The following is a 144,179-nucleotide window of genomic DNA, read 5'->3' on the forward strand; positions in this document are numbered from 1 at the left end:
TCAGTTATTGAATTTACTGACAGTGTAAAAACCTACACATTTTGTAATATTGAATTTTAATACCCACAAATGCCCACCTGGTTATCAGAATATTCTGTATTGAGACAAATCCAAAACTGAGAGTCAACAGACATGAACTCCAGACCCGAGGTAATATCATTTATTCAGATTGGAAAGAAAATCATTACATTAGATTGTTTCAAATTAGAATAAAAAGACAAAAGTTTTAGTTTTCATGTAAAATTATAGTATTGTTAAGCCCATACAAGTCGAACGGCCACAGGAAACCTTTCAGATTTATTTTTAAAAAGGTTAATCTTGCTTTATTATATGGGTGAACCATAAAAATTAATTAAGTTGGGGTTAATGTTATTTACCTGTATTATCTCAACTGTAATTGTTGATATTTTTTTTTTTTTATATAAATGGATTCATATGAACAAATATCCCTTCTTACACATTCTTTCATCATATTTAATAACACTCTGGTACAATTCAATTGCAAATTTCTTCATTGTGGGACAAATAAGGGAATATCAAAGTGATCTACACAAGATGAGTAGTGTCATAACATGAAACAGAAACAGCATTTTACAGAATCAATCATTTTTTTATGAGGCTTAGTAAACAAGATAAGATAATGACAAATAGATGGTAAAAGTGATTTAAAAAAAAAAAAAAAAAAAGGACAGCTTTCCACTTTCAAACTTTAAGGTTTGAAAGCGATTTAAGGTCAATTACATGTTTTGGGAGTGTGGGAGAAAACCACGACGCACACAGGAAAAACATGCAAACGCCAAAGAGAAAGTTCCAGCCTGAACTAGAGACAACAAATTCCTTGCAGCCTGATCATTGAATATGACTGTCACTTATTGGATTATATATCTTGTGCCATTTTACAGTATATCTATCTATCTATCTATCTATCTATCTATCTATCTATCTATATTTTAGTGTGGGCTTGTCTGACGTTTAGCTTTGACCAAATTCAGGTGATTTTCTTCTCTGAGTGCGGTGACATGTGGACTGAAATTTCCTGAATGTTTCTTTTTCTTAATTGCATTGTGAAGTGGATAGACAGCTTGAATCCATAAATCATCAGACCTGCAGGTGCAGTCAAAGTATAAAGCATCATCAAGCAAAAGTCAAACAAGTCCTTAACAACATATACGGTCTATAACTCCACTGACCTACACTTAATTCCTGTGGCTTCAGCCTGTTTGATGTTGATGCCCTAAAGCTGCACAAATAATGCCAAAAATTTACCTGCAGTGAAGTTTTTTTTTATTTTTTTTTTTGTGATCTGCATGAACAGACTTCCTAAATATTATGCAGGGCAATGCTGCCTTGAAGTATAAGATGAAACAGAAAGCTCAGCCTCAGGTGTCTCAGTGAAACACTTTGTATTCCTCACCTTATCGACTCATTCATTTTTCATTTGCTCCACGAGAGCCAAACCACTCAGAGTGCGGGCAATTAATGTGCATCAGCCAGTGAAAGTATCCCACTATTCAAATTCATTGAATAGATATGAAGGAGGGCCTGAACGAGAGGCATTTCAGTAGACATATATGGTGCGCCGCACGTAATTCATGTTAATTTAACAAGTGTTTAAGGGAAAGACAAAGAATGCCGGCAGAGAGGAGAAAATCTGCCACACATGAAAATGGGAAGGCATCCCTTTTATTGAAATGCAATATTCAGGTGATGCATTGCAGTCATTAGTATGTCTCTGCTGAGCACCAGAATATTAAGACAAATCGGCTGTTTTTCAGACACCAATATATTCTCAGAGCCATAAACTCCCGTTTCTACAAATGCGGGGGAATCCACCAAATTTTATGCTGTGTACTACAGAATGTGGTACCCGGGCATTGCTGAAAAAGTGAAGTTTTATGTCTAATATTCATATTTTAGTGAGTGGCTGTAACCAAGAATAACCCTTTGAGCCAAAGCAACATCTTTTTTTTCTTAAGAGAGAAGCAACTCAGACGTGACAGTAATCCAAAACCTCCAAAAGTCATACGCAAGTCAGTCAAAAATAACCGACCAGGCAAGGATGAAGCAGACTTAAAAACCATGGAGTGAGCAAATTCAAAATTCACTGACACACGAGGGATAATGCTGAAGAGTGAAACACAGACAAGGAAGGGTAACAGGACCAAGGGGGGATGGGGTGGAGGGCTGGGACCTAAATAAACAAGGGACGGGACTAATTACAAGAATGAAGACAGACGATCACGTCAGTGGACACAATGGGCGACGGAGCGTGACATCGAAACACAGACATGAACCCTAAACAAGCAACAAGAATTTGCGCAGGAGTGTAATAGTTGCAAAAAATAAAGAACACAAATCCAACTGATAGTGTAGTTTAAGTTGATTTAAACTCAATTTGGTTTAATCAATATTTTCAAGGGAAAACTGAAAACTTTGCTGCATTTTTAGGAGTACGTTCACACGACGGCAGTGTTTTTTCCAAAAACATCCCAACTCCGTGTGAATGGGGAAAATTTCACCATTTGAAAACCCCGCTGTTGTGCATGTGCACCATGGTCATAGTAAATAGTTGTTCTGCACATGCGCGAGTGGATGGACATTAACAACAGTGGCAGTCTCCACATTGTCATGACTCCAAGTCCATATTTTCCTGAGACTCTGTAGTTCTATAGATTACAGTCTGTACCTGTAAAAGCAATCCAACTTTGTCGTCTGTCCATACAAATGCCCGTGAACTCGCTATTGTGAATGTTTATGGTGTATTGTTTTCTGTACACGTGTGTGTGTGGTTTCGTTACAAAAACAAACATCACCAATAAGTGGCTCAACGTGAAAACTGCATTGTATTTAACCGTGATGATATAAAATAATAAAGAAATAAATCACGGCAGGAATGTTTAACATAAGCATGTCTACAGCAGTGGACGCCAAGCTTTTCTGCTTAAGATTTTTGCCGTGCAGCTGTGCACAATTACTTTGTAGTAACCATGGCATTTTATTTCTCTATAGCACATCTGCTGGTGGATCGTCTGTTACGTCTCATCCTATAACGATAAAATCAGTCTTTGAAGCATTGAGACAGAAATATACATACATGCATTTACCTGTAACATTTTAAAGGTCAGAGGTAATCAGATTTTTCAGCAAGAAGGCAGATTTATGAACTGCTTTATTTATTGAGTGATATAAAATTGACTAATCAGTGACATTAATTGTAAGGATTATTTGAGACTCTACTTTTATTGAATACGCACTTTTTCTTTGTCGGCTGAAAAAGGGTCGAGTCACTATGGCCTATTTGTAAAACTGTTAACCCCGGCACATATGCACAGATTTTGCACTTCAGCACAGTGCATCCACATTTTTAGCCATGCATGGTGAGGCTGATTATGGAGAGAATGTATGGCAAGCAGACCCTGCGGAGGATAATTCCCTTCCAGCTCTCAGCGGGTAATGTCAAAATAATTATCAGACGAGACAGCTCAGTGGGCAGGCAGCACCTCTTCATTATAGAGCAAGGTTGAGGGGGCTAACAGCCCTCCAAATGTGGAAGGATATGCCACACATGGTTTGATGGGAAACTCTTCCAATTTTTTTTTTTTTTTTTTTTTACTTTCATCTTTGCTGTTTTTTCTTCTTTTATTACCTTTTATTTTTAATGTATCGATAGCATATCCCATATAATTGTGAGACATGCTGGAACTATGTTTGAACCATGAATTAAATCCATATTTTCAAGCACTGCTTGGACCAATTTCCCATATATATTTTCAATAAATTGCCATTTGATTATATGATTTTACAAGCTGCATATATCCCTTCATTGGAATCAAACAATAGCCTTGGCAGCAAAGGTTTTGGCGATAGAAATGCAAGGATTTGCTTCCCCCGGCTGAGAGCGTGGATCGTACGACAGAAGGACAGTTACTTGTCATACACTTCACATATTGTCCGTTTTCCTACAGCAGATGGTTGGACGCATTACATTTCTGACAAATTAGCGACAAAATGACAGATGCTTCTTTGTATCTCGGGACATGCATTTTCATAAAATCATTGCAGTAAGTTGCATCACTTAACATGGTAATGGCTTTGTGTGCATTGAAGTGAATCTTGAATGAACAATGGGGGGTTAAAAGAAAAAAAAAAGAGTGACGAGAGTGTGGATAGTGAAGTTAATTCCGATCTCTTTGTGTCCGAGTGACAGACCTCATTAAACCAAAGAAATAGCTACTGTAGGTTTTCTGAGTGCGACGGGTGCAGTGTATTGTACTTGTTATTAATACATTACCTCCCTGTGTCGCAGGTTAACTGCACTTTCATCTCACCTTGACCGACCTTACACACACACACACACACACACACACACACACACACACACACACACACACACACACACACACACACACACACACACACACACACACACACACACACACACACACACACACACACACACACACACACGGAGACGTTAAACCAAAGGGACCTCACATTGGGGACATTTCTGCTCATATGATTGACTGCTTCGGATAAAGGACCTTGGAAAAACATCTGGGCAAGTGACAAATTCGTCCCCATGGCTGCCTTTGTATGAAGGAGACAGATACTGTGGGTGAGAGAGGGAGGAATGGGGAGAGAGAAAGAGAGAGGGTGGGAGGGAGGCAGGGAGCTAGATGGGCCGATGTGTGCATTGAATTATCGCCAGCTCTACACAAAGACCTGCCAGACTGCTACCACTGGTGAGGTCTGTGTGTGTGTGTGTGTGTGTGTGTGTGTGTGTGTGTGTGTGTGTGTGTGTGTGTCCTTGCCAGCCACTTGACATCACACAGCCCTCTCATGGCAGGCTTCTCGGATCAGTAGCAGAATGGATAAGGCTATTTACCAGCAGCTTATTTGGTCCGGGTCAGACCTCCAGTAACTGCTCTCCACCATGCAGCAGGCACTCTTTAACAGCCAATTGACTGCGTTATCTCGACACATGCACCTTGGGCTCATATCTGCTTGAAAAGTGATTGTGGAAATGAGATTATGACAGCTCGGACAGCACAAATGGGATTAAAAAAAATGTAATGCCTTTAAAATAGATGTAAATTTTGGATTCATATTAAGAATAATATTACCTTTTAAAATCTGTCAAATGAGAAATATTTTTAATAATGCTGACAGGAGTTGTAGGACTCATATCACACTTCATTATACACTTTAGTGATGGTTGCTGTTCATGTTGTGCCAATACTGCTGGATTTAGATTTTGGAATTATAAATATAAATATCAGCCTTAACATTAAGATCACTGGCCAATGAAGTGACAAACACAGATTCTCTTTGAGGGAGGGATACATTTGGCCGTAAGTGAATATTTTGTACTCAAAGTTAATTTGTTGGAAGCAGAAAAATAGACAATAGCCACATTGTTATGGCTTGACAAACTGGGTCAGTCAGTCTCCAAAACTGCAGCTCCTGTGGGCCATTCCCTGTCTGCAGTGGCCAGTATCTTTTAAAAGGTTTCCAACAAAGAAGCGATGAACTGGCAAAAGAATACAAAGGGTCATTGAAGCATACAGGGGCTCAAACAGACTCTTGCACAAATAGCTTCAGTAAATGAAGCTTAAGATGACAGAATGCCCCTTACATCACCCGCTTGTTGCAGATGGGGCTGCAGATCAGTCAAGGGGCTCATGCTGACCTGGGTCAATTATTGAAAACTAACAACAGGCATGTGAACATCAGAACTGGACCACAAAGCAATGGAGGAGTCATGTTTTATTTTCCACCACATGGACAGCACGTGCCTCTTTTATCTGGGGAACACGTGAAATGTTGTTCTAGGGGGGACACTTGGGTCCTGCGAACCATGTGGATGTTACTTTGACATGTACCACCTCTGTAAGCAATGTTGAGTGTACACTCTTTTATAGAAACAATATTCCCTGGTGGCAGTGGCCTCTTTCAGCCGTATAATGTTCCTCTGCCTCATAAAACAAAGGCCGAGGCCTAGTTAAAGGAAAACAATAACTAGGATATGGTGTTGACTTGGGCTCCAAATTCCCTAGACTTCAGTAAAAGGCTGGTCTACTCAATACTGGGCAATTGGCATATAAACAAACATTAGCTTTTAATGGATTTTTTTGATGGTCAAAGAGAGTCTAATCAAAGGTCAATAAGGATTTGACTTTATAGCCAAAGAAGTTTAGTTCCAAAATTGAAAAAAAAGTCTTTTGAAATGTATCTAGGCTTGTCCCTTTCAATTATAATATTTAATAAACAAGTCCAATCTAGGGAGGCTTCACCTCACAACGAAGAGGACGCATTGGATCTGCTGCAAACATCTTATGCTACTACACACCACAAGCACACAGTCCACTCTTCAATGGGTCAGCATTGTTTTGGCAGCAAAAAGGGGACCTACACAAAGTCAAACAGATGACCATAATGTTATGGCTGATCTGTGCATAGAAAGACAGAGACGCGTGGATGTACCAGCTGCATTCACAAAGCCATAGATTCACAGACACCCACACAATCACACCTAAACTGACAGCTAAGGTTGCGTTGAAGGTCATTCATAATGATTAAAAAGGCATCTCTGCAATGATTTTCAAATGACCCCCGGGACACCTCGACCACTGACACCTCTTCAAGAGAAAATTACTTTATCGTGCCCTGGGATACCTGGCTTTAGTCTGACACGGTGACAGCCTAATAGACAGCAAAACAGTGAGGAGCGGCAGACTGGGGACAGAAAATTGTGAAGGCAGAACCAACTAATAGAGTTGCCAGCCAAATGTCATGCAGATATGGAGATGTACAAGGATACAGCAGTCAGGCAGACTGAGCCCGTCAAAACAGAGGGAGGCTGACCGAGCCCAGAGCCAGAAACGCATCTATCCATCTAAGAACAGTCCCAGTCAGCACCGGTGGGAATATGGCCCCCGTGCACTCCCGCCACTCCCGCGCACACGCATGCTCTTTTAGCTTGGAGCCGCTGATACAGAGGTTTTTGTAATGGCCACGCTGATCGTGTGATGGCTAATTTCACCTTCACACAATTCATGAGTTTGAGTGTAATAATCACCTTGAGCCATTCAGGCAGTGGATTCCCCCAGAGATGGAGTACATGCATTTCATTTGAAGCACACACACCCACCAAAAAAAAAAATCAGTGCTATTGTGATATTTACATATAAACTACTGTAGGAACGGAGCGTCACCTTGTTCCATGATTCAAGGTTATCTCAAATATCATACACATTTGGGATTTTTATGTAAAGCAGACCGAGTGGTTCAATGTAAAATTTAACATAATAGGATGTAGAAAAATGAAGAACTGCTTCCATTTAAAGCTAGAATACACTTATAAACCTGTGATAACAGTCTTTTACAAGTCACTGTGTTGATTATCAGCTGTGCCTTTAAATTACTGGATGTTTAGTCAAGCATTAACATACAATAAAGCAGGCTTCTGCTGACATCAGCAGGTCATTTTCCCACATCTGACAGACACATCATTGCCAGGCCTTGCATCATCAGGTTTTTAAAACGTCTGAAATTTTACAGAAGCCCACAGCTTATTGTCATTATAACCCAGCAATGAACTGTATTTGACTGGCTTCTGTTGTTTAACCGTCATGCACGGCTGACAATCACATTGACACAATAGATCAACATAAAAAGATACGAATATTTGTATATAGAGGGGTGACTGTCTTTACTCGGGGCGGATGGTTGGAAAAAAACAACAGATCAAAAGCTTTTTTTTTCTTCAAACCCATTTATCCCTGTCTACTTCCCTCAAATCTTCAAATAGACAAAGAGAGAAACTGGTAACTCGCTCCCCTGTTACCCCGACAGTTGGTATCCGAGCCAATAAACCATGTCTAATTGCATTGCTGGGAAACATCTTTGAGCAATTACATAGTCTGACAAAAGGAGCTCATTACATACAAACCAACACGAGAGATAAACACAGTGGAAACCAGATCGCAAATCCGAACAAAGCGTATAACAATAATAAAGTTCACAGCCTGCAGTTTGGTCTAATAACCGGTGAATATGAACGGCAGTGAAAGTAAGCTGCAAAGCACACAGGTGCATCTATAAAACATTTAATTACCAGCTGAAATATGTTCCCTTCAGAGCTGCTAAAATTAGCGACGTGCCTCTTCCCATGAGGTGAAACTCGCAAACCCGTGTGGCTCTGCAGACGCAGTCTCAGTGGGTCTTTCCCCCTTTTAACGCATCCATTTTCAAGGCTGCACGACTAAGTGCAAGTGTAAACAAAGCAGCTCTAATATTATCAGGATCATCAGTAATGAGGTGTTTTAAACCTATTTATACATTGAAAAGGGGCTTGCACAAATCTCTTAAATCCCACTGTAATAACCATAAAGCTTCATTGTGGGGTTTTACAATGTTGTACGGGTATACACACACAGTAGATATATACATTATAAATGGTCTTCTCATCATCTGAATGAATTGTTATATTAGTGACATGTGACTGAACGTCAGATATAAAAGCACAGATGCAAAACTACAATTGTAGAGACATAATTATGGCAGCTCCGTTGGGAGACGATGATTAAAATGAGTGTACATGCAAAGAAATAACCAGAGACTGTAATCAAAAGTACTGGTTTCCAGTAAATTAAACTACGCCGTTTGAAAATAAAATAATTTTACTCCTACAGTACATACTCAAGCCACATGCACAAAATCTCTTGGAACTGTTTGCTTTGACTGTATAGACACACAGGGTATATTTATTGTTTTAATCTGTACACAGCATTCAATTCTAACCTCTTTGCTCTGTGTGGGAGGGAGGTGGATGTAGCACACCTGACAGTGGTCAGGGGCTGATCACCTCTGTCTCCATAAAGAGAAGAGCTGCAGACATGGAGGTGATCAGCTATTTAACCATCGACTGCTGCTGTCCCCTCCCTCCCATACTCAACCTCGACTGTGGTTAATTTGTTTCCAAAAGTTACTACCCACAGTAAACAGTATTTTATATATTGAAATTTTTTAAAGTAGCATTCTAGCGCTAGTGCACATCTGTCCACCTTCAGACCTTTTTTTTAGTCCACCCTGGATGACAAACGTGTTTGGAAAAGGTATTAAGACAGATCAGCAAAGTGATGTATACATATTAATGTTAAATGCAGGCCAGGCCTCAGGACTTCTTGTAAAATTATTTACCAAGCATTCAGGTTCACTCTAAGGGCCCGTTTGCAACGTTTTCAAGTGAAAACAGAAAACTTTTGTTGGGTTTTGGGATCTGTTTACACTACAACAGTGCTTGCAGTCACTGAAAATGCAAGGTGGAAAATGCTGTGTTTCCGTTAGAAATGTGGGAAAATGCAACATTTTCAAAACGCTCCGACTCCATCTCCATGTTGATAGATGAAAACGCAACTTTTCTGAAACGCTGCGCACTACAGCCATAGTAAATAGCTCTAATGCACGTGTGAGTAGACACTGACAACAAGGTGGCCTGCAGAATGTGGCATGACTCCAAACTCTCCTGGGACTTCATAATTTTACAATTGTCAATCCTGCTCACTCTCCCCTATCAACAATCTAACTTTGTTGGCTGTCCATATGAATGTGTATTGTATTTGCTATTGTTATTGTTTAGAGCGTATTTTTCCCAGTGTGCATATGTGTGTGTGTGTGTGTGTGTGTGTGTGTGTGTGTGTGGTTTCATTACAAAAACAACCAAGAGTGCCAACTAGTGGCCTGGCATGCTAAAGGAAATCGGCCACAGTGGTGTGCAGCAAGTCCTACAACTTGTCGTTCCTCACCATTTCAGTGTGACGGTGTTTCTAAAGCATGTTCATGCTCAACGCTAAATACACAGATGGATAAGTCAGAGCTTTTTCTACTAATACTGCCGATTACCTTATGGGGGCAGTGTTGTTCAGTATAGCTCTTGTGCGACCAGCAAAAGGAACAGACTACAGAATTTGTAAAACGTAAATTATGGATCCCTTCCAAGAAAGACAAATATGTCTATCAAAAAAAATATATAAAATTGGTAGGACCAATGTTCTTCTGTGTTGCAGTACACTAAATTGCACTGCCATTTGCTGGATGTATTGCTTAACAACTGTGACAACATAAGGGATGCATGGGAGTATGAAGGCTGGGACTCGTGACTACTATACATTTGGAATGCACATACTACTTTACCTGCATAAAGGGAGCATATTTAGGTTTAATGAATAGAAACCAGCTACCTTTATCAAGCAAATAAAGTTCTTACCAAAATCAGACAGTGTGGCAGTGTTGTAATAGACTCCCGTGTGTTCCTAAGAAGACAGACAGAATAAAACTGAGCCAGTATAAACAGGATTAGATAACAAGCAACAGATCCCGGAATAGGAAAGCATTCAATTTTGGAGATAAATCCAACTATCAGCTCAAATAAATGATGTTTAAATGACAAAAACATACAGAAACATACATTGGGATTCAAGGTGAATTCCTATAAAGTCTCGAAACCGTATGACAAAAGGTGCTCCCTGCAGTCTGCACTTACCTATCAGCACACTCACCGTGGCAGTGTTGACAGGTTAATGTTTCCCTGGTAACATTTCTCCTTTTGGCTCAGGATAACAGCAAACACGGTGCAGCTCAGGCTGGTGACAGTTTTCTTTGTACAGTTATTTGCTCATCAATGATGATATTAGAACCACACAACCTACTGTCTTGATCTTTGGATTGACGGTCCAATGATGTAACTGCTGAATCAGTTTTCCTCAGACTCAACGAATGAAACGTGCCCCAAACTGCATTTTGCTGATCAGACAATGACGGCCACATCAACATTTTTCTTCAGATTTTATTGCAAAAATAAAGACTTTGAAAACACACTACAAAAACATCAACACAAACATAATACATGACAGTCTCAAAGACAAACCAATAGCACATCGATAGCTAAGTATTTTTTACTGTGCTTTCAATGAATCACAAAACAGTTATTCAGTTGGTTGAAACCATATGCGTGACTTACTGATAACATGGTTATGGTGGTCTTCGACCCGGGGGGGGGGGGGGATTTCCCGAAGAGCAGGTGTGTGGTAACCCAATGAATGTACCTATTTTCCACTTCCTGAGAAGTCAGTTCAGTTGGGAAGTGGGTGGGGCCAATGGTAGAAAAAAAGTTGATTTAACAGAAACGTTTAATGCCAAAGTGTCCAAATTAGTCTTTGACATCTTTTCAACCAATGGTTGCTTTTAAAAGGAACAATATGTAAATGTGCATAATGCCACATCTCGCTGCATTGCACTGTAGCACTAATATTCACGATTAATAGGAAAGAGCCTCATAATTAAAATTTAGAATTTCAACATAACATCATAATTATAAGTTGTAGTTAATTAAAGGCCCCGCCCACTTCAGAATTTCCTACATTTTTCAGATATTTATTAAACATTTCAGAAGTTAGTGCAACCTTTTTATAGTTGTTGTATTCCCATGCATTTATGTATTGATTTTTGCTGACAGTATCAGGTATTGCTTTTGTACATTTGCTTGTCTTCAGTAAGAATCGCCTGTTTTTTGAAGCCAAAATTCCAGCACACCCTAATCCAGGGGTGCCCAATCCAATTCCCACCAAACCCCTACCCTGCATGGTTGCTCACTGCTTCAACACACCTGAATCTAATGATTCTGTCATCAGCAAGCACCCAACAAAGCCCAGTAACGAGTCCGTCAATGCAATCGGGTGTTGAAGCAGGGAGAGAGTTAAATCATGCAGGATAGAAGCGTTCCAGGATCAGGAGTTGGCACCCTTGCCCGAATGCATACAGACGTCACACAAACCTCTGTGCATTGATCCGAATGAAATTGATCACTTTTTCTACTACTCAATATCAACCAACAAAGTTGTTGATTTACCAAATCTGTCAGGTACTCTAACTCGACACTACAAATTTGGCTCCTGCATAAACACTGCATGGCTGATAAGAGTTCATCCTGACAGTCGTTTTAGGTAACGACACATCATTAAATCTTTAGTCTTGACTGGTTTGCTGTGCTTTCCTTTTTTCCCGCGTAAAAAACGAGAACCGCTAAGATGAAATCATGCCATTCCGAACGTGCCGACGGCAACACCCATCACCTAAACTGCATGTTTATTGTAGCTGGCAACGCCTACGACCTAATGCCTGTTTTCATACATCAAGCACTAAGTCATGCTGAAAATGTCTCATACACTCTGTCTGGTCGAAGATTATTGACATCAAGGCATAGTACTTCTAACTTCTTAAAAAAAAAAAAAAAAAAAAAAAAGGTATCCCAGTCACATCACTCTGTCCAAGACGTCCGTCCAACCCTGTGCTTGTTTCTTCTGAAGGTGTATCGTTGTGCCATACATGAGAAAACGGTGCTTTACATCAATGATGCTTCCAAAGATTCCAATTTCTTCACTTTTCTATTTTTTTTTCCAGAATCAATAACCAAACCTTTGTGCTTAACTGTCAAATTATACACCATGGGAAGCAATGGCATTATGAAGTGATATAATCGGCCTCAGTTGACACGGTAATCATAGTAATTCTAGAATAAATATTTAAGAAAAACCTTGACACTAAAAAGTCAGCCACTTATAAATGTTTCAGATCAACAAAAAGGGCAACGGATTTCTCATAAAGTGCAAATTAAATTAGTTCCAACATACACATTGTCCGACATTCTTCTTATTGCCTGGAGACATCGTTGGCAAGAAAAGTGAATATATAGGAAAGTTAGCAGGGGAGGAAATAACGGTGCTCAAAAGATGAGAGGCACTTATAAGGGTGTACTGTTCACCGAATGGTCTTGCCACAGGCATACGTTTTTAAAATCAAGCTGCACAAAGGTGGTGGTAAAAAGCCAATAACTGGAAATTTGGGAAGGAGCCAAACACGCGTAACTCCGGGAAACACCGGGAGGATTCACGTGACCGAGAAAGGCTTTAATTAAAAACGTGCTGGGTGGTGAATTGAAACCCCCAACGCTAGTATTTTTGCTGTACATGCCTTATATTGTGCACCATGTGACTGATGCTTTCCCCTGCTAAGTGTACCATCTGCATAGCCACAGTAGCCTACACATGTATAATTCACTGCCAGAAAAGTTGGCTGCATTTTCGTGACAAACCACAAAAGGTGACAATGGTTTGAAAATGGTGCAAAATTGCAGATCTGAATTTAACTTCATTAAAAGGACAATATAAGTATGTTTATTTTTTGTGTGTGAGATGGAGCTACACTTCTAAACTGTAGACTCGAGAGACTATGCAGATGTCTCTTTCCCTCTGCTCAACCTTTCTGACTTTTAGAACCCCCCCCCCTATATGATAATCCTTTCCTACTCAAATTCTTGCACAAAAACCAGTCGAGGAAAAGCTTAAATGCAACAAGTAAAGCAGGTTCCTTCTACATTTGAGTTCTTCAATGGTTGTTGTGCATCGACGAAGGTCCGAGCATTTAAAAGTCAAACATGTTCTTCATAAAATGTGAAATACCCCTTTAAAACCCTACATTCTTCTTATGTGCTTTTCTATGCTTTTCAAACAGTCAGGTAATACCGTCTCCTAAAATACTCTACAATCTCATTTCGTTTCCACCTTTAAATCCCAGCGCTAGCAGTACACTGAGCTTGAAAAATATTTGCATGTCATCTGCAAATAAAAAGATATATATACAGTGGGCGAACTCTCTGCTTGGGTGAACATAGCAGTGAAAAGTTTCAGCAATAAAGCACTGAGTAGCAAATGTATACCATATCATATCAAAGAGGACAAAAGCGAGGGCTTCATCATTGACATCATTAAATACCTTTCGACGATTCGATACACCACAAGTTCGTATGTCAGTCTCTGTGCATACTTCTCTCATGCTTCTAGAGACAACGGATGTCTACATTTGGGCCATTTCAAAATATTTGCAGGTCTTGCACCAAAACTGGAAATGAAACACAATCACCAACAACATAAGATGAGTATTTGCGTTTTCCTGCGTACCTGTTTGGGGACCCTTGAATGGGGACAGATGTGCTGGTTGCCCCCAAGTGACAGTGGCCCAGGTTCAAGGTAGCAGAAATGCAGAATATTTGACACTATTTACTAATGTGTACTACTCTGAGATGTTTGATCAATACCAACTTGTCCACATAATAGTAGACAGAAGAACAATGCTCCCTGCTTTTAAATATATATAATACATTATATACATGAAAAACATTTAGGCAGAGCTGCTCAGTAGTCCAAAAGAGAAGATTATGATAAAACACAAACTGTCCACATAAGATTTGCAATTCTTTTAAACAAGTATAAATAAATAAATGATTATCAAGGTATCAATATTGCCTCCTTATATTCAGCGGTCCTGTAAAGAGTGAGGTTTATTGTGGTGCGGCGGACATGCTCGTGAGAGATACTCGGCGGCGTGGTGAACTGAACAGGTTGCTGAGGGCTTCCTGTGGTACCTGAAGGTTGTCGGTTCAAAAGTGAAGGCTCAACGGAGATCTGAATGCACTCTCAACCGAAGGCTGCAATGAAACTCTTGTAGAGCTTCCGTGAAAATCTGAGTGAGTGTTCCCATTGGAAAACCGACAGTTCGGTTTGAGTCCGGGCGGTCCTGTCACTGAGAACCTGGTGGGCAGTCAATCCTCAGTTTGATGAAATGTTCCATCAAGACTCACTGAATCTGTAGCATTCAAATCAACAAATCATCCTGGAAGCTCCTCCGAACAGAATCGTAGTGAAAAGATCTAAAGTTTTCATCTGGTTCTGGTTTGAGACCAAAGGTCTGCAACTTTTGTTGACCGCAAACTAGTTTTTCTCCATCAAATCAAATCCAGTTTTTCTGATGCGTTTCTGTTTTTAGATTCATTCATGGTTAGCGTTCCAAGAGTTGTGGTTGGAAACTCAACATGTATCTCTTGCACTAAAAAGCAGAGGGCAATTTAGGCAGATCGTAGCTGAAAAAATCTTTAAGTCAAAGGTAACGTTTGTCACTTTCAGTTTCCCTAAAAATGTTTATTTAGTTTTAATTTTGTGAAAGCTGCAAGGAGCCACTACAGAAGGGCCGAGTCGACACGTTTCTGATCCTGAATCTAAAAAAAAAAATACAAGTGATTCGATACGGTAACATTCACCAAAATCTGAATGAACAATTTACTAAAAGATGCATGTAGCATCCATTCTAGGAAGCTGTCAATTATTTCATTTTCAGTTTGAATATGCATATTTCTTTGAGCTGATATCTGTGTGAGTCCTACAGGAAAACATGAACATCTTAGTGGAGAGTTTCACACAAAACCAGATGAATCTGTTGGACAATCTGTGCCTTCATTCTGTTGCTGGTTTGAAGCACTGCAACATTGGTATACATTCAGTTTTTTTTAGAATGTATACCAATGGCTGAAAATGTGCATATTTTTGGAGGCTCAATCGGGTCCAGTGTTGAAAGATTGCATTGTCTCTCAGTGGGTTGGACCTGGACCTCCCGTGAGTCGTACAGGTTCAGATTAAACAATTAACCCTTTGGTCTTGTCATGTGTGAACTTTGCTTGTCAATAATGCTCAATTCAATGACTCCTGATGGAACTGTACTTCCGGAGAAAACTGCCAGAGAACATGAAATGTACTGCTTTGATGCACTGGGCTCATCTCACCTGAGACAAGTCAAAAAAGTTCAGTTTGAGTCCCACTGTATGAAGTACGGATCCGTGATGCAACCAGGAAAAATGGAAACACAATGGTTGCTCGATGTGGTCAAAGCGCGTGGTCCGTGTTTCATCCTCCAGAATCCAAACGGTGCAGAAACAAAGACCCGCCCCCCCAAAAAAAACAATTCACACAACTGGAATCTTTTGAACAAAAAGCATCACTTGAAGTTCAGTTCAGCTCACCGTCATCACTCCTCCATATAGTCCCCTTCAGTCCAGTTCAGTTTGGTTTTCAGCGCTGCAATGTCAAATATCCCTGACGACAGCACAAGCAAACTCCACACAAATGCGGATCCTCCGGGTTTAGATCCGTAGAACTCTGGGTTTCCTGCTCCACCAAAAGTGCTAAGCCGTTCTAGGTCCAACAGAGTCTTTCGTTTACATCCTAGGTCCACATATTGGATGTTATGCGTGTGTGTGTATGTATGGGTGTGTGTGCATATTACATGTGTTGTACTTGCATGCCTGTACATATTTTCGTCAGATGTTTACGGCAGAGGTGGTGTTGTTCATATGGACTCTCATCTCCTGAATACTAGTGATAATTTTTTTCTGATGTCCAGCCAAGTTCACTCCTACTCTTCGCAAATCCCTGAAAAACAGCACAACAAACAACAGGCCACTATTTTTAAGGCAGTCTGCTAGCAAAGAAATGCATGATGTAGGTGATTAACAGCTTCCTAAAAGTCATTTCCACAGGTTTAGATGTCCTAGGGGCGAAGCTCTTAGATTCACCCCGGCTAAAGCACATAAAAAAGCTGTTATAATACTGCTGTGGTAGTTTCTGCGTGGTCCCGTCGATGAGCATGCACGTCACACAGATTTACTGTAGCTAACGTCTATCTTTACTGAAGGTCGCGGGTCCATAAAGGGTGCATGCTTTTTAGAGCGTTTCACCAGCTTACAAACTTTTAATAGATTCCCATCTCATCTCACTTTGACCTTCAAAACATTTCATGAAAATGTTCATTGCTTCTACTAAAAAACTGCAAAAAAAAAAAAAAAAAACTGCAAAAAAGAAAAGAAGTGGACAGCAGCTGCAGTGGGAATCGACGGCAAAAATGTCTTCAAACCTGAGGGAGTTAAGCTAAACTGGTCTGACGTCCTTGTACCCGTGTGTGTTTGTATGTGCGCTGGTGGCCTTACTCTGATGTCATCTGAGCTACTGTTTCCAGTGAAGAGTAACCTCCTTCCATGAAGAGTTCTGTGTAGCGGCCCATCTTTATGGAGTCCAGCCACTCTCCCACGGTCTGGCTTCGAGTGCTGCAGTCCCCTTCTACACTGGCGTGCTCCACTAACAGGTTGGACACCCTGGTGAGGAGATGGACACAGATTCACAAAAAGAGAGGACAATACACATGGGAGTTACATGGGTACACATGGATACACACATACCTAAAACCCCCCGCTTCAGCAGTTTCTTTGACCCAGCAGGGTTAGATGGTGAGTTTGACCCACTAATTGAATAGAAAGATGAAGAATGCATCTCCTCTAATGCTCGGTGAAGCCAAAATACACAAAATATATAGCTTCATATGTAACTACAGCTTTCAGACAAAGCTATAAACACGTGTGATCAAAAAGCACTTTACATTCCTTATAATTCACAGGTTTTACTTTATTCAACTTACTGTGTGGAGGTATGGGGAAATACGTATGTAAGCTCATTACAAATACTTTTTATTCTGCAAAAAAGAGCAATAATAATTGTTCACAAGGTTGGTTTTCTTCAACACACTTATCCACTAGTTTTATGATCTAAAACATTGAAATAAATTGACCTTGTGCAGCTCAAAGCTATTAAAATAATGTATGAAGCAAAGAAGAAGTTATTGCCGGGTAATAATCAGAAAATGTTTTGTGAAAGAGCGGCAGGTTATGATTTAAGGGGAAAGTTAAATTCAAAGATTCATAAAGTGCGCACTACTTTGACGAGTTTCTGTATTACTAACAGTGGAGTACAACTGTGGAACAAATTAACAGAACGCAGTTTAACGAAGAGAGATAAAGAACTGATTCTTATCAGGTACAGTATTTAATAACTATGAGACCTCGTTTGTCGATAATACTGAATTGATAAATATACTGCAACTACTGTGGAAAAGTGTAGAATTGTAGTACTATTGATTTGTGTTTGTATGAATGCACTGACAATAAAATACTGTTTGGCGTAATTCAATTACTGCATTATGCATCAGATGTAGGTTGATGCTAAATTAAGAAAAAACATATTGATTTGTTCATGAATTAAGTTATTGACAACGATGCAAAAAGTACTTCAGGGGTAGGATTCAATAAGTTTTATATGTACTTCTTGCAACTCCGTTTCGATCATGTAAACTCAGACTTGCAGGTATCGAAGACAGAGTCTGTAGTCCCTTCTACTCGTGTTATTCTTTACATGTTTTCTTTTTTATTATTATTATAAATTTTCTTTTTTGTTTCCATATTTCAAATAAATAATGATCAGCAATATCAGTACAGCACTAGAATAAAATCAAAGTGACCAGTAAACCCAATATGACACAAACCAGCACAGCAAAACAAATCTAAGGAAGAAACCATATTTGAGACAAGTATATCAGACTTTCTAGTTTGGGTGATCTTCTAAGTTACATGAAAAAATGAAGGTTTCTGACCTATATAAGAACCAGCCACCCCAACATAATGGATGGCATTATGTTGACAATTTTTTGGGGGCTGCTGTTGGACTCGCCCAGTTGAACTGCTTTTTATCCTAAAAACAGATTAAAGTGGCTGTGTTGGAGAGAAAAGGCTATTAAAAAGTGGCTACCTGAACAGTTACTTGTACTAATTAAACAGTTTTGTGAAAATTAGGCTCCTCTCAAAAGATATCTAACAATTTATTTGGTTTTTCTCAAATTCGTGGTTGTCACAACATGGAGAAACAGTCTGACAACCAACCAATTGACTTGATTATGATATAATTCAATGTGTTTCTGCAGCCTTAACCCAGCGTACACTTTTCAAAATGACCCACTGATTTCCCCCTTTTGTTCTCTGAAAAACCATCCATGAGTGTTGAGATGTCGTAAAAGTAGATTAAAGGATGTGCCCCGGACGATTATCATAAATATTACTGTGCTCGCACATACATTTCAGAGCTCCGCCGCGCTCAACCATCCCTACAGGCACCAGCGAGGCGTCAAAATTGAACTTATGCACCATCACACAAAAGCTGAAAGCCGGTCCAATCACAGCTTTTTGTCATTCCGCTCACTCTCCCTGCCATCACACACAAACGTTCATGCTAGCTAAACTATATTCTCCACGCCGCAGCTCCGACTGAAGTGTAGCGTCACAAAAGGACGTCGCTGTCGTTGGTGTCCTTTTAATCTTGACAACCGTCATATGTCATTGCAAGGCAGTTAGTCGTGGTGCCGATTTATTTGTTTAGGTGTGTGTGTCTGTGTGTGTGTGTGTGTGTGAGCGAGAGAAGAGACAAGTCAACAAAACAATAACATTTCGTTATCTCAGTGTAGAATATGAGGAGTCGGAATAAATGTCTGTTTCACAGCACTTATAGATGTTTCATACCATCCTACACTAATGCGGTGAACATACATTGTGGGGAAATACTAATTGAACCTTCGAAAGACAATAATCACAAGAAAACCCCCCGAATACTCTGCACACTAATGCTTATGTTTAAGAAAATTGTGCCACTTCCCATCCAGTTCTCTGCTTTTCTCTCCAATGACAACAACCTTTGTTGTGCATGATTTAAATATACAGCCACGCACTGCTTCAATAAAAGATATTTACACCTAATAACTATGATCTATTTTGCAATGAATGGAAAGAAATGAACCAATGAAAAATAATAAAACAATTAGTAGACAAACAATTAGAACCACTATTAAACTGTTATTACAGTAAAAATGACAACTGCTCTGATGTTTTAGTTAATATACTTCGATTTATATATAGACGTCCATCACTTACAGAAATGACCTCATTGACAAAAAATGGGTCTATTTCTAAAACTATAAATAAATTCAACGAATTGTTACAATGAAACAATTTATCTTTATTTTTCAAGTTTTTTTATGACTTGAAGCCTCTTTATAATAGCTCAACCTGCTATGAGGTTAACAATTATATAAATCATCCTTGTAATTTAACATCGGCCTCATCAGTTTTCCATCTGCTGTGCTGGACAAAATTGTACAAAGTACAAATCGATGCTGAGCTGATGTGAGCATGTACAACCTAATCTTTAGTATTTATAGACTTCTAAAGCCTGACAGCTCTCCTCATATGAGTCACTTAAAGTCTATAACCTCAATAATTAACATTTATGAACACTATTGGGACAGCTGACCGCAAACTTACATTTTTGAGTTGTAGAGTTGTAGAAGCTCTTACCTGTGCGAGGAGTTGACCAGTTTCTTTAAGGAGCTGGGGTTACGGATGAGTTTGTCTAACAAACAAACAATCTCGTCAAACTTGGGCCGATTGCTGCGTTCTCGCTGCCAGCAGTCCATCATTAGGTGGTAGAGCGCTTCAGGGCAGTCCATGGGACCTGGTAACCTATAGCTCTCCTCCACCGCTTTTATTACCTGCGGGCAGACACCGACATGGAGACAGACAAGTTACGGGCTTGTACGCACGTCATAAGCACAATCTGCAAGAAAATTCATGTCTCCAATCTGGAAAACAAGGTGAAGGGGAAAAGTAGGAGAGTGTCGATCATGATGTCACTCGTGGTTGAAAGACAACAAACCACTTAAGATGATGACGCTATAGCCTTTGTGCTTCCAAATAATTAATTACATCAATTTGTTTTTTGATCACCTGGATGTCGGTTTGTTGACTTTCTTTTATTACATTTTCAACAAGTTGAATTTTTTGTGTGCAAAATAAAATAAAATATGCAAAATCCACGTCCTTCACTTGCCCGTGTGCGTTTACAGATTCACCCTCACATTTAATCTTGGGAGGCTACTTTGCCATCATTGAGGTATCTTTTACTCCTGCATCAATGATCTCTCGGCTCGGATCTCAGTTATGCGTCATGCCCGTGACTCTTACTAAAGCATTGTGTGGCATCACCTTTTTTTGCGGGGAAAATTTGAATTCGTTTCCTGTGTAGTTTTTAGAGTGTCATCCTGTGGGCTGAAATGGTTCCTGACCACATGACAGTCAAGGATGAAGCATTAAAATACAAAAAATGGTTCTGAAATGTGTGAGAGAAAAGAAAATGCATGGTAAGTCAAAAATTTCCAATTTAAGTGTGGCTGAAGAATATTTTTTATAAAGATACAACATCACATGTCAATCATACAATGAAATCTTCTGCAAAGTGTCAGAAAATCGAACAAATCCATAAATATTTCACCACTTTGAGGTAAAAAATTCCCACAGCAGACTTCAGCTCTCCTTTACTATTGTCATCCAATATTATGTGTTATTTACAAAAAAAGTACACAAAATATGATGTGATAGACTTATTAGGTGTATGATTAAAAGTAGTATAATTTGCAGTAGATTCCTGCGTATAATGATTGAGCATTTAAAAACATATATATATATATATATATATATATTTGAGTTGCATAAATAAGGAGCATAATCTTATTGATAGGCAATGCTTTAACAAACCATAGGGGCCTAATTGTGCAGTGTTTATGCTTTATGCTAAAATGACTAAATACATTTTTTTCTTATATTCTAGTATCGCCTTTAATTTTGCTCTTCCTAAAGAAATGCAGAATTTATCAAATGTGATCATTTGTCCAATAAAGTGGTAAAAGAGAAGTAAATCCAACTGTTCACCTCCACTTCAGAGACGGACAACTGATCTAAGCAGGACTATAAAATGAGAAACTACTATGTGGACAACGTTTTGGAGAATGTGTGGAGGACACAACATATTTTGACAGTCAGACAGATAATAATTTTTCCTCAGCGGGCCCATGACACATTTCAGCGAGGCAATGTTGCTAACCCAAATTGAGTTCTCCTGAGCAAGATCCCGAGTCCTGATAGTAGCTGGAGGCATGCGCCTGCTCCCCGTCTGACCTCACACTCCGAAAAGGCAAACGCCTGCGAGGACAAACAGAGCAACCCGGCACAAAAGCTTTATTTGTTTATTTGGAGTGCTGCGCAGCCCTTGTTAATGATTCCTGCAAGTAGCTAGATACAGCACTGAATCACAGAGATGTTTTTAGGCAGTGGGAAAAATTGAGTTGGGTGAATAATAAATAAAGCTCAGCTCGCTCCCTCGGACCCTGCAGTGGAAAGCAGGCTGGAGTTTTCAGCCTGGTTCTGCCAGTGCGACTCACTGCGGGGAATTGATTCGCTGGGTTCATGACAGCCTTTACTTGTGTCAAATCCACACAAAAGACAGACGCGATCGCGCTCCAATACACACGCGCAACGCATGAAAGCGCACGCGTGCGTACGCCGGCGCTAAAGCATGGGAGGGAGAAATCATCGCCGAGCGGTGAGGAGAACGACACACAGCTGAGTGGCAGGGAGGAAAGATCAGAGAAAGACCGAAAGAACGAGGGACCGGGGTGAGAGAAGGAAAGAAAGGATGCGGACGGAGATCATGTTCCAGAGCAGAAATTAAAAAAAAAAAAAGAAAAGAAAAGAGGAAGGACAAGGGAAAGAAGTGAGAGCGAAATGGAGAGAAGTGGGAAACAGAAGGAGGGAGCTTAGAGAAGGAGAGGGAGAGAGCCTGCACTTTCCTGTGCAGATCAGAGAAAATCCAGCATAACGCTTTCAATTAAACATCAAACGTCTGCTCCGCTCCTCTCATCCTCCACTCCTCTCCTCTCCTCCTTCCTCTCTGCTCTTCGAGACAGACAGCCTAATCACCAAAAGGAGGGAGGAGTCCGAATCCGGGGATGGAGAGGTCACAGGGGGGGCCCGTGCGACTGCACGGGTGGGAAGTGAAAGCATATGTCAAATCCTACATGCTCACTCATCGCCGCTGTCGGACACGCTCGGGCCGCACGCAGAGCTCAGATGTCTTCATTAGGGGCGGCATGGAACTCACGTCTTGATTGGACATCTCCCAGTAGGGCCTCTCTCCGTATGACATCACTTCCCACATGACGATCCCGTAACTCCACACGTCGCTCGCTGAGGTGAACTTCCGGTACGCGATCGCCTCCGGAGCCGTCCAGCGAATGGGAATCTTCCCACCCTGCGAGAGAAAACCTCATTTTAACAGATCGATGGATTTAAAATATCAAATGAAAGACTGAGGAAAAACCTGGTATGACACTAATGTACTGTTATCACACAATAAATATGTGCAATATTGCAAAAGACCCTTCAAGCAGTGTTGACTTATGCTTCAGTTCACTGTGTTTTCATGTCAACACATTTGTCCAATCAGATGGAGCCTTGAGACACTAGATGCTCATCCACCAGGACACGAACATTATTTACCTAATTTGAATTTTAAATCATATCATTATTGCAGTACTCATCAATATTATCGTAAATTGTATGTTCACCTGAAATTGCTCGTCTTTACCTTCTTGCCCAAACCTTTGGAAGTTTGTCATCAACGGCAGTTTTGCTTTTTAAGCTGAGATACCAAAGTGTATAGCAAGAGTAAGGAGCTTTAATCAAAGTGAGAGGGAGACTGATGTTATTTGTGATGAACCTAATTCGGTAGAAGATGGGACGTGTGGAGCGGAGATGGGGGAGATCCTCCCGGCAAATTGTCTCCTGCTTACTGTGCCGCAGGGCTGAGTAAGCAGGGTGGGGGCGGGAAGGTGGGGGTGGTTATAACAAAGTTTCTAGAAGAGATAATGAGTTACTGTAAAAAAACAAACAAATAAAACTGAAATCTTTTAAGCCAGGGTTTTCCAGTTCAGTTTAAAACCTCTGCGTGACGACAACACAAGAAAGACGAGATCTTTAAGATCTCACGGTGTCTCATTAAAGTTCGCTTCTAAAGCCGCAACATTTTTTAGACTGGTGGGAAACGTTCCAAGTAAAATAAAGTAGCATTATTATCTTTCATAAAAACCCTTTAGCATCATATGATGTTAAAAACAAAAGGGTAGTAACATAAACTACCTGCTACTCTACTCACCAATACTCAGCTTGGTTTATATTATCCGACTCCACCTTCATACTTTATTAAACAAAAAAACTCCAGAAAATCTTGGGGGTGGGTTGGATTCCTGAGCGAGACACTGAAGCCCTTTGGCTCCTAATGGATTGAACTCATTGCAACAGTTTGTGTGTGTGTGTGTGTGTGTGTGTGTGTGTGTGTGTGTGTGTGTGTGTGTGTGTGTGTGTGTGTGTGTGTGTGTGTGTGTGTGTGCGTGCGCACATGACAACATTTCGGGTGAGAACGCATCGGTTTAGTATTTTCTCTTCAGAAAAGTTTCACGACTTTCAAGTTGACATGGCAGTAATGGATTGCTCATACGGGTGACTCAAGTCTCAAACTACCAAGTCCCGGGAGGACATGGACAGAGTGATGACACTCTGGAGCCCGCCATTGTTGTTATTGTCCAACGACTCACTCTTGTGCAGCGGCTGTGGTGTGCATATGCAGGAGCAGCCTTTCAAAAAAGTAGATTTTTACTCAATTTCCACGGAGATGAAAGCCGGAGCGTTCTCAAAAAGTTCCGCCTTGGGAGCCGTTTTGAAAAAGTTGTGTTTTCAGTGGCTCTGAAAGTTTTCGGTTTTCACTTGAAGACACAGTAAAGTTCTTTTGGGGGGGCTGCTAAAGCACAGCTATAGGAACAGCTGTAGTGGAATCCATTTACCATAAAACCCCCTACCAAAAGACCCTTTCATAAAGTTTTTGTACTTCAACAAAAAAAGAAGCCTTTTAAAAACTTTCCCACAGTGTGCTAATTTCAAATTACTAATTTGGATGTTTACATGGGAGCAGCTAACGCACCGCACCGCCACAAATGACCTACGGGCGTTTAAATACAGCTGCAGTCATTCCAAAATATCTCATGCTTTCTCATATAAAAAGAAAATCAAGCACAGACCTTAATTGAGACACTTCTGCAGCATGTGGTCCACCCCACATTAACACTAATGAATACCAATTTGGGAACACATTCATGAGAGCAAGTCTCACTTTCCTTACACGAATTCCCCATCTTAACTGTCGGGGGGCCCCGAGGACTCCCCCCACCCCCCCACCCACCCCACCCCCCAACTCATTTTCCTCATCTTCATTATCATGCTTTCATTGCAACAAAATAAAAAATTAAAAAGTCTTCACAGAAAGACTGCTGAGTTCCTCAGGAAAATGTGTTTTTAGCTGATGAGTAGTGAAATTAGCCTGATGCAGTATTGAAGAACACAGCAGCAGAGGGTCTGATTATTTGAAGCCCTGTGGATTACGGTATTCTGTCTGTGGAGGAGCGTCAGAAAGAGCGACGGGAGCGAGAGAAACAGAGCAAGAAGACATGGTGCCTGGCAAGTGAGAGGTGACTGACAGGATATTTGGAGCCAAGGCAGCAAGACTCGGTGCTAATTGAGTGTTGCGGAGACTGAGCCGAGTACTAATTGGCCCTCCTCCGGCAGGAAGCAGCCCGTCTCTGGCTGACAGGACGCCACTCAGCTTGGGATACACAACTCAATTTAAAACCTGCTGCGGCTGTCGTCTGTGTGTGTGTGTGTGTGTGTGTGTGTGTGTGTGTGTGTGTGTGTGTGTGTGTTCACACGTGAAGTCCGTGACGTTTTCACCAAAAGTTTGGCACAGGCAGACAAATACCTGATTAAATACACAGTAAATGTCTCTCTCTCTCTCTCTCTCTCTCTCTCTCTCTCTCTCTCTCTCTCTCTCTCTCTCTCTCTCTCTCTCTCTCTCTCTCTCTCTCTCTCTCTCTCTCTCTCTCTCTCTCTCTCTCTCTCTCTCTCTCTCTCTCTCTCTCTCTCTCTCTCTCATAAGCTCATCAGAAAAAAAAAATGACTTCATTGCCAAACGTTTTGAAGTTCTGTCTCTTGAGTCGGGACTTTTCTGCAGTTGAACACAAATAAAACAGTGTTGGTACCAACGTCTGGGACATTTTAAAGTCCCAGCCACAAAAAGGTTGGATGTAACTTTTTATAACTACCTCAGATTAAAACTTACATTTTCCCAAGACAACGTACATGAACTGAAAACCAATAGGAATCTTGAACATTTACTTCCCCTCACACGGACAGCTCTAATTTACTGTACGAATGTCTGAGGGTGTGTTCACACTTGTTCTAATTAAAATCAGCGTGAACTCTGTCATCTAAAACCGGGTGGGCGCCACACAAATAGGCCGACACTCGAACGCACATTTTGGACCTTTTCCACACTTAAAATTGTTGAGATTAGTGAAAAGTGTGAACACGGTACAAATAAACCACGCATGAAAGGACCATGTTAAACATTTCTGATACTGATTTCAGTACTTCATAGACCTATTTTCAAATAATCAAGAGTTTGCAGCTTTTTGAAGCACTATAATCACAGTCACATTTACACACAAGCCCAGCAAAGGGAGTCATCTGACAAGCTGTGGCATTAATAAGCTGTTTATTAAAAATTGCATAAACTTTTTTAATCTGTACTTTAAATTGGTACTCTTACCTTTTTTTTGTCTTTACACTTCTACTTTGAGTTTGACCATTTACTTATTAACTACCCTCCTGTTGCTATCGGCTCCTTACCCGTGTGGTGTATGCGGCCTCCGGGTCGTCTTCCAGGACTCTTGACAAGCCGAAATCAGACACTTTGCACACCAGGTTGCTGTTGACCAGGATGTTACGAGCTGCCAGGTCGCGGTGGACGTAGCCCATGTCGGACAGGTACCTGCATTCACGAACACAGGAGGACGGGACTTAACGTAAAGAGCTCCACATGACACAGTGGGTTTTGTAGGAAGAGTGTGTACCTCATGCCAGACGCGATGCCACGCAGCATGCCCACCAGCTGGATCACGGTAAACTGACCGTCATTTTTCTAGAGGAAAAGGAACAAACCGCACACGTTGTCGATGACATGATGGTTTTGTGGCCAGACATGATGGCAAAGAACCAATTCTCCAAAATACCACACACAATGGGTGTCAAACACATTTCAGTTCAGGGACTACATGGGGATCAATTTCATCTTGAGTGGGCTCAACTAACTTTTAAATGTAAACTTCTAAGTTTTTCTTAATTGTGAGGCAGCGCATGTGATCATTCTTTTTATATTTTGACAACACAAATAATAACCATGGAAATCTCAACGTAAAGCCAATTTTAATGAAACCTTCTGATGCAAAACACAGTGAACTGTCCCAAAACAAATCTCCGATAGCTGTTGCATTATACATGTTTCTACAATATCACCTTCAGGGTGAGGCAAAATAACAATTATAAGTTATAGTCAAATTATAAGTAAGGATGTTGTCACATTGACAAACGAGGTTGACAGAAATTGTTTTGTTTTGTTCTTTTCTGTTTTTGTTGCAGCGTGTGTCTGGTTGACCGAATAAACTACTACTACTTGCACTACTCCAACATGACTTTGAGTCTAGTTTGACTGCAAAGAGGTAACTATCTGCCATGGCAGCATCACTGGTGTCTCAGCTGGAATGTCAGTGTTGTATTACTGTATATCTGCTACTCTGAAGCAATTTGGCAAAAGAATCAGTGTTTTCTTTGACATTCTTAGCATTTGCTTGGTGGTTTGGCAGCCAGGATTTGAGCCTCTTGCAGGCTTGTTTTGGGCCCATGGGCCTTACATTTAACACACCTGCCCTACATGCACTTGTAGCTATATAGTTAAATAAATGCGGTGCATTTCTTTAACTGCTTCGTTCTGCATGTCATGCGCGCTTCTTATGAAATAATGGTAGAAGAATAATCTGGAGAACTGCAGTGGAACAGTCTGCTTGAATGCACATAATGCATTCCACTGATGTCAAACATATGCAACCTGCAGAAATGGGTCACACAACAAATATCATGAAAAAACACAAAGAGGAATGCTGTGCATGACACCTGCACTGAAAGACAGTCTGGTAAATGCCACTTAAAGGTTGCAAACTACAGCAATTAACCTGAGCTGTGCAGTAATACCACAGAAACCATCAACTTTACCGCTCTGGCGTAGGAGAAGCGACGTGCATTACTGTGGTTTACTCTCAGCCTAACTATACATTTCTATTGATTTCCTCCTTACAGAATGAGTGCTGGATGATGGTCATCGAATCGCTGCCCGCCTATTACCTGGGCTCCCCCCCCCCCACATAACACACACACACACACACACGCTCTCCTCCTCGATAAGAACGACCCGGACCAAAGATCAAGGACTCCTCTAATCCCGCCAAGAGCTCAGTGTTACCCTGCTGCTCTGAATCACACCATGTTTTATGAAATCACTGTTATCCTGGACAGAAATATGTTCCCCCTAAAGCCAGCCGCAGTCTCCTACTCATTCGTCTGTGCCAGTCTGGGAGCGACATCTCTTTTTGGTGATACTCCTCAAAAATGTGCATAAAAGTAGGGATAATTCATTCTTGCTTTGTTTTAGAAAAAAATAAAATGTATTGTTTTGCACTTAAGGAGTTACAACATGCACATACAACGTAGAAGACTGTTTTCAGGGAATCATAACTCGATGGGGGAAATGAGTTGTGGTGGCGTTAAGGTTGTTAAAGTTTGATTTTTACGTGTCAAAGAAAAGTAAAAAAAACGTTTAAGAGGTCTGAAGTTTTTCTTAGATGAACACACATATCTGACAACATATCTGACACAATAAGTCAACAAATATGTTATATGAAGATTTAATGCATTATTGATTCTTCCAAATGATTTTTTTTTTATCAATCTGTCCTCTCTTTTAGTGTTGGGGAGGCTCCAGGAAGAAACCATTTGTGATATATTGAATCACAAAATTGAAAAAAACATAATAAATGTTTGTCACATCAGCTTGTCAAAGTCAGCGTTTCCAAAACATATAGTGGAAAATAAAACAGTATTAAATACAATTTTTGATATTTGTGATTCTTAACAGAAACTCAGCATGAAAGTTATGCGTAATAAATCATCAACAAGCTGTGGTTTTGTAAGTTTTAGGAGTCACAGAAGTGAACTCTTTCACGTGTTTAAACAAATCCCATGTATAGAAACAATATTTTTGAATCACTGAATAATAAGATGTAGATATATTGCTGCTTGTCCTAATGAAAATATATATAGGAGGCAGTCGGGATTATTGTAGTGGGGGGGGGTTGATGGTTCTATGACTTGTATTTGCTGTTTTATTGCAGGTTCTTGTCATTCACATTAAAATGTGCAGCAAATGCAATTTTATCCATCAGGAGTTTAACACAGAATCCCTCATTAATGCTCTGTCACATGATGGACTTCATGTGTATAATTATCTTTGACGGGACTGCCATCTTCATGCCAAAAGAGACATCAAGTGAAACCCGCTTCATATGACGACGACAGAAAACCGTAAATTAAAGTGACTGTTTTTACCCTCCTATGGAAGTCCCTTCAACCAGGGTCCTCATTCCTTTTCTCCCCGATGACAAGCCTCTTTGTTTAGGCTTCAGCTCCGTCTGATCCATGTGTGAACTCTGACCTTCCCTTCATCTGCGCCTCACATTTCGGCGGCCAGCGGTTCTCCCCCTCAAAGCTTCCACCTCTTCTCCAGCTGCTTTCTCCATCCACCCACAGCAGAACATCCCACTTACATGTGAAATGAGATGTTAAGCCAAAGATGCGCGTTATGAGCCTCGTGGTGCATTGTCCGTAGCCGTGACAGCTAATCCAAGACCCAGTGTGGCCCCTGTCCCCTGCCCCCCCCCTTTCCTGTCCTTCCTCATAGCTGTGCCATTTATACCAGCCTCAGTGCACCAGCCATCCATGTAATTACTTCACAGGGTTTTTTTTTTTTATTTTCTGTGCTGCTCCGCCTGCTGTTCCCAAATCTCCTCTGCCTTCTCCTCCCGTACCATCCAGGTTATGTTCCCCACAGGCGCACACCGGACAGCCATGTCAGCAGTATCCACTGACCACAACCAAATGCCATCTCTCCTTCTTCCTTCATCCTCTTTCTACCTTCCAAACTCATCTGCAGCCACTTTATTCACCACTTTTGCCTTTTTACTACCTGAGATGCACCTTTTGCCATGATACCAATGTGCTGCATAATCATATGACCTTATTTCTTTCATCTCCATTAGCCATCTGCTGCCGGAATTCACCCTTCTTTTATACGCAGGATTTAGCCTTGTGCCATTGTAACCAGTGAAATAAACTGCTAAGTACTCTGGAGAGGGATTGCTTGATTCAGAGATTTGCCAGCCAGCCTCTTCATTACAGTCCAACGTCTAGTCCCAATGAAGTCTGGGCCGCACAGTGCAGACATTATTCCATCTCTGAGTGCTCAGATGACTTTCATATTCTCAGGCAAAGTGATCCGTGTTACAGCCTGGACGAGGGAATACCTCCAGAGTGTGTCCACCTCTTTGACTATTCATTGCTCATTTCTGTCGACTGGACCAAGTATCATCCCTTCTGATGAATTAGTAGCTGTATCTTAACATTTCATGAATGACTTTCATACAACACATTGTCTGGCGCAGAGTAATACATTAGATATTTTTATTATTCAATTATCTCAGTGTTTTTAACCCATCCTGTTCAGAAGTAGCCAGTGAACCTCTGAACAGAAGGTTGCTTCATCAGTGAATACTTAATTTTACAACGAAAGACAGTGCTGTCCATTTCAGATCCATGAGATATTCTTAAGATTTTACTGATATCATTTGAAAAAGACCAGGAAGTCATTATACAAAGATTGTAACCATCCATGTCACATTAACACTTGTATACTTGAACATGCGTCGCTTGTGCAACATCTCGCTGAGCAACAATCCCAACATTCATGACCTTCACATACTTTCTGCTTGAAAGTGTACAATGATGAGCTGCTGTGTTGTATTGATGACAGCTTTGGGGTTTGTGTTTCACTACAGTTGCGTATCTCTATCAAACTATGCTCCGGCAAATGTTTTTTATCCCACCAGGAGATTACGTGTTGCTCCACTTCAGCAACAATTGTCCTCCCAATTCAGCACATCAGCCAGTAGTGCCACTCCACTTCAGTGTGTTTGCCACACACTTCAGTCCGCTGAGATTCTCCAGCACCTCGTTGAGCTGACTCAATTTCCTTATTATAACACTAACAACACTGGGGCATCTTCTTTCTCATCCTTACGATAAACTCCAAATCAAATCCTCTCTCTCTCTCTCTCTCTCTCTCTCTCTCTCTCTCTCTCTCGTCCTACCTTGAGGAAGGTGTCCAGTGATCCATTCTCCATATATTCAGTGATTATCATCACCGGCTTGCCTGAAAACAGATCAGAAAAAGACTTTAGCTCGTTGCAGTTGAGGAGAAGAAAAGAATAAAACAGTGTGACGCTCAGATATTCTAGAAACAAATCACACAGAATACAGTGCCACAGTGTGTACTATAGTGACCATCCGGGTTAAAGCCTTAATGTGCTGCAAAAACTACACACATCTGGAACAATTCTCATTTGCGGTCACACTAAATTAAGACTTTGCATCATGTCAGAAGATTGGTTGAATCACACCAAAATTCCCCTGGAGTTCACATCCATCTGTCAAGACACTGATCAACATTTGCGTGATATGGGCAGAATATCAACTCAGAAATCTCCTGATTTTTGCTCATATGTTTTGTCTATATTTTCAACCTTTTTTCTTTTTAAATTTGGGTAATGTATGTGTTTCCTGTGTGACAGCAGAAAGCTCAATTTGATTTCAACTTTTGACTAAAGTTACCCATTCTTGGCGCTTACATTTTGGGGTCCTCTCTCCAGTGCAGCAATACTCCAAGACATCAAGCTAATTTCTACTGTTTTCAGTTTGCAGAAACTAAACCGAGAAGTATTCAAGACAAAGTTTGAAATATTCAAGATGATGTGGGACTTCACCAAACGTAATCCAAACCCTGCATTAAACAAGCAGATCACCTGGGTGAAGTCCATATTGCTCACACTTCAAAATATGAACAAAGCAACAAATATGTCTAAACTAAAACCCCATAGTGTAGTTGGTCTTATATGTGTGCATTTTGTGCACATTTCTGTCACTAATTGCACTCTTTTATACATTTTGACACCTAACTGGCTTCTCAGCTGGTGAAAATAAGCCAATAATCCCAATAAATGTTTTCAGATAAGATACAACACACAGTTACGAAAACTCTGCCGGATATTAAAAGAAGCAATTGTGCCTTCTCTTGACATCTTTGAGTGTGAAGGTGAAAAATGTGACTTAGAACCTCAAAAAACGTACAAAAGCTTCATCATCATTGAAATTAGCTGTATTAACATAAAGTTGATAAAGCTGATGGTTTCTTAATTACATCCTTGTAATTTCTTTTAGAGTCTATCCATCCATCCATCCATCCATAAACGTGCAAACCTCCTGGAACTTACACAACCTGATTTTGCTCGTGTTTCTGAAAAATGTGACATTTGCTGACTAACACCTGAATGTGAGTCACAGAAAAAGGTGATTTTAAAAGTGGAAACTAGACAGAGGCTGATAAACTTGGGAAGGACCTGACTGATGGGGTGGATGTTTGGGCTGATGGATGAGAAGCATCGACAGAAGTGCAGAGCGAATGAATCACAGCGGCTTCTCAGACACCAGATCAGGGACGCTGTGAGCTTGACATTCTTAAATATCTACGCCGCACAGCTGCTCCGAGGCGTCTCAGTTATCTGCATTATGACATTCTTTATGTTCCCGGTCCCACTGGCCCCACAGCCGAAAAGCACAAGACGCACTGCGTTAAATCTGACTGCCGACGACTCACTCTTTGTGACGACGCCCTCCAGACGGATGATGTTCGGATGGTTAAACTGGCCCATGATCGACGCCTCCCACAGGAAATCGCGTCTCTGCTGCTCGGTGTATCCAGCTTTCAGCGTCTTGATGGCAACCTGGATTTCTCTTTTTCCTGGCAGCCTCAGTGGCCCGCTGCACACCTCGCCAAACTCACCTGAAGTGAAAAAAGAAACCACAGTGTGAGAGGATGAATCCCTCACAGACGACCCCCCCCCCCCCCCCCCCCAACTCCCATGTCACATGTTCCACGCTTTGTCTCACACCAAAGGTGGAGTTCAATAAACCTGCACCGCTAGACTACAATCACACATTCCATTCATTTGTTGATGGTCTTTTAAGGAACCTTAGAACAACCAATAATGTAATAATTTTCCAATAGTGTTAATAGGATCTCTGAGCCATTGTTGTAATAACATTTTGCCAATAATCTAATTATTTATTACATGAAGGAGCAGCATTTAAAAATAAATTAGTATCAGAATGGAATAACTGATGATAGTGTTGTAATAAGACAGATATAAGCTGGATTTATTGGAAATGACAGATATTTCAGGTTTTGTGCAGTTTGCTTATCAGAAATATGCATAGTGGATGGAACAATCATCATTTTCATTCACTGAGGGTTCACACTATGCAGCACTCTCTCTCAATCAGTTGATTTCATTACATTCAAAATGGCCAAAATAACCATATGATTGAAAACAATATCCATTTACACAACAATGACAGAAATGCAGGAGTTGATATAGATAGCAAGTGGGGCCATTATTATGTGTTGTTGTTTTTGTTTCGGGAGGGGGGGACCAGACACACATACACAGAGAACAATTTGCTATAAACATTAGCGATGGTGAGTACACAAACATTTGTATGGACAGACGACGGGGTTGAGTTGTTATTACGGGTGACTCTCAACTATGAAACGACCAAGTCCCAGGAGAATATGGACTGGGAGTCATGACACTTGACCGCCATTGTTGTGAATGTCCAGCAATTCGCTCATGTTCAGAAGAACTCTTTGGTACATTGCACTGCAGCAGTGTTTCAGAAAAATTACATTTCCAGTCAGACAGTTTTCTGTTCTCACTTGAAAACGTTGCTTAACGGAGCCGAAGTATCACATCTCTCAGCTACGATCTGTGCTGCCACCTACTGGCATATTATACGTCATCTAACACGTCAGATTTAAGACTGGTACAGTTGGTACTGGTACCCTGCTGCACTAAACAGAATTTAATCGTTTTCATTTTGCGACCATAACACTTACTTAATTAAGTTCTCAAACTAGGGGTTTTCATGAAATAATTAATAGTTTTACTCTCCAGTCTCAAGTTTTTATAATGACCCACCATCACTCACCCTACACCACCCTGAAACACACACACACACACACACACACACACACACACACACACACACACACACACACACACACACACACACACACACACACACACACACACACACACACACACACACACACACACACACACACACACACACACACACACACACACACACACACACACACACACACACACACACACACACACACACACACACACACACACACACACACACTGATCTAGAATGTGATGATGTTCATTAACTCATGGCACGTTCTTAAACACCTGCAGCTATTGAAATGTAGTTATTTCCTCAGGTTCACTCCTGGAGTGATGAATTTAATTGCTCTATAGCTGCACTGCACTTGTTTAGAAATAAACAAAACGCTAACGCTTTGTGTGGTTTTGTGAACGCTTCTTTTCTTGCAAGGAACCTGGTTGTACTGGCGGAATAAAAATAATGCGCATCAACACAAAGAAGCTTACACAATTAGGAATTTGACAGGTTTATGAAGGCTGGGAAAAATACGAGGCACTTGGGCAGAGCTAATGAGAAAGGGTATAAATTAATCACAACATGACAGGAACGAGCTCGACTTGTGGCTGTGAGTCAAGCAGGTGTTTTAATGGAGCACTGTTTGATACTAAGCCATTTCTGACTCACTTAATTCGCTCAGATTGTATAAAAATATCTTCCATAATTCATTATTTTAGCCAATCCAGGCATAAACTGCTATCGGTAAAGTGTACACACACATAAACACACACACACACACAGACACACACACATAAATCCACATGCAAGGTCACAGATTACACTCACCAGCACCGATGATCCGTTCAATGGAGATGAACGAGACGTCAATCTCCTGGGCGAATTCGTGCACAGCCTGGTTGGGATCTTCATAGGTGAGAGGGTCGATGTAGGTGCGCACGCCTGGGAACTTTACTGCAGAGAAGAAACATCAATACCACCTATTTAAGTAACATCATGAGATTCGGAAGTAAGTCATCAGAAGATAATCACAGCTGGGCCGCAATAACAAAACCTTGAATGTAACACTTGTTTTATGTGTGTAATACTTGTGTTTTACAGCAAAACAAACACTACTTTCACAAAACATTTCACCACTAAACCACAAATAACTGTGGCTCAGCGTCTGGACAAATCCCATTCCTTTGTAACCAGTGACTGATGTGGTTAGCGTAGCTGTTGTTGATATAATTAAAAATGCTAGATACTACAATGAGGCTGAGTGATTCATACAGTGAAATGTTCTGCATTATTTTTACTTCAATGGCTTTCGGGTTTATTGCTGTTTATCTGACCTGGGCGTTTAGAAGTCTGCCGGCCACATGAGATTGTATTTAATTTGGCTGCACAAGGGAAATAAAACATAGGAATCAAAAGAAAACGTGTATATGTTATTCACGCAATGCTTTGCTCTTTTCATTTTCAATGTATGTACTTCATGAATGTTGGTGTCCCTTTAGACATCTTCACTATGTTGGCTGCAGAGCTAACAATCATTCCCATCATCATTTTCACACAATATAAATATCTAAGTACTCATTTACTGAAGCCAATGTTAAAATACAGTAAACAAACTGCATTTTGTTAAAAAATAAATCATCAGAATTTTGCGTAGAAATTTATCGAAATTGACAAGTTCAACTGCTATCCTTGTAATACCACTTTGTACCACAAGATGGTGCAGTGTCTGTCCGGAACAGAAGAAGCAGAGGAAGTATGAATGAGAAATTCGTGAAGCACTATGCAACAGTCAACAACAAACTGAAGTAGTATCGCATAAACGTTACACATTGTAACTTTAGGATATTTATTGATAATACTTAAAATTTTGTCCATTTCAAAGCTTAGTCTTCCACAGAATTCCGAACTATATTATGTAGCCTTTGGAAAGAGACTATTTCTCATGAAGATTATCAGATGTTGTCATGTTGAGTGACGTCACATTGGCTTATTTGAGTTTAGTTCAGACTGAAAGTAACTTTGGTCAGAAAAATCTAGCGAGGCCTGTTTCTACAGAGCCCTGCTTACATACATTCAAATGTCAAAAGATGTTGCATTGTCTCCTCCAGGAGATGCATATTCTTTTATTTTTTTCCCCCCCAATGTGGTTGCCGGGATCCAAATTGGTGTCATTATGATTGTTAAGGCTGTGCAATATGATGAGTGGCGACTATATGTCTCCACATTATAGCTGATAATTGTTTCATTGCCATTTTCAAAAATTGCGGTGTGGTTTAGCGTGTTTGCTCCGACTTCACACAACAGAGAGATAACTCATCCCTGGTCTACATCAGCAACTCATAAACACAGTCACACCAAAACGCCTTCTTACATGCATAATCACATTTTATTTACTGTCGCACACAGTACTGCTCGCTCCATCATAATAGTGACAGTGAATGTAGCAGAAAATGACAGATATGGGCAATGGGGGAGCTTTCTTATCAGTTTGGGCCCCTCGGCTGTGAATGCTCTGAAGGTCCTTTAGTTTATGGACCCTTCAGTGTTTTTCCTTCAGTTTAATCCCATCTCCAAGTCTTCTTAGCTGCAGATTTATCACATACGTGCCCATTATATAATATACGGCATTTGTAAACTAATTGTCGCAAATAATGTCTTTAATCTTGAAAGAAAACATCTTTGCGTGCATGATGACTGCCGCACATTGATTTTAAATGTTTTCTTTCATGAGTCAATATGACAGTATCCCACACATATTGGCTGTGTTTTTTTTTCTCTCTTTCTCCACGCTTCTCTGGAGCTGATGTACCCGTCACAGTCGGCTCTGAATCCAACAGATGGACAGCAGGCTACAATGCCAAAACTGAGGACAAATATATTAAGCTGTCACAGCCTATAAATTGCCAGAGCTTTAAGTGTGCTCTTGTTAACACAGCGGCCACGGGGCAGGTTTGTAGCTGTGCTGTTCGAAGAAAAGCGCCCGGTGTCGACGTACTGGTAGTACACATAGACAGGCCCATGGAGATGAGCAATATTCGCAGAGACATGACCGCTGTCTGAACTCTCTACTGTAGATGCAGCAGCAACTTTAGGTGAACTCACGTGAACCCTTCCACACACACACACACACGTGTTCACGCATAACGGGGACAATACACTGACTTACATTCATTTTCTGCAGGCTTACTCTAAACTCAAGTTACATAACATGAACCTTCACCAAAAAAATGAAGTAATTCCCACCATGACCTGAGTCACTGGGTTACTATGCAATCAGACTCAGATCCCCACCAGGATACAGGAAGCTCAAACACAAAGATGAACGCACACGCACACACACACACACACACACACACACACACACACACACACACACACACACACACACACACACACACACACACACACACACACACACACACACACACACACACACACACACACACACACACACACACACACACACACACACACACACACACACACACACACACACACACACACACACACACACACAGACTTACTGTGTCCGTTGTGAAAATGCATCTTTTCCTCTTCAGGATCCTGTTTTGCTTTGCTGTAGCCGCACCGTCTGAGGCAAAAAGTACAGAGACAGAAGCACACTGGTGTTCGTCTTTTAATACATCATGGTCCAACAATGAACATTTTAAGAGTACGGACTAACCCTTATTGAATAACACTTATCCCACTGATAGACAGAGGGGGAACAGAAATCAGCAACAAATGACTTTTACTCCCATGTAATGTAATCAAGTTAGCACTTACCTCTGTTATGAGGTGGGACCAATGAAGACCAGTGACAATTAGACAATTTTTCCAGCTATACCTCAGTTCAGCACAGTTATTAACAAATTGAAAGCATTGATATCATGGTGGTTCACCTGGCTGTGGAGGCCTCACCCTGTCCCTTTATGAGTTTGTGCCTGCAGTTAGTAACATCAGCACAGGATAAGGTTAGGTAGGAGGTCAGAGGTTTTTACGTACGCTGAAGTGCTGACTTCAGCATCCCGGTAAAGGTGACAGTGATTTGTGCAGCGGTGAAAATAAGAACCACAGCTTAAGACCACGGCTGGCGTGAGAAAGGTGGTGAAGTGTTTAAGAGGTGAAGACCTGGCAAGCATGGCTATTCATACTGGACTAAAAGCCTCACAGAGTCTTTGTTGGACAATAAAGTAGATTATTTAGGGCTGTAATGGCAAAGAAAAAAATAGTTTCCTCCTGTAACATAGGGGGGACTATAGAAACATAAGTCAAGATGAAGTGGCTTAAAGAGTATCTGCTGGCCAACTTGAGCATGCGACACCATCACCATCTGCAGACAGTGTTCACATACCTAACAGAAATATTGCAAAAATGACTGAATCAGAGAAAACATTAAAACTTAAAGGTCCCATATTAATACACAGTTATTCAACAATTACACATAGATGTCAGAGGTCCAACAATCTTGTGTTCAAAGTGTACTACCCCAAATCCAGCCTTGGTCCTGAATTTCAGCCAGTCTAAAACTCCCTCTGGAGAGCTCTACTGAGAACAGGCTGTTTCTGTGTCTGTACCTTTAAATGCTAATGAGCTGTGTCTGTCCACACCTACTCCACGCCTGTTTTCCGGTATAGTTTGCGAGGAGAAAAATGGCGTCTGCTCGTAATTTTAGAGGGCAGATCTCATCTACCTGTCGGGGGGGTCAAAGTGAGTATCCACTACCAGTGGGAGGGGTTGTTTTCCCAGTTGATGTCATGAAGGGAAAATCGCTGAATCGCCTATATAAGCACACATTCGCTTCTAAAGTGGAGCAAGCAAGTGAGGGAGATGACAGATTTTCTTCACTTCTGGGGCCTCACACATAATATGGGACCTTTAAAAATGTTACCACCAAAAGATGGTTGTGTTTTGAACTTCCATCCAGACTATGATATACATCTGAAATTTACTCACTCATGACAGAACGAGCATTCATTCATTCATTAACCCAGATTTCTTCCTGCTTTATTTAACTTAATTCAATCCCACCTCACTATGAGTGAAGGCAGAGCACACCCTGAACAGGTCACACACATTCACACCTATAAGTCACCACTTGGCCTCATACAAAGGTTTTTGGAGTGGAGGTAACCCATGCATGCACAGGGAGAGCATGCACTCTCCTCACCACTGATGATATTTGCTTAGAGACAAGACCACGAAGCATTACCTCACCATGTGGCCTCATGCCAAAGCAACACAAACCTCGATGCGTGTGCAGATGTGGAAGGTGCTTGATTGGTTTTTGGCAGAAGGACGGCCGTACAAACTACTTTTATGATGGCTGACTTGTTGATTTTTGTTTAGATTGATGCTGATTACTTTTACAAGAACACTTAGTCTTCTTTATCAAGACTGACAGATTGAGAGAAAAAGCCATGATGACCCCGGCCAGCAGGGGGACACAATCACCCTCAAATCCAATTACACCAACTGCACTATTTCCACATAGAATCTGCTCATATGTACACTTCAAGAGGTTCGGACATACTGCTCACACATTGTAAAGTTCCAGCCTTTTGGATGCGAGCAAAGCACTGCAGTTTTCACATAGTGTCCTCCCCCTTCTCCACAAATCAACGCCGACTTTTGGCGGAAGAGAAACAGGTCCAGCGCTTTTCAACAGAGGGCATATCCAATACAAAGATTGTAATCGCGTTTCACAGAATGGCTTTTATCTGTGTCCACATCATATCTATTTGTGCTTCCAGAGCCGTGATGGACAAAATCTGTTATAATGTGTTTGTTGTGGGGACGTGTGAGTGTATGTTTGTGCTCAAAAAGCTCCTCCCGGTCAATATTTAGACAAATGGCATCAGAGATAATCGCTGATAAACCAGAACAAACAGGAGGTTTGATTTTAAACTGGATCCTATGTGCAAACACACACACACACACACACACACACACACACACACACACACACACACACACACACACACACACACACACACACACACACACACACACACACACACACACACACACACACACACACACACACACACACACACACACACACACACACACACACACACACACACACACACGTCAAACAGATTCTAAAATGACAACAATAGGGAGATGAATTACCTCATGTTTTTCATTGGGTTAGAGAAATTGAGACTCGACCGAGCACGATTTAGTTCTGGACAAATGAATAAAAACGTGCAATCAGGCACAGAAATATCACATCCAAAGTCTACCATTTTGGCTGGAAGGGTTTGTAACAGGCAGCCGGACAGTCAGTGGGAGGAGTGTCTGTCTGTCTGTCTGTATTTGTGTCCGGAGGGGGCTCAGTTTGCCGGATCTGTCGAGTCGGGGGGGCGGGGGGGGGTCGCTCTGCGCTCTCTAACTTCATGCATGTTCGCCTCTGTTAAGCCATGCATACATGCGTGCATACATAAAATGCATATGTGCAAATGAGTGCACATGTGTGTCTATGTGAAGTCTGGAGAATTTGAGGGGGTGGGGGAAGCCATGCGAGGTGGTGGTGGTGTGTGTGGGGGGGTGGGGGTGGTTGTGGTACTCCTGCCCTAAATCCATCACTGGAAAATTTGGCATTCGTCCATCTCTCCTCCCCCCAACACACACACACACACACACACACACACACACACACACACACACACACACACACACACACACACACACACACACACACACACACACACACACACACACACACACACACACACACACACACACACACACACACACACACACACACACACACACACACACACACACACACACACACACTGAGAGCAATCCTCGAATCTCCCCTCAGTTCGTCTAAATCCAGAATCACCTCAACATCGTTGCTCTTAAACTTTGAACATCCGCAGCCACAGAAATAGAGCACGTCTGTTAGAAGCTAAACACGCCCTGTCTCTGTCATGACATTCAAATTTGATTTAATTCTTCTGCAAAACAAGACAATATTGCAATATTAAACTGTCAAATTTTGAATGAAAGGGTGCAAAAAGAGCTATAGTCTTATTTTATCTGCAGGTTTTACATAGGTGTAACAGGTGTACCCTTCACTTTTAAGCAATGTTACGTAATAACAATAAAAGTACACAGAATCACTCAGGTTTCTTTATAATCATAAATTATTATTAAGTCAGATACACTAGTAGCTGCTTGTAAAATTATTGATAAATGACTTGAAGATGTGTTGTGTAAATACTGGTGAGGGATCCCTTGCAGGAATCGAAGTGTCTGAAGATGGGGTTTAAAGATGCTCTCAGATTTATAAACTCAAACTTAATGGCATGTTTTGGCAAATATGGGCTGTATTTTCCTTTCATAACTTCATTGGCTGTATTTATTCCAAAGTTATTGCTGTAAAATTGTCATAAATGGGCAACGAGGGAGTGATTCTGCCCGTTTTCAGAGATGTATTCTCCTTTTAAGATCTGGCAGTGACACAATAGTGAACCCGTCTATTTATTCACTTTCTGCTAAGTTTCAATTTTCTACACGTCATAATCAGTATCAGCGTTATGGTTTTAAGAAGTATGCAAGCCAAATCCTGTCAGCTGTGACAGGATATGAGTAAGAGTGTTAATGAAGATAAAATCGGGCTAAGATCAAACACATTTCACATAAAAATTAAAGGCTTCAAGCAATAAAGGTGAAAAAAAAAAGGATATAAAAATAAGAGTTTAGGCTGCAACTACAAGTCCTCTGTGTGGCCAAACGACAAGATGAGGTTAAGTGAAGGTTAAATATGTCTGAAGGCAAATAAATCTGCATTAACATAGTGTATAACCTGAAGCAAACGTTAGGTTGTTAAACTAAAGTGGAAAAGAATGATTTACCTTGCACAATAACCATGAAATTGGATGAAAAGTAAAAAAAAAAATCTAGCTGGTATAGTAATCTATTGCAAAGGTCTAACCAGAGCGCCTGCAACTTATTTTTACTATTTATATAAAGGACTCATGTCGAGCCGTTCAAAACAACATATGTGACATTCACAGTTGGAATTCTCAGAGGACAATAGGAACATCATTTCCAATTTTGTGTCTTTGAAAAGTGGAGAGGAGCAACAGAAACATTGAAAGCTATTGAAACAGTTAAAACCACACACCAACATTCTAAGGGAAGCTAAAGTAAGATGAAAATAAAGCTCAAACCACTAACATGGATAAACCAGTTAAAATTGTTAAAACAGCTAAGCGACGAGAAAAAGTAAGATTAAAAAAACAAAACAAATGAAATGGCTAAATTTGCTAGAAATGGCTAAAAAGGCAAAATACACAAAATGTATGTAATCTAAAACTGCTAAAATGAAAGAAATGGCTACTACACTAGAAACAGCTAAAAATCAGGTCTACAACCTATCAGGTTACAAAACATCACAAATGCAACTTCAGTTATTTCAGGAACTGCATTGTTCTTTCATTTCGCATTAATAGACAAATTATATTTGATGTTACGTAGGGAAAAAGAGACAATTTTAATCATAAAGGTTGCAGATCCCTGTCCTCCTGCTACAGTATGCATCTAATCTCATAAAGCCGCTCTGTCACGCAGATAAACAGGGTGCAGAAATGAGATTTGATGTTTTATATTGCTCAGAGGTCAGGGGAGGATAAAAGGATCTAATCTGATTAAGGTCAAGCATTTATACACACATGTCCATGATGTACAGTGTGATTTACATTAATCATAACTGCTATTTGGAAATGTGAGCAGCCTTTTTTCAGAAAACACAACAGTACGGCATTGATTAATCTCGGCAAGAATGCGAGGCTGGTGTCGAATTACGGGCACTGTACGCTGTTCTTAAAGTTCCAGAGTATAAAAAAGAAAAAGTCTTGGAACCACACAAGTGTGTCCTCTTCACACATCAGTCTCACACAGAATTCAGCAAAAACATACAATATATGAACACTGGAGTCACGATCCAAATCCTAAAACACAATCAGTATTCTACTCACACAGTGACATTTCACTGTTGATGGATTTGAATTAATAATTCCAATCAGCACCGAGCACATTAAGTCATTTTGTTTGGTCTCCTGCCGTCACAGCGCCGCACTGTCATACTCGTCTTTTTACTTTTCAGCACGGCTGCTACGATTTGCTGTACTTCTGATACCATGGCCACCCGTGTACTGACAGGATGTACACACACCTTCAAACATACCGCGATCTGCACTCTTTTCTCGGTGCATTTTCTCTGTTTTCTTAGACGTGTTCTTGATTCCTTACCGTCCGCTGAGCAGGAATCCAGCGACTACGGCCAGGAGGACCAGAGCCAACGTGATGGCCACGGCCACGATGGAAGCCTGGGCGCGCTCGCTCGTGGCAGTCACTGCCAAGGAAAAACCGGGAGGTGGGATTAGACACTCAGAGTACACACACAAAGCCACACCTGGCATCTGTTGTTGATACAGCCTCCACCGAAGCAGGTGGGAGCCCTGTACGAGCTGAACTTCATTATATTGTCGTTCTCCCGCTCTGTGTCCCCCGGTGTACTCACAGTACGGGCTGGTCTGGAATTCAAAACGTCGGCTAAATGCGCCGTAGCCCGCTGAGGTCCGGGCTCGTACCTGGAACGCACCAAAACCCAAATCATCTCAAATGTAACCACAATATCACACTTATTTGTTTATTTGTTATGCCCATGATCATAATGCTTTGTTGTGGTTGCAGCAGTATAGGTTGTGTAGGTTTTTCCTAGACATTTAGGTTAAATATAGCGATCCAAAGAAATGGGTTAATGATGTAAGCCCATTGTTTGCAGGAGACAATATAGGATTACCCTCTACCACAATATACTGTAATAAATAAAAGATTAGGATCCTGCTAACTCACACAAGCTACAGCTTACATGTATTTGCAATAATGAGCTTGCTACTGTGTCAGAGCCTTTTTTCACCTGGAAAATGTAGACAGATGAGGGTTTCAGGCCTTCCACCTCCATCTCAGTATCCTTGGATTTTATGATGGTGTAACTGGAGTCTTGCTCCTGTAGTGAACAAAATAAAAAAACAAACATTTTACTGCGATTCATCCTCCGTCTTCACTGTGAGCCATCGTGACGCCCGACATTTCCTTGATGAAGCTCCCTGTCTTAGGATCGGTGTGTCTAAACGCGAGTGCCCGAGGATCACTTTTCCAAACTGTAACCGCATCGGGGTTAAACACAAGCTAAATGCTGCCTCCATTAGTCTGAAGCCATTAGCTAAACCACTGACCACAAACCCCGCTCCGCTCTCCTGTGTACCTTTATTCTGACCTTCCTGGAAAAGAAGACATCAGAGGACGACAGAGACAAAAGAGGAAGGGCACGGGAACAATGATCTGAATAGAAGCATCAAATTGCTGGCTTTGTTCGAGTCAAACTTTTTTTTTTTTTTTTTAAAAAAAGAGGGGAATGAGCTCAGCTGCAGTTTCAGGAAAGAGTCACTTTTAGTTTTTTTTCTGTTTTTTTCAGAAGTCCTGGTTTCAAAGACTTCAATGCAAATGTGACGGAAAGTCAGGCAGCTTGAACTTTGCTAAATTGGAGCTATACCCCAATAAATCATTGGATTAGTTGATTAAGGGAAAAGTCTGTTTTTCCAGGACAAGAATTCCCTCATGGTAGTTTGACATATTTCTGGGATGTTTAAATAGCTGATCTGACAACATCAAACATTTTACAACAACTAGTTTATGGTGGAAAAACACATATGAACATAAAATACAACTGTTTTTTTCTATTTCAATTCTATTCTATTGCATAACTTTCCTTCCTTGTCCTCCTTTTCTTGTCCAGTTCCTGTGACATATCCTGGCACTTTGGAAAGGTTTGGAAGAGATTCTAAAACCTGCTGCTTCTCCGATCTGACAGTTTGGTCCTGAGGATTTTTTCCCTGATGACCAAAATATTTAGATTAAAAACTCAGTGTCACTGTAGTTCGTAGCAGAATACATGTTTTGTGATGCTTATGTATGATGATATGACATTGAGGTGCATCGATACGACGCAACAGAAAAAAAAAAAGAAAAAAGAAAACTCTGAGTCACATCTCACAAACTTTGTAAAAAGGCCTTATGCTGTGCTTTGTTGAAACTTGAACAAGTTCCCCAAGAGACAAACCATAAACCTCAAAATCACACAGTCAGTGAAATTATGTGCGAATGCAATAGAGCGCTATCGATGTATGAGGTAACGAGTGTATGAAATACACCTTCGCTCCTGTGAGCGTGCGTTGAGAATCAATACCTGTGTGACAGGCTCAGCAACATTTGTATATTATGAGCTGTGGGTGTGAGAAATCACAGGCGGACTAAAACCAGGAGACAAGGAGCTGAAAAAAAGATCCATTTATATTAATTGATTGTTTTCTTTTTTTACCTTTTCAAAGTACTTGATCTCATACTCGAGGATGATCCCGTTCGGGCGATCGGGCTCCGCCCAAGAAAGGGCGATGCTGCTTTTCCCCGTGCGACCTTTCCTCACCACACTCACTGGGGACGGAGCTACGCACGCACACACACACACACACACACACACACACACACACACACACACACACACACACACACACACACACACACACACACACACACACACACACACACACACACACACACACACACACACACACACACACACACACACACACACACACACACACACACACACACACACACACACACACACAAAGACAAAGACAAAGACAAAGACAAAATAAAATACAGTTTAAAGCCGTAATATCAGCTTGTTTTGCATCGTAAAAAAAATCCAGCCGGTTAACAAGCTGCAACCCATCGCATCGCTGTAAAAGAACTCAAATTAAACAACATGAACATGACATCGCAGTAAACGGTGATCAAACACAAAAAACGGTGCCAATGTTGTAAAATCTGCTCGGTACCGTCATCCTCATCCTCATCCTCATCCATAAGACATGCTTCTTTCGATGACACCTCATCCTTTGATGTTTACATGCAGAGCGGATTGTAATGCTTGCTGTGACTGTTGTAAGTTATAAAAAATGTAACTGCAAATTAAACATCAAACATTAAAATAATTATGATGAAAGTGATCAAAAATAACAGCAATGACAGATGTGGGAGGAGCATCCTTTTCCACATTAGAATCCGGACAGTAATGCACATTTGTCGTTTTCCTACTGCCAAACTAAAGAATAAATATAAAAAAAAGAAGAAGGTAATTGTCAATGTTTTGCTGATTTTTATTCCCCCAGAGTTCCTTGTCGACGTTCCAGGTTCCTCTGTGCTCATTTGGCTCGGTCTGTCGCGCTCAAAACTCAACCGCTGCGATTATTTTCGGCTCCGAAAGGAGCTCAGCCTGGGAAAAAAAAACATGCTTGCAATCTGGCAACAAGGTGCACCGGTGTCTAATTAAAATATCCCTTTATATCTCGCGATCGAGCAGATGCTGCCAGAGGAGTCCGTGAAGAGTCAACTCCACGACTCTTCACAGCGAGCTTTGAGCTTTGAGTACATCAAATTAGGCAGCGAGCAGACGACACGAACTGCGAAAAAAAAAAGGTAGGAAGTTCCAAGCACATGCTAAATTGTATATGTTTCGGCTATTTTTATTTTTTTACTTAGTTATTTAGTGAGTTTTCGAGTCAAGTGAGGCCAATTGTGTCCGTTTACTTCAATCAAAGAGGCATCTTGTTGTAACCTGAACCATGGGTCCAACTCCCAGAGGAAGAGTTGGAGAGTCTCTGACACATAAAGAGCTTTTAACCAGGCAAAACGCTCCCTCAGGCCACATCCTGATAGCGCGTGGAAGTTTGAGTGTGTGTATATGTGTGTATGTATGTGCACCTTCTGCAAATGCTAAAGACCGTTTAGGTTTCAATGGGCTCAGCAGAAGTCCACAGAGAATAAATCATTGCTACAAACACAGTAACTGTATCCTGAGTGGATGGTTGCACAGAAGTGTTATCTGCAACATCTTAAAAGCCTGAAACCAGAGACCGAATCACGCACGCAATGCTTGAATGATACAAAGGGACCTGGATTCAGTGTCGGGAGAGGGGGCTTCTTTTTCCCAGCACCAAAAATCCAACTATAAACCTCCTCAAAATAGATCCCCTCCTCTCGCGTTTAATTTAATCAACAGTTCTGAATACAGTATAAAGTATAAGTATAAAGATCGTAAAGATTGGCAAAGAAGCTGATAATTTCTGTAAAAATAAACTATAAGTGACATCCTACATGAGAATTTCAAACAGGACAGAGGGCTTTAGCTCTACTGACCCGATCTGAAGCTTCGCCTGGTAAATAATTAACTTCTTCCCAGTTAGTTTAAATAAATTAGAAAGTGAAATGTACAAGTGAAGAAAAATTCCACTTCTTAATGAACTATTATTGTTCAATCAAGTCAAGAACAGACAAAAAGCACTGCGTTCATTCTTAATGAAATGACCTTTCACATTGTTTCCACTGTTACAAATGTTGGATTTTCTTGTAAATTACTGGTTAACTGGTTTCATTTACATGCTCGGTAAATGTGTATGCATGTTAGTAATTTGAGTCTATTTCATGTTTTAATCATGTTGTGAGCAGATTGTTTTATCCTGTTCGTTATGTTGAAATGACTTTCAAAACAGGAGGAAAAAAAGAATATCACACATATTGTTGTTGGCATGCAAAACAAAAACCAATTAATATCGCATTAAGTGTGAAGCTTTGTCATAGTTTGTATTTTACTAAATGTTTAATATCAAAATTCTACTTTATTCTTTGACATTTAGCGATATCGTGTCAAGATTACAGCATATTGTGAATGTGGATTTGTGTTTAATATTGTTTTGTTTGTTTGTCTCTGTTGTTGTCAAATATACAACAAAAAAAACCTTAAAAAAAAAACATAGAATAGTTTCTCGATAAGGAGACATGATTGCATGATTTCATACATCACTGTTGCGTTACCTTGTGACAACATTTTATGTAGTGGTTAGCACAGACTAACAATGAGCCCAGCTGGAGTCCGGGCCTGGTGGCATTTCTGTGGAGTTTGCATTTTCTTCATGTGTGCATGCGTTTGGCCCACATTCGAGGTTAGTTATGTCTGTTGTGTCTGTGATTGTGCCTCTCCGTACCACTGCCACATTCTATTTTATGTCACGATTAACTTTTTAAATACAATTGGAAACTTTTCACATTATAGCATCCAATATCTTTTTTATGGTGCGATAATATTTTATGACATAATGTGATAATATATTGCCACATTGAGGATTTAATACCGATCCATTTCTTTTAAGGTTTCCTCTGTGGCAGCATCTGTAAAATGTAATTTGAATAAATACTGAGTCGATTGGTAACAGAAACTTTATGGCACTGGTCGTCCGAATGACTGAACCCAAGCAGGGTTTATCAATCTTCTAGAAAAAGAGCAACTTCAAGAGTAAAATGTATGGCTGCTTGTTACATACTGTCCTACCTAAATTTACAATCACCAATTACAAACTCATGTCAAAAACATGCAAACTCCACACAGAAAGACCCAGCTTGGACTCGAACTGACCCGGGATATATTTATACTGACCACTATCGATAAATGAAGCCCTGTTGACATAAACCTGTGATTGTTGGTGTCAATGCGTCGATGTTTTCTTCCCCCTGGAACCTCATTCCCATGGTTGATGAAGTTCATATCGCTTTGATCATAGAGGATGCACAGATGAATTAGTTATGGACTCTTGCCTTCGAGCGCTCACCGTTCCTTTTTATCCAAACACCGAACAGCTCAGACACAAAAAAAACAACCTGTTTTCACCCAAAGCAGCCATGAAAAGGAGATTTTAGAAGCGGCGGCTGAGACTGAGAACACGAGGTGAGAGGAGGGTGATGCAGAGAGTCGAGAAAGCACAAGACAAGCCGGTGGGACTGACGAACAGGGTGAGGGGAAACGTGAAGGCTCAACCATGAGGTGGGGGAGACATGTTGACGGAGTGGAGACGGGGTCCCAGCAACACTTTTATTATAGCGACACGGTAGACGGTGTAATCACAGTTTGTGGTTTAAACACTTCCCGCGCGTGTTAGATCTGCTAATGAGCACCGACAGTTTGCCAACGCTGAACACAAATGAACTAACTTTTGCTCTTTCTCTATTTTGTTTCCATGAAAGACTGAGAGAAATATTATAGGGGAGCTTACAAGCGGTTGCCGTCGCTGTTCAGTGCATGGGAGCGCCCCTCCAGTGTGACAAGTCTGGTCTCAGATAAGAGCAACATTATCACAGTGCTGAACATAAGCCTCGCAGACCGCTATCTGTCCGCACCATCACCACAATCAATACAGACCCTCAACTATCGGCTTTATTATCCTATAACTACCCTCGGAGAATGACAGAAATATAGATGGTGAGGCAGAATGAAAGAGAGGCAGGGAGACGCCTTTATTAAGGCTGTGAAGCACCAAAGGTGCTCTCGTTTGTTTAAATTGCAGCTTAACCCTTCAGCCGCCCGTTGTCTTTATGTCTCGATGTTCCCTTGATTAATTCAGTCAGCGGGAAAGCGACTGATTCGACAATATCAACCAGTGTCCATTTTCATGCACTCCAGAAGTCATAAACTCTGTGGAAAAATAGTGAAAATGCTTCATGTCAAAGCTGGTAGCATCGACCTGATTCCTTCAACAAAGAGCCGAGGACATTTCTCTAATGTCTACCCACTGGTCAATGATCAAAGCTTGTAATTGTATAGAAACCAAGATAAACTAAATGACAACTTTGAATTAATTATGTGGTATGAAGGACAGAAAGCCTCCAAAATAAGAATGCCCCTATGCTGATTGGTGTCGGGTTGATATTGCTGACAGACGATACAGAGATGATTCTAACAGCAGTTTCTATTAGTTGTTTTTCAGTGTGTTTGCATTGCTGCTTAACGCTGCAACACTTCTATCCAATGAAGCAGCTTTTGAACCTCAGTGGCAAACTTATAAAGCGCTTAAGGAATCGTGTGTCATAACACAAAACCAGTGTTATTTAAAGCATGAAGGGGAATTAATCTGTAATAGTAATTTCAAGCCAATCAGAGGCGGGTTATTACGTCGCCATTTCGTAAAATCTCCAGACATACAAGCATGTAATGCTGAGATTTCCTGTGAAATCTTCACTTCTGTCTAATAAATTACATACGTTTTTTAATAGACACTGAAAGGATTTCCTATTTATTTTTGATTCCACATATTCATGTGTTTCCTACAATGACACCTCATATTCCACATTTGGTAATGATTTGCGGTTGGTAATTGTGCCGTTACACACTCGAGACACAAAGCGGCACAAACAACTCGGTTGCTGAATTTGTAAATGCCCTGAAGCGCAGCATGACTTCTGGGATATTTGACACGGCACTACATGAAAAGAAAAGGAGGTAATCTGATGTGAAAATATACTTTTAATCATTTTTGGAACACACATTTGTTAAAGATCAAAAGATAAATAACTAACAAACCTACAAGCCCCGGATGCGAAGATAACATTTTGGGTAATGTTGTTTTGATCTATGGTGTACTTAAAAAAAATCTATACTTCTTGAGATAGAAGACACCTTCAGTACGTGAGTCAAGGCTATGTGAATGATCTTGTGCCACCCACAACCTGGAGAAGCTTTATCCTTGCCAGCTCCATCTCCCCATATCGCCTCTGCTCTGATCTGTGTGTCATCACTCTTACACAATCCTTTTCCATCTCTGCTTCAATTCATTCCAGTTTCAGTGCAGATACGTTACCTGGCTACCCCCTCTGCTGTTATATTATACCTATGCCCAGAGCAAGAGGAAGACGCATGGCCACCATGCCAGGCAGTGCATTTATTTTCCCCCCACCACCCACAAGGTAATGTATCACGATTCGTGTGATTAATAACCAGCAAAAGTAAAAACAAAGGGAGGGTGGTTACCACACAGCGCCCCTACACTGTGAACAAGATGAAATAGCCTGGAAACAAACACACATTCAAGCACAACTGTCACAGTATATTCACGTTTAAACAGAATATACTACGGCCACGTGTACACCATGATGTTCACATCGTTTTTGCATTTTAGTTTCAGAAAAGTTTGGTTTTTACACGTAAACGGCAGAAACACGGAAAATGATGTAGGTGCTCAGTGGTTTTGTAATGAAAACACACATGTACTCGCAGAGAACAGTAAGCTATAAACATTAATAATAGCGAGTACACGGACAGTCGTATGGATAGTCGACGAAGTTGAATTGCTGTTAAGGGGACTCTCGACAACAAATCCCAGGAGAATATGAACTGGGAGTCGTGACACTCGGGAAGCCACCATTGTCGTTATTGTACATCTACTCGCACGTGTGCAGAAGCACTATTTTACTACGGCCGTCGTGTGCATCCACAGAAAGCGCGAGACGGATTTGGACCTTTTTCAAAAAGGTCCACCTCGGGAGCCATTTTCAAAAGCTTGCATTGTTCAGTGGCTCCGAGCACCTTTGTCATGTAAACAGAGAACCAAAATGGAATGAAAGTTTTCCGTTTTCACGTGAAAACCTACATTATAACACACGGAATTCAATCATAGCTATACGTTGCCAATTTTTCTATGTAGCTTGTTGACTGACATTTTATTCCAATGCTAAGTAGACAACAGACAACGCAACTAGAAGCACCTTAAAGTGCTGAGAGGCATTTTTGCTTGCAGGCTTCATTATGAGATATTTTCTGAGCTGTAATCGTTTTAGGTCTGCTGCTCTTCTTTTTCCTGCAGCTTTGACTTTGTGACACATCATTGCTTTCTTCTTCTTTTTTGTTGTTGTTTTAAGCCAAACTCATGAACCTGCTGTCATGCTTTGATATGTTCGACGACTTTCTCCAACAACAGGAATAATAGTTTCCACCAGATGGTTTCAATGTAAGATGCCACTCGTGACGTTATTCCTAATTGATCACCCACCAAACACGCAGATTTATTAGCATGGGCGCGCAATTTAGCATGGCGTATACAGGGCCTTAGTAAATCAGGCCCATAGAGAAAGTAAATGGGGAGAAGGAGGGGTTCCTCAGTCATTCTGGGAATTGACTTTTCTTTTTCAAATTAATTTCGACTCCTTAATAGTGGTTCCTTGCTGGCAACCTTATCAAAAATATGCACTGCTGTGAGAGAAAACTTCAAAGCGGTGCAGAATACATGACTTGCCTTTTTAAAAGACTGCACCAGAGCTTCTGCAAACAAGCAACTTCGTGTCCACCTTCTTTCTCTCCTCCAGTCAGTTCCCATTACGTTCATTCAACTGCTTCCCATGCAGCCCTGTCCCAACCTCCCCGTCACTTCCAGCGCCACAGTTCGTCCCCTCCACCTCTATCCTGTTGTTCCGGCCCAGTCCTCCCATCTTCTCCCCTGCCTTTCACCTCCAGCACCGACACTTTATTATTCATCGTGGCTTCACAGGGACACTGTGAAATCACCTATTTCACGGATCCCTTATCGTGTGTGACACTTCCCACACATCAAACGGCAGATCCTCCGACTCCTTCTCTCCGTCGCTGTCTTGAGTCTCTGAGTCTCTCTCTGTAGTTTTGTCTGGGCATCTTGTTTTTGTCGTTGTTGTTTTTTTCTTTTCTTCCCCCCACAGTCACACTTAGGCCACACACACACACACACACACACACACGGAAAAAAAGGCTGATCAAGGTCTTCTGTTCGTAATTGCAACTGTGACACAAAGGCCAAGACAGATCAGAGGGTGTTTAACTGCTCATTACAATTATTGCTTCAGGACTGTTTTGATTGCTTCACAAAGGCCTTGGGAGACTGGAGTGCTCACTTTGTTGATTTTAGGAGTCACATTACACAAACAGTGGTTGCTCCATAATGCATCAAAGAGCAACTAACTGCTATTTACAACACATCCAAAGGCGAACACAAGTTGTGGCAGACTGAGGAGAAGCTGAAGTTCAAAAGGAGAGCTGTTTCAAATTGGACTTTTATGACTACAGACTTTCTCCATCAGAGTGATTTAAAAATCATCTTCGAGGCTGCCTAATGGCAGCCCATGAGTCTGAATGAAGGTTGTTTATTCATTAAAGCTGAAGTCAGACGTCTTTAAAGTCTGTGACCTTCGCTTGAGATCACAGCTCAAAAAAAACTAACATTTTTTTTACAACTTTGGCAAGAGAGCATCAAATCCAGTCTGTGAAAATCCACATTTTAAGTAAAAATGATCACTTCAGACTAGAGCTGCACGATATTAGATAAACATGTTAATAATGTTGTTGAGTATCACGTCAACAACATTGTTGTCTCCATGTACAGTGCTCCCATGGACAGTTCAGAAGAACAGTTTCTTAAGTTTGTTATTTTTGTAATTTTTTCTTGATTTTTTTTTTCTTCTCTAAGTTAATCAATCGCACATTATTTTTAAATCAATCACTCTTAATCATACTTTTCTTTCATTCTGAAATGATGTAATGTTTAATTAGCAGTGCTTGAAAAAAAAAACGTTATTTTCTGATCTGTCTTTTATATGAGAAATTTGTGATAATATCAGCCCGACTTCAGATCCCGTTTCATTTCTTTCACCGTATGAGCTAAAAATCGATGCTTTCAGCCTCAAGATTACCTGAAATAAGCAAACCACATCCTTCAACTTATTTATTCCTGTATATTTTCCATTGCTGCCCCCTCAATTAGGTTCTTCGGCACCCCTCTTAGGGGGGAGGCACACTTTCTATTTGAAAAATCATGAACCTCAAGGATGCAGTCTGCCTTTAATGCTTTATAAAGTCTCTTGCATTTCATTTCAGCACTCATGTTAACAGATAAGAGACTGTTTTTCCTGCATGGAAATAGACAGCGCAAGCCTCTCTTGATCATATTTGCACCATACCGGCAAGATTACATAACTGTCGGCTTCTGCTCAGTGTTTAAGCTGAATCTGAATACATAAAATCATGGCTTACATACGAGTGCAAAAGCGAAGGCTATATATGTGCTATATAGCAGAAATGTGGTGTCGGATTTAATGTTATGCAAATATATTTATAAAGCATTGCAGGTCCACAACACAGGAAACATCAGCGCAGAATGTCTTTCACACAAGTCCGACGATAACAAGCACTTGCAAAGATAACAACAGGTCTACCATCAACAAAACAGTGAAGGCAATCAAATGGTGATGGAGCTGAAAGAGATGTAGTAACTTTACTGGCTGGAAAAACAAGGCAGTAAATATCGAGCACCATCTACCTCATCCGAAAAAAGCAAATGAAAACTACAGAGTTAACCACTTCCCCTGTCTATCCACCAGTTAGTTTACTGGCTGAGATCACACATCAGACAATGTGCATGTGACAGCCGGATGGGTTCATGAAACAATGGAGGTGGCCACAGTGTTGGGGTGAGATAGTTTTTCTGAGGTTTCTGTTATGTTCAAACATCTTGGTAAGAGACCTGAGGACAGGGGTGTCAAACACAGTTTAATTCAGGGGCCACACACAGCCCGATGTCATCTTGAGTGGTAAAACAGTGCCATACAAGATTTTCTTTGTTGTGGCTCACAATATGAGAATGTCGATATTTTCAAAAAAATCTAACAATCATCCTGAAAAAATGGTTACAATATTAACATAAAGCCAACCTAACGAAACGCCTCTTGCTGGTTTTGGCCCAAGGCCCTTATGTTTGACAACCCTGCCCTAAGACGAATGTTAAAGCCACTGAAAACATCCAGTATTTTTCTTCTTTGAGATTTTGGCACAAATGAAAACCTTTTTGAACTGGTTTTGAATTATTCAGTGGTAGTAATATAGAGTAAGTATTGATAGTCGCATTAAGTAAATTATATGGTTCTTCATCAGTCCTACTGAACCAACTTCCTGTGGTGTGTTAGTGGTTTAGAGATGGCTCATTTCCTTTTATACCTCGGCCACTACAAAAAGAGGAGGAGCAATTTTGGAGGCGTTTTTATAATTTGGAAGAAATCCCCTGTCAATGCTGCTCGAGGCAAGTTTTTAACACTGTGACCTTTTAAAAGGTCTTTTAAGCTACAGTGAGTTTTTATGAGGAATCCCCAGTTAGATGTCATGTAGATGATTAAGTGGTCACCAGAGCGATTTTCCCCTCTCAGGTCATTTCATTTGCATATTTTGGGAGATAAGATGAAACAAGTCCACAAACTGATGCCTTTATAATCCTGGTCGGTAGATGATAGATCTATAACAGCTTCTTCTGGTCAGTGTAAAAGCTAAAAACAATATCAATCATTTTAAATTTTCAAAAATTAGTATCTACAGTAGAAAGAACAGCTTTAGTATTTACTGTCGGGGTGAACTACATGGCCGTCGGCCCAATTATTGGCATCAGTGTTCCGGGTTTTGACAGCCTCCAGATAAAAACGGCTCCTAAATCTCTTGGTCCTATATGTTAAGGACGTGAACCGCTTGTCAGGGCACAGCGGGTTTAACAGCTGCTGTTCAGGATGGCGGGGGGGGGGGACGGGGACAGGCTGGCTATGTCCTATAAGGGGGGCAAGAGGGCAACCAATGACCTTTTCTGCTACTCTGCATACGGCTCATTATTGGAGTAAAATTCTTTCTCCTCATCATTGCTCAATGTTTCGCATGTATCATAAAACCCCCCTCAGAGGACTCTCATGGTTGGAAATATTGTTGGAAAACATCATTCAAAATTGTCTCTTTGGAAACAGTTGAGTTTCCATGAAGGAATTAAAGAACTTGAGGAAAAATAGCTTTTACTGCCTCAGGTGAGTAAAAAAATATGCCTGAAAATCCGTCCTTGAAATCCTGGTTTAAGTTCAGTTTTGTGTTATTTCTGATTCTGTAACAATCAACGTTTGGATAGACACACAGATGGACTACCACAAAATTTCACCTTAGTAGGTGTGTAGAATTGAAATCTATATTAAGCATTTACCTGCTTTGAATGAATGGTGATGGTTTCCAAATGCAGGCTAAAGAAAACTTTGTGACGAACATTTTGGCTTTAACTTTGTGTTTTTGGAGAGACCCGAAGGCCTTTACCTAAATCTGAGAACAGAGTATATACTTAAGATTATTTTGACTAAAAGTCAACCACTGATTTATCACTATATTCCTCCCTCACCATCACCTGCATCAGTCTGCACCACACCCGGGCCAAAAAGCAGCACACTTCATCTGTCTTTGACTCTGCCGGCCAAGTGTAATCTAAGATAATCCCTAATCTTCCTTTGGTCCAGTGACTGGCCAACTTTAATCCAGCCACAACTCCAATAAGGTTCGAGTCGTGTAGTCTGACGTAATCCACTCAGTGCGCTGACAGCCACAGTGACAACACAGTTAGAGGAGTGTCAGCTGTTCAACAACCATCTGCCTCCCCGACACAAACTGTACCTGCTCCATCACTCCCACCAACACTCCCACTGATACTACCGCCACGGCTAAGAAACCGTCCTTTCACTGCCAATGAACCATCTGCTCAACAAAACGGAAGAAACGCGGCGATTTCAGCGCTGCTTTTTTTCTTTATATTGTGCCTTCCCCTCCAGATGGAAGCCTCTGGGATGAGAGCATTAATCTCATACTTTTTTTTTTCTCCCCCTTCCTCATTTCATTACGCTGTGTGTTATCCATTTCATTACAGGCAAATAAAATCAACGACAAACGCCCATACCTCCTGTAAACATGAGAGCGGGCTCCCCAAGCAGATGGGAATTCTAATGTTCATTTAAAAGCAAAGCTAACAAAGCGTGAGATATTTACAGCTATGTGAAGAAGATGGACTCTTTTAGCTGCTCAATATGTAACCAGTCTTTTTTTTTTTTTTTTTTTAACGTTTGGCCGCTTTATTGTTCGTTTAGTGGCTTGCCTAAGCAGGTTTTATGTTTGTGTCGGTTCGCCAAGCTGCTCCGGCATCATAAAAATAACCACTCAGTTGCAGATACAAGTGCAAAAACAGAATACCAGCTAATGTTTTCATATTTCCTCGCAGAGTAAAAAAAAAAAAAAAAAAAAAAAAAAAAAAAAAGTAAACGTAAATCTCAACCAGAAATTAAAAGATGACTCGCATGTCATCAGCCTGATTCATCACAGATAAGCATGCAGAGTAACACCTGCTTACACACAACTCGCACGCATAAACTGCAAATCAAGAGCTTTCATTATAAAACAGACTCCTGCAGAATCTTGTTGATGAAATGTGATGCCTAATTGAGGAGGGAGTGAAGGAGGGCAAGCTGTTTATTTTTTTGATGACATATCTGGAGAAAAGCTTTTCCACTGCGCCGCGCTCACTCATTCGCTGCAGGGATGGCGCCTGAGCGAAAATTAATACCGCGACACATTTGTTGGACAAATACTGTGATAATTTGATCATCTGTCGTCTTTGTGAGCGAACTGAGATATCAGGTTGGTCTACGTCTGGGAAATGAAAAGGGTTCGTGACAAAAAATGGGTGTAATGGTTAAGAGGGATTGCTGAGGAGGTTAGAAAAAAGAAAAAAGAAAAATAACGATGATACAGCTGGCTGCTGATTGGAGAACTCACAAAGCAAAAGTATTGATGAATTGTGGCAGATCGGGTCTTGACATACCTGCCTGATTGGTTGTCACGTTAAGCGACACATACTGCTTCGTGTGGTCTTTGGCCAGCTCCGAGACCCCGTTGACAGCCTCGAGCAGGAAGCTGTAGTTGGTGTGTGACTGGAGGTCGGCCACCATCACCGAGGTGTTTGACAGGCCCACGCGGCGCGGCAGAAAACGGACGTTGGGGCCGCACTCCTCCAGGCCCCTCCCGTCAGGCAGAACTCGCCTGCACAGGATATTGTAGCGCACGTCCTTCCTGCCGCCCGTCTCCATCGGGATGGACCACTCCAAGAACACGCTGGTCTCGTTCACGTTAGAAATGGCGTTGCGTGGACCCGAGGGAGGGCCTGACGAAGGTGGGAACAACAGAGGCACCATATCACACAGTGACGCCTTAATGAGCTTGAGCAAAACAGTTTGGAGTCACACGCTGGATTGTTTTGCAGATGTATATTATTGCAGATCGGCAATGACGTCCGAAACGTCAACTTAAAGTTCATCAAGGAAACTTTCACTCAATTTCTGCACTTTCACTAACACACCAATGTTGAGCAAGTTCCTGAAAGCTGGTTATCTCGTTGCAGTGATTCTGTGGTGCCTCTTTAGAAGGCAACGTGCAAAGATTACTATCGGAGGGCCCTGTTTTGAGCTTCATCTTTTTCTTCCGTTGGGTTTTCGGCGCGGGACTAGTTACATACCCGAACACAAAACACTATATATATAAAAAAAGCACATCAAAACACGTGGAATATTTGAGAATAGTGTGCTGTGACTATTGTTAACCATTCTGCAAACCGCCTCCGAAAAACAAATCATAAAAAACTGCAAAAAGTTTGACATTCAAAGCGGATAGGATTTCAGTGGAAATGGGAGCAGAAACACAAAAAGCACATTAAAACATTTGGAAAATTCAGGACAAGTGTGCTGTGGTTTTTATTCAGAATTCATAAACCGGTCTCTGAAAAGGATCGTGAAAGACTGAAAAGTTTGCCAAAGCGATTGTGATTTTGGTGGAAAAACACAAAATGGAGGGGATACAAATCAGCAGCAATCTGGATGTTTCTGGTCAGCAGTGCTGTTACTCCTCCAGTTATGATCCAGGTAAATATTTAATTGGTGCAGCGCTTCTAGCACTACTTTAATTTGTCTCCTTCACGTGCGCCTGTTATAAAAAAAAAACCTGTTGTGATGCATTAGCTGAGCGTCCAGCAAGCTGCAGGTCAGTTTATTGATTAATGTTTAACTGAAGCTGGATCAGTTATTTTAGGTAAGGTGCTCTATATTGTAAATGTTAGTGGTTCTTAACGGGAACACATTCATGCAACAGCTGAGATCCACACACCAACATGCAGACAGCAGCAGACAGGTAATATTATTCATTTAAAGCTGTTGCTTCATCACAGGTAAAGAGAGGCGGGTTAGGTCCGGATGAGGAAGGAGCTTCTCCTCAAACAGGAGCTACTGAGGCTTCGAACAATTCGAGTGTTTGCCGAGTGAAGGAGACAGCAGCTCTGCAGCAGTTCCTGATGTGTTCCTGCCAAAACTACCTCATAGTGTGTAATTCACAAAAAAAGGTAGCAAAGACTGAAACAGTCAGCTACTTTTATACCTGCCTTATATCTTTGAATGGCATCTATAGTTTAGGAATAGTTGCATTCAAAAGCCCCGGCAGCACTAAAACTATATTTCACACCAAGAAATCTGCAGATCGTGCACCTTCCAAACTACAGGGAGTCCGAGCCGTACAAAACTGAGGACGAGCTGTGAGTCGTGACACCGCTTGCAAATAGAAAATGACTGTATTCTCACGTGTGCAGGCCATATTAGGAGGGTCAGAGTCAATCTTGTAGAATCCGTCTTCACAACTGCAGGCGGTGGCCCCCGTCTGCCTGGCCACGCTGTGAGGTGGACATTTACTGCAGGCCAGAGACTCCAGCAGCGAGCGGTAAAACCCCACTTTGCAGACTGAAAAGACAAGAAAGGGAAGGAGGGATGGAGGGAAGGTGGGAGGGAGAGGACGCCGTGGAGTGTTTGGGGTCGGATGAAGAAGAGATGAGACGATAAGAGTCGACGTACAGACAGGGAAAAGAGAAGGGGGTCATGGGGAGCGAGGTAAAAATAAAAAGTGGGGGGGGGGGGAAAGGAAAAACAGGACAGCGTGGTTATTTCATTTGGAAGAAAAAAAAAAGAAAAGAAAAGGAGGTCAGCATCACAGTGGTAGAAACATTTCCCTGGGTGGTTTTTTGTTGTTTTGAAGCTCCTCATCAGAGATATGTATGTATACAAAGCCTCAGAGCTGAAATTAAACCAAATTCGTCACACTTTTTCTTTCAAACTTCATTTTCAACCCACGCAAACCTTGTTCCCTTCTTCAAGTCTTTTTGTCTCCATTTGAAGAAGAAAAAAAAAAAAAAAAAAAAGCAAGAAAAAAAAAAGTGGGCTTCACTGATTCATAACCACCTCCTGATTAAGACTCTGCACTTTGCATCTGCTGCACAATATTGGTCCCATATGTGCAGCGCGTATACAAACAAGAAGAAGGAACACAGAAACAAGGCGAGAGCGTCTCTTCCTCCGACACCAAACACACCCTCAGATGGCTGATCTAAGTGGGGCAGGTAGACAGGAGGGTGATGCACTCTGAATGTTAACACGCAGGAATACATCAACAGTCTCTGTCGCCTTGGCTGCACTGCCCACCCCGCCGCCCCCGAAGCCAGGGAGCCCTCGTCTTCTTCACGACTTCCCGACAGATGAATTACAAGACTTTTGATAAAACTGTGTTCGCGGATTATTGTGCAGTTGTTGACAACCGGAGAAGATGGGAAGAGGGGGAAAATGAGAGGACCAGGGTGAGAGGGGGGTTTTCCTCTAACATTCAGGAGCGCCTTTTGCTTGTGTGTGTCAGATCGCAGCTGTGATGTTGAATCACGCCGCTGAGCTGCAGGTAAGAAGACAGGATGACGGCGAAAACAGGGGAGTTTACGAGGCAGAGAGAGAAAAGAGGAGGCGGGACAAGACAAAAGAAGAGAGACTGGATGGTGTGTATGTGTATGTGTGTCGGTCATTAGGCGGCGGTGGCTCTGATTCACCTTGACGGAACCTTGGTCTGTTGTCATGGAACATTAGGCCTGAAGAATTCTCCCTCTGCCCGGGATCGCTCCGAGTCTCACCTCGGATTCACGCGCAAACGTGCACGAGCACGTGCTTTCACCGAAAACGCCGTTCGGCTCGGAGGAATGCCGCGCAAACCCTAATTACGAGTTCAGTTCTCAAGCCTTCGCTTTTGAGGCATTTCTGAGGCTGGCCTAGTTCTGAGAGGACAGACAGCGATACATGTGATGACATAATTTATGCTCGGCAGAGCACAGACGCTAATGTCCGCCTCCAGGGTGTGTTTCATTCACATGTGAAAAGATTTACATTTTGGTGTATTTTTTGGGGGGTTTCATTATGCAGGAGTCCACAGCCGGGGTCATTTATTCTTTATGATAGATTTAATAGCTCAAACTTTAAATCATTATCAGGGTTATCAAGAATACTGAGGTAAACCACATATTTAGGAGCATGAATAACACACCTATCTTACAACTTAAGTACATTTACACTCTATACACAACGCCTTGCATTACTAATGTATTGAAAATATTAGCGTTTTCACTCTGAAACAAAGGTTTTATAGATTCATTTATTCCCGAAAGTCGTCCTAGAGCCAAATTATTCTCAAATTAAAACTTAGTTTTCCTGTAAGACACAGATAAGATGATCAATTAGTCTATGAGACATAAGATTTGTAACATTTAGCTTGTATTTTTTTTGTTAAATTTCATGTCTGAACATGTGTTCAAACGCAGTAGTAGACAAATCAACTGATTAAACGTAAAAGTCATAAATAAGAAAGAAAGATGTGTTTTCATTGTAACCTGGGCTGAGGAGGTTTGATTGCACATATGACTTTTCTATTTGAGCTATCTATATTAGTGATGTCAATCACATTTTAGTTCAGCAAAATAGTGCCATAATAACCATTAAATCTAAACTTTGAAGTTTATCTTTATTGTGGCGAAGTGAACGTGATGACAATGTTGATATTTTTACAAAACCAAATGATTACTACTGAAAATGACAACATGATCAACATGAAACCAATTTCAATTAAGCCTTCTGGTGCAACATACGGTGAAATGTTCAGAAAACTTCTGCCATAGCTGTTGCGTTATGCATTTTATTTTACAAACTCATCCTAACAGCATGGTTTTGAGGCAGAATAACCGATATCTCATTTCTGGTCTCATTGTTGCGTCGTGTCCGCTTTTTCTTCGGAAATGTATTCATAAAATCTATGTTTTCTTTGAAATCATTACAATTTGCTTGGTGGTTTGGCTGGATTGGAGTCTCTTGTGGACTGGTTTTGGCCAACGGGCCTTATGACACCCCTGCTCTACAATGAGAATTTAATCACTGACCAAAAACATTGGGATTTAAATATATTCACTTCTTTTAAACTACAGACAAAAAGTGCATTAAGTTGTGCTTCTACATCTTTTTTTTTTTTTTTTTTAAGTTGAGGTCCAATAATAAACTGCATGACTGGGTCGTGCTCTTCGTGTGAAACAAAGGCCAGAGGCACATATTTATAGTTGTACATGACTAATATAACTTTTAGCCATGTTTTCCATTTTCCCTAATTAATGATGAACCCGGTCGTCACTTTGAGTTATTCTTAAGTGGAGCAGTGAAATCTGCTTTTGATACTAGAATGACTTTGTCAATGAAAGTCGATAACTCAATACACGATGGAGGAATCCAATCCAGTCCATGCTGTAGGACCACATTACAAGTTGTGTGTGTGTGTGTGTAAGCTCCATGCAGGGCAGTAGGACACACCTCACCCTTTGTCGGCCTGCTGCGGCTGCCACACACACACACACACACACACACACACACACACACACACACACACACACACACACACACACACACACACACACACACACACACACACACACACACACACACACACACACACACACACACACACACACACACACACACACACACACACACACACACACACACAAACAAAAGCGTTTATGGTACAGATTTATTGCTATTGTCTGGTCTGCAGCTCCCCTTGACTCCATCCTCAAAACCCCCATGGCCGAATCAATAAAAACGGGGCGGCAGCTCATTTCACACAGACACACATGCCCGGTTGTGAAGTAGAGCGCAGCCTGAGCTCAACAAGAATTATTTCAGTTAAGAAGATAAAAGTAACTCATAATAATTCTGGATAATTCAGATGTGATGCCAGTATATCTCCGATTATGTTTTATTTATTCACACACGCCCCTTTTTATTTGTGGTGAGCTCTCGCCGCCCGCTGTGCCGGTGCGGCGCTCCCCAAAGTTCAGCCGTCAGTCAAGCAGTATGGTGTTGGCACAGCGTGGCACCCTGACGGCTCCCCACTTGGATTCCCTGTTGAACTAGTTTTTAACTTTCTCCTGCTTTTTTTTTCTTCTTCTTTTTCTTTTGTTTGTCTCCACTTTCTTTGTCTTTCGGCCACGGTCACAGCCGGCTGTCACTGAGAATAGCTTCTCAGTTCTCCCATTTATTTCTACACACAACGGGAATGTACCAGACGCAGCTAACTATACAATCCTGGAAGCAAACACATTAGAGCTCCTTCGACGGTCACAGTTTCTGCAAACTGAACGTTGGAAACGGTGCAAAATCAATCACACTGACATCTAGATTTTTTTAATATTAGCATAAAGCGATAGACGTTTGCTGATAATGCGCTGTCGAAGATAAGCTGGTGTGCTCTGATTAAATTAAAATAATGCATGGGGGTGTTCTTTCCTCTCTGGAAGTTGCAAATGATTATGAGAATGACATAAACATTTGCAATTAAAATGTGCAAATGAGTGTGAAGTAAAAAATAAATAAATAAAAAAAAAAATCACACTGCATGTCACTTTAATAAAAAGCAATTCCAGTTGACTAATAAGCACAAATGAAGTAGATGTTTAGGTATTTATTGTCATTAATTCTGGCTCATTTCCATTCCGAGCTAAACAGATTATCTATGCTCTGCGGGGAAATGGCTGAGGAACATGTGTGGAGATGGAGCACAGGCGTGCATTGTTTGACATGATGGCATGATTGCAAAATGACTACACAGCAATATCGTGAACCGATGCCACTGTCGTCACTTAATTATCTGTTTAAGGATTTGGAGACAGAGGGAGGGAATGGAGGTCAAACTGGAGGCTGGAACTGGGAGAAAAGGAAAAGCTATTAAAATGCCACAGAGAGCAAGAAAAGAGAAAAGAAAAAGAGCACGAATGTACAGTGCGGAATCTAAGCCCAAACCTCAGCTGAAGGGCAGCCTTAAGGTCCGCAGCATAAACTGTCAGGAAAGGAGCAGACAGCATGAAAACATGTGTCTAAATGTCATGTTAAATGGCAACTGGATTTCAAGCATGGGACTTTTAGCTGCGGTGTGGGGAAAGCTGCTTGTGCATTGTTACAGTACAAAATTACAAGCCACGATTTTACCTATTGTAGTAGTGAAGCTATGTGAGAATATATTAAAATCCATGCTGCAGGAGTGTCCCATGAATTGCTCTTCACATGTGAGAATTATGACTTTTAATGCAAACTATGTTATTGTTATCTCTCCATCCATCTTTATTATCACATTGTCTAAGCCCTATTTTGGGTTAAAGGTGGCTGAAAAGCCGTGTCCAGTGGACTCTCATTCAGACCAAGATCAAATTAGGCCCCGTTTACACGACTGAGTAAAAGGCAGATGTTAGTGGCGAATTAAATATAGTTGGGTTGCAATGCTTTTTTCCCACAATCAAATTACTGTGCCTTTTATTCTTTGAATGACTGATATTGTTAAATCAGATTAATGCTCATGTTAAATACTTACTCTGTCAGCTTCTTTATGATTCTAGATGAAGAGCAGCTCCAAAAGTCGGCTATCCCTGCTAATGTTTCTCCCCCAGAAAGTTTGTGATATTGAGTGCCAATACTCAAATTTTGTAAAAAACGGAAAACTTTTGTCCCGTTTGGGTATGTGTTCACGCAACAACCGTGCTTGAAGCCATTGAAAAGACAACTTTTTGAAAATGGCTCAAAAGGGTGGAACTTTTCGAAAACCCTCCGACTCCGTCTCCATGTAAATGGAGGGAAACGCAACTTTTTGAAAATACTCTGACTTCCAGAAACCGGAATGTAACTGAAACGCTGCTACTGCGCATGCACAACAAGGCCGTAGTAAAAATGGTTCTTCTGCACATGCATGAGTAGATGGACAATAACAACAATGGCGGCATCAAGAGTGTCCTGAGTCCCAGTTCATAAACTCCTGGGACTTGGTAGTTTGTAGTCGAGTCACCCGTAATAGCAATCCAACTTCGTCGTCTGTCCCTACGAATGTCCGTATATTCGCCATTGTTAATGTTTATAGCGCGTTGTTCTCTGTCAGTATAAGTGTGGTTTCATTACAAAAACAACTACCAGCGCCAACTCCTGGCTTGACATGCCAACTACACAGTTTTTTTGCATTTCTGCCATTTATGTGGAAACAAACTTTTTCAAAACGTTGCCGTCTAATCGTGAACATTTTCTGAAACAAAAACGCAAAAACTATGCATTCTTACTTGAAAACTTAGAGACACCAATTCATTTAATACACATGATTTGGGGCTGTCGTAGGACGCCTGAAAACTCACTCATGGCCAAAAAGAACATGCAAACTCCACACAGAAAAGACACTAAGCCTGGAATCGTACCATGGATATACTCAAGGTAAGAAAAGTGTGCTAACCATTACATATCCGTGACATTCTTATTCTCATGTTACCTAATTTGGCTCAGCTTGAAGATAAATTTCTACAAAATGAAAAAGAAATCTGATAAATATCAATAAAATACAAATATATACAATGAAGTAACATTAAAGTTTATGTGCGGGATTAAATTACAAACAATACATTTGACATTTGTATAATGTCCAGTCACTGACTTCCTGTGTGCAATACATAGGTAATCATCCTTTTTGGCCAAGTGTGTTTTACTCATGTAGCGAGCAGTAATTAAATCTGAACAGTGTAAATACTGCTAATTGTCTTCATGATCATCTGAATATAAATAGGTTTAGTCACTATATGCTAATACATCGGTATTCATTCTACCCCATTGTGCAGACAACAATTGCATTTTTAATGCGTTACTATGACTTGACGTTCCCATAGCTTCTAAAATTACATGTGGAAATAATATATTGTGCTCCATGTCCCATTTGTTTGATTCTCTTTATGTTTCCGTCTCTTATGTTAGAAGTATCCCATTAAATCCAAGGACAGGACAGACTGGGATGCTTTGAGTTTTGAAAGGGACACGCCCACTCATAAATGAACATTTCCACCTGAACACACTTACACACACAGACACACTTCCTGTGCTGGGATTAGTTATGGTCATGGCTGGCGAACAGAAATTGCTCATTTCTCATTGTGAATGCAGCCTGAATAGACAGCCAGGGTGGTAATAATGTGTGGCAGTTTGGGTGTGGGGGTGTGCATGTATGTTGCTGTGTGTGTGTGTGTGTGTGTGTGTGTGTGTGTGTGTGTGTGTGTGTGTGTGTGTGTGTGTGTGTGTGTTGCCCTTGGGCAAGCTGTCTTTCTGATGCCACGCAGCTCTTAATGCACAGCACAAAGGCTAATAGGTAATTAATATGCAATACACACTAGTGTGCCTGAATGCATCCGTGTGTGTGTGTGTGTGTGTGTGTGTGTGTGTGTGTGTGTGTGTGTGTGTGTGTGTATCTTGTGAGTTCGAGGTTAATACGTAATTAATATGCATCACACACCGGCATCCCAGGCAATTAAGGATCCAGCAGTGTCCGTTGATGCTTCTTAACGAACGTCCTCTTTAATTGGAAACATTTCACTGTAAACATGTTGATTTATATGACTGCCTGTCGTTTGGTGGGATTAGAGAGAGAGAGAGAGAGAGCGATTAAGGCAGAGAGAGAAAGAGAGAAGGGGGGGTAAACTGATACAGAAGTCAAAGTGAAGGACCACATAGTGTGAATCAACATAGGATTTAAATTCATTGGTAGAAGCCTTGAATCTAGAAAGATGTGAATAATAACGTTTATAATTTAAAACCACTCATAACACTATCAATATTAAATACCTGCTGTTGCTATTTAATGGTGGATATGATAATACACTACCCACAAACAATAGCTCAAAATGTGCCCAGGATTCAGACAAAGGACTTTTCTTTTCTTCATTCTTCTTTATGAAACCACGAAGGCCTGACTGGAAGGAAAGAGATGGAAGTCATTTTGTAAATGGAGGGAGTCATCATTTGTAATGGATTTGGGTAACTGCCCTTAACTGATGTTCAGTTGTGACTCCCCGATCAGCTTACTGGACCATTTAACATTCTGGTTCAAGGATTTTGCTTCAGACATATATTTCCAAACCATGATACCAACGAGAACGATAACACTGGCCTGATTAAAGCAATGGCAAAACAAAAACATGTTGACGAGTTCTGCAATTGATTAATAGGATTTATTTGTTAAAATCATAAAGAATAAGAGAATCCAAACAGAAATTCCTTGTTCTAACTTCACAATCATATGTACATGTTGTTCTCAACCAACCTGAACAAGAACAAGTCTATTAATGTTCAGTGTAGCTTTGAGTACAAACCTTAAAAGTTAGTAAAGTCTTAACTATTAAATGCCAACTAATTGCTAATGCTCCCCTCAATCAACTTTCACAACAAGACACTAGAACCATGACCTGTATTGACAAGGATTAGTTATAATATCAGTTACATTGAATTCAGCTATTTTCAAGAAGACTTTTTATTTTTTCTTAGCACAACTTTTACAATTCATTTATACACCGTGGGTCATAAAGTAATGCTAATTAAATTTGTCATACAATAAGCATTCACACTTCCAAGTGGTTCATTCGAATGTGTACTTCTGGTAAGTCTTTTCTGTGTTGACCAAACAGACAGAAAAGTCAAATTATTTTAAGGCTTATGTTTAAAATTTCTGTTTTGGTAGATCCATTTGAAGCCTTTGAAAGGATTCTATAAGAACGATATCTGATTTTGCCCAAGGCTCGTTGTGCCATCCAGGACTGTAGAGATTACCATTATAATACCATGTATTCAGGAACACACACATAACAAAAATAATAATGTACATCATATCTAATTCAGTGATTACTAGTTCAGTCAAACAATTACCATTTTAAATACGATTAATCACGGGGTTGCTGTGGATTAATTTCGATTAATCACAATTAAATATGCATCTTTTTTTAATCACGCTTCATTTTATGTGAACAAACAGCCTGCCCCCACAGCTGAAGAAAATCCTAGAGGAAACACTGTAATATAAATAGAATTCTTTCTTTATATCATGCACTTCAATTCCTATTATTATTTTGTAATATGTTATACACTATAATGCCACTCACCATCAGACTGAGTGGAGCCCTGGAGTTTTCAGCCCTTTTTTTTTTTTTTCTGGCAATCTCAGGATATTCCCCCATGACTTTAATTCAGAATGAAAAGAGAACATGACGTTGCCTCAAACATACTTTTAAGGCCACCGTCATTGTACAACCTCAAGCAGTTGATTCTTTCATGCACAGATAAAGTCTATCTCGTGACGAGATGCATGACCTCCTCGGGATTACCTCCTGTCAAATTTGTAAAATAATGAATAAAATGCCTTCCATGAAACTACAGAACAATGTGGAAAAAATGTGGGGAGCATTTTTATGAAGGACACAAACCACAGGATTGTTGGATGACTGATTTAACTAATCTAAAAATGTTTTTCTTTATTGTGTATTATATTTATCTATTTATCATTAGTCACAATTACTCTCTAAGATACAACTGATTTACAGCATCATCCAAAATGTTCTCTAAAAAGCCATGAAGGCTATTTTTGAACAAAAAGTGAAGCAGCAGTATCACGTTCAAGGAAACTATCCTATTCTTTATATGTTTAAGCTGCTCCTCTCAGTCCTATTTCCTATAGTATCATCCTTTTACCTTCCTTAGAGGCCTGGATACAAGCTGATGTCTGCTGCAAAGTGACAGTCACTGAGCGCTCTCCTCTGTGACCAAGAGCACTATATTACTCTTTGGCTCCAGGAGAGTCAGGCCAAACAAGTGCACATAAAATGCAACATGTACAAAAAGAGCTTAACTAGACCGGTGGCTTTGTCTGAATACAATCTTTTGTCTCACGTTGACTGCAAACAAATGTCTGTGTTTCAACAATATCACAAAGGTTGGAGGTTCTATAAACAGAAATCTGCGAAATCGGACAAAACATCAGTGCAAAAGCCACCTGGCGAGTCGCGTGACATGTTCATTCATATATTCATCTTTCCTGTTACTCATCTAACTGAACACAGAGGCAGCGAGACTGACGGCAAAGTAAACTTAAAAAAAAAAAAAAAAAAAAAAAAAAAAAAAACTAACAAACTGGCCAAGCTGAATTTCAATGCAATGCCAGTATTGTTAGCAGATACTATTGTGAACTAATAAACATGTCGAGGAAAGGCAGTAAATATCCTTTTCCTGTATTTGTCCCACAGCAAACTACAGCCCAAAGAAACATAAACATGGCCTGTGTGTGTCTTTCTGCGTGCGAGCTTCATGGCTTCGTGTCTTTTATTACTGTTTGTGTGCAAGCCTTGGCATGTATGCATGTGTTTGTGCCGGTGCATGCTCATATTTGTGCACGCCTCTGTGTGAACGCAAACAAAGACCGATGATAATACCATAATAATATACAACCCAGTCAATGGGGTTTTCCTGTCTGCGGCATGACAGAGGAGGTCATTGTTCACCACCCATTTATTCTCACAATCCGGCCACAAGCAGAAACCCGAGAGGTCAAGAGGGTTGCAATACTTTTTGAGCAAAAACCAATTTACTGGCCCAGTGAAAGTCCAGATGGGAACAAGAAATGATCAATCAGATGTCAAGTTATGCTGACCAGATATGTTGGGGCTGGAAAAAGAATCCAACCAGCAAGCGTGACACCAGATCACATATTACATTGACATCGATTTACTTTCCACATATCTGTCTGTGTCAATGCACCGAGCCACTGCAGACTGCATTCATTCATAAATCAGGTACACAGTGGGATCACAATACCCCTGAGAGGAGTAAGTCATTTCAGCAAGAGCTGAAGGACGCGCAGATGTAGATTCTTGCAAAGGAAAAGTGTTGACTTTCTAAACATTGTGGAAGCATAACGGACCTGCAAAGTCTCAAATCAGAGATAGGCTGCACAGATTTGCATGAGAGACGTGTAATTAATCCGAAAAAGCCCTTTATGGTTTGAACCTGGAACGTATCACTCAAAATACTGTGAATATAATGGACATTCCGCTGATGTATTGTTGCTTGTACTTGTCGTAAGTTCATAAATCAATTTCTTTCAAGAAATGTGAAATTGTCCAGGTTCTTCATAACAACTAGTGACTCGAGCTCATAATCAGTTATTAGACTTATCCATGCAGTGCTGACAGCTCAGTTGCATTCAAAAGTAACTAGTTGCTATGTTTTCAGCCTGTTGTGTGTCAATTGTGTGTAAACTTAACAAACTGAATATGCTGACACTTCCAGGGGAAAAAAAAAGACGACAATTCAGGAACATTTATAGGTCATGTGTCACTGTTTCCCGGTCCTCAACATCTTTAAAAATGTATAACTATGATACATGCATGATTAACTTGCTGCACACAGGGACTACGTGCATCCAAATTCCAGAAAAGCGATCCAAGATTTGAGGTTGGAAATGTACCGATTTACAAAAAGCAACCCAGATTTATTATCGTTAAATAAAAATAGGGCTTCAAAGAAAAGGACACATACACAAGTTTACTGTTGTGTTTGATTTGGATGTTGGACAAAATACTCCACCGATGTGTCGGTGGTGTGGTTGGTTTAGTAACATGTTGTTTACCGTTTCATTTGGGGGAGGCATTACCCGACCTAAATACATTACAAATGTGGCGAACTACCAATCTAACAAGCATCTAGCCATCACTGACCGGGACTCTGGAGACAACGAGGCTTTCATGGAAAGAAGCTGGCGCTGCTGAATCAAGCATTTTATTAATATTTCACCGACTACAGGAATGTGTCTACGCGTGTGTGTGAGCTCCTGTGTTTCTATACTTGCAAGGACGTGGTTGGTTTTTTCCATTATTGTTTGGAATAGTTTGTTTTAACAGTGGCATCCGGGGTAGCTTTGTGCTGTTTCCTTTTTGTGTCTGACAGTGAAGTTAGATTTGCACAATGTTGGTTATGACGGGGGTGCATGGGTGCGCAACGCGCCGCATCAGTCAAGTTCCTCGCAAGTATAGAAAGGAACACGTAGATGTGGATGCATGCTTGCGGGGGGAAGGGTAAAAGGGAGGAAGCACTTCTGGGAAAGTCAGTTTACCCAACAAGCACTCAGGAAGCACTTTAGTTGTCATGACAGCATCACCGCGGTGAGTTGATGGGGTGATGGAGAAAGGGGGCCGGGGAAAATGAAGGAGGAACGCGAGAGAGGGAGAAGACGCAGGAGGAGAGAGAGTTTGGTGAAAGAAGCCATTTGAAGCTTCTGATTGAACAGCATGTAAAAAGATGAATGGCGTCTCCTTCCCTGATAAATCCAGTCAATTCATATTTCAGGAGATGATGCTTCCTGCCACTCGCCGAGGTTTTTTTTCTCCCCCTATGCTATCATTCATCATTACCGAGGGACGACGGAGACTCTATTTTCTGAAGGGCAACTGAATACTCAGAGTCGAATTATAAAGATTTTAAAGACACGGATGCAGGTGAAAAATATTAATAAGCAGGTGTTTGAGGTCCAGTGACTTCTAATCAGATTTGGGGATTTTAAAGGCGCGAGCTTTGCATCCACAATGACATTGTTTCAACAGTAATCTGAGTGGAATCTCTACGCAACAGGATTAAAGTCATGTGTCAGAGCTGTACCATAATATGCTATTTTAAACTCAATACAAGATACAAGGAATATGCAAGGAGATTAAAAAATGTATATAATGATTTTTTTCTCATGCATCACTTCAAACTGTGATACTTAAAAAAAACATTTTAGATTTATTACACAAACTGAAATAATTGAAGATTTTTTGTTTGAATATTTCAAAAATTTTGCTTATCTTTTCTGAAAAGATAATGGCCGATTTAGTTTGAAAGCTCTGCTGAAGCTACAATGAGATTAAACAAGATGTTCCATGATTTGGATGTCAGTGGATCTTTGTAAGAAAGAAAATTAGTGAATGCGAACGAGACAAACAGCAACAGAACAGATAAACCATTTTCATTTTCAGTGTGTTTTGTGTGTCCGTTTACATGGCAGCAGTGCTGGGAGCAACTGAAAAAGCAACTTTCTGAAAATGGCTCCCAAAGTAAAAGTTTTGGAAAATGCTCCAACTCTGTCTCCATGAGGAAAACGCCTCCAGATTGGCACAACTTGCTTCCATTTTTAATGTTTATAGTGTATTATTCTCTGCAAGCACGTGTGTGTGTAATGTCATTACAAAAACAACAGCGTGAACTCATAGCCTGGCATGCCATGGCACAGTGTTTTCAGCATAATTAATACAGCTCCGATAAAGGTAGAGTATTCGTAGCAATTGTACCTGCATACAGAAATCAATTATTGGCTCCTAATGACTAAACTCGATGTGTTTAACATAACATGTTGCTTTATTTTGGAGTACACATTTAATACAAAATCTACCAAGGATGATAGATATCCTGAGCTGTATTGCCACTTTTACTACTATATGACACATAATATAATCACACGTAAAAGAAAAGGAGATGGCATTCCAACTACCCTTAGATATTGGAGATGGTTTTTTTTTTTTACATTTGACTGAATTCTGTAGTCATTTTTGGCCGTAATTGTTTGGTTTTGGGAAATTAACATTTTCATCCCAAATTGGGCTGTATGTGGCCCCATGAACCAAAATGTGTTTGACAACCTGGATTTAAAGGGATCACAGCTGAAAGTAAATGAGAGAATAATTACAACAACTCTGAATAGTGGAAACAAATGATTTGCTCTTAATATAACAGGAATTAACTTAAAAACAACTGAGATGCTCTTGGATGTCGGGACCATGAAGAACGGATCAGAGACTTAACAAGAAATATTGTCTTTGCAATAAATTGTAGAAATACAAAACATCAAATTATATTCACAGCATGTGAAAAGTATTTTGCGGCAGGCACGATATGCTGCATTGTAATACTATTTGTGGTTTTGAGTGTAAATCAAACAGACTGTCCAACCCCCGTGATAAAAGAAACGGAATAAATAAAACACCCGCAGCAAGGTGACGTTGAAACTGCAGTCCTTATCAGTGCACGATGGTAATCTTACTGTAATGGCAGATGCTGTCATTGACATGATTATGTGTGTATCTTGCCAGTAACGCAAAGCAACAGTAATACCCTCGTCACAGCATCAACCACAAGCTCCACACTGCAAGTGTGAGCCGCTGGTTCGCTATCCCAGAATTCCCCCGGGGGCAGAAGGCAGAAAGCTTCCTCGCGTTACGAAGCCACTGAGACAGTTTCTGATGGCAGCGCCACAGTCGGTGTGACCAGATCGAGTTTGACATATGCTGCGGTGACGTCTGACAGGCAGGCAAACACAGAGGAACACCAGGGGAGCCCCGCCACTGAAACAAAGTATTGTCAGGGGAGAATCCAGCTCCACCCGGGGCACAGTTAACGAACAAAATGCTCTTCGATTTCACTGCTCTTCTACGTGGAGAACTCCACCTAATTCTTTTCAATGCTGATACCCGCAGTCGTCCTGCTTTTCCAGGTGTATTCCTTTATCTGTCCTCTCTCTTCCTTATCCTGCGTCTCCTCCTACCACCCCCCCCCCCCCCCCCCCCCCCCCAGCTTCCTCTACTGTGCTGCTGGAATCCCAACATCACAGGGACGTCAATCCCAGACTTCCATTCCGCCCCGTTTTCATCTTCAAAAGTCATCATTCAGCTCTTATCATGTCATTCCAACATCCTGGTCAGTCCTTATCCCATCTTTCCAAACACTGAATGCAGCCCTTATCCCATCAATGCAGACTCCCTCCAAATCCCTGTTCCACCGCCGCGATATATAATTTCCCTCTTTCACCATCATTACAACATTTCACCCGGCTCAAACGCCATTATCCACCCCATTCAAGGAACCCTCATTTCAGCAAATACCCCATTCAACCTTCAATCCCTCATTCCAACTATTCATTTAGCATTTGCTTTATTACCTCCACCGAGGAGGTTATGTTCTCGCTGGAGCTGGATTTTTCCCGAAACTTCGTGAAGGGGTGAATCATGGGACATTTAAAAGGCCATTCGGTTTGGAATTGGTCTGACTCACAGTGGAAGATCGGCGAGTTATTTTTTGCTGTCGTTAACTTTGCAGGATTGAGAATTTGGCCTGTTAAATGCTACACGTCTCAACACTAAGTTGACTATCCTTCAATTGTGACAAAAACACAGAACGGGAAATATGAATTCACGTCTCAATGACGAGTTCGCTTGTTGGGAGCCGCAAAGACGATTTCGACCTTTCTGTGGCTTGAAAAAATATCCAGACAACATGATTGCAGATTGAGTTACTGGCCTTGGTGGAGTATCTTCCTCAAGCGTTACTTGAGCGGTATTTCATCACACAGTTTGTTAGTCCTTCCCTTCCTGCCATTATTTCACGAATGTGTTCAAAGGGACTTGAAAGTATCTTACTTGGAACAAAAAATCTGAATTGTGAACCCTACTGGTTGCTTAGAACTCAATATTGGAATGACGTAAGATTGAGATTTTGGTTTTGTCACAACTAAACCACATTGTGAATGGAATGATGTGCAACTTTGAACATCAAAAAATATCAAAAATGAATATCTAACGATCCAAATTGCAAATTGCTCTCCTTTAGCAATGAAGCTCATTGTCCATCTTGATCTGGTCAGTTCAGATCAAGGTCTTGCTTTGCTTCTTGAATTTACAGAACAAATGTATTTTCAGTGATTGTGTAATACAGAACATAATTAGAAATAGAAACTCATGCATCAACGTGACTTCAGATTTCAAGACTGGTTGAGATGACAACTGCAGGGACGTCACGACTTTACCCTGATGAAAACGATGCCTCGACTCATTCATGATTGATCCATTTTGTTATTTTCATTTTTTGTTTGCATATCCTCCCCCTTCACTCGTCACACTTCCATATAGTGGATGCAGAAAACGTTTCAAGGGGCTCTGGATATACTGGCAAAATCCTAAGTAATGAGATCTGGCTACTTACACCACAAAGAGTTCTTCTGCAAATAAACATCTAAAAGAAAGCACACAGCAGAATGTAAATTTTGCAGAGCAAAGCCTGCTGAGACAGCCGGGATTACATCCAACTTTTGAAGACATATGCAGATATATATATATATATACATATATATATATATATATATATTGAAGAACACATATGAGGATAAAAGAGGTGAACAGTGAAGCACTTGAATTGCCGCTCATTGGCGATTTTTTGGAATGTGTGTGTTTTCAGTTCAATCTGAATACCTATATATGACATGTCCCACATTTTCTTTATACTGAACCCCATGGACCATGTTTTTGTGGTTTGAATCCCTTAAAATACTCATAAAGTTGTGGTGGCCGTGCTCTTGACACAGTCTTGTGACACTTGGTTTGGCCTTGACTTTGTGCCCTCTACCAGACCGAGGCATTAGATTGTTGCACACTGTGATGGATGATCTTTCTTCTATAGTTGGACCTCTTGTAGAGTACATGATTATGGTTCAATCTTAACTACTTGGAGAGCAGAGTTGGCAAAGAAATGGAAAAAACTATAGCTGCGATGAGACAATACAAGTAAACAGGTTTTTTTTCATGTTTCATTCAAATGTCACATCCTGGCAGCATTGTCTCCAAACCCAGGATACTCATCACCCATTCAGCCGTTATTCGGTTCACCCATAATTCATCCATTCTTCCAATGTTCCATTCAGCCATTATTCCCACTTTCTGTCTAGTACTCACTCATCCTCAGTCACATCTGCAAAGACTGAACTCAATCTACGCCCTCCCCCTTCCTTCTTATCTCCCTCTTCATCCATCTGCCCACTTCTATCCTCAGTTATCCTTCCTCCATCGCTATCACCCCTGAAACAACACCCATCCATCTCTCTGTCTGTCTGCCCTCACACCCCGTGGTGTGAAATCTCCAATTTATCTTGTGTCCCCATTGTTTTGCCTTCACTTCTCCTCTCTGTACGATCCCCATCTCTCTGTCTATCCATCCATCCGTTCATGGATGTGTCCCCCTCCTCCCTTCAGTCTTACTGGGCTGTCAGCGCTGCAGGCTAATGCCAATTATCCCAAGCTCAACTTGTACGTATATCCATACATCTCACACAATCACATACAGTATCTTTAGATGTTGTCTGACACGACGCTGCTTCTTGTGTAACAAGGAACGCATCACAACACAGGTTATATATAAATAAATGCACATTCCAGGCATGTTGTCATCGTTAAGCCTGACAAACTAAACAGTTAGCCACAACTCAGTTGTCAAACATCATAAGCGACAAATACAATCATGACAATTGAGTAATGGCAGAATATAACGATAAGAAGGAAGTGTTCCATGGCTGTATTTCTGTATTAGGATGAATTTCTGTCCTCACTATCAGACACAGACCCATGCTACAAAAATGCTGCCTGTGTGTTCATTTCTCTTTTAGTAACTGTAGTATTGAGATCAGTTGATAACAAGGAATTTGTCAAGTAGCATATGGTCTGAAAGAAGCTGGAGAGTTTAAGAATGGTGGGGTGGTCAGCACTCTCATTGTCAATGTGCACACAATTGACCGTAGATGTAAAAGTGACTGTTTGATTGTGAAAATATTCACGGTTCGATTTCAGGCTTATGGGCCTTTCTATGTAGAGTTCCGACACAAGTTTCCATCCACAATTCAAAAACACATGTATTAAACTGATTGGTGACACTAAGCTGCCAAGGATGAACCCTGCTTTCACCCTTAGTCAACTGTGATTGGCTGCAGCAACCCCTCGACTCTAAGTAGGGTAAAGGGGCTGGAAAGATGCATGGATGTAAATGGTAAAATGGAGTTCACCTTTACAGCTCTCTCTCCACTGATTACTAGCCCACAAAGTGCTTTACAATGTCACACACACACACACACACACACACACACACACACACACACACACACACACACACACACACACACACACACACACACACACACACACACACACACACACACACACACACACACACACACACACACACACACACACACACACACACACACACACACACACACACACACACACACACACACACACACACACACACACACACTGGAGGCAGCTGCCATGCAAAGTGCTCAGTTTGGAGTTCAGTGTTTTGCTCAAGGACTAATGGACAGATCGAACCTGCAACCTTCCAATAGAGAAACAGCACACTATCAACTGAGTCACAGTCACCCAAAAGGCCGGATAAATGGATGCCTGTTTGGACGATGGATGGATCTACACAGGATGTTTATTTGAGGAAGTGGGTTTCAGGCCCAGAAAAGTAACAAACGTTAACATCACTTTTCCCACAAATGTCACTGTTGGAATTTTGTTTTTTTTCCCCCAACAAAATGCCAGCGACTCTTTGAGAATGTGTTTATTTGTGTTAGAATGACAACAAAGTCATGGTTGTTAGAGTCTAGACATAAAATTACAAGAGTCATTCAGGTGTAACACCATGTTGTTCCTACAGCGAGAACACACGGTATTATAACTTGTTTTGGGGTTGAGGGGAAAATTGGCCAATTCTGTTATGTCTTCATGAAGGACATGTTATGCAAAGGTTCTCATTGTGCCGGCGTTTTATGCATTTTTTTTTCACCCATAAAAAAGGTGTAGGTTTTCGGGGAGAAGTGCTTATCTGTGAGAACGTCTGTGAAGGAGGTGAAGATTTAAATATAAGAAGACAGTTCTGTTAGTGTGTTGGTGGCGAGAGCGGGAGCGGGAGACCGATCTTATGAGAGACACTGACAAGTCAAAAAGGCAGAAGAGCACTAATCGAGATGGCAAAGAGAGAGAGAGAGAGAGAGAGGGTGGGATGGAGAAGCAGTGAATGATAAGTAGTTATGGGGGGAAAATGGACGAAAGAGACATACAAAGGAAAGTGAGAAAGAAGAGTGGGACAGAGAGATGTGAGAATGAGATAAAGCGAGAGAAGATAGGAAAAGAGAGACAAAAAGGAGGAGAAAGAGGCGTCCATAATGAGTTCTGTCCTACATTTACAAAGGCTGCATTAAATCATGCTCTACTGGGCAGCACGCAAAGCCAACACTGCCAGGATCAACACAAATTTACACATTTTCTCTCGTATACGCACATTGTGCCGTACCGACCTTCAACCCACTGATTCACAGTCAACACAAGCTATCAAATAAAATGTTATTACCGATGTTGGATCTCTGCTTAAACAGCTTGAATAAAAAAAAAAAACGGGGAAAAAAAAACAACACAGATTTACTAAAAGGGCACAATGGAGTTGAAATTAAACCACTAAACCCGTTGATGGTTTGAAAAATTCAGCTCGACAGATGTTCAGAACATCCACTTCTGAAAAGGCAACTAGAAACCACCCGCCATAAAAAAAAAGACAGTGGATACATAACCACTCGCAGCGTGGAGTCCAGACACTCAAAAAAAAAACAAAATTCAACACTTCACACTCCTGCGAGTGACTGAAACACACATGAAAAAGTGTTTACCAAGGCAGCGAACGCATATGGTTACAAAGCTGGCAGAGAGGAAACCCTGCCACGTTTTTCCTCTGTACACGATTTCAAAGGCTGTCGGTTTAACACTCTCATCTGCATGCAAAACTGCAAAGAGAGAGAAGAAGAAGAAGAAGAAGAAGAAGAAGAAGAAAAAACCCCAAACCATCCTGTAGCTTCATTAATTTTGAGGAGTGTGTCCTACTCACTTCACTGCATTTGATTGTGTTTAAGGACTACATTTGGAAAGAGAGAGAGCAACAGAGAGAGAGAGAGAGAGAGAAGAAAACCTGATAAATGATATTACTGTGAGCACCCAGGATGGTTTTATTCCAAAGACCAATGGTGAAAATTTGCATATCACACACCTTCATCTTCCTGGAATTCAAAACACTGAAACTCATTAAAATGAGAACGAAGGTAATTCTTAAAACTTTGTAGCACCATAACAGGGTGAGAACCCCCCCCTCCCCAAAAACAAAACAAACTATGATGAGTCAGTTTTCTTTGCGAGACGTGTCAGGGGTCAGTTTTTGATTACAGTGTCATCAGAATAGCACCATCACAGGCCCTTTATGTACTTTATGTACAAAGCTGATCGCTGCTTTTAAGGCCGTTTCTCCGCCGTGCTCAGTCTACATGAGCAGAGGCAACACACTTTTAATCTTCTGTGCTGTCGAGAAAACGGCCGTGCAGTTACAGAGCACTTTGTGCTGCATGCTCACCGAGTCCTTTTCCATGGAAATGCTATGGGAAATATATATTTTAACAGATTGATCTTTTGCTTGAAAAACCCACACTCCATGTTCTTTATGGTTGCAAATACACCCAATGTAGAATATCAGAGATATATCGGAGATACTAATTCTCCAGACATGTTTTTTTTTTCTTCTTCTTTTTAATTTTCACACTCTGAAATTGAAGTGTACATGGTTTCCATTTATAAAGCACACATAGAATGGGACAATAAAAGTGATCCGTCTTACTACTCTCTGAAATTTGTATGTGTTATTGTCCGGTTAATGGAGGCTGAAATCACTGCTGATGTGTTGATGCTAAGTGTAAGCCAAAACTGGAAGGAGTGTAACGAGCTGGTTTTATGCACGAAAGGCATAAAGTGTTCAGATAGTCGTGTCGTTGGTATCGGATCTGGGCAAATTTCAGCAATTTTTAGTTGATCAACCGTCAGTAAATTACGGCAATCAGCTGGAGTCGATTTTCAGTCCAATAGCTGACATGTAATATCCGCAAAACCACCATTTCAAGAGGAGGCAGCATCAAAGCTTTGTTAAATAGAAACCATTTCATACACCATCTGAAAAACAAACACGCAGCTTAGTTTTTGGTGCAGCTGTGCTGGCATGAAAATCAAACTAACCCTTGTAAAGCTTTTGGATCCACAATACGTCCAGGTGCCTCAATGGTCTGTTAGACACCACCTTATCAAGGCTCTACAACAATGTATGTGACAACATTTAAGAACATTTATACAACAGAGCAGGTGAAAGATGACATCCAGGAGATGACAAACAATTTGGGATTTCATGTTATTTTGTGTACCATAAAAGCATTTAGCAGGCACCAAGCAAATATAAGTATTGGATTGTGAAATTATCGGGATTAGCAGATACTCGATAAAAAAAACAAAACGTAATGGGGTTTAGGGGCAGATAAGGGAAGTCCTTAATAAAAAGTGTTTGCTAATCTTAATACTAGTTTAAATATAAAAATGAACGTTTGAATACCACAAACCTTGACTAAAGTACAGTGATCAATTATATATACTTTAATTTCAAATCATCGAGGACATGCGTATGTTTTTGGCATCGCTGCACAATATTAATCGCGATTTGTGATAATGCTGATTATTGCGATATGACTGTTAGATATGTCATAAGTATACTGTACATATTTGTACATGTGTATGGAATAATTCAATTAAACGCACTCGGTAGAGCTCCATCTGATTGGCCAATTATTTCTACATTTAGAGCATGGCCGTAGAGTACATGGAAACACAATGAATTACAATTTAGTCTTTTGCGATATGCACATTACTATACAAATGTTGATATTGCAGAGACGATAAATTTGTAAAAAAATGTTTTACAACTATTGTTAAACAGAAGACAAATTGCCATGACTAACGCCGCCATGCTCGCTGAAATTAAAACCACAGCTCATAAAACTTTGCATGTTCTAAACATTAGCAGACAGATACTGAAGTAAAACACAAAAGAAATACACAATACTATAAGGTCCAGGTCCTGGCAGCATAATTCCTAAGGTAACAAAACGGGCCGAACCAAATTAGTCCAGAAGTGGCTTAGCAGAAGTCTGTGAAGCATAATTAGCTGCGCACAAATGGGTGGAAAGCTAATGAGTGGAAATCATGCACTGCTCAGAGGGTCTTTAATCTTTTGCATGTAAGTTCCTTTTCCGAGTACAGTATTTAAGATGTACAGTTACATCCCGATGTTGCACATCACCGATACACACTGTGGCTAATGAGCTCTGTATGATTGTGAATACTACCGCTGAAGACGAGGTTAGGAGGTTTTTTTTAGCCCCGTCAGCTTTAGATCTGTAACATTAGTCTGCTCGACTGTTCCGGCCGTGGCGGGATGACTGGAGGCAGGCCGGTGGGCCACTGACAGCTATTTTCCTAATGATCTCCCGACAGAGAATCTGTGTCTGACAAAGCTGCTGCGGGGATGCTCCACTCTTTGCAGCTATATTTCACCATTTGATTACAGCAAACCTTCTGGACACATTGTCTGATGAGTTCAGTGAAAACTCCGATATGCAGAATGCTCGCAGAAACCCTCACTGCCACACACACACACAATCAACTACCCTATAATCTCACAACCGAGATAGTTTCCATGTGCGCATTTGTGAAACTGAATGGCTGCAGAATCTATCTCCATGTGTGATTTTCCAAGAGTTGGCCATGTGTATTCACTCCATCACATCCTGCCGACACGTGATCTGCAAGGCATTGTGTGAAGATTAAATCAAAACACTCACGAGCTACCAAATAATCGCACATTTCACTTTCCTGTGCCGCGCAGCTTCCTGTGGCTGCAATAAGTGTTCGCCGGAATTACTATTATTCTTTTTTCCATAAACTTCTCCACGCTATTCAGAACGGCTCTCGCTTGCATGAGTGGATTGTCGAGCGCGAGTCGGAAAAGTGAGTAATTTAAAGACAGCGCAGAGGAAGATTGGAGAGGGTGGAGGTGGAGAAAAATGCAGAGGCACTGGGTGCCCGTGGAAATGGCAGTTGAGGTCGGCGGTTGGGAGTGTTCGGGTCTAAGACGGAGCAGAACAGAGGCTTTATGAGAGCAGCAAAGTGCTGCGGGGCTCGGGGGAATACCCTCCTCTAAAGCTGAGGAGAAACACAGACTCGCACTCGCGCAGTAAGAAACACTCAGTGGGAGAATAAACAGATCCATGTGCACACTCAAGCACACAACACCAAAAATAAACACATGCATGGCTATAAAAATACACAGAATGGAAATAGCAACCCAGGGAAACATCTGTGCATGTGAACACAAAAACCTAAAAGCGCCATGAATGTCATGATTGAACAAAAGATGTAGAGGTAGAACTTTTGTTTTATAAAGAACCAGCTGAACATTAAAGAGTTTTTTTTTTCAAATAAGACATCAATCTACTTCATCCAAACTCAAGCTCATGGTTGGAAGCTGATTCATGTTGGTGTACCAGTAAACTCAACACCTGAGCCAGGAAACATGACACAGAAGTTTAAAGAAAACCTTTTTCGTCTCACCTTGGCAAGATCCATTGATTTCCTCGAAGCCCGGCTGGCAGACACACTTCCCGATGGGCACCAACCACTCGCCCTCCGTACTGCAATGCATCCTGGGAGGCTCATACAGAGGCACGGAGTTGTTGACGCAGCGCCCCACCACCTCCACCAGCTGCGAGGCCTCCGAGCCGGGGATGGTGCCGGGGAACTCGGCCAAGCTCTTCACCAAGAACGGGCAGCGTTTATAGAAAACCCGGACCGACACCAAAGCAATGCAGGCCCCTAAATCCTGAAACGCCAGGTAGAAGCCTTTACGCGTCAGAGGGCCGAGGTCACGGACTTCAGTGTTGAGCTTCATGACTCGGTCCCCCAGGTCCAGCTCGGTGAAGCTCTCGTCGGCCGCTATGGTGTCGATTTTGATGTATCTGCTTTCCTTCATCGCCCGGTCTTCCTCCTCCGTCATCATCACGCCGTCCCTCATCTCCCCGTCCTCCATTTCATCCTCGTCGCCGTTGGTCTCGTAGTAATACATGTTGAAAGTCTCCTTGCAGGTCCCGACCCCTCCGGGCAGGCTGTTGCAGTCCCTCAGGGTGAACTTGAGCTCGATGAACACCCGCTGGGCGCCCTCGGTCAGGATCCAGTTGGTGTGGAGCCAGTTGTTCTGGTTCTGCTCCATCACGCGGCACACTTGGTAGGTGTGTATGGGGGCGTAGTTTTCATCCACCTCCCCGATCTCTTCCCACTGAGACAGAGAAAAGACAGAAATGGAAACAGATCATGACAAATATTCAGATACTTTGCTACCCTACGATGACGGTATGGCATCGACCAAATTGTCTGAGGATGTTTGTAAGAGGTTCTTCCTGCTTGTTGTCGAGTTGCCGAGTTCTACTATCCTTCATATTTATGGGTTATAAACATTAAATTCATGTAAAGAATTGCCTGAAATATGACTTTCTTAAAAATAAGCATGTGATCTTGGATTCTGGGTCATATTAGTGTTGATTTGGATGAAATCTAGTTAATCGCCAGATTAAACGTTAATAATGACGCGTCAATGAACAGATCCATTTTTACTGATGTAGGTTCACACTGGTTCAGGCATAACTATTGAAATTGTTTAAAGCCGTTTAGATTCAAACTCTCAAGTCTTAAAAGGTCACTGGTGATAACTCAGAAATGGAAGTAGTGGACGGTGCTCCCATTGCATGTTTGTACCTTAGTTGTCACAAAGCAAATTACAATTGAAAAAATCACATCTGCCCATTCACAAAAGCACTCACACATCAGAAGCTCCTATTCAAGAACTGATCTATTGGTGTTTAACATGACATTTTGACCACAAAGCCACAAAAGGGAACATTTACAAATACAAGTTCCAATATTTAACCAAGAAAAATATGATTAGAACTGGATTTTGCATGAGCTTGTGCTTTTGTTGACTCGATTTCATTTACTTTGGCTGTGGTGTTGAATTCTAAGATTTAGAGCACCACTTATTATTCTGTCAAACTCTCAAGGAAAAAAAAACTGCATTTATTTGATTATATTTAATTGTCTGCCTGAGTGAACTTTGAATATTTAGAAGTAGCTTTAGAGTGTTTGTTTCAAAAACTATTTGCCTTTAAACTGCAATGTTTAGAAAATTATATCTGTTTACCCGAACAAAGCAGAAGCGTAAAAAACGATGTCGTTTTCATGGCGGACCATGAGTTGGCACTGTTTTTGTAATGAACACACAGAGAACAATACGCTATAATGGCGAGTACATGTACATTCATATGGACAGGCGACCAAGTTGGATTACTACTATGTGTGACTCAACTATAAAACCACCAAATCCCAAGAGAATAGGACACTCTAGAGGTTTTTATTTTCACTTGAAAACATCATCATCATCATCATATCAATAACAACACATTTAATTTAAAATGCACATTCCTCAAACAGCTACAAAAGGCTGTTGGTAAAACAGTGGCGCAATTGATGATAAACAACACAGATATCAAGTCAAATCAACAAAACTTGAGGAAATGGACAAATGTTGCTAGTTGAAAGATGTAATGCATTGATATCAGTAGTTACATTGGAAAAAGAAAGGAACAGCATTGCTTTACTAATAACCTTCTCTATGAAGTAATTTAATACATTAATTCCAAATTAATCTGCACGTTGTCAGATAACACTACAACATCAAAAAGTACCTAAAAGTAAGTTGAAATGTAAATGCTGAAAAAACAATATTTATCTTCAATTTAATCTAAAAAAAAATGTATGTGTCTTGGTCATACTTTTTTTTTTTTTAACACTTCTTGTATCTGTTCTAGCAAAGTACTGCCAATTCTGTCCTATGTCCTGAATGAGCCTGTAGCCGTACTTGTCCAGCATTTGTTTCAAGTAACAAAACAACTTATTAAACCTAAGTGAAAGCATAATTGCTTATAGATGGCAATGTGCTTGAATATAGACAGAGTGAAGCTTCGTCCAATAGTGCCGATGACCCTGACGGACCTGAATAAAGATAATGGATTCAACTGGAGTCAACTGTTGAGGTTAGTGGCACTTTTAAAGGAATTGTGAGTATCCACCCCAAAACTGTCATGTGTCATGTTTGCACGATCAGAAAAACTGTAAAGGTGTATGTCCAGACAGGAAAACTATAGCAAGTAGAACAATGAGTTGCAGGGTTTTTAGAGAATGAAAAGGATAAATGATGCGTGTGTGTGTGTGTGTGTGTGTGTGTGTGTGTGTGTGTGTGTGTAGGTATAGATAGGGTAATCATCCGTTCTATTCATCTAATTTCTTCCCACTGCAACAGGCAGGAAAGAACGAGATTGCGTTACGAGGTATGTATACATTTGTCATAAATCAAAGGTCGAGGTCCTGTCAGGAAAAAGAAATGTGTTCAACTACACGTCTTCAAAAAGTCCACGTGTGTGCATTCTTTTCCGCCTGTGTGTGTTCACATATGCAAATTACAGTCAGTATTCAATTTTGTGTCTGTGAGCATCTGCATCCGTGTGTGTGTGTGTGTGTGTGTTAGACAGCAGCATTAATTCCCTTTGCAGGTCTCCTGGGACGTGGCTATTATCTGCATCACTAGCACTCTCCCATGGCTAATACAGGCGCTTCATCATGTCACCGTAATATGGCCAGGGGGACCCGACTATGATCTGGTGTTATAGCTTAATAGCCCATATTAATCAATCCGTGTGGTAGCCGTTGTACACAGCCTTCTGTCTTTGTCTTTTCTCTCTGTCTTGTTCTCCATCTGTCTTCTTCTCCACCCTCCATCCCTCACCACTTTGGCCCGGCTCTTTTGTCTCCCGTTATAATTACTCCGTTTCTGAAGAATGTGAGACCGCATGCAGGTGTTGGTGTGTTATTGTGCGTGTTGTTCAATGCTCATGCCATTTTCAGGATAGGCGTATATCTGGACTAATGAGGAGCAATTTCACTTTTAGTTACCAGGGATCAGCCCATACTTGAAAAGTGACGAGCTTTTATCAGAGGGTAGTTTCTGATATTTCTGTGTGGGTTCACTGGTCGAATCAAGCTCAACTCAAAAGTACTATAAAATGACTTTTCTATTAGGCTAATGAGGTTAATTATTAATTTCTCTGTATTATGATTTATGGCGTTCATCATGAACACTGGACTTACATTCTACTTATATTTTAACACGCCTCGCTTAAGACCCCGTTTACACGACCTTTAAAGTAAAAACGCATCATTCTGGCATTTTTGTTTCAGAACGTTTTTGGATTTACATGGCCACATTTTGACAATGAGGCCTGTTGACACAGAAATGGCAGAAACACTCAAAATGATGTAGTTTTCATGATCGACAATGGCGAGTACACAGATATTCGTATGGACAGATGATCAAGTTGGATTGTTATTACAGTGACTCTCAACCGAGCCCCAGGAGAACATGGACACTATGGACACCGCCATTGTTGTTATTGTCCATCTACTTCTGTCCATCATTTTTTTGGGAGTAAGAATTAGCAGATAGCCGCAAAATTAGCCGCTCTTCATTGTGAATCATTAAGATGCTGACAGAGTGTATAACATTAGTGTTTGTCAGTTAAACAATACAGTCATTCAAACAAAAGACAAACATTAGCTGTAATTACAGTCATTTTAATGTGAAAGAAAAACATTGCAATCCAAGCACTTTTAATTAGGCAATTCCACTGAGTTTTAGTTAAAGAAAACCATGTTTTCCATCTATTTCCTTCCCCATCAGCTCAGACTGGGCCTTTTTTTTGTGGGGGTCATTTGTTCATGCCTTTCGTGTTTCTCATTTCTGTAGCCTCAAGTAATGAAATAATAAGAGCTGTCAAAAAACTCTGTCACTTTGATTTCGCAGAGGATGGAACGCATGTGTGTAATAGTTCAGTCTTGAAATATATACTTATTTTGCCTGAATCTTTTAGGCAACTCCACATCGTGTTTCCCTTCATGGATGAGGAATTGCACAAAGGCAACACTGCAACTTGTGTGTGACTCAGTCCCTATCTCTCCCAGACTTCAGCCCAGTCAGTCCCAGTGCAGACATTAAGCCTCTTACTGGTTAGATCACACAGATCCACCAGCCTGTTCTGAGCTTTACGCAGATTAACACACATTTACACACATGCACACACACACACACGGGTACACACTCGTCATTAGTAGCCCAGCAGGGGGCTGAGCAGACGACCTTCTCTTGTTTAGCCCAGAACCAAATGGGTTCGGTATTTGTGTGGAAGCGTGGTCGTCACTGTTGCCTCTGGAAATCCTCCAACTCTGCAGCTCAACAGTATTAACAATGTTTGATCACGAATGTAAATGTGACACGATAGACTACTTGCATAAGCTCTTTCTTTAAACTTGTCATCAAACAAGTTTTTAATACTGCTAATTTCAAATCTAACTTAGCAAAGTTAAACTTTCTGCAGTGCTTTAGTAAAGGACACATGCGTGAATAAAGACACATTTTGAACTTATAAGGACAAACAGGGTCGAGTAGTAATGAAGACTTTACTGCAAGGACAAGTTAAACATATTGCTGAGTGTCTGATGTTTGAGGGGCCAGGATACTCTCTGCTCAAACAAACACAAGCCTGATCCACTTGATCCTGAATTCAATAAACTCTTTCCATTTGATCAGAAGGTGAGCTTTTATCACCTTCATGTATTTTACACCCCCTTTCCTGACAGAATCACTTCACTCAAATCCCAAGACATATGTTCTTACTTCCAGTACGTTTGTATGGTGTGCCACGCTTCGTAAGTAGACGTTTCTGAGACATATTACTCAGCTGACGAGGACAGTAACAAACAGATATTTGCTCAAAGTTTCAAAGAGGCTTCCATTGAACATTAAACGTCTACTTTCTTTCTGCTTCACATAATACATATTACATTGGACGGGTGCATAATATTTATTAATCCGATATATCCTTAGTACAGTGGAACACAAACGTATAGGCCTATTTTCATTTATGTTATTATAATGACAACCAATATCTTGGTTCTAAAGGATGAAGCTGCCATAAGCCGTCTGCTACAAGTCTGAAATTAAATATAGCAATAACGTTACTAAACAACTAAGTGGAAACGTAATGGTCTTGCACTGAAGACAGCTGAAAAGGATGGAGACGGATTGAGCCGTTTTGACCTTGAGCAGAAATGAAAACTCAACACAGCTTCATGGGCACAGGCAACAATATGGCAGGCAAATTGAAATGGCCAAAAAAAACAACAACATTGAAAGACTCAGGACCCGTTTACGACAACGTTTCAAGTGAAAACGCATTGTTTTTGCATTTTAGTGTCTGAACATAGTTTTTTTAAAAACGACGTCCAATCACGCTGAGAACGACGTTGTTTCCCCGTAGGGCCTCTAGTGGGTGCTGTTGTTTGTTTTTGTGATAAAACCGCACACACATGCATGCAGAGAACAATATGCTATAAAACTTAACAATGGAGAGTAAACAGACATTCGTATGGACAGATGACCAAGTTGGATTTACTGTTCTGGGTGACTCGTCTATAAAACTACCAAGTCCGAGGAAAATATAGACCGAGAGTCATGACACTCTAGAGGCTGCCATTTGTTCTTATTGTCTATCTACTTGTGCATATGCAGAAGAACTATTTACTACCGTAGCCGTTCTCAACAAGTGTGCATTTTTAGTGGTTCCGAGCACAGTTGTGTAAACGGACACCCAAAACGCAATAAAAGTTTTGCACTTGAAAATGTTGTCATGTAAACAGGTCAATTAACAATTTCCACTCATAAACTGGGAATTCTCAGGTTGTGAGACAGCTCGAACTCGCTATTGAATGTCGGCTTGTGTGACAGCAGACGTCATGTCAGCCAGGATGACTCTTACATTTTTGAAAGAAGACAGAACATTTGCCTGTACAGAACATGGTTCATAGGATGAAAAACATGCTCCAAGTTTGAGCGGACCGCATTGGCGGAACTAGGATTTTATCTTCCGATGTGACATTTGGAGGCATTCTCAATCTGCTGCTACTTCGCCGACCACCTGCTTGCCCCTTTTGGATAATGCTGCACAAACATTTGTTCTGGCTGACGTACGTAATTAAAGTAAGACGGAAACCTCAAAAAGACACGATAAACCTGAACTCTTATGAAAAAGAAAATGTCTACAAAAACTATTAATAAGGACTTTCTGATATCAAATACATGGAAAATGTCATTATGAGCATGAAATGATCAGCAATCAGACTGGTCAAAAAATGGAAAAATAGAAAACAGTCCATCAGTTTGGCTGAACTGATGTTTCAATGTGAGCAATCAAATAGCCAACACGTTGCCGTGCAAGCTTCCAGAGGTGATAAATGGATGAAATCCCCGGCGTAATGACACCCAGACCCTGTCATGGAGCCTTAACCTCTCTGTCACTGACCCTGTTCGACTAACCCTCCAAGGCTTCCGTGTAGCTCCTCATTAGCGTGTGTGTTTAGCTTTTGTTGACTGCTGTGTGTGTGTGTGTGTGTGTGTGTGTGTGTGTGTGTGTGTGTGTGTGTGTGTCTGTGCCACATTTGTCAGCGGGACCCCCCGTGGCTGCGGTGAGAGCCCTCCCGGCTCTAAGCCCATGAAGCTGTCTCCAACTTATTATTACCGCCCATTACCGCTGACCATCATGACACTGTAATAGAACTGTCCCTTTTGCTTCCTTTCCCATTGAAAGACCCCTCCCCCATCTCCATCGCATTCACTGCCACATCCCCCACTTTTTGCCCCCGTCTCATTCCTTCACTTCTCTAATTTCGTCCCTTGCCGATCATTTCCTTTTGCCCTCTTTTCTTACGTTAATTATCAAATCTGGAGTCTAACCCAGAAATATTGCTCATCTACCCCCCCCCCCCTTCCCCCAAACACACAGACACACATTTCTTTCTAATTTGTGCCTGATTTCTGTTGCTCTCCTTTCTTGTTCTTGAACTGCTCTCCGCCCACCGCACAAGATAGCATCAGCAAACCTTAACAACAGAACTTTAAGCAAACGCCACTTTTCAAACAGCCGCTCCCTTCTCTTATCAAGCAGGGACAGTTTAAGGCCCCGACTCGCCACACCAGCTGTCAGCTGTCACTGGATGCATCGGTTAGCATCTGTGCCCGGCCGCTGCCCGGAGTTCTCGCAATGTGTTCAGCACCTTTGACGCGCCAACCTGCCCACATTTTATTTCTGGTCAATTGAGCACAGTGAATCAGTGAAGGCAGTCGATGAAAGAGAGCTCTCAATAAGCGGCTGTCTGGCCAAGCATGGCGGTGATTACATCAATTTAGTGCGCTTTCACTTTATTCTTAGTTTGGCCCTGCTCGCACAGCCGATGAACTGGGAGCCAGACGAGGCTTGAATGAGTTGCTGATTGCCTCACAATAATATATCCGACAGGTAGCTCAGCAGTGGTCGCATTTGAATGACTCCCCGTTACCTTCTCAAGCACATTGCAATGTTGCACAAACTAATGTTATTTGAAAATGTTCTCCATTCAGACTGTCAATTATGATGTAGTGTTTGCAGGCACCTTAATTTGAAAACCATTTTGGCGTCAGAAAACAATGTAAAATCATGTCATGCTTTATTAAGATCGCAACAAATGCAATACAAAAATCAAAAAATGAATAAATATGTATGAAACTAACAACAACAACAAAAAAAGCTGTTATTGAATTAAAATAGTAGATTGAATATTGCTCTGCACTAAATGTTAGATTTTTTTTAGACTTCAGTTAAGATACAAACCAATTTTCAGGATTGTAATTGTTTTAAACTAAAGTGGAAAACCTTGGATTTGGTTTATAAAGTTCATCTATTCACTGTTAAAGGATATCAAAAGATTGTGAGATCCATAGGGGAAAAAAGGCAGGGTTTTCCTTTTCAAAGTGAAAGCGAGATTGATAAATGTTGATACTGTATATAGACCCCCAACTGTTACGCTAAAGTCTGTTTTATATATGTGTTTTATTAATATTATTAAATAACATCTCAACAATTGTAATAATGCATATAGTATGTCACATTAATGTTCTGCCATGCAGCAATAAAATACATTTTTAAAATATAATTAACATTTTTTGTTCAGCCTCGAAAAGACCAAAACCAAAACCATACAGTACTTTTAGTCTATCATGTTTTGTGGTTGTTAACATCACGTGTCAAGTGGCCGTCGTCTGCACTCACGTTTGATGAAAGTTTTAACACACAAAGCAAAGCACAGCCCGTTTCATCACTCCTCTTCTGTCACAGTCCGGACCTTTGAGTCAGCCACGTGTTAAAAGAGATTTTACAGGCCCAGCGAGCGTCGTCCACTGATGCTCACATCTATTCTAGATGGAGCAGAAGGGTTTGTGGATTTACCGGACTGATAGACGGTAATGGAGACAGATAGAACTGTCCAAAGAAATCATCGGTGGAGCTCGGACTTTTCTCAGTTCATTCCCGTCCCTTCATGGTGTTTGAAGGTACGGCAGATAAAAGCCTCCACATAAGGACCACCTAATCTAAAAGCATCACACTGGAAATGAGAGGAGGGGGGATTAGGTCGGGAAGCCATTATATAGCCACCTTGTCCTCTATTATATTGGTAACACTGGTGTGGTTCCCAATCAGGGGTCTGGGGCCTCCTTAGGGAGAAACCAGAGGTCAATAGCCGCCGGAGGCTTTGAAAGCTCTCAGCCTGTCAAAATCAGATTTGCACATGTAAAAAAAAGTATAATAAACAATCTGGATCTCAGCTTTTTAGTTTTATATTTTGTGAAAGTGGGCGTGTCTACTTCATTCGGCTTCACTGTAATTAATATCTTTTCAAAGATCTGTGAAGCGTCTGAAGCTTTCTACAGAGGCAAAGTGAAGAGCTCGAATAAAAAAGGGCTGGCAGCCTCATAACACATTGCTCACCTTTAAATGTCTGCTTTTATCGTTTTAATTCTATATATTCATACAAAATCCATGAAAATGCCATCTGTTCTCCAATCAATAATGTGTAAATGAAACTCATTTCTCCAAGAAGATTGCCGATTACTGTTTTGTTGACGATCTTTTTCACCTGCACTAATTCAGCCTCCTCTGGTGATTTTAACTCCTCCACGACAGAAATCCGTGAATCATTTTGTCGCATCCGCATCTTCCTCCAATCCACAGTACGTCTGCGTCACAAGGCCAGACGAACCCAGCAGGGGGTCTCAAGAACGAAAGGCGAAAAAAATAAAAACTCCTCTCGTGGCTAATGACATTTCCAAAACTAGACTTTCAAACAAGATTAAAGAAAGGATTTCTCCGGGCTTTTGTCATTTATTTTCGACTCAGCGAGACTGTTTAGAAAGAGGAGAACCCCACCTCTAAAGTTCAAGAAACCCAGCATGAGCGCCGAGCAGTTTTCACTGACAATTTAAGCTCTTAAACCAAAACATTCTTAATTTCCATTCTGCACCTTCCAGTTTCCAGCTCACGACGATGCTACTTAAGAGTTTCTGTCTCGCACTTCAAAACATTTGTCTCTTAATTAGGCCTTATTTAGTCTCACTGCTTACGGTGAAACGCTTCCAAGTATTTCAAGGTCATCCATCAAATTTAAAACCTTTTCAAGGGTTTTTAAAAAAAAAAAAACTCGCCTTTGTCTAAGTGCACATCTCGATAACTTTTCAAAAGTGCATTGAAGCTTGAGGGAAAGAAGCAAAGCAGAAGGCATCGAGAAGAAGACAAAGTGAGATGAAGAGAGAGGCAGATGACAAGAATAAGAGGAAAATGGGTAGGGTGTCAAAGAAATGTTTTGCTGGGGGAAGAAAGGGAAGGAACGGCAAAAGGAGTTGAGCCAGGAAAAAGAAGTAGAAGAATAGAGGGACGGGTGTTGACGAGGATGAAGCGAAAAGGAGGAAACCGGGGATGAAATGAGCCATCTGGAAGATGAAAGTAAAAAAAAAATTAAAATAAATAAATAAATAAAAACTTTCTGCGATTTTTTTCACATCTTATTTAGCCAAGACGGGAAGTGTGAACGCGTGTGTTTGTGTGTGTGAAGACTGTCTGGTAGTACACTGCAGATGGGGTGTTGTTGTACAAACAGTGAACACGAGCGGCAACGGCCAACAACCGGACTGTATGCTATTAAAATAAAAAAGAGCCAAACACGGGAAATAGGCTGTTTATTTTCTTCGGCCATGTCTGGCATTAATGTGCCACACGGCGGAGTGAAATTACAGGAAATTAATCACCATAAAAAGCAGCTTCACAAAAACAGAGCTGCTAATGAAGAAATCATTCTATTATTGTATCATTGTCCTTCATTTCCTCCTGCTGTTAGAGCCATACGCTGATATTTATGCAGCTGCATTGTTGGGTTAAAAAAAAGAAAAAAAAAGAAAGAAGCCATGATCACTTCTTCATTAATATGATTGCGTGTGCGGCTGCTTTTGTCAGCACTATCTCCTTCATCTACATACAGCCACAGAGTGGGCTGTGATTTGAATACACAGAGTGAAGAAAACGCTCCGGTCAGCACTCTCGGTCCGCTGGGTATGGCTTCGTATTTGTCTGCATGAGTTCCGACTATGAGATTATTTTCCATGCAGATCGAACAAAAACAAAAATACTAAGCCCTATGCAGCGTCACAAATTCCCCCCAAAAAATCTGAATGTGAAAAGTCAGTGTATGACGCATATCTTCTCGCATCAATTCTTTATCATTAAAAATAGAATATTTAAGATCTTGGAATAACTATTTCACAACTCCAGTAAGTCCTTCCCCAATTAGCCTTCATCTTGGGAATACTTGGAAATGGAAATTCAATTCCTGGCTTGAGAATATCATAGTCCACTGTGACTTTCAATATCTTATTCATGAATTCAATTTGCCTCGGTAACGAAGAGAGAATTCTCGGAAATGAAATGACCTCTCACCTTTGCGGAACAAAGGAAATACCTGCACTTCATTAACCTTAAAGTCTTTAGGAAAACCTCAAAGCTGAATTTACCTCCTGGACTGTACAAGCAGCTACTCAGTTTCTATTTAAGGCTAATAGGTTTTATTCTTGCAGTGTTACTCCATTAAAGTAGGCATCCATGTTTCCATCGGTGCTGATGAGTCACTTAACTGTACCTTACAAAGCCACACAGATATCTGAAGTGCACTCAGACAAAAGACCCGCGTGCAGCAATGTGCTGAAGCAGCATTGCTTTGTTTCCATCTCACGTGAGGTAACATCCACATCTGGCCCGTGGATTTCAACCACAAGAAAACTAACCTGCGGTCCAGTGGCTTCCCCCTCCGACCCCAAGGGTCACTAAAGCAGATCATGCGGTCTGCATGTCAGATTTGGCACAAGATTTACGCCGGACACACTTCCTGACACAACCTGAGCAGTTCGAGACGGGGGGGCGGTTCAGCAGCGGGATTCGAACCACAGGAAGTCCCGTTAGCCAACTGATCCCATTCACTAAAAAATTACATTTTTCATTCTAAAGTTTCATAATTTTTCACATAAAATCATATGGTGGACAATTATAATTAATTATTCCGGCACAAAGTCAGTCCCAATTCATTTGTTATCAATTAATGACTCTTCTTCCTCCTCAGTTGATATCACCCTGAGCACCTCTTCAGATATTGACTATATTTTTTAGCTCTATTTTGTAAGCAGTCCTTACACACCAGGCTCTGAGCACCTCAAAAATATGAATTGAACACCTTCTCTGTAGCCATGCTGTCGACCACTTTGCTGCTGCTGCTCTGCTAAACATGCTGCTCACGCGATGCTGAAGGTCCAGAACACAGCAACATCGCCGACAGATTCATTCAACATGGTGGAAATGATTCTGATGGCAGGGGAAGTGCTGGACTCAATTGTGTTTTCCTCATCTTTAAAGTAGATCTACTCGACAAGTGCAGCACAAAGCCACGAGACCAATCAACGCACAACTTATGCTCATAATTCAGTGCAAAAGTCTTTTTTTTTTTTTTTTTGCCTGAGCCGGTGTGAAAGTGAACACGTGTCAAGCTACGTTTGCAACACTGAGAGTTATTCTACTCACCCCGTTCTTAGGGTAGGCCACCCAGCCCAGGTCTCCCATCACAGAGCGAGAATCCAGCAGGTTCACTGTTCAACGGTGAAAAACACGTAGTTAAATAAAGTCAGGAAGAATAGCATCACATTTGCACAGAACATCACAATGTTACACCATATTCTAAACAACGGTTGCAGTTTAGAAATCAAAGTTTTGCTAATTGCTGTGCTCTGAAAACACAAAAAGAGAGACGTTAACCCTGAATCAACAATAACAATAAAACATTTGTCTGTCTGAGTGCGTCAAATCACCAAACAATGAACCGAAGTGCAGAATAAATGACATCAAAACAAAAATAGAGATCTTGACGACTATGAACAAGAGTAAAATGTGATACAACTAACGTTCACTGAGTGTAAGTGTGTTTTGTTTTGGGTTTTTTTATGACAAAGTAAGACAGTCAAAGTTCCTGATATCTAGGGACAGAAACTTGAGTGGCAAGACGACGACTTGCTCCCCGTGGTGACCGGACTGGTAGAAACTATAGTAAAAAGATGAGGTGGATCTGAGAAGGTCAGATGAACAAAAACATTAAAAAAAGGGCCGGGGGGGGTAGCATTATGGATGGCAATGAATGTGCACAGCAGGATTTTGTCATCTATTCAATTCTGGATGAAACTCCAGAAGAAGGCAGCTGTGTTGGATGTGGTGCCTCAGGTAGAAGTACTGATTTGTGATCACTTACACAGATTTTTCACAATAAAAAAAAAAAATCTACTTATCTCTTTAAACAGCGTCAGTATTCAGGTAATAAACATCAAAACCCAGTAATATGAAGAAAATACATTTTCACAGTTTTCCTCTGATCACTTGATCCATTGATCTTGATCAAAACCTGTCCAAAACAAAGCATTTTTCACATCAAATACTATTATTTCATCTTTCTGGAAAACAGTGTCAAATACTATTGTCTATAATATTAATGTCTGGTTAAAATTTGTAAGACACATTGTGATCCAACATCTTTGGATATGACTTGAACTGACTGGAGTTTCGAAATGCGACTTTGTGCAAAAGTGAAATACAGAAATACATAGAAATCAAACATAACTCATGTTGTTTGTTCCAGAGTTTCAGGACTATTGTGCAGCTTTCAATGTGCAATTTGGAGAGCTGATGAAATCTGAAGCAGGAACTGTTTCCTCCGAGGGACTCTTTAGTCGTTGCAAAGGAATTTCTAATGATGTGCATTTGTCAAGGTGAAGCACTGAATTCAAATCAAATTAACCAGAATGCAATTTCCTCCTACAATCCTTGTGTGTCTCTAATGGAGAGTAAATGGAAATTGTACAATTTACCGTGCTGGTTTAAATGTGTGAGAATCTGAAAGAAACTAGAAGCTGGGACGATCTAAGTGCACGCTTCAGGAGCTGAACATTACCGCATCTCGCTGATCAAAACAACTCCCCAAACACTTTTTAGAATCTGATTTGCACAAGTCAGCATGTGCAAACCAACATGCAGCTCAGACTCATCCATTAAAAAAAAAAAAAAAAAGAGAAACCACCTCGCGCAGCAGCTCTGTTGAAAGCTGTCAAGAGCAATTACTTGACCGCTCCGCGCCGTGACACGTCCTGCCCCTCCTCTTGTGCGGCACCGGTTTATAGCTCATCTTATCTAATGTTTCCCATCACTGGGTCAAGAAATTCTTCCACGAAAATCCGTGCCAACTTTAAAGCACTCTGAAAAGGCGTCGAGGAGCTACAGATGCAACTGGAGGCGCCACAGCAGTCAAAGTGAGCCGCGACTCTTTTCACTGGCAGCAGGTTGGTTATCTCGCAGGAAAGCACATCTGGGATGTATCAGGCTGTAAGCGAAATGTCAGTTCTCGCAGTCAACGCGTTGGATGTGTTCAAAAATACTGCAGGCAGGAGTTAGAGACCTGAGCGACTCTGACAAGGGCCAGAGTATTATGTCTGGATGACCGAGCCAGAACAAACTCTCAGCAGCGGCTTCGCGGGCACCTCGTAAATCACGGGAACATATGACATGTCTCATGCGGGCTGTTCGTAGCAGCACACGCAGCCATAAACTCCAGTCCTGCCAGGCCGGAGTTCACTTTCCTTTATCTCCTCTGCGATAACGCTCCGTCTTGTTCCGTGGACTCAAATCATAAAAGAGAGAGTACAAGTCAATGAGCCGCTGACAAGCTTTTAGACTTAAAAGATTAAGAGCTATACATCTGAGAATGCCACTAATGGAAGCAAAACTATCGGTTGCAAGGCCAGGTGGACACGTCAGACAGACAGGTTCAGAATTCCTTGGCCCGACTGTTGGTTTCATCTGGAACTCCAAGACTTTGTTTTATGGTGTCATTGTGTTGAAGTTGCAACAGAGTAAAATACAATATTTACGGCTGCACGTGTCAGATGGGTGCTCACGAGAAGTGGTCTATTAGTATTCAGACTTGAAACTCAAGCCAGAGACAGGTGGGAATGCTGCAATCCAAATGATGGAGACCACCAAAGTAAATGTAGACACGGGCGTTTATCCACTTCTGAACTCTGCTCGATGTCATGTTCACACTTCAAACCACACGAGGCGCTGATTGAACGCGGAGTAGCGTGCAGCAGCTGATTGAGATCTTTCACTCAATGGGTTTTGATCCACTTTCAAACAATCTCTCTGTGTGTTTTTTTATCGGAGTATGAATGCAGCCAAAGACCAAAACTGTCAAAACACACCAAACTCAGAATGTGGTAGATGAATCATTGGCGTGGAGAACAGAGAACTATAAGCTGATTTTTTTTTTTTTTTTAAATCACAATACATTTAGATTCATTTTTAAGCTGCTAGACGTGTCCCCAAAGGCAGCATTGAGATTCCATTGAAAAGCCCCCCCCCCAAAAAAATCAACTGAAACCTTCAGCAGATTTTGTTCCAATTGTGAAACAATCCAAAACTAACCAAGAACTTTTTTTTTTAACTTTTCTTCCTTTTGTTTGGAAAAGAGAAACACAAAGAAATTTTAACAAAGCCTGAGAGACCTTTCTTTTCTTGCTTAGGGTTTGATTCAGCCTCATAAACCGACCAATTTGGTAAAACAATTTAAAAAAAAGCGAAGACCTAATCTTACACCATTGAAGAGTTATATATATATTTAAGCAGTTTAGAAGCAGCAAAAGATTGGCTATTAACACAGTGCAACCTTTGTTATGTAAGATATTAAATCAATAACCCGAACATATAACTCCGTGTCACATTTATAACCATTTTGCTGAGCTGGCTATTTACAGGTCCGTGTGCTTGGATAAGCCTCGCTATAAAACAGCTAATCCTGCAGTGAACCATGCCCTAAGGTAAACAAAAGGATGGGCATCCATAAAACATCTCCTGAAAGAGGGTGTACTGGTGTGAGCTGAAGAAAATAAGAAGCAAATACGAGCTTAGGAACCAAGACACACACAGACACACACAGACACACACAACTCTTGTCTTACTGTCTCCACTGTTCTACGGAGAATAATAAAAGATGTCCTTAGGAGGCGATTAGACAACTAATTAGGCCATAAAGAAGAGATAAGTGATACTGAACTAGATCATAAGGGATGCATTACCTCTTTCACTCTCTCTTGCTCTCTCCAAGGATCAAACCACCTAACAAGTCAGCGCTCAGCGATGACAATGATCTACACAACTTATTATTAAAAAGTCGACACCAGTGAATGGTAGAGTGATTTAAAGTCTTAAGTGACATCATTTCAAGGATACACGTCTCCGAACTGTTGGAGAGTGAGGGGATTTTTTATTTATTTTTTTTTCAGCACGGGGAATACTGATAGAGCTGCTCTGCAAGGTAAAAACAAGCCGGAGCCGTGTTTATTTTCAGAAGCACTCTTTGGGTACTCCTGTAGCAGGTAAAAGCTTCAAGATTCATCTCGCACTCAGTGATTCTTTATTAAAAAGCTCCCCCACAAAAGCCAACGTGCAAAGTACGAAATATGCCAATCACCTGATATACAGTATTCTACACATATGTGAGCTTGCGACTTAATGGCAAATCTTTTCTTTGGTTCCAATACAACAATATTTGTTTGATAGACACAGGGACCAACAAATATCTTCTAAAAACCATTAATCTGACACACTGTGTTTCCAAGTTAATCAAGGCATCTTCAAAACAGATACAAGGCACCTGGCTTCACGTTGAGACCTTCTCTGAAAGCCATCGCTTTAAAAAGGAATGGCTAAGAGGGCGAGAGAAGAAATCAATCAACTTGGCAAAGTGAGTTTCCTTCAAAAAAACATTCATCAGCACTGCTTGTCACTGCAGTAAAAAAAAAAAAAAAAACTCTTTTCTATTGGAAAACTAAAAAGAAAGCATCAGGAATTCTCTGCACAACAGAAACCTAACTCGAAAACAATTGCTTGAGGTTGGCCTGCAGTCCAAGCTGATGGCAGATATCTGTGTAGCAGTTCAGCGTCCAGTCTGACAGGATGCTCTCCACAAACTGAGTCCCAGTCTGAGGAGGGCCAAATGGATGAAATTCCCGGAGAAACCTTGGAGGGCGAAACATTGTGTCGACTTCTTTCCTTTCAATTACAATAAATGAGTCCAATGAGGGGCAAGTTTAATTATGGGGTTCACAATCTTCTCCAATTACGCATCCGATGGTATGATTATCCATTGCGCCAAATTAATGTAGAACCAGCGGTGAATGGCAGCTTTTGGCACCGGCTGGAGGGGCGAGATGTTGGAATGGCGCGATTTCAATGGAGTTTGAGGCTTTTCTTGGCAAATTTGAAGGAAACACGTGTGTTTTCAACAAGGTGGAGAAAGGAGAGAGGGGAGGCTTCATTATCAAAGACAATAAAGGGAACAAATACATGAATAATTTATGGCTATTCATCTGTCTCTCATTTTCTATACCATTATAACGCATTATCAGGGGGGCTGGTGTCGGTCCGATTGGCTTGAGTGAAACTCGGGGCACAATCTTGACAGTTATTATAGAAAAAAGGTTTTTCTTTTCTCAAACTTTGCTCCATTTCCTGACTCTGTTTCCACAAAATTGGAATACTGGTATTTTCCCTGCACATGCTAATATAGGAGGCAACAAACACAATTGAACTCCCTATTTTTTTTACCAAGTAGGCACATATTCCATTAATACATAGAGTGGACTGTAAATCCCTTGATGTGGTAATACAATCCAAATGACCATCAAACAAAAGACATAAACAGTCGAGCTGGGCTCTTCCAATTTTATGTGGCACTGAAGGGTACCCCTGCGGGACCCTCGAGGCATTCCATGACCACACACTGGGGATCCACTTTTGTGAAAGCTAAACTCTGACCATATAAATCTGCCACATGAAGAACACTGGGTGATGAACGCTCCCGGTTTCCCGGATAATGACAGCGTCAAACAATGGCATTCATCTCCAGCTATTAGGATGCTGGTCTCTGTGTGGACAATGGCGTGGGAACAATATCCCACACACTGTTTTATACTTCTCATTCAGGGCTTACGATTTACAACTTATATAGCCTCACTGTTGTGCACATTTCACATTTGTTCAGGGACAATGCAGGTAAATGGACGTTACTTAAATAGCCCATTTTAGCGAAGCGGTTTCTAAACATTCAACACGATCCGTCACGTTCACCTATTCGATTGGATGCCGGTGGTTGTCCTGCAAGTTGCGTGCACCGCTGAGTGTCTCGCCCAAGGACACATCGATACATGGACGGGGTGAGATGAGAAGACAACCCACTCTCACAACTAATACCAAAATGTTCCACAAATACTTATTCTATTTTCTTTTGTATGAAAAAGACAAATGAAGCTAATAAACACATTAACGCCATTTTTCCAATACATTGTAAATGTGACCATAAAATACAAAAACAAGGTCGCCCAAGTAAAAAAAAAAAAACACAACATAAAAGGGAAGAAAGTTGAGCAACCGAGAGATTGGCGTGTATGACTTCAGATGCTGGTCTGGACCAAGTCAGCTCATAAATGAACAATGATTTACGAATACTAGCAAATGAACCTGGTAATATCAGACAGGGGGCTGTCTGTCTCTTTGCAGTTGCCTTGTGATGAAATGGAACCCTGAACAGGTTTTACCTTGCATTTCAAAGCAACCCTGAGTTGGACAAAGTGGTATAGAAGATGAATGGATGCATGGTTAGTGTTACTAGATGGAAGAAAGTGACTGTCAGGATCCAGAGGTTAAAGGTCTCCACATTTCAAAAAACAAGCTTGTCCTCGAGAAATTTCCCCCCAAAATGGAAAATGAACACGGATGCGCTTTAAATTTCGAGAAAGTCTGCATTTATTTTAAAAAAAGTGCATTATTATCGATGTTATTAAAATCAACAACCATTACCTTACAATCTATGCTGAGGGCGATGCGATTTCCTCTATTAGCATGGTGAAATAGGAAGGCACAGTGCCTTGGGGTCAATGCACCTTACAATGTTTAAGATTAATGGGGAGGTTTTCGCAGCGCGCTGTGCGTCTGGCTGCGCTGCCGTGTCCTCAGAAGACTGATCATCAGAGAAAAGACGCATGATCCGACCTAAGGTTCAGGCTTATTTCTCATCTGTTTTACGGTTTCAGCACGTAGAGTTAAAGCGGAGTTGGGGAACACAGCTGTCATAAAAAAAAATCATCGTGTTCATTTTTACAGACGACCTCGTTTCTCTCTTTCTTTTCCAAGCCTTGTATGAATGAGCCACCGACGTTGCGCGGCACCCGAGGTCCAAACCAGACCTGTAACAGACCCGTGTGCCATTAACCCCACATTACCACCACCTCCCGTCTCTCAGGTTACCTTCATTGGCGGGGATGCAGCGCGCTCCGAGCCATGTCACACTCCAAACCCACGTCCATGTCACCAGCCGAAAGCCACAACTCCACCAGCGAGATTGCATGGCGCATCCAAAAGAAAAAGAAAAAAAAGAAAAGGTCAGAAACCGGTAACAGCGGGTGAGATCTTTACTCTTCTCTCTGTGACAACACAAGCTTCGGTCAGCACGAACGGGGAAAAGGTGGGAAAAGCATCCGCTCGGAGAGACGGGGGTTCATGATATGCGGCGGCTGTGGAGGAAGGTGAGTGAGGAGCGGAGCGGAGTGCGCTGCGCTGCGCGCCGCAGCACTGCGCGCCGGGAGGGCGGAGTGAAGCGCAAAGTCTCTCCAATCACAGACCCTCCACAGGTGAAACCCCACAGCCGCCGGACACTCATCGATTGAGTCTCACCAGCAAGTGTTCGTTACCCACTTAAAACGGCAAAAGCCGCTACTTGATGGTTAAGTTACGGCTTCTCTCGCTGCTTTTCTCCGGGAGAGCGTTTACCATCGTGCCCAGCCACCAAACGCGCGCATAAATCACAGCTTTAACCCCTCAGAGGGTAATGATAGTAGAACTTTTAACCATGTTACTTCAACATGTTTCAATCTATTGATAAAGGTTAGGCCTGAAGATCTCGGACAGTTTATACAGAAATGCAAAAAAGAAGGCCCCTGAATATGATTTTTAAGGGCATATGTTTGAAAATATATAATATATAATATAATATAATAGACAGAGTGTATTGTGTACAAACTTTCTTTAATACAGTAATTATTGTTAGTCCTACTAAATACAGCATACATACTATTATGGTCTATTCTGCTGCAAAACTATCTAATATGATACCATCAAATATCTTGTAAAAAGGTGAAAGAAAAGTTCATTGTGATAAATTATAGATATTTTGCACACCCAATACGCTGTATCACTTCAACTTTATATTTTAAAAGTTCCAGGAAGAATAGGCACAGTACCTGGTAAAAGTTAAACTCAACAGAATTAGCATCGGTGTTACTTTCTTTTGTATTGTCAGTTAGTGCATAATGTAACATTGATTTTAGTTTTTAGGAATATCTTTAAAGTAAATCGAGTACCACTTTTCATCTTTAAGTTACATTTGCATTTGAGGTTTATTGCCCTTCTTTTCATTCATTTGATCAAGAGGGCTGCAGGGAAGTGGCCATCTCACTTTGCAGAGAGATTAAAAATTCAAGTATGAATTTGGGGGGCAATTATGTGTAGACCTTACATGTTTTACCTTTGCATGTGTACGTTTTCTTTGGAGACTTTACAAGACCATATAGGATCATTGCCCCCCCAATAAAGGGGAATGGTGAAAATTTTGGCCAAAGCAAAATGTAGAAAGTCTGAAATCACTTGAAGAAATTCTTGTGTTAGAGTAGGAAGGAAAGGCTATTTTAAAGTAATACAATCATCTTGTGTTCTACGATTAGTGTGTATTTAATTGAAAAGAAAAGGCTTGTGGTTTTGGCAGCAGTGCACAGTGATGGCATCATAACAAAAAGAGCAAAATAAAATTAAGAGAAGCTCAATAATACATCCATGCAGAATTGTATGGTCTTTGTCACTATTAAGTCTGGTATCATGGATCAACATGTGCCGGGTCACAGTCTTTTTTTCTGGGATTATTTGTGATTATCAGGTGTGTTGGTCGCAGTCTCACCGACTTGCAGTAATCTCCAGTAAGGCCTTCAGATTTGGCAGTTTGACATGTTTTATGAGTGTAAGTCTGTTGATTCAGTGATAAATATTTGTTTTCAGATCTTTAGTTTAGCCTCTGGAGTTGGATTTATGATACATGTGCCAACATTCAAAAAACAACCTTGTGTTTTGCCCCTTTACCAACATATTTGATGACGAGCACGATACACATAAAATTTGTGCAATCACACACACATCACATCCAAAAACTAGTCAAGTTCTGTGAATGATGCTTTATATTGTTGGACACCAGGACTCAGGACTCTATATCAAATGTTAAACGTTTTACAGATAACTTCAAGGAGGAATTTTGTTCCATTTAAAGATATTTTTAAGAAAAAAACAAAAACATTGAATAAGAGTGATTATGGTCTTTATGTAACTCAATATAATATTTTTGGGACTTTAAAAAGTTTTCACGTGTTGCAGTAAGTTTTCTTTAAAGGGTTAACAATGAAATATGCTGTGATTCACAGACATCGAAAAAGATGAAATGTCATGGAAGCCTCCAAAGCAAGAACTACACAAACACTGCAAATAACATTGCAAATAAGAGACGAAAAAGTTCTCTCTGCTTTTTAAAAACAAATTACATGAAGTATTTCTACTGCATATGTTGGCGACGGCATGAACACAGAGAGGGCGCATGGAGAATGTGGAAGTTAATGCCTTTACGTCGTGTGCGATTTAATCGCTGCACAAACAGGACCTCCAGATAGTCTGCTTTCTGATCGAGGGGCCAGAATTTTACTGTCTCAGCACCGGTTTTTAGATTTCACCTCCAGCATAGGAACCAGGAGGGATGAAAGGGACATTGGACACTGGAAACCTCATTGTTTGTCCCAGTGATGAAGATAAGTGTGACACTTCCTAAGGTCAGCAACATTGTGGCACACTGATGACTGGGGAATTTTTTGATATGGTAAATGAGAGTTTTTAACCATGATAGAAAAGATAAACATTAATGTGAGGAAACCATCTTGAGCAGTATTGACCCTGGTTCAATCCAACACTTTGGCTCCCTGTACTTATTTTAAAGTGCTTTTATCAGTGAAGATGGACTGTATCGGATATTGTCAGGTTTTTAACTCAGTAATGTAAAACAACACGTTTGTTTCATTACCTCATCTCAGCATCATGCCATCACCAAAGAAAAAAATATATAAAACATCAAGGAAATTAATTTTTAAAACACTAATGTTAGTATAAGTGCACCACACCTTCTACACATAATGAAAAAAAATAAATCCTCCCTAATGTTAATTCACAACTTTCATTACATGATTTTTAATATGATGTATAATAATCTCAGGTAGTAAGCAGACTGAGGTGGATCAGGTGCCATCTTAAGGATTAGTGATGAATATATATTAAAAAGTAGCACTTTCTTTTTATATTGGTTTTGTTTAATCCCATTAAAAAAAAATGTTATGAGGAGATTACCTGTGATGCAGTCAGGAAAGAGGCAAGAGCAGCAGCACAGTGTAAAGTTTTAATAGAACAAAGACTGATGTTGAGTTTATGGTCATCTTAAATATGAAGAAGAATATTTCAAAACAATAATTCAAATATATCAAGTGACCGAATCACAGGAAGCAATTTGGGTAAAATACTCCCAGTGTTTTTTTATAAAGTACGGAAGTAGATTTTGCACGTGTTTCTATTGCAGAAGTCGTGGTAATACAAAATATACCATCAACTAGTATATAAACTTAAAATAATGCATATTGCTCACATATATTGCACATAATCCCAAATAGTGGACACATTTTAGGCTCCATAACATCTGTAAGATTAAACCACCTCACTTTATTTCAATTGGGGAGAAGGAGAGACAGTATAAAGGTCTGGAACTGTGTAAGTTCACCAAATATTTGACTCAAGTCTATTTGCAACAACTGACAGCTCGAAGTCTTGATGTTTACAGAAGTGTTAGCACAAATCACTTCTTTCAGTCCTTCTTGAAAAGAGGTAAATTATGAAAGGAAATCTAATTTCTGTGATGGAGAGAAATCTGCAGCTCAAACTGTCTTTGCCGTCTTCTAAACATACTCTGGGGGGGAAAAAGGTTTTAATGTACGCAGGAAGGACTAAACACTCTGAAACAAGCAGAACAAAATGAAAGGCATCGCGGAGCTAAGTGGTCCTCGCAGCAGATCTTTTGTGTTGCATAATACACACCCGTCCACAAATATAGATTTCACGTTCACAAGTGAGAGCTTAAAACAAACCCGACTGTGTTTCCTTATTTGTCCACAATGTGCATTGTGAAATATGTTTGCAAACTGGAAAATTCACACATTCATTTTTCACAATTAACTCGTGACTCGGTTTTGTTTTCTGTTTGATAAACATTTCCGCTGCACATCCACATGATTTAATTAGGACTTTTCAAATTATGTTTAATTGACCCCATTCAGGAAATATAATTTTAGGAAATTTGTTAATCTGTCATCTCCCAATCCTTTGTTTCTCTCATGTCCTATCTTGTTATGATAAGACATACTGTATAATGGGTGGTAATGGAGCCAGTGATTTTGTCTCTTCTCGTCTCATCTTTTTTCTTCCATCTCACTCTTCATAGTACAATTTCATTCTTTGATCGGAAAGAGATCTTTGATGATTTTGTAGCTTACCCTGCTGACACCTCCCACGCTCCTTGCTTATGCACATGAACACACACACACAAATCCATACACTGATTTATCCACCGTTCACATAAGCCCCCCCACCAAAAAAAACCCAACCCACACACATCCAGACTCTCCCTGACCCCACTGAGACCTCACGTCAACCCCAACAGATGCACAGAGCCACGTCCTATTTTTATCCTGCTATTTATTTTAGCATCTTCGGAATTTGAATATCGCTTCTTTCCCGGTATGTGCCGAAGAAATGTTTGTCAGGCATGAACGATTAAGTGTAGGTGTAGCGCCAGGGCGTGTAGACGTGTGGGGGTCTGATCAGCCTGACAGCGGGTGTGGAGGTGGTTCTGGGACGCCAGAAACGGTTGTTGTCTCCGGGAGGTGTCGGTTTAATTCTATAAAAGGTCTGCGGAGGAAAGTGTGAGGAATAAAAAGAAGAAGAAAAAAAAGAAACCCTTACCATCATAGACTGAGGGTCTTCTCGCGCAGGCTGTTTGAGGAGCACTTTTGTTCCTGATATCTTGGGTGAAGTCAATTGGAGGCTGACACTTCTCACCAATAATACTGGTTTTAACAACATATTTTCATAAGAGCAAGACAGTGAGAGACTGGAGGAGGAATAGATGACGCAAGGTTGCGAGGAGACATATTGGATGAATGTAATATGCTGGTGGTGTGACTCATACTAATACCTAACAGGGTAACAGAGTAGCATGTTAACTTAATTTGATACCAGATAGCATTCTACGACATATAAGCGACAATCTTTGAGTCATGTTGACAGTACGTCTGCGACAGTACCTTTCCCCAGCTGGTTGGATCAGCTGCGTCCTTATGTGAGTGTTGACACGTTCAACAGATCAAGACAAACACCAGAACTGGAACGTCAAGACGGACAAGCAATCACCTGAAAACATGAACTGCTTTTCTCACTTGTCTTTTGGTGGTACTTTTTTTTTTTTTTTTTACCCTGCCAAATACAGAATTTTCTCAAAGAAATGATTTGGTGCAATCAGATGTGATGGCACCTCGGGGGCCGAGCAGTCAGCTGTGATTTTGTGTCTGGCCACTTATGACGGTGGGAGGGGGAGAAGAGGAAGGCAAGGTCAAGGGGGGGGGGGGGTCACAGTGACACACACACACACACACACACACACACACACACACACACACACACACACACACACACACACACACACACACACACACACACACACACACACACACACACACACACTTCTTCCAGGGAGATCCTTGTTGGCACACTGGACATCTTTGACTTTTACTGTTGGGAGTCAAAAGAAGTGAGTCAGTCCCAGGCATGCACACGGTAACAGTGAATCATGTGTTTTTTCTTGGTACATAAACCCATTCTCTGTGTTCCCTAAAATCAGATTTTCCACAGTAAGTGCCTTGAAACATGTATTTTCATCTGAAACATCTCAGTTATTATAGTTTCTCCTTATAAGCTTTTAAGCACTCGCAGCCCTTCAGTGAAACCCATACGAGCCGGCAATGATATTTGTTTTCATATATAGATGTTTATTCAAAGACGAGGAGCATTATTGGTTCGAGAGGGTCCCTTCAAGAAAGAACAATTAAAATGCTAAATGCATGTTTTGACCTCTCCATTGTATCAATTGCAAAATACATTGTAGTATTTGATAATGGAATCTGAACACTTATATACCATATAGTCATTATGAAAAGGAAACTAACAAACACAACGTGACACAAGTATTTTACTCAAACACATATAAAATTCCAACTCGCAACCTAATCAGCTTTGGGGCTTGACCAGCTGGCCTCTGCTGCCAAGAGCTGTGGGACTTTCCAGAATGCCATGACAATATGTGCTGAGACATTGCACTGCATTGCGTTTCCAGATAAATATTTACTTCACTGTGGCATATGCCTTCGTCTGGAACAGCACAACTATAAACACGATTAGACAAAGCTGTAAACGTGTAGCTTACAGAATTGACATGTTGTACTTTACGTTCAGAGTTAAGTGAAGTGCAAAAAAAAAAGCTGGATCCAACACTGCAGGCCTGCATTATTCACGTTTGAGTGGCACAGAGAAGGGAAACTGACAAAAGGTGGTCCAAAAAGGGATGATGAACACTTCTCATGGCAGACATTTTCTGCATTTCACAATAGGAAAAATTACCATGTGTCTAATTATGAGCATGAATTATGGCTGCGTTCCTTCTGGACGTTCCTGTTCCACTGTCATGGTACCGTGCATTCTGTCTCGCTGGCACAGGACAAGTATGAGGAAGAGAAAAAAAAAAAAAAAGCCATTGTTTTTAAGTGCCATGCCTTTGCTTTCCCTGACAAGTCTGCAGCGGATCTCCTGCTGCCTGCACAGTGGGAAAGAGACTGTACTCAGGCCCTGTGGCAACTCCCCCCAACTACTGACTGGTCAGGTCGACTCTCCATTGAGGGAAGCTCAGAAGATGTGGGAGACAGAGTGAACATCATTAGCTCTCAGGGTGAAACTGCTTCCCGTTGGGGGGGGGGGGGGGGGGGGGAGGTAGCCGACAACTCCATCATGACTCTGCAGGGGAGAACCGGTGGCATCGAAAGGTGTTCCAACAAGACCCTTATGGCACAGCGCTCTCAACAAGACAGTCGTACACCCCAGAGGCCACTGCAGACAGACTCCCACACAGGCAGGACCCAGGATTAAGCAGCCGCTCACCTTCCTGCAGTTAAACCAACCTGCAATTGATAGATTACTACCTTGTTGACAAGTTATTTCCGCTCAAACAAAGTTCTGCATTTCAAATTCTCTGGCCTCTCTTTGACCCCGAAACATGGAGCTCTTGTTTTGGGCTTATAAAAGAAAGAAGGCACACACTCCAAAAAAATTGAAAAAAAAAAGAAGAAAAAACACACACATACACATGCACACTCGCACAGTGACATGCACGTACGCACACATACACAACCCCCTGGGCATCGTTAAGCCCTGCTTAGCAGCTCAGTGAGGCTGGCAGGCAGGCAGCGCTGCTGATATTCTCTCCGTCTCTCGCTCTCCCTCACTCGCTCTCTCTCTCTCTATTTTGGCTGCTCCCCTCTGCATGCTGCTCCAAATCCTACAGCTCTCTTTTCACACATTTTATCTCCCAACTCAGGACCTACGGAATATATATATACTTCATATGAAAAAGAGTGTGTAGGGGCTGAGGAATAACTTAATTCTAAGTGCAGTCCATGGAGAGAGGCAGACAAATAAAATACCCGCGGATGCAAGACAAGCTGTTCCATAAATACCAAATAAAGACAAAGTACTGTGGTTTACATTGCAAGGCATTTCTCTTAATGCTTTTATATTAAATACAGTGTAAGATATCGCCATGGACAGTAAGAAAGAAAAGAGCTGGGACAACCTAATACTGACAGTGAGTAATCTGTAATGTTAGAAACATGTAAATCTGCAATGTTTTGAAGCTAAATCAATCAATTTAAACATTTGCTATTTTGCTCAGCCTCATAATCCTAAAAAATGTAAAGGTATGCACAATCATTCACAATGTAGTAAAATCATTAAGTAAATGGGTTTAGTGCCTCCAGAGCAATCAGGAATGGTGGTACACTATTCATTACCCTCCACAGCGCGTGTGTGTGGGCAGACAATTGTGCTGAACATGGTTTGTTCGATATGAAAGTATAAACAATGGAGAAAAAAGCACAGCAAAAACAAATCACCTGAGCTGGATTCAAATTGAGAAAATGAAGAAAAAAAAAAACTCCCAACACATTGATTTTATATTCAGTCCCTTTGCAGCACTGATGGGAAAGACCGATCCCATTAGAGATGCTTCTCAACCCCCCCCACCACCACCATTGTTGACGATGCAGAATCTCTCAGCGCCAAAATGTTGACGCGTCAACCAGTTTTTTTTTTCCCTCCTCCTTTTTTTTTTTGACATTTTGGGATGCATAAAGAACGCTCCATCTTTCCCTTCAGGTTCATGAAATTCTGCTCACAGGAGACAGCGTGTGCGGTTTGATTACGCACAAGTCAGCGTGCAGGAGAGATGAGGGTGCTCCAGAATTTTGATTATTCGGAAAATCAGGGTTGCCGTTTTTTTGGGGTTATGTAACACACAGCACCCCTCCTCCCTTTGCCCCCTTTCTCTGGCATCTTTTTCTATCGATTCCATCCGTTTCCCAAAGGCATGCCCTCCCCCCTACCCTTTTTATCTGTTTCATCCTTTTTTGTCTTTTCCAATGCCTCCCCCTTCCTTTCCCTCTCTTCTCTGCCAGTTCGCTCAACTTTCCTGCCACTTCGCCTTCCTCCCCCTCCACTCTTTTGCACCTACAACACATACATCACGTTTTTCGCCCTGCTCGCCCTTGCTTTTTTTCACTCCGTGTGATCACTTCTCATTTGATTTTCCCCTCCTTATACGTCAGCCTCATACCGCCACACATACCAATTTGGATGATGTGATAAAGGCAGAGGCTACAGGGAGTTCGGTCTTCATACTTCAAAAGCTGTAGTTTGTCTTGCTTCAAGGATTTCACTGCAGAGTCTCTGCATAGCACAGAGAGACAGAGAGTTAACATTTGGAAACCGTTATTCACTGATTCCACGACCAGCCCGGGAAAGAAAAGTCACCGTCCAAGTGGCTGCAGCTAAGTTGACCGTAACAATTAAGAAGACGAGACGAGGACGTTTAAACAATGACAGTGTTAGAATTCGAGGGCCATTGTTTTCAAAACCAGTGCTGTCTGAACTGCTGGTCATGGGTCAGTGGTGTAGTGGTTCACACGCTTCATTTGCGGTCCACCTGATAGCTACGCTGAACAAAAAACACTTTTGCTCCCATTTTCCATGAGCTGATCTCAAAGATCTCAAACTTTTTCTATCAACACAAAAGGCACATCTCTCGCAAATTTGTCCAAGTCTGTGTCAGTGAGCACTTCTCTGCCAAGATAGTCCATCCATCTCACAGGTGTGGCATTACAACTTACTGATTGGACAGCAGGATATTTGCACAGGTTGGCTGGACGCAACACACAAGCTCCCAGAATGTCAGAATCTGGCAGCGTCACTAAACCTATGAAGACGTGGTAAAAATGATCAAACTGTAAATTGTGATCATTATTGATGCCATTTGGATTTCTGTCTGAGCTTTGTGAGGACATTGGACTCTCAGATGTATCGATAGGCACTCCCCACACACAAACACACACCCACATCCCATCGCTGCAGCGCTGTACTTCCTCTTTCTATTAACCTACAATGACCACACCATGCTGGCTCCACACACACATACACACAGATGTGTGCGTACACCCACAGACCCCCTGGGGATCCAGGCTAATCCAATCAATTGTTAGTCCACCGCAATCGTGTTAACAAAAAGCTGGCATCTCTTTGTCTTTTTTTTTTTTTCCCCCAGTTTATGCTCATCTCTTATCTTCTTTTCCCCCCCTCAGCATCCCACCAGAATACAACGCACACAGTTTATTACACGTCGACAGTGTGCTCACTGTGCGGCAGATTTCCACGCAAACACTAAACCGTGCAGATGAGCAGAATTACACAGCCGTATGATCACATATGTGAGCATCAAACCGATGCAAATGTGCGTGAGGTGCGCCGCTGAAAACACTGTTTGTACTCCTCAGCGCTCGCAGCGTTATGTGAACAACGTGAAGCCAGAAGGGCAAGGCGATGAGGCAAACACTGCGTGGCGAGCATTGATCTAACAATGAACTAAGTGACACAACAATAAGGCAGCAAAATACAGCCAGCAAACCCCTTGATCGCTAACGCTCCCGTCAATACCCTTCTGTGCTGCTGAGCAGATGGAGGTCCTTAGATTCCCTCTCTGCAGAGTGCCAATGCATGTGTACGAACAGCAGGAAATCATAGAAATATGAGCCCCAAAAGGGTGGATGAAAAACAAAGTCCCAAAGAGACATGTAACCATTCTGCAGTCAATCAAAATGCTTGTTAGGTGCATGGCGACCAACAAGGCAGAAACTATTGATTTTAAAGGATTTTCTTTACAAGAAAATTCAACATAGTGGCTTCCAGTCGTGCACATACCATCAAAACAAAACAAAACTATCGGCCATTAAGGACGTGTCAGTAAGACGGACTGTTATGGACCATTATGGAACATCCTTGTACAGGTATTGGACTGAAGCAAAGCCAAGCTATATGTGTCTACAAGTCAATAGGTTCTGTTTTCACCTCAGCTCCAGCCTCTCTTTCATAATTAACAGTGTTGGATCTTGGTGAAGCCAATGTTTCTGAGCCTGATAATAGGCCCCATTGCTGCTGCTCCGCTGGGTTCTTTCACACTGCTGATGGGGGTTTCAGATCACAGGGGTCCAGATAGAGATAAAGCCGAGGTCTCCGAGCCTCGACATCCCTCGGCTCCATGTATGCCGATTGTTCTTTGACACTGTTAACAGAGCTGTAAGACATACAGGCAATCCCAGGACTAGTTAAAGCTTAAACCCAAGTGATTATAACCTTTATTGGGATACTAATCAAATAATTAGTCCACAGGAAACTGTTTATCACCTACGTGTCTAAAAGGTTTGTAATCATCGGCAACGTAAATCAAGCTCACTATCTACAAATATGTTGTGAAGACTAAGGCTGGACAATGGTGGAGTAGGTAACACTTTCACCCCATAGCTGTGGTACCAGGTTTTGAGTTTGTGCAACATCTGTCAAACTTCACCCAATCTGTTGCAGAGAGGTGTCAACACAAATTTGTAAGGTTTTAATGACCTTAATATATGGACTTAAAAATCGAATCAGTTATTGTTTGAAGTGGTGCAAACAAAATGCAATAATGAATTCTAAATGAAGAAAGCAACAAAGAGACCTACAACAGTGAACGTGCCTCTGGCCTTTAGCATTCTCCAGGCAAAAAGCAAAGAGACGGTAAAGATCGCTAATGGCAATGTTACATTCAGGCAATTCAGAGGAATGCTTATATTTACCCTGCGCACATATCTGGTCATGACTGACACTTGGCGAGTAAATGCATAGAGTGGTTTTCATATGTATCCACAGAGCATGTACACCGAGCAACTAGAAAAAAAAAAAAATCAATATTCTGATGATCCGTAACAAGCTAAATAAATGATTCCCCTCCAACCACTGTCAATCGCATGCAATTTCCACAACTCAAAGGCCCACAACAATCCCACACATGCCGTTTCCACATTTACCTCGTCCTTTGGCTTCCTCCCTAACGGAGACATATACATGAGCCAGCTCGCTTGCCCACACACGCACAAGCATGATGCTTAATCTGAATGTTCCATGTGAAAACGAATGAGTCCCTGATGGGCAATAGCAGACGTGGTGGCGTTTGTGGAGATGGGTATAAAAGAGGGGAAATATGGATAGGAGTTCCCAAGAGAGGAGCCATAAATCATACTCACCTTTCATTCACACAGGAGAAACGTGTTCTGGTATACGCCGCCGTATTTATATTTGTACGTTTCTAAAAGCAGTAAATCAAGGTTATCATACTTTGCATGGCCTGAAAATACTTTGCCTTCACTTCTGACTAATGGGGGAAATTCCAGGTGTTTGTCCTTAATAGGCTCATTCTGACATGGAGAGGGCGACATACTGCCAAGTCCCAGGACACACATGTGATTTTTATTTTGTACATATAAAAATTTAGTATTAGATTGGGGGGGTGCAAGAAGTTGATGAGAAACCGGATGGAGACGAACAGATGTCATCGCCGGTTGAACAAGATGTCACCCACTCAAAACCACTCGCATATGAAATGACATGTATTCAATTCAGTTACAACTTTATGTCATAAACACCAATTACTTCAAACGCCAACCAACGCCAAAGCTATTCTCACCTGAAACATGGAACAAACACAGAACGAGAGGTGTCAAAGTCATGATTTCACTTCCAGTTACATATTAAAAACCCGACGACGTATAGGAGACGGTTACAGCCTCGTGCGGACTGCTGCGGATATGAATAATAAGAAAGCATTTTAGCAGGAGGAATTCTTTGGGTCCGATCTTAATAAGCTACATGAATGAATTTTTGATGTTTTAAATATGAGTTGCGTTGAACTGTCTAATTCTAAAACAAAGGACATGCAAATTAGTCATTTTTGATTTGTGAATCGTGCAAGTTTTTAAGAGTGGGTCATCCAAGTGAGTCTTATTGCGAATGAAGCATTTTAACATTTTAATATGTGGATATGAAATCGTCATATATTCAATATTGACATTAAGTTGTACAACATCTGTCAATATTTTCTGCTTGTCAAGTCATTTCTTGTAAAAATTCATTAATCAGTGCTGAATGAAATTTTGTGTGACTTTTGAAAATTTGTCAACACTGCAGACATTGTTTTTTTTAAGCCTGTCAAACTTTGTGTTGTTTGTGTCGCCTGCTGCTTTCAACACTCCAGATAGGTCTCATAAGCCGGAAAACAAAGCAAAAGATGCATCACCTATGTTTATGTACATGTACAGTACGTCATAGTAGGGTGACGTGATGTAGTGTGTTGGCTTTGGAAGGAAAGACAGTCCAACAACACTTACATTTAGTAAGACATGAGGGATAGTATATAGGGCACTCGCCACTGGAATACTAGCCCTACTGATGATACTGAAGTTTCTTCAGTAGGACTTGGTTGGAGGATATTTCAAGAGCTAAAAGGGAAACGTCTTCCAACAATTTAGAGCGTCACAATTTTCTACCCTGCATATATTTCTGACCGGATTTTGAACAATTTACAATACAATATATTTCTTGCTGGATTTTGAAGATAGTTATTTTGAGATATCCTGTACTCTAATGAGGACTGTTGTCCTGCAATATAATGAATTATTTGAAGAATTTTGCCTACTAATATGATTTACTCTATGCATTTGGTGTCTGAGAATGGACATTCAGTCTTGTGTACCAGCTTTATGGTTCACATTATTTATCATCAGTTAGATTTGTTTTGCATCTATACATCGATTTGGAGTAAGAACTACTTTTCTAAAGCAAAGGGCTAAAACACAACAGCGTCGGCAGATTTGTAATGTCTTGCACTAATTTCACTTATTCTAAGAATTATGCACATACAACACACGCTGAACTGTTAATTGCAAGTATTTCATGTATTCTATGAATGTCATGAACTTATTTTTTGTGGGCATAAGTAAAAGGAATAAATGCAAAAGTTACTCAATGTGGTGCCATACCAAATAAAGGATTGTATAACTTTTTTTTGCGTTTCGGGTGTCAGTTTACACAAAAAAGGTGCTTGGAGTCACTGAAAATTCACCAAGGTGGAACTTTTTGAAAATGCCCTGTCTCCATGGAAACAGGGGGAAACAACCTTTCAATAACTCCTGACACAGGCCATTATGCATTACCTCTGGAGGTAAAGGCAAACAAAAAATGAATAGTAAAACAGTGGCAGTGCACCTGTCTGCCTTCAATCCATACCCCGAAGCAAAAAATGCACACACTCTTGTTGAGAATAATGACGCCATGAAATCTCCCTTACAACGCCAACGTGGCCGAACTTGTTGGACGTGCATTTAATGTCACGCAGAGAGCCTCCTGAATACAAAAGACCGCAATTTTCCACAGTATGGGATTTTACAGGATTGCCCATCATTTTCGCAAGAGACACATATTTTTTCCTGGCCTTGCAAAATCGATTCATTGTGCCATTGTATTGCAGAAATGTGCCAGTAATTAAGAGCACTACAACCAGGTCAGGGGCTATCTTTCTCAGCAAATTTACTTCCTGCTTTGCTTTTGAAACACTTCCTTTCTTCTTTTTATGCATGATACATTTCACTCAACCTTTTGCATCACCAGAAAAAAAAGAAAACGACAGGCAAGGTTAATCTGCGCTTGATATACTTTATTACTTGGACAGTTTTTGCATAAAAATTCTCATAATCACACAAATACTGTTTGTTTTGACCTTTATTTACTGAAGTAATTTGATGTGAAATATGTAAAAAAAAAAAAAATAATCAAAAAGCTACTATTACACAATATTTCATCAAGTGCTTTCTATGGTAAATTAACATCTAGGAAGTGATAATGGGATTTTCATTTTGCAAATAACTAATTCAATTGGTTCAATAATCCTTATAATAAACTTATAACATTGGATTTTATTTTTTTTTACCATGAATTATGAAAAAAAGCACATTTCACCAACTTCTAAAAGCCGCTCAACTGAAAATAACTTCATTATCTTTACATAAACACTATATTTTAACAAGTGCCGGTTGAGTATGACAATATATGCTTTGAAAAACTACTCGGAATAAAGTATACGGTCGCAAAACAACACAGTGTGAGCGGCATGAGGAACTCTTTATTCATGCTGTTGTGGAAGCAGAGGTAAAATGCCACTTTAAAGGAGGGCAAACAGTATGTTGTGCGTCGGTGTCAGTGCCTGGTGCCTGCAGACACAGATGGTTTTGTGCCTGCCAGGAGAGAGCTGGCACAGCTGGTAGACACTGCAGAGGCTCTCTAATAACAGCTTGTATATGGGCTGACTGGATGCTCACTGACGATCACCGGAAAAAAAAAAAGCCTTTAATGCTCAATGGATCATTCATTACTCTCATAATTACACCTTTTCCTGAGTTTGTCGTCAACTGTGGCTGATTGAAAATAGATATCAGATTGTTTCGAAAAGGAGACGCAACAAACCTAATCATAAAAGTTGGTATGTTGCATTTAAAGGCACATTGAATATGTCTCTCATGAAAAACTACGATACCCAGAGCTGTAAAAATGTTTAGGCTTCCTGAAGGTCAATGTTGCAGTGGCTGTGATGTTTCTGGGGTGACCCGCATTTTATGTAAAACGCGGTTGTCTGATAATGCAAACAACTCTTTGCTTAAAAAGCTGACATGACAATGCTATCTTGTCTCATCAGGCCTCATCATTTACCTGCCAGGGGAGCGGTGGCACAGCTGGTGACACTGCGGTGGTGCTGGGAGAACAGCTTGCTACCAGACACATAGGACAGCAGTAAAAAAAAAAAAAGACATAAAAAGACCTGATGGCTTTATGTTGCTCTGAGGCTCAGTGGGAGAAGAAAAAAAACCAAACTGCTGAAGCCACTAATTTCAGTCAGGGATGCAAATTCTAAACCTCCCAATCACCAAAATGCGACTTTAGTCATTGTAAGAAAATACAAGTTTTCAAGCAGTTCAAGCAACGTCAAATCTCAAAAAATGAAGGAGAGAAAAGTCGAAGCACGTTGACCCGTGTCGGCTTATTGAAGAGCGAGTACAGAAGTTTCCATGCCCCTGTGTTGCAAACAATGTTGCAGTGCTGAGCAGTTTCTTTTTAAAGACACTTCTCAGCTCCATTATTAACTGTATTAGACATGCACAGGAGCTGAACTGGTGCACAATAGAATAAAGTTTCAATGCGAGAAGAGTCCACATTCCTCCCTCGGCTTATTCCAATCCCCTCCACGTAACCTCTGCAGGGACCCGTGGCCGCTACTAAACTAACGCTGGCATAAAAGAAGAGGCTGATGAGCTCGCCGACCAATTTGCCATCCAATTTCATTCCTAATACATAACAAAACCCCAGTAAGGAGCGGGCAGTGCTGCAGCTGTAATTGTGTTTGTATTTGTGTATGTTTGTGTTGACTCGGATTACAGTTTTAGAAACTAAAATGAGAACTCGCTTATTACTGGGCGGCTGCGGTACAGTAGGTAGAGTGGGTAAACCTCGGGCTGGAGTGGATGCCAGCTGACTGTGGGCGGGGGCAGGGTCCATCTTGGACAGGTAAGACACCTATTTGGGGGTAATTACTGTCACAATTCATCCCCAAACATGAGGACACCTCAGAACTGTGCTGAGAGGTTCGTGCAGGGGATACCAACCTCAGCAGTGCCGGAGTAGGGTTGTATATGGACACACAAAAAAGTGCTTATAATAAATGCTCTTGACTAGGAAATGGACCCCCCCACACACAACCCAACCCCCACAAAAAACATATTTATGAACATTTGATTGTATTTTTATTTTCTTCACCTCAGTTTCACGTTTCCATCTCGTTGAGATCTCAGAGATTTCAGAGAATATCAGTGCTCATCACGGGTGTCTTATTCATTTTTTGCATATGAAATGTTCTTGACCAAGAAATTGATCAATCCAAATATTTATAGTATACATATATTATAGTGGTAATTCCCACTATATTATTTAGAGTTATACATTTCTGTAAAAATAACGGTCTTGGCTAGTTCAAAATAAAGAAAAGAGTGTTTTTGTGATTGATAAACATGTTTCCCTATCCAACTTGATGTGTGTCTACTCCGTCAGACACACAGAGAAGACCCACTAATCTGACTTCTTCAAAGCCAACAACGATCTAAAGGTCCTAATTGTGTTGTAATAGGGTTTAGCAATTCTGATAGGTTATAAAATACATCATGTAAACTTAAGTTGTGATTTCACACTATTTTGAAAAGTATGGAAAAGTCAAGTTCTTGAAGAACCTGTGCGAGCATTTTGAACCTGTTGCTACTCTATAATAGTGATCTCTAATAAAAACTGTATTCACTAACTATTGTATTTTGTTGCCTATTTTCATATTTCTTTCTGTGGTTAAAATGTATTAACATTTCAGTACAAATATTAGGGGGGGGGGGGGGTCCATATTCTATGGGGGTCAGTTTACAATCTTACACCGGCCCCAGTCTCTGAGAGGCCTTATCCAATTAGATTTGAGGCCACCCTCATACAATCCCAATCTCATCTGAGCTTGACCATTAATAATGTAGGAGGGTCACATACAAATGTTGCACTCATTAACAGCTGTGCTAATTGCAGTTGTGTCATTTACGCCATACTTGTTTTGTTAAACCTTTCATGTTCAAAACAAGAGGGTGGCATAGGAAGAAAATAGCATTTTGTATTATCAACAATTTAACATCTATACAGCGGACTGATCTGTAAACCAGTAGTCCTGGTTTGCTCAGGTCATTTGTACAATTGGCACCACAACATGCAATTAATCCTTCACAGTTTCACAATAACTGTTGTTCAATAGAAAGCTTGAGCAAATACTGGGGTTTTCAGTCCCGATTTTAAAGAAGTGAGGAAGTTTGTTCCACAGGTGAAGAGCATAGGAACTAAAAGCTGCTTCACTTTGTTTGACTCTGGGAACATTTAGTAACCCTCTTCCCGAGGACCTCAGGAGTCCGAATGCTTCTTATTCTTCAAGTAAATCTGAGATGTTTTTAGACCCCAAAACATTGTTGTCCAACAACTTTGACATGTTTATGGAAACTACCGATAGGAAGACAATTCAAAATCTAGTAAAAAAGCAAGTAGGAAGCATCTGCTTTGTTTCTTTCTCCCACCTTTTTTAGTTCTCGACTAATTTTATACCATAATTGATATAAAAAATTCATGTTTTAGCACTATCCCTATACAGTACAATACATTACAGTTATACATAGTAATATGTGCATGTAGTACACATGTGTACATACAGTCAAATATGTATACACACAAGTATAATATAAATCAGTTAGTCAATCAGTTAATATGTCACAATATACTCATCCATAATATCATATATTGACACTGATGGTTCAACAGAATGAAATCTGCTTTGCAATTAATTTCACTAACTGACTTTCAAAGCGAAGGTCAGTTATAGTGAGGCGACGCAAATTGTACCAGTATACTGTAAAAGTATGTTATGTGTTTATTTTACAAGATGGATTTCTTTGCATTTTATATATCGAGTCATCAGCTTAAGAACGAGTGGTCAGGGACCCCGAGCGGCGCTATACTCATGTCCTGTATCTTTACACGCAGAAAAGAGAGGCGGAATAAATGAATGCCTCATCAGAGATTCACACAGCAGCTTGAACCACATGATGATGTCTTGCGTGTCAAGTGTATTTTGCACTGCCGCTTAAATGTAATCATGAAATTATGCATAAAATCATCACGTGCGTGGCTTCTGGTAGCGCAAATAGTTGACCTTTAATTAATATTCGGTGGCAATCAGTGTTGTGATGACAATAAGCCGTCATTACAGTTTGAATTCAGAGTAGCTGCCTGTTAACTAAAAGGTTGATTTCTCAAATTATTTGCTGCTCGGTATTGTTGCTTTTAAAAAAACAAAACAAAAAAAAACAACACTGTATTGAAATGCCACAAATGTTGGCATTTTAAGATTTTTACTGTTTGGAAGAAATACTGTCAATACTTTTTTTTTTTGACTAGTTTTCACAATCATTGAGTTTAGTTGACAAAGTTTTAAGACTTCTAAAAGACGAGCACCTAATTTTTTAAAAGACATCGATGATGTTTATTGGCCCTCGGCCAATTCGCAGCTCTTAAATGTGCCTCTTCACGTTCACGGTCAATAACTGAGCCAGATATAATCCATACCCTGACAGACATTTTATTGGATTGAATAGTAGTGCATTACACCAGTGAAGTCTCTCGGCATGACAAACGGAATCACACAGCTTCTGCTGTGTGACCGGCTCCCTGTGTTCTCTGTAACTAGTAAACATGAGGAGAGGGAAATTAAAACTTCAAAGCAGCGAATGCTGGGAGAGATTTTTAAAAAAAAGGAAAAAAAAAAAAAAAAAAGAAAAAACAGGGAGAAGGGCCCTTCTGTGGTATAATACCCCCCTGGTGGTTGCCTCATCGAGTTAGTTGCACGGCTATGACAACTTTGTTAAGTGTTTCAGTGTTGGTGTGTAGGTGTGTGAGAGTCTTTCTCTCTCAAGTGCACGTGTTTTTTTTTCATACTCCATTTATTCAGTGAAATGTAAAAGTGCAGAACTCAAACATTGAATTGACTTTCAGGAGGAGTTTGATTAGGACATGAGGCAATGCGGTCATATTGCTGTCACAACTGAAAAGGATTTCAGAGCTGCTGTCTCTCTCCTGTTGGCATTATTCAAAAATGGTGTCTGAGGAGGAACTTTTGTTTTCTCAATTATCCTGTATTATCTCGCAGCACAAAAGCGAAAAACATTTAAATTAGCTTGCCACTTCAGCTTAACCTAATCACCTTGAAACAGACTCTCAAAATGCAAATAATTAAGTGTATCACAGCAGCACATTATTAGTAAATTGTAACTTTTATGTGCAGTAACTCATAAAGGAAGTCCACTTCTTTTTACATCAGCAAATTGTACTATAACTAAAACTAATATATTCTAATAAATGACATTGATTAAAACAAGATACACCCTTTGATGCAAACGAATCTCAAGAGAAATAAATTCCAATAGGGTCTGATATGTATTGGAATCACAATGCATATGTTTTTAAAACAAATAATAAATAAATGTTAAGATTTTGATGGTACATTGTGACATATATGTTCTTTATTTACTTTAATGCTTCACATAAAGTCCTGTTCATTCACACGCTATTTAAATGTGCAGTCAACACCTTTAATATAACCAGTCGGCAACATAGGAGCTATTTAGATAATATGCATTTTCTTTAAAGCTGGAGACTTATGTTGTTCACTGTTTTAGATAAATTATCTAAAATGAAAATAATTACAAGAAGAGCAGTTGTATGTTATTTGCTGAAAGTCACTTCTAATAACAGCCGGTTTCTGAGTGGATCAATTATTTGTTGGACCAAAATATGTCCAAGAACTTCTTTAGTGTGCAGTTACTCTTTGCATGTTCACCACATTCACCTGCAGAGATTTTGAATTCCTCCTGAGTGTGTGTGGTTATAGCTCCAGGAGCATAATAGCAAGGTGTGTGTTTATACGTGCAGGGACGCCACATGCTGTTTATCCTGGTGATGCAGCCCTCTTCGGTCGGGGGCACTGAGGCTGTGTTTTTTCACCAGGGGATCACCGTCCTGAACAATGCACACTCTCATCTACATAATCCATCCATTTCTAAAGGGAGGAGAGAAGAGAGTGTCAGAGAGAGGTAAAGGAATGCATAAAGAAGGGGAGGAGAAGGAGAAATAACGGATAAGAAAGGAGGAAGATGCAGATATATATATAGGAGTGACACGCTCACACACAATATAACTCTGACAGGAGCCGGTTGAGAGGAAAACGAAGGAAAGAAACAACATACTTAGCAAAAAAGGATATGTAAAAGTATTAAACTGGTTAAAATGGTGCCGGAGAAAGAGATGGAGAAACCAAAAGTCACCCAGTCGGTGACAACACACACACACACACACACACACACACACACACACACACACACACACACACACACACACACACACACACACACACACACACACACACACACACACACACACACACACACACACACACACACACACACACACACACACACACACACACACACACACACACACACACACTCACACACTCACACACTCACAACACAGTTTCACACTGCCAGACAGGGAATACTGGTGCACAGGATGTGTGATGTCAGTTGACCCCAATATAAACAAAGAACCACCAGTGTCTCTCTCTCTCTCTCTCTCTCTCTCTCTCTCACACACACACACACGCATCTACACACACTCGTTCCCGACACACACGCACGCACGCACGCACGCACGCGCGCGCACGCGCACGCACACACACACACACACACACACACACACACACACACACACACACACACACACACACACACACACACACACACACACACACACACACACACACACACACACACACACACACACACACACACACACACACACACACATATATATAGACACATATACCCTTGGGGTCTTTGGCAAAGCCCATGCTTCAAATTGCAAACAGCCTGATACAGGAAACAACTAATTACGATTAGTGTGTGTACACACACACACACACACACACACACACACACACACACACACACACACACACACACACACACACACACACACACACACACACACACACACACACACACACACACACACACACACACACACACACACACACACACACACACACACACACACACACACAGGGCTGTCACACAAACACAGACGCGTTTCTCACGACTGAGTCATCATCAGAAGTGCTCCATGAAGCTGTCAGAGAAAGTGTGTCACCGTAGAAAAAAAACCAAAACCACACACACACAACTGGAACTAATAGAAAAAGACAATAATGATGAGAAACTAAGCAGGCAGATCGTAGAAACCCCGACCTGTCAAATGAGCTTTAAATTCTCACTAAATAGCTATAGGCACAAAGTGAGACTGATGGGAGAACTGTGCTGTGATGTGAGGATGTTATAGGACGTGAATCATTATTTATACATTTTCATCACTCAAATTCGTCGGTGCTCGCCGCTGAAGCTACAATCTGCTCGATTCTTATCAATCATAATACAACAAAATGCACATATACGTTCATTTAACCAAGTGAAATAAGATACCTCAGTTAAAATGAAGTGTTTTTCATATTCTGTGGCTCTAAATGACATATTTTTGCACATATTTAAATTCACCTACCTGGAGGACTCAGTGAATCAGTACGATAGGAATGCAATTTGTGGTAAGCAATGATTAAAAAGCGAGTCTAGATAAGGTTCTCACTTCTCATTTCAGAGTAAATGAGTGCATGCAAACAAACAAAAAAAATGCATACGGGCCATTGGGCTTAATCTTTGTTGGTGCATTTGGGTTGCAATTGATAGAGTTTTGGCAAGAAATCTGAATTCTCTTTGAGTCATGGAAGACCTGCTGTTGCACTGGGAACCAGCTCTTTACACTGACACCAGGACAAATCAGTTTAAACCTAGAGAGCAGAAATAAATGAACATCTGTTACTTTCAAGTCTGTGCCAAATGAGTTCATCCAGCGCTGATTTAGTCAATTGCTGCAGGTAAATGTCTTTCTTTGACGGAACACAGTATTTTGATGTAATGGCTGGTCGCAGCTCTGTCTCCAGGAACAAAATATGGGCATTGTAGGTTAAAAACCTATTACCAGATAGTTAATTATGCGTATGGTGTATTAGATGCCCCCTGGTGGTCATTATAAGTATGAACATAACAATGTAGGAATTAGGTGAAAGAATTGTGAGCCTGACAGACCCTGCACCGAGGGCATATGAGGTTTGCTTTTGTGGGTATCATTTAGAATTTATAGCCAGTTTATAAGTGAAATTAACAAGCCTTCCCGGTAAAGGTGGTCCTTCCAGTTTTTATCCACATTTACAACCCCAGAGCCAGATGTTGACGTGCCAAATTGTTTGTGGTACTGAACCTTAACAAGTTACTCCCAGCGGTGTCGAAACACCTTGAATGGTAACGGCCTCCATTGGTGAGCGTGTGCATGAATGAGTGACTGAACGGGTGCATATTAATAACAGTGTAAGTGCTTTGAGGCTGAACGTGGTGGAAAAGGACTGTCTTGGTAAAGTCCATTTTCTACTGACAATAGTGCATCGAAAGTTACTTCAGATCCCAAAGGAAGTTATATTTTTCCTCCAAAAAACATGAAACATATTATTTGTGTCTAAAAATAACCAATTTGATCCATATTGTAACCTCAATGAGATAACTGTGTAATTATATATATGTGATATTATATTACCACTCATATATGCCATGGATGCATACTGGGATTGTCAGTCTAATCAGCTTCCTGTTGTCCTCTTATTATTTGTAAAGAAGTAAATGCTGAATCAATCAAATTAATGTTTTCAGTGAAGACCTTCCTACAAATAGGGACACGTGTGTGACAATACAGACAAGGACAGAGAGTAATACACGAGTGTGAACAACACATAAGAGACAAAACACCTGCAGTGACCTTATTACTATCATTAATATGAGATTGTCATGCGACAGAGAGGACATTGCAAAGTGAGAATGAATGACAAAAACAGGCTGTACCACCAGAGTAGTGGAAGTCACACTGTCAACCCCAATGGACCCCAAACCATATATCGAGAGGCTGCACAGTGGCCACCAGAGATTTGAGGACATCACCAGTATAAAGTGATCCAGCAAGGGAAACGAACCATAACCACATATTCCATGACTATCAACAGTATTCAGGGTCGGCGCAATGACAAAGCTCCCTCTGGTGGGGTCTCCAGCTCTCTTATATTGAGGCCTGGTCACATGCTTGATTTAGTCAGACATGTGAGCATCGTGTGCAATGTTTTTGTGATTAGTGTCACAAGCAGAAAGCGGAGCCCATTTTTTTTTTTGTTGTTGTTTTTTACTACAGGCTTAAATTGATCCAATTGAGGTTACTAGAAGACCCGTCCTTTACGTCCCAGGTATTTTACAGCCCATGAAATTAATGGAGGTCACAATTCCATATAATTTCTTAATGGTCACAGAAGGCTTAATGTCCAATATATACATGGTTTTGTATTACCACAAAAAATGTCAGACGCTTTACGAAGGTAATATCTAATATACATCATTTTTACTTCTGCATCAAAGTTTCTTAGCTCTTTGTGTTTTTGACCAAACGACAAAAAAAAAGACAACCTAACCCAAACTCCTCTGTTAAGTGCCACTATTGATCTTTAAAGGGGGCAAGGTCTTCTGTTATTGATTCGAAACGGGTGTGCTAGTAGCCAAAGGATCCTCTAAAGTTTCAGCTGAGTGCTAATTCGGGGGTTTTAAGTAAAGGATGGGAGAAATAGTGCTTCTAAAATGACATTTGAGAAATCAAGCCACGGCTGCAGTTTTTTACGCCTGACCTTGAATGCCTCTCTTTGCTGACAAGTTTTCTTGATGAGTGAGTGAGTATTTACGTATGGGTTTACAACCTCCATTGATATGACACAGTAGTTTTGACTTTCAACTAAACAAAAGTGACTCATCGCCATCATCTTCCTCAAAGTCTATATAGTTCACTTGACGATGAACCAAAATCACTTGACCGTACATGTGAACAATCATGTTGGACCTAAACTGGTACAGTAAACATCATGTACATATTCGTACTGCAAAAAGTGGCCACGCGTTGGATTCAATGCCAGTTTCACAGTGATCCGGCAGTGTGCCGACAGGCTTCCACCACTGTGAAATATTCCCTCATTAATGTAAAGAAAATGACCATTTTAAAAATGTATGCTGTTGCGGCAGATATGGCACCATGTACGATTATTTAATTTCCCCGTAGGCTTATCGATCACAGTTATTTTCACATGCAGCGCTGTAATGGAATTAGCATTCAGAAAAGGAATCAGACAGTCTGAGAAGTGCCTTTTGTTGAGGCCCATTACATGAAACTTACACCGTAATACGAGAGACGAGCTCAGTGCTTTTCGACTAAGTGAGTCACTGTGTCATTAGAGAGAAACGGAGAGGTTCGAACGAGCGTTGAATCGGTATCCGAATATCGCCGCATCAGCTTGGATGTGCGAACAATGTGTGCGTTTAAGATAAAAGACTGACCGCAGAGTAATAATAATAAGATCTCAAGCATGAGGACACAGATACACATGCAGTGTCTCGCTTAAAACGATGATAGGAAGAAAACGGAAACATGAATTCATCGGTCAGGACGTTTTTTGCAAACCACAGTAATGTACATGTGGGATCATAGTGCCACACACGGTTATAAAACTAATGCTGGGAGTTTAAAAAGAAATGATGTAATCCAGCTAAGTTAGGGGAACAAAAACTTGTGATGGAAGGGGATACAGTAACTGCTTTGCGGGATTGTTGTCACACAAAAGGAAAAAAACTATTTGAAACAAGTTGTTCTTACTAAAGCACATGATGAATTCCATTAACTCTTTAATAAAGAAGTGGCAAAAGTACTTCCAATCCTGCTTAAGACACATATACCCTAATGAAGTATATCTTTTAATAAACAAAGTTCATCGCTGTATCATACACTCACCATTCTCTCCATGCCTGAGTTTTAAGAATGTGAGGAGTACAAATATTTCAGTAGAAAATCATCATAATAATAAAAAAAAGACAACCTTTCTTTTGCTTGGAAAAAAAATAAATCTCATCTTTCCCTGAGGATATGTTTTCTTTTTCTCCTTTCAGATATGGCAAAAATGTGGGCTGACATTTTTGCCATATTTATAGAATTACTATTGCAACAACACATCATCAGCAGGATAAAAATAAATTGTCTCACGACGGTCGAATCCCGGCTCACGTTCCATATTAGTGGGTGAACAGGTGGACGTTAGCCTATGGCTATAATCTGACATATTTACTTATGTTATATGTTCATTAATATGTACTGTCCCTATTTAAATAGAAGTTACTTTTCAATATATCTGGATGGTCTGACCATTTTTAACCTTCAAATAGTTTTATTTCATATACATTTTGTGTTATATTTACATATTTTTCCCACTTTGAGGCTGTGAAAACAATCAAACATGGCAAATTTAGCTTATTTCCCTTGCCACTGCCATGCTAAGATACAAGACAACATAAAAATTTATTTTAAATTAAATTAAAAATTAATTTAACAATGTGACTGATACACTGCATACGTGTAAAAGTTTACATCTTCTTGGTTTATATAAAGCTAAATTGGACACATTGCACATTACAAAAGTTTGCCTGGATACCCCAGCTTAATCACGAACAATAATGAAGATGATAATTCATCTTGTGTCATACATTCGAGCAAGAAGCCAAATCGTTTCTGGTTATGACCTCACTGGACTGGGAAAGACTTTTATTTCTCAAACGTAAACAGAAAGTCTTGGCTTTTCACCATCGGTCATGTGACTTGATCACTCAAATCCCACACAAATTGGTCATCTTGTGCCGCTTCAGTGTGAAGGACTGTATCCGTCAGCTGCTTTGATCCTCCCACTGTAACTGTGGATCGTCCTCGGGGCAGGGGTGGGAAACTTTAATCTGTGAGAGGGCTGCAAAAACCCATCCGTACTACAAAAGGTCCAAATTACACCCAAACATCTCAACCACAAGGATTTATGAGAATTATGGTTGTTGATTTAATGAAAAAAAAAAAAAATAATTTTTAGGAATTTGAGGAGTAGACCGTACAGATATTTATGTTCACATTTATGGAGTAAAAAGCATAACGAGTACTTTAAATCAACAGTCAAGTAAAGGACAAATGAGTGAACAATCTACAAATTAAACTGTTAATTGCAACCTTTGCAGTCAGTGTACTATGACCATATTAAATGCATGAAAAAAAAATGAAATTAGACATGAAAAAGAATTTAGCTCAACGCAGAAGGGATTTCATCTAATTCAATATGTTTGATGCCCTTTTGATTCTTTTTAAAGATTCCACTTTTAAAAATGAATACTCAACAAATGTACTTGTTTCACCTCTGTGTTGTTTTTCAAAAAAAAAATTACAATTACTTTTCCAGTTTTCTTGCAACGGTGTGCAGAAGCAGGTGCCAAGGTACCCAGCCTCGTTCCAACTCTATTTGTGGTCACCTTGTCCTGCCCTACACTCACGCCTCTTCCAAGGATGGCTGCTGTGTGTGCGTGTTTGTTGGTGTTTGTGTACAGAGGTTGTGTGTCATTGTCACAATTCAGCATTCTATTTTTTATTTTTTTTGCTCCCGAAGGAATACCGTCTCCCTCCCATACTCTTACACTCACCCATCGAAGACACACAAACACACACACACACACCCACACACATGCACACGCACGCACACACACACACACTCTATCTCAGTCATTGGAATTCAGACCGTGGTCTGCACTTCGGGGTCGTGACTTGCTGTGTACCTGGCCCAGAGCTCTATAGCAGAGGAAGAGAGTGCACACACTCTGATCTCCCTCTCTGTTTTGTCGGTCTATGTCTCCCACACACATACATGCGGAGATTCCGAACGACCTTTGAATCCTCATCTTCTAACAGGTTCACTCCTTCGCTTAACATCTCGGTCTGTTTCAGGTTTTAGGCAGCTGCGCGAGACTGAACGGCTCCGCTTCAAAAGCACATTTTATACGTTTGAGAAGAGAGTCAAGATTCAATTGGTTTTCCATCATGTGTAAGATGGCTGCCTCTTTCTATAGATTCTGTGAGAAAACTGCACCGAAACTCCCGTCGATTCCCGCCAGGCACCAGCTCGTCTCCCTTTTTTTTTTACTTTGGTGAAACAAAGCACCAATCATAAACTTGGCTTCTCTGCTGGACCCTCCCCCTTCCGTCTGATAGAGACGTCTGTCACATCGGCTAGAAGCAACCTTCCTCCCCCTCTCTCGCGCTCTCCGATTTTCCCCCACTTTTCACCCATATCTGTCTTGTTCTCTTTCTCCACATGTTTCAACTTCCATTTTCTCCTCTCTCCTTCTGTGGTGAACTAGAACACACTGCACCGTGCAGCCCCCCCCCCCCAAAAAGAAAACAAAACGCCATTCAGCTGTATTCCTGCAAACCCCAAATCCTGTTGCCTCTGCTCTCTTCTCCTCGCTCACCTCCTCATCCCGACACCCTCTCTCTGTCTTCATCCTTTTCGTCACCCTCTTTCCCACTCAGCCCTCTCATCCTCTACCCCACCCCCACCCCCCCGTATCTCACTCTGTCCTAGTTTCCACAGCCTGCGTTATGAATTATGTGCAACTAGCTTGCCTCATGAAAGAATCATCTTGGTCGATGAATAATAGATGTTGAGGAGAATAGAAGTGTAGGTTACAAACTGTGTTTACCCTCACTGCCGCCTTATTAATTTCATCATAGTTAAACAACTGACTGACTGACTGACTCTCTTTTTTTAATTGTTATTATTTTTTTAAATCAGCTCATATCCTTGCTAAAACGTGACAGCCACAATCTGGTCTCTAATCTGCCCTATATGCGGATGCGTGGTTATAGCGGGTCACCGCTCCACAGTGCTTTATTGATTTCATCATACCAAAGACTGAACTGAGTTTCCATCCCGCTAAAGCTGTCACGCTCAGTTTTCCCACTGTCAGCAAAGTATCATGTCAGACAAAGCTGCCGTCAGTCATTATCCACTCACTTAAAAGACTGAGGGAAACTGTGAAGTGCACCGTTCACAGCTCATTAGGTGACCTGCTTGTCTTGATTACATGTGTACACGTACTGGCCAGCCTTACAGATTCACCAGGGAGACGATAATATCCAATCACGTGGGGGCCTGTGGGTTTTCTTTTCCTTTTAAAATGAAGGTTTAATAACAGTATGCTGTCATGGTGATTTGGTATGTTAATAGGTAAATGGGACAAGGAAAGGTTCTGACTTCCATACATGAAACCACCTAAGGAAACCAATGGGTAGGTGGAGGACGGCATCAAATATTTCTCAGCTTTACTTGTCACTTTGTGTTTGGTTGGAGGAAAAAAAAAACCTCACAAAAAGAGAGCTGATTGGCCACAATGTCAAAACTTCATCATTCATTGTATTTGTATCTGCTTTTTTGTGCAATACATCCCCCCCCCCCATATTTTGTACATGTCCACACTTATAGGCACTGTGTGCATATTTTTTATTATATTGTATTTTTATCTGCTTTTTTTTAGTTTCTGCTATGTGTGCTTCTTTCTCTTTACTATCCTGTTGTACCACTGCAAATTTCTCCACATGTGAGATAAATAAAGGGATATCTTATCGTATCTTATCCTCACAACATTCAAAGGTTTGAATCACCATTAGAGCTCAACCAAGATACCAGAGAACATGCAAACTCCACTCAGAAAAGAGCCTAACGTCTGGATGAAGACGGTTGAAAAAGGTAGACGGAGTGCAAGCTCTGGTCTCTCCTACATGGGAGTTCGCCTGTCTGAATTTCACACCGTTGCATATAGGCATATACGGTACACTATAAAAACCCAATTCAATCCTAACCTCTCCAACCCCCTCCAGCCTCTCTCCATCCACTTTCACTCCATTTGTATGTACATGTGGTGACTGCATGATATTCTATATAGGAATGACTTCTAAATCCCTCCAGCAGTTATCAGTGAGGTTGGTTTACTGAGAATATTTGTTTAAGCTGCCGTTGCTCAAACTAAAGCGTGGAACGGAAGAAAAATAAAGTTTGGGAGAATTCTAATGAAACATACCTGTAATGCTGTAGTTGTACATTTCTCATGGCAGAAGTTTTGAAGAGATCTGTTGTTCCAATAGTGAAAACTATTAAAAATACATGATCTGGGGGGAAAAAAAGAAACAAGATGTTAAAGCCATCCTTGTAACAAACATTTAAATGTTTCAGTAATCTGCAAATCAAACAAGTGAAAGGAGGGCTGGCTCAAATATGTAACACAGTGCATTGTTGGAGGAGGGTGTTCTTCCAAAACATATCTTAAAGTAATTGATAGGACGACACAAAACGGGTTGTTTTTAAGTCAAATCAGGATCTTCTAGTACTCGTGTGTGGCAGAGAGGTGATGAGAATCAGGTGTGCGGCCTCACCTCTCTGCCACATCAGGCATCATAGTTTTCGCTTAAAGAACCGAACTACTAACAACCGTCTATGAAGCTTTTAAACAATGAATTGACCTCAAATAGATTATATGTTTGTCCCGTAAAAGCAAATTGTAGTTTGATTTATTGTTACCGGAAGGAGAGAAAGCTTAAGGATTAGTTGAACAACATTACTTATGGTGAAAGAAGTTGTTTTTTTTTAACAATCATATACACTGTACCATCATTATCCAAAGTCCAGTTTTGTGTGTTGGAAACTTCTAAGTTAACATTTAGTGAATAGTAGAAAACCCTGGGCCGGTCATCAGACACACTCACATCTATAGGCAGGATTTATATTGCAGGATCGAGCTGGACTTCCTAAAAAAAACTTACAAAGACGGGACATGCAAACTAAAAACAGAAAGCGCTCCAGCTTGGCAATTCCTCTGCCATCAACCACGATCCCATATGAACTGCTTTAAATAGTCCAGTTTTATAAAATGTTGTTACACTGGGTCATTGGGAATGTTTCCTTCTGAATTCTATTACTTCTAAGTCCAACTTTACCTGAAAAAACAATGTTCTGCATAATATAGAGTTATCTATAGCTAACTCAAAACTCAGTTTTGTTCTGTTTGATGAAAGAAAGTTATTCAAAATCAAACAACTGAGACATGGATGATTAGCTACATATGTTGTTGTTAAAAGAGAAACATAGAATAAGTACACATGTAATTATAGCTGTTTGTCACTGAAAAGGAAAGGTATGGCTCATAAGGGCAACTGAACATTTGTATATTCGATTACCAGATCGATTTAATTTTTATCAATTATATTTACAGTCTCAGTGTTGCCTGGTGTGCAGTAAGCACCATTCTATGCGTGTGTGAAAACTACCACAGCAGATATAATAAATCCACTGGTGGTGATGGTTAAACCATCATGCCTTTGTCATACAAGTGTTCAGCTTCCTCCAACCACACTTATACTGCGCCACATGCACAGTACAAGGCTTCTATCCGGGAGAAAGGAAGATGCTCAACTGATGATGTACGTTTCCTGTGTACCATCCCAGAGATTGGCTGGCAAGTAAGCAAGGAGAAAGAGAGCCAGGGGTAGAAAGAGTTGTGTGGTAATTATAGATCAAGAGGATGGTAATTCTACTGAGTCTCTTTCCCTATAGGTTGGGGGTTGGAGGGGGGAAGGGGTGGAGGGAAGGGGGTGAAATAGGAAGAGACAGCAGAGAGAGAGAGAGAGAGAGAGAGAGAGAGAGAGAGAGAGAGAGAGAGAGAGAGAGAGAGAGAGAGAGAGAGACTAGTTGAGAGTAAAGGAGCAGGAGGAGAGAAATCAGACTGAGATGAGGAGGAAGAAACTGGAAGAATGAAAGCAGTGAGCGATGGACAAAATAAAGAGCAACAATAAAACTACAATCTCCTTAGGTTTCTCACAATAACTTAAAATTTTGGCCAGCCAAGTATTAGGCTTTCCACTCAACAGCATGTTTAAAATCTGCATTATAAGCTCAATCCCAAACTGGCGAGAGGCTTCACTACAACATGTCCACAGGTCAAACGTAAGTATTTTCAGCCCGCGAGCAGGCAGACATAAAGACAGAGGGCTTTTCCACTCTTCCAAGGATGAGTCCTTGGTAGAAAGGATCTTTACGAGCTTAGGAGCCCTTTTTAATAACTCAGCAACACGCACGTGGAACAGGCCAGAGCAAGGCTTTTAAAGACTATGGTGGCTGGGCCAGCCCTCATAGAGCCTTGAGCTAATTAGATGCTTTAATTTTAATATGGTGTTCAAAAGCTTTTTTATATGTTGTTTGTTACCCTAATGGTCTTGCACTAAGGCCACGTGTGAAAACGGAAAACTTTCATTGCATTTTGGGGACCGTTTACATGACAATGAGGCTTGGAACCACTGAAAATGCGATTTTTTGGAAAATGCTCCGACTCCATGTCCATGGTAAATGGAATAAAACACATTTTTGAAAATGTTTTGACTCTGTCTCCGTGCTCGAGTAGATGGACAATAACAACAATGGCGGTCTCCAGAGGGTCATGACTCCCAGCACAGCAACAGCAACAGCAACCTCATATTTTAAGAGTAACCAACAGTGTCACCCCCACTTATTTCATCTTAATCAAGATTTCTTCTAAAAAAAAATTAAAAGGAAATGATGACGCTGGAAAAAGGCATTGCCCCGACCTCATTTGAAAGTTAACTAAAACAAAATAAACCTATATATTAAAGTTGAAATGTCATTATAGTGATTCTTAATGGCTTTGTAAATGTCAGTCAGTGTTTTTGTTCATGTTATTTTGTTTGAGGAGAGAGGTGAAAAATTAAGTTTTTAAAACATATTTTCACATGAATTACCTCCTAAACATAATATAACAAGTAAATCTGGTTAAAGGTTCCTGCAGAAGTCCTTACCCTCAAGTTACAAAGCTCATTTGATTCTACATGTGCAATGCGACTTCATTATGAAGAGACAGGGGAAGAATCCACAAAATTCTTCTAGCAAAAGGGAAAATTGAACGAGAGTCACGATGGGATTTAATGACGTTGCATCTTCAAACTGAGAAACTGATACAGGGTTGTGATTGAGAAACAGTCACCGTCAGTCGACACACTGCGGGCAAGCAGAGAGTTATGGCTGGCTCACTTCACTGAGCATGACTTCATGCTCTGCATTCCATCAGTCTCACTTAACTAACTTGTGGGTCCTCCGCTAATGAAGTCAGTCTTGTGTGTTCAAATGGTGCAAATGCATCAGTGATTTAAAAGCGGGAAGAGTAGAAGAAAGCACTATCTGAATCATTAATTGTGGACAGACCAAAAAAAAAAAAAAAGAAGCCTGCATGCCGTCCTTCATGTCCACAGGACAAATACTGACAATACACTTTAGTAAATATTACTCAGCATGTATTGAAGTTCAACATGAGACTAAACCAAGGCCTTCACTCCGGGGCAATCGACACTTCTTTTGCCTACTGTGTCATACCACCCGTTCAGCCAATGTGCAAGTTCCGGCCTTCAATAGAGTCTCTTCATTTAAATTGCTCCAATTTATCAGTCTGTGTGTTGTTTGTCAAATTGGCAAATCACTCACACTAACTCCAGCTCCCACCAAATGGCTACGAATCAATCTCGAGCACACTGCAATAATCCAATATGCGGATTGTGCAGCCCATAAACTTAGAGTCAGCAGCAAAACAACTTGTATTCATGAGTGGAAAGATGAGTATTCTTATCCATAAACACCAAGATGGAACGGTCAATATGATTATCACACCACCTTAAAATAAAGGGAGAGCTATTAGACGAGTTTACACTGTTTCACAAAGGTGTGAAATGATGAAGGGCGTCAGATACAGATATTTGGGATCACGGATACAGCTGCTGGGGACTAAAGTGTCACAAAGACATATCATAGCATTGTCAAAACAGGTGTGAGAAGGTTGAAAAACTCTGTTATGCCAGCTTCCTGTCAGCGTCCCTTTGAGGTGTGACACATCATTGAAGATAAAAGACCAGGGTATAAAGTTGTCATGCTCCCCCCCTGACACAACTGCTGTGTTGGATCACACCATTACCTGGATGTCTGAACAGTTCATCAGTGTACACCCCCTCATCATAATCATCATCATCACCGTAGCCCCGATTTCTCAAAGACATTGTATGTGACAGGAATGAATTCTGATTCGGAAAACTGGTACAGTTTTGTTACGTTTCCAAGTTATTTTTGTATATTTTTCTACTGAATATTTATGGTCTGAAGCTATAAGGTTTTTTTCCCCGAGAACTTGGCACAAAAGTAGGAATTCTAAATTTCTAATTTTGCTATGAATTGTTGGGGATGAATTCTATCTTACATCTAACACCAGATGTAGCATTTGCTCATATTAAAAATGTCTTCCTAAGACCAGTAGTTCACTGGTAGTTGCTATTTTTGAGCATTAAAGCTCAGACTTTTAGAGATAAGGCATTTATGTTTTGTTCACATATTTGAAATGTTAATGCTTATTGTTCCAAAACACCCAGACACGCTGGGAAACCTGTCAAAGTGGCAACCACTCTCCATTCATATGCCTTAAAACAGCTGCATCAAACCTAAGGCCCATGGGCTAAAACCAGCCTGCAGTGAGTTTGAAAAACATGCCTATTGCAAAAGCTATAGGATACGTTTTAGGGACATTTTACTGTATTTAGCACTTTATGGTTTTATGTTGAAATTGTAAATGTTTGATTCTTGTGAAAATATAAACAGTTTCATCATATTTTCCGTGCAACAACAACAACAACAACAACAACAACAACAACAACAACAACCCCAAAAAAAACGTATAAAGTGTAATTTAAAAGTTAATATGCTACTATTTTACTGGTCCGGCCCACTCAGGATGAATTTGTGCTTTATGTGGCCTCTGAAACTAGAAAGTGTTTGACACCTCGGACCTTTCAATTCATTCAAAACTCTTCCAGCATCGGTGGTTGACACTGTTAAAGGTATGGAAGTTTCTTATTTATTGGACTTTTTTGAGAAGTGTGTTAGAAAAAAAAAAAAAAAAAGTGAGAAATGTGAGATCGATGTGACCTTGAGCTCTAACTAACATTTAAATGTTGTCAGCTCATCCTTGAGTGAGAGAGAACATATGAATTAGTTGTGAAGAAATTCTGAAGACATTAGGGAGACGTGATAGATAGTGATACATTTTTTGGGGTTTTTTTTTGCTTGTAAGCTACACATATTGTCATTCACTCACTAAAATCTACTCAGTTCATGTTCGAATGATCAAAGTTGAAGATCTCCCAGTTGAAAATCCCAGAAAGCTACACTGATATACAGAAATACTGTTCTGCTTTAGGTAGCAGCTATTTGACATCTGTCGGTTAATAATGACCCTGAAATTCAATATTGGTCTCCAAAATCTAATACATGTTTGTCTAAAAGTCAAGTCAGATTTGAAGAAATTTCCTCATGAAGATCACATGAGGATGATATTTCACGTTGAAGAAAAGTCATGAGGTTACAGTCTTTTGATATTTGTCATTTAGTTGCCACTGTCTGAATTATTCAAATTTGCATGACGATAAAAAAAAGTTTTAAATGCCTTCCAGTCATTCTGGAGATAGCACATTAATGATAAAAAAAAAAAGCCCAACAACAAACAGGGCACACAATCTAAAAACATAATTCCTAAAACTGCAAACTTCAGTGGGAGAGTCTGTGCTCTGACATAGCTCATGACATGTCCAGAAACTAATATCCACCTGCCCGAAATAAATGAATTTGCGGCTTCATGCTCGGAGATAATGGCTTCATCACAGACAGGCTGCCATACCCAGCGCCTTCAGCTAATTTACTGTTTCTCTGAATTTTGGCAACAGCAGGTTGGTGCACCTGCTGCTGTTGGCTGACAGACTGGGCTTAGACTGCCACTGTACCAACAAAGGTCTCTGCAACTGATTAAAAGATCGAGCCTCAGTATCAAGTTCAACCAGTGAATTGTCTCAGACAGAAAGAAGATGCCATAATAAAAAAGGACAGACACAAGAAAGATGATGGAGTCTTGATTACGATAGATTTAGGCCGAGACAGAAGTCAGGATTGGAAAAAGAAAATAATGAAATAAAACAGGGGAAGGCTCAGGTATGGACTAAAAAAAAAAGATTAGGAATGATTGAGGTGAGTGATGGTGAGACAGATGAAAAATGCAATAAGAAAGAGAAAGTGGAGAATCAGAACTGAAGTTTGAGAAAATGTCGGCACTCGCCCTTCAGAATCGGAGGACCAAAGAAGGAACGAGAAGGATAGAGAGATGAGCTTGCTTGCTCTCTTTGTTTCTTTTAACTGAGATATCACAATATTGACACATGCTGCCTGTACTCAGCGCTGTCTCCTTGGTTGGAGTCAGGAGGATATTGCACAGCCTGCATCCACACTTAAAAGCTTCAACACCTCATTGATGTTTCGAGCCCCCCTGAGGTTCGACATAAGGACAAAGCTTGAAGTCCCGCACCTCTTCAAAGCGAATATCAAAAACTTTTGCTTATATGGTCTGAATGTGAATATCAGATCAAACACAGTATATGTTCTTTACCTCGCCTCGATAAAGGAAACAGTACTGACAGATAGATGGGTGATTTTTATATGCTTTAGTCTAAGATGTTGAAGTTTGACTTTCTACTTTCGATGCAGATGAATAACCTACAATATTAAAGGGGGAAATAAGCGATTTTTCAAACTTTCACACTACTTTACCCACGTTAGGGTCATGAGGGCTTGAGAAAATGGCCAGTCCAGTTAGGCAATCGCTACAACTCTTTGGTTCGTCATCAAACGGACTCTAGTCTGTAGTTAGTTGGATCGTGGTCTGATCTATCAACCATATTTGGGCTGCACTTAACAACGACAAAATTTCATATGAAAACGCATTGTTTTTCTGTTTTCCTTTCAGAAAGGATTCACGTTGAGATGACAACATTTTACGTCATAAAATCATATATGCATGTCCTGTATGTAGCTCTTTTAAAGGGTCTTTTCTTACTGTTTTGGCCCAATCAGTGAAATACTGTGTTTCCCCCCCAAAAAATTCTCTTTATTGGAAAAGCACAGTTAACAGTGAACAGCACAGGCTGCATGCAGTGTTATGAATGAATCCTCCTTGCACATGAGCAGAGCGACTTTCTACAGCCGTGGTGCGCATGCAACCTATCAGCGTTTCATTAAACTTATGTTTTCCACAATTTCTATGGGAACGGAGTCGGAGCGTTTTCAAAAAGTTGTGTTTCCTCCCGTTTCCATGGAGAGGGAATTAGGGCATTTTCAAAAGGTTCCACCTTGGAACCCAAACGCAAACTCAGACTCAAATGGCAGATCTACAGAGTTTACCTGTATGCCAGTTCTCCCACAGCCGCAATGGCCCGAAACCAGGCATTGATACAAACTTCCTGGTCCACCGGCGGGCGTTCCAGCGAAGTGAGCATGGAGATCATCTGGTCTGAGTCTGCTGGTTTCATATTGTGGCTCGACTGTACTGTCGTGGTGAATCCAAATGCAGACTCAGACTCAGACGGCAGGTATACAGAGTTTGATTAGAAAACAGGGCTTATAAATCCAGAGGAGTGATCCAAAGGTGAGTAGTCAAAATCCAGGTAGAGGTAAAAAAAATTTAAAATTTTAAAAAATGGAGACGGTCACAGGATAAACAAAGGGAAACACTGGGGTCACGAGAAGAACTACAATGACGATCGAGCACAGAGACATGGAGGGAAAGGACTTAAACAAAGACACAAGTGAGACACATCAACACTAATCAGACACACAGAGGGAGGGTGAACAGGAACAACAAGTGAACAGAGAGGCGGACAAGACATTACTCCAAAATAAAATGGGAAAAGACACACAGGTCAGCGACGCGGACTTGACAGACACAAGAGGGACCCTTACAGAAGCCTTTTTTGAAAAGTTGTGTTTTTATTGGCTCAAAGCACCATTATCCAGTGAACAGACAATAAAACACACACTAAAGGTTTTGTTTTTGTTTTCACTTGAAAATGGTGTCGCTTGAATGAGGCGTTAGTGTCTACTGTAAAAAATTTCATTCATCTCTCAGATGGTATTGGTATAGGAAAAAGTACATTTTATTACTCATGCCATTTGCAGGAGGTGTAAAGGCATTCAGTAAATATGTGACATGCTCTGGATGAACGGCTACTGCTACACATCATGCAAATGGTGTAAAAAAACTAAAGAAATGTTATTACTCTCAAACTGCTTCATACAAACGGACTGTTTGTTCACTTTGGGCTTTCCATAGGGTTTTCTCCTCCCATACTTTTCTCACCTCTCCTAAATTCTCCCCTTTGACTGGTCAAAGCGTCACCTCTAATCCAACGACTTCATTAAATGATAAAGAACGGCTTTAATGAGCACTCCTGCCAGTTCTAAGACAGGAAGGAACGAGAGGAAGAAGTGGAGGAGAGGAAGAAAGAGTGGAGAGGGTGTGGACAGGTGTAGCAGATGGTGAGAGATGAGCAAAACTGAGGAAGAAAAAGAACAAATAGTTAGGTGCATGATGAGAAGGAGTCAGAGTGGATTATTAAAAAAAGAGTTGAGCATTAATAAGCTAGAAAGTTCAGTGTCTCACTAAATGTTACACATGGTTAAAAAAAAACGGGTCCTGTTGCTGCTCATAATAGTCTGAAATCGTCAGTCCACGCTTGATGTCCCCACAGCCAGACCATGAAATACCCCGGCAGTCTGGATCTAATGTGATAACACACTCATTAATATAAATCCAACTCGCATTGTCAATGCTAATTACCAAAGTTGGACAGAACAGAGCGCGGAGCTTCAAACTTATGGCGAAGCTTTGCTGCGTTTCAAAAGAATTCAACAGTTTGTTGGGTTTTTTTTTTTTGCACTGCGTGAGTGTGTGGTGAAATATCTACATATCATTGACCTTACACTTTACTCAGATGTGCTTTTCAGGGAAAGTCACTTCAATTCAGTTCAGGTTAAAGAAAACAGTGTACTTCTGGTCTCTGCTATGCATGTGAGGCATGAGCTGTTGGTGTGAGTGGCATGTCAGCGTGCTGATTAAAATGGAATTGGCTCCACTCTGTAACACAGACGATGAGTAAGATAGACGGATGGAAGATGCGGCTGAAATTCATCTCTTGTAGGGAGGTTGTACCTGTCATGTGTGACTGCTTGAATGCTCAGAACCTTGAAGAAATGAAAATAAGTAGGACGTGTGGGAGGAAGAGGGGGAAACACTCATGTTCCCAGCAGAAGTACCTCCGTCATGCGTTCCAGGACACACAATCACCCGGATCTGAAGCCAACAAGGGATCGCGCTCTTGTAACTGCACTCGCTTGTCATTTGGCCTTCAACATGGAGGAAAAGGGTGAATCCTCCAGATACATCCTCATCCTACAAGCAGGTTTATCACCCTACCATCTAATGACGGGATCGGAGGCCGAACGGAGAGATCTCCATGAACTACATTAAGGGATCCTGAGCAGTTATTGATACAGGAAAATGTTTGTTCTTTAAAGACAAATCCTTGTTTGGACAAGTGTCCCAATTTCTCTGCAGGAAATTCAAAATGTTTCACATTGGAAAAGCCACAACCGCCCATAGTTCCATAAATGAAAGACAGGAGAGCATGATGATTAGTGAAACTTAGACTGGTTCACACACTGGCGTTTTTTTCATACTTGCTTTCTTTGCGAGCTGTAACAACTGAAAGAAACCTCTGAAGCTGAAGGAACATTAAGGGATTGTCTTCTCTGATGTGCCACGTGTTAATGTGTACACTGCTCATGTGCTAGTACTATACACAAGTTCAAATTTCTTTAAAGTAACATGGTAGTTCTCACAGTGGTATATAGTGGTTAATACTCACGTCTCAGTGGGACGGTCCTGGGTGGGAGTCAGCGTTGGGTGAAATTGTGCGTTCTCTGCAGTTTGCATGGTTTCCCTGTGTGTGCTTTGGGCTTTTTTTCAGTGTAATTCCCTTTCCTTCTACAGAGGCTCTAAACTTGGTGTGTTGTTGTCTCTCTCGCTGGGGTCTTACTGTGACGGACTGAAGACCTACCGAAGGTACACATTCCCACTTTCCAAACCTGAGATGGATAAAGTGGTAATGAAAATGTATGGATGGTAATTTAATAAAGTTATTTAATCCTTCAAAATGCGATAATCAGCTTTCCTTTTTTTTCCATGTTCTTTTCTGCCTCACAAAGTACGCTCTTTTTAACCTGTGGTGGACATATGAAAGCGCCTTGCGGTCATTTTGAAATCAATTTAAAAATATTGATTATCAAAATGCTCCTACATATCTTAAAATAAAATTATGTCGAACATGAAATTCATGTTTTAACTCTTTCTTGATTCACATTGGTTTTAGTAGTGCTGCTTTGAGAGGTCAACATTTTATCAACCTCTGATCTAATCTACTTGCAGTGTACCTACCAGCAGTGACATCTCAGAAAGTGCAAAAAATAAAAAATAATAAATCATGTGTGTAGCTGGACTCCCAAGCAGTATATTGAGAATCAGCTGAGCTTATTACATTGTGGAAAAAAATGGTTTCTTTTCAAATAAAAATTGTCCAGTTACAGGCACGGCCATCAATTCCAAGCCTCAGTCGGTGGCTGGTGTGTGTGTGTGTGTGTGTGTGTGTGTGTGTGTGTGTGTGTGTGTGCGCACACACTGTGCATGCTGTGTGTGTCCTCTCATTTCTCTGATCCTCAGCTGAGTTGAAATGCCCACTTCAAACATTTCAGACTGCAGAGCTTTCACATGAAGTTTGTTGCTGTCACTTGATGCGCCAACAAACAAGCCTGCTGCACCAACAGTTCCCACGCTAACCCACACACACACACACACACACACACACACACAAACACGCACATACATAGACACACACAGTAAATCCCATGTGGGAGCGACCCCCTCCTTCTCTGACTAACGCGCCTCGCTTTCGCCAATCCTTGCTCCTTGCTCGATAAGATGCACGAGTAGCAGGAAGGTCTTGAAAGATCACGTCAAGATAGAACAGGACAAACGGTGCTCATTAATTAAACATACCCTACAGTCAAATCAGATTTGTCGATGATGGACGGGGGAACGCGGAGGTGCGCTCGATTCGGCGGATGACAGAGCAGCTGGCCTGAGGTAACTCCCACGGCCGCCATGTTTGCGTGCAAACTTCCACTTAGTGTTGATGTTCACAGCAGTGTAAATGCACAGGCCGAGGCGGGCCGGGGCGGGCGCACGTTTGTGTGTGCGCGCGTGTGTGTGTGTATGTGTGTGTTCATGGATTCGCAGGCTGGCGTGAGTGTTTGTTGGGCCGCGGCTCATGTTTTATTGACACGAGCTCCTCGGAGGGCGGCTAAAGCTGGCACTGTGTGTGCCTTCGGAGAGCTGTGTGTTTTGGCTGAGGGGAACTGTAGCAATCACACACAGATAAAAACATCACAATACAGAGAACAAGGATACTTCAACACAGGAACAGAGAGAGAGAGAGAGAGAGAGAGAGAGAGAGAGAGAGAGAGAGAGAGGAGGGTGGTGGTGAGCGTGCATGGAGATACGAGCTCACCGCTCGATCTGCGGCTTTGTGTGCGCTTGTGTGACTTTAAAGGGATGCTGTTATAGAACAATGTACACGTGCATGAAGTGCACACACGCAACAATCACCAGGGGCTCATCAGGGATGCAAACACACATGCACTGACCCTCGCGGGGTGCGGGGTTTCGGTTGGGGGGGGGGGGGGTAGTGGAGGTAGAGCTTCTTCCTTTTAACAAGATGCAAGAGCATGAGCACTCAGTTTTTATTTAGGAGCCTGGACACAATAAGAAACTTTCAACAGCCATGCATGCTGCACACTCTGTGTGTGACTTGACGCATGCATGAGAAGTTACATAAAACCTCTCTCTCCTCTCCTGTCCGCTAACATCTGGGAGAGCAGCTGGGTGCATATTCACTCTTCAAATAGCTGCCTAATATAATCACATCTAATAGCATTATATTTCACTCTATTTACATACCAGCGGAATAAATTATTGCGCCCCCATCCAGTCTTCTGACACTCCCACACCTGAACTCGCTCACTCCTCTTTGCGTGTGCCTCACATCTCTGGACATTCCTCCGTTATTCATCACCACTTTCTCCCCTTTCTTTGTGTGCTCCTTCAATATTTCAGCGGCAAAGCAAAATGAGACGCGGGAAAATATAAATGTATAGATTAGATCAGTCTATTCGCTAATATTGTTTTCCACCACATAACACACACACACACACACACACGCACACGCACACACACACACACACACACTATGTGCAGTGTGCGTGCGATCCGCCCGTCTTCGCTATGTTTTAAAGCTGTCATCAGCAAGATCGCAGACAGGAGGTGATCGGGGTTACGCCGCAGGAGGAGCGCCGCAGCTCGCGTGCACACGTGCGTCCTTGTCACTTCAACCTCCTGGATCACAGCCGAAATTGATGGTTCAGAAGACAAAAACACACAAAATAAACCGCTCGTAATCTTGAAAGGGGGAAATGGAAATGACTTGGAAAAGGAATGCTAAGATCCTCTAATGTCCTTACATGCAGGTTCTGACCTTGTTTTGATACGTTTGTGCTTCCTTTGTGAATTCTGGATCGTGAGAAGCCTAAATATTGAAACCATAAAGCCGCGATTCCAAGATAAGCGAGTATTTTAGGTTTGCGACGACAATTCAGGTCTTTAACGATGCAGTTTTAGCTCTCCTGAAAATATAGAACAGCACCTTTCGCTCTTTCCATCCGACAAACTGCAGTTGTTTAATTGGAAGACAGATCACGGGAGCACAAGAACCGAAGTGAGGGTGAAAATGCACGGCACTCATGTAAACAAATGTCTTGTTTAACGCAGCCCAAATGTCTGCATTTATCTGCATTTAGGAATGCAGAGGTCTGTGCAGTCAACAGAAATGAGATGAATTCATATTAGTTCGATTTGATATCACATTTCACTTCGTTGCATCATTATTCTAGCGGTAAAGGCATCACACACTGCACCGCATGAAGGGCAGGAGTGAGATCGCATCAATATAATCACAAGGATTTCATTATCAATTTATTTGGGATAAAAGTACCTGGATTTAGGAAAATTCCAACCCGTATTAATCCATCATGTTACTGGACTGATCAGTATTTAAGTCCTTAATGAAAATGAAAGGCTTCATATATTATTTCATTTTCAATGAAGTTATGAGCTACATCGGTTTGTAGTTTCCAATTCCAGCTTCATTAAGGAACATGATTGATTGATATTAGGATGTAGTACA

The 144,179-nt window shown here is 40.9% G+C and overlaps 1 protein-coding gene across 1 annotated transcript; it reads right to left on the reverse strand.

Moving 5' to 3' along the window:
- Window positions 1–16,204: 16,204 nt before the first annotated feature.
- Window positions 16,205–101,721, reverse strand: epha5 (EPH receptor A5; the record flags this gene model as incomplete). The annotated part of the gene is made up of 19 exons (XM_080477177.1): window positions 16,205–16,316; window positions 16,871–17,035; window positions 20,114–20,307; window positions 22,752–22,901; window positions 26,387–26,528; window positions 26,611–26,678; window positions 31,012–31,073; window positions 32,574–32,759; window positions 34,775–34,900; window positions 37,471–37,538; window positions 43,214–43,316; window positions 43,485–43,554; window positions 43,884–43,973; window positions 45,345–45,469; window positions 57,538–57,876; window positions 59,339–59,494; window positions 82,267–82,987; window positions 94,803–94,867; window positions 101,622–101,721. The coding sequence occupies 19 exons, from the start codon at window positions 101,719–101,721 to the stop codon at window positions 16,205–16,207; spliced, it is 3,042 nt and encodes a 1,013-aa protein (XP_080333303.1).
- Between the last annotated feature and the right edge of the window lie 42,458 nt (window positions 101,722–144,179).

This window comes from Lipophrys pholis (assembly GCF_963383615.2).
Source record: "Lipophrys pholis genome assembly, chromosome: 12".
Lineage (NCBI taxonomy): Eukaryota > Metazoa > Chordata > Actinopteri > Blenniiformes > Blenniidae > Lipophrys > Lipophrys pholis.